At 41.1% G+C, this 121,896-nt stretch overlaps 7 protein-coding genes across 9 annotated transcripts; 4 read left to right on the top strand and 3 right to left on the bottom strand.

Annotated features, from left to right (window-relative positions):
* Positions 1-437: 437 nt before the first annotated feature.
* On the bottom strand, positions 438-7,676 carry coil (coilin p80). The gene is made up of 7 exons (XM_085352025.1): positions 7,426-7,676; positions 5,472-6,453; positions 5,286-5,375; positions 2,380-2,427; positions 2,175-2,244; positions 1,781-1,869; positions 438-745 (listed from the first exon to the last, which is right to left on the bottom strand). The coding sequence occupies exons 1-7, from the start codon at positions 7,674-7,676 to the stop codon at positions 698-700; spliced, it is 1,578 nt and encodes a 525-aa protein (XP_085208151.1). The 3' UTR covers positions 438-697.
* Positions 7,677-8,985: 1,309 nt separating this feature from the next.
* Positions 8,986-19,914, top strand: scpep1 (serine carboxypeptidase 1). The gene is made up of 13 exons (XM_085352024.1): positions 8,986-9,093; positions 9,299-9,438; positions 12,611-12,700; positions 12,790-12,945; positions 13,082-13,156; positions 15,096-15,168; positions 15,346-15,383; positions 16,230-16,358; positions 17,061-17,145; positions 17,319-17,432; positions 17,548-17,685; positions 19,425-19,588; positions 19,698-19,914. The coding sequence occupies exons 1-13, from the start codon at positions 9,033-9,035 to the stop codon at positions 19,758-19,760; spliced, it is 1,326 nt and encodes a 441-aa protein (XP_085208150.1). The 5' UTR covers positions 8,986-9,032; the 3' UTR covers positions 19,761-19,914.
* Positions 19,915-32,841: 12,927 nt separating this feature from the next.
* On the bottom strand, positions 32,842-52,191 carry engase (endo-beta-N-acetylglucosaminidase). Its single transcript, XM_085351328.1, has 14 exons — positions 52,023-52,191; positions 50,205-50,281; positions 49,920-50,121; positions 48,095-48,243; positions 47,775-47,929; positions 44,835-44,983; positions 44,493-44,661; positions 44,315-44,421; positions 43,811-43,922; positions 38,179-38,366; positions 37,905-38,047; positions 36,306-36,405; positions 36,105-36,216; positions 32,842-35,591 (listed from the first exon to the last, which is right to left on the bottom strand). The coding sequence occupies exons 1-14, from the start codon at positions 52,106-52,108 to the stop codon at positions 35,214-35,216; spliced, it is 2,127 nt and encodes a 708-aa protein (XP_085207454.1). The 5' UTR covers positions 52,109-52,191; the 3' UTR covers positions 32,842-35,213.
* A 1,262-nt stretch (positions 52,192-53,453) lies between these two features.
* csnk1da (casein kinase 1, delta a) lies at positions 53,454-78,170 on the top strand. 2 transcript variants are annotated; one of them, XM_085351327.1, is made up of 10 exons: positions 53,454-53,930; positions 66,694-66,804; positions 69,858-70,006; positions 70,204-70,432; positions 70,518-70,688; positions 70,781-70,929; positions 71,320-71,488; positions 71,578-71,687; positions 72,499-72,557; positions 75,272-78,170. In XM_085351327.1, the coding sequence occupies exons 1-9, from the start codon at positions 53,855-53,857 to the stop codon at positions 72,544-72,546; spliced, it is 1,212 nt and encodes a 403-aa protein (XP_085207453.1). In that variant the 5' UTR covers positions 53,454-53,854; the 3' UTR covers positions 72,547-72,557; positions 75,272-78,170. The 2 variants fall into 2 exon arrangements, with proteins under 2 accessions (XP_085207453.1, XP_085207452.1); XM_085351326.1 differs by lacking the exon at positions 72,499-72,557.
* Positions 78,171-94,068: 15,898 nt separating this feature from the next.
* Positions 94,069-99,334, top strand: slc16a3a (solute carrier family 16 member 3a). 2 transcript variants are annotated; one of them, XM_085352023.1, is made up of 6 exons: positions 94,069-94,291; positions 95,003-95,146; positions 95,898-96,517; positions 96,602-96,782; positions 98,919-99,094; positions 99,131-99,334. In XM_085352023.1, exons 1-6 carry the CDS (start codon positions 94,069-94,071, stop codon positions 99,332-99,334), a joined length of 1,548 nt encoding a protein of 515 aa, XP_085208149.1. The 2 variants fall into 2 exon arrangements, with proteins under 2 accessions (XP_085208149.1, XP_085208147.1); XM_085352021.1 differs by having other exon boundaries at positions 98,919-99,334.
* A 3,130-nt stretch (positions 99,335-102,464) lies between these two features.
* Positions 102,465-111,273, top strand: dus1l (dihydrouridine synthase 1-like (S. cerevisiae)). Its single transcript, XM_085352020.1, has 14 exons — positions 102,465-102,500; positions 103,425-103,666; positions 103,993-104,101; positions 104,258-104,308; positions 104,453-104,565; positions 105,106-105,188; positions 105,340-105,443; positions 105,540-105,687; positions 106,312-106,408; positions 108,300-108,388; positions 108,501-108,667; positions 110,407-110,444; positions 110,673-110,748; positions 111,043-111,273. Exons 2-14 carry the CDS (start codon positions 103,430-103,432, stop codon positions 111,198-111,200), a joined length of 1,470 nt encoding a protein of 489 aa, XP_085208146.1. The 5' UTR covers positions 102,465-102,500; positions 103,425-103,429; the 3' UTR covers positions 111,201-111,273.
* A 4,652-nt stretch (positions 111,274-115,925) lies between these two features.
* On the bottom strand, positions 115,926-118,030 carry LOC146633129 (tryptase-2-like). Its single transcript, XM_085352019.1, has 5 exons — positions 117,951-118,030; positions 117,591-117,771; positions 116,796-117,058; positions 116,450-116,586; positions 115,926-116,250 (listed from the first exon to the last, which is right to left on the bottom strand). The coding sequence occupies exons 1-5, from the start codon at positions 118,003-118,005 to the stop codon at positions 116,071-116,073; spliced, it is 816 nt and encodes a 271-aa protein (XP_085208145.1). The 5' UTR covers positions 118,006-118,030; the 3' UTR covers positions 115,926-116,070.
* Between the last annotated feature and the right edge of the window lie 3,866 nt (positions 118,031-121,896).

Here is a 121,896-nt window from a genome sequence, read left to right as displayed (position 1 = left end):
CGGACAAATACTGCTCAAAAAATTAAAGGAACACATAAATCACCGGTTGGATCTAGATGAATGAAATGTTCACCTTGAAAACCTTCACTGACGTACATTAGGTAATTTGTTGAGAACAAAATGACAACAGTCAGTGAAAACACAATAATCGTTTAAGTGCTGGATTTGAGGGAAAAAAGAAAATCACAACAGTTAAAGTTGAAAAGTGTGTGTTTTGTTAATTATCAGCATAATTACATTTTAGGTTAAACACTTTTTCAAAATCAATTCTCAGCAAGGTCTTTTTGTTACAAAATAAAACAGTCAGATAATGAATATGCAAAATATTATTTTGTGGATAACACACTAAAATTTTGCCCTGAGGATGTGGCTGAGGATGCAGTTTTTTTTATTGGAAAAAACAGTTTATACAAGACTTATCACAGTCACATCTCTGTACAAAAAATAAAACCATTACAGTGTGGCCCAGTGCTCAAAATCATTACTCATCCCTTCAGCTGATTTAAGCATAAAAACCATTTCATCTCTAAACCCAGTTTAAACAGAGCTGTTAAAAATGTGCTAACAGAGAAGCACAGATAAGAAAGTTTAAATGGACCAGAATCAAAACCATTGGATGTTTTAGCTTTTAAAAGATAAGTCCAGGTCATTAAAAAAAGAACTATGTGGGCGTATGAATTCACTATTTCTCTCAAACTTAAATGATGAGTCTTGGCTCCAGCAGAGACTCCCACCGTTCTGTCACCTATGAGAAGAAAGTAAACATGTTAATTTAAGGACTAGTCAAGTCAGATTTATTTATACAGCACAATTAAAAATAAGAGCTGTGCAGCTAAGAGAACAGAACAATGCAAGACAATAAATTCAATCGTGTCTACGATGATGTAGACCAGCGGGCAAGCACTGTGTCCGAGTCTGACAACACTGGAGCACCACAAGGGACTGTGCTCTCCGCTTTCCTATTCCCCTTCTACACCACAGACTTCAGCCACGGCACAGAGACCTGCCATCTTCAGATGATGGTTGTAGGATGCTAGCTGGATGCATCAGTGGGGGCAATGAGACAGAGTACTGGGCTGTGGAGCTGCAGAATCATCTGCAGCTCAACGTGACAAAGACCAAGGAAATGATTGTGGACTTGAGGAGGACCAGGAAACCAGCGACCCACGTTTCAATCCAGAGGGTCGAAAATAAAACTTGTAACCACATAATTTTCACAGGGATTAATAAAGTATTCTGATTTTGATCTATTCGGAGTGTAAAGGCTTTACAAAAACCGAAACAGCACTTACCCATTCAAAGGCTTAAAAACAAACAGTAAAACCTTAAAATCAATCTCAAACTGACTGGCAGCTAAGACGAGTGATATGTGGTCCTGTTAACTCATGAAAAAAGAGAAATGTCTAAAACAATCACACCTTTTGGGGGTTTTGGGGGGGGGGGGGGGGGGGGGGGGGGGATAATTTATTTATTAAATAATAAAGTAACATGACCTAATGTATGTAATGTAAAAAGGGTGATAAAGGGTCACACCCACAGAATTATCACCCTACTCAGCATCCATACATATATATTTAGCCTCTTATCTCATGGTTTTATTTTGCTCTTATCAGTGTCACATTCAGCAGCAGCAGATTGACTCAAGTAGCTCTGATAAATCTGCTGTGCACTTTGTGACCAGCTCCATTAAAAAACAGCAGATTTAAAGCACACCCACACTGGCTTTACTTTTACACTACCTGTGGCTTCAGAGGGTTATTAACAGCACATAAAGTCTTACCCAAGACCCTCTGGACACAGCATACTCCACCCTCTCGGAGCCATCTGGATTTTGATAGACTAGATCAAATTTTCCAGGTTCTACGGAAGCTTTGGAAGAAGCAACAAGTTAGGAATCATTAGAAACAGAAATAAATTAGGAAGGTTAATTCTTAAATCTCTTAACTTCTTCTGAGAAAGTGTTCAGTTCTCTGAAAATGAAAAGGTTTTCGCTGTAACGTATTATATATCATTACCAGTGACATGACCAGTTTAATTAGGTGCTGACAATTCAAAGACATCAGGAGTCGTCTTTTAAATTTTGATATAATTACTTACATGATACATTATTTTTTAAAAAGGCATGATTATACACAGTTATGATATTGTATGCCAGCGGTGAACTGATCTCCTACCTTGAGAGACATTAAGGAGTTCAAGTTCAATCTGTCTGTTGATTGGGTCAAAGCTCACAATCTTTCCCTCCTAATATAAACAGAACCACAGTTGGTCATAGAGTACGAATGACAGTTTATACCATATTAGATATTATTAAATAAGCTTTTATTAGTAACATCATTCCAAGGTTGTGATTAGGTCATCACAACTGACTGCCCTCACCTTGTATTCAGATACCTCTGGTGTGTAGTTTTCAGTTAGCTCCAGCAGCTGCATTTAAACACATAGAATTAGGAAATGAATGCAATTCACTTTTTTTATTCACACATTATTATTTATATAGCTTCAAATCACAACAGCAGTCGCTTTAAGGGGGCTTTATTCTGTAAGGCAGAGGCGCTACAATAACACAGAGGAAACAAAAGCACTCTGACAGCGCAACTCCCCTCGAAGAGCGAGGGCTGTAATACATCTGTGATGCTTTATGTTTTTATTACAATGCATCAGAGAGCAACTTAGTATCTTCCCCAAGGAAATTTGACATGAAGCAGCCAGCCATGTATTTATTTTATTTTATTACAATATGCCCTCATAATTATAATATTACCCTGCTTTTATAACAACACACTGATGTCTGACCTTTGACCTTTAAGCATTACATACTAAAATTATGTATTTTATTATCTTTAAAAATAGAATTGAAGCAGAAATGGCCGAAATCTTTGGTTTCAATAAGCTGAAAAAATGTGAGTGCGGCAGGGTGTGGTTTGTGGCTCAGCCGCAGGGGAGGGGTGGAGCAGCGGGTTCAGGGTGCCTGTCAGGGGAGTCTGACACACACCTGAGCTCCATCATCTAGCCATGGCTCCCGATAAAAGACGTGCTGAGACCTGAGGTGGGAGGTGTGTGTGCTACAAGCAACTGCAGGCAATTATGGGCAAAATAACCACTGGCAGGGCTCTAGACTAACTTTTTGTCATGGGTGCACCGGTGCGCACCTTTAAAAAGTTAGGCGCACTCAAATTTTTCAACCGCATCGCTTAACACCGCAGTTTTACATGTGCACTTTTTTGGGGGGGAAATTGCAGTCCATACTGACAACATTCATTTCTAAACTATTAACTAACAATCTTGTGCTTAAAGTGCTTTCTTTTCATCTTTTCTTATTACCCACAGCTACATCCACTTCTGTCAGACCTAGGCTGCTCATTAGGGCTGGGTATCATCACTGATTTCTATAATCCATTCGATTCCGGTTCTCAAAGTCCTGATTCTATTCAATTTAGCCTCAGACAGTCAGAAATATTATAATTCTGATCATTTATCAGTACTGATACATGTGAGACTTCATCAGAATTGTGAACATCACAGCAGATGCCTTTGTGTGAAAGTAACTGAGAGAGAGAGAGCTGTGCATGAAGTGTGATTTTTATCGTGGTGGAAGCAAAACAGCAAAAGTCAGAGGGAATTCATGACGACATTGATCAAATGTGAAGCGTAGTTTGCTGCTTCTTTTGCTGCTGGCTCGGTGAAGTTTGGTTGGAGAGAGACAAAACCTGCAGCTCAGAATCAGCGCAAAAAGACGTAAACACAGAGCGGACCGGACGCATCAGGATTGTTGAGCTCCGACAACGTATCCGTCTACGGGCCGTCGGGTGAGAAAGCCGAGAAAGAGAAAGCTGATTCTGATGCGTCGGGTCAGGTCTGTGTTTACGTCTTTGTGTGGAATCCGTGTACCTGCTCTCATTTGCTGTTTGGTGGTTGTAGAAATAGTTTTGTGAGCTTTAATCTGAGAATCTGGCGTTTCTGGTAAAACACATTTATATTTAAAAGTCGATTCAGGATTTAATGAATCAATATCACTTTATTCAAGCTACTCACCTCCCACTTCCACCTGCACTTTCAACTGGACCACGGCCAATTTGAGAGGTCCCGCCCCTGACTATCTCTGATTGGTTTAGTCCACAATAGGGGCATAATGTGTGTCTGTTGTTGACCACACAGAGAGTTGCAGAGATTTTTTTTTTTTTTTTTGTTACCCGAACAGTTGGTCGCAGTGGTGCGACCAATTATTTTTTTAGTCGCACCACTGAAAAATTTGGTCGCACTCTGGAGCCCTGACTGGTGATCCAAAGTGGACAGGATAAACAATCCTCTGTTTCCAGGTGAACAATTAAAGGACTACCTATGAGAAAAGCTGAAAATTGGTGATTGACTTATGAGCTACTTAAATATATTAGTGGGTTACCTAGGCAACTGAAATACTCAAAGGTGACCTGCCATCAGCTTCAAAGACATGGGCAACAAACTAACTGCTTCCACTGTGGATGCAGTTTTAAACAACATAAAAAGCTGCTAATAATGGGTTCACAAAAATCTTTGTAAAACATGGTTCCTAATTCTTAGCGACTGCTACCCATAGTGGTTAGCTTCTGAACCACTGTAGCTAACGAGCTAGCCTCTAGCTAGGCAGGGCAAACTGCTGCTATTCAGTCACTTTTTCGACTTCTCTATAAAGAGTTGCAGAGGAGAAAAAAATCCCAGAGGCTCACTAACAGTGTATTTGCTTAGAGAACACTGGATTTAAACATTACATAAAATACTGCACTGTAAGATAAACTCATGGCTTATGTCTGTGAAGCATTTTGATTTTTCACATAAGTTTACACCTGAACAGAAAATCTTTGATAACTGTCCCCCCGCCCCAAAGTTAAGCTAATTTTGAGTGTTCTACAGTATATTAGCTACAACAGTGTACTACAGCTGATAAGGATGTTGAAAAAACAAGGCACAGAAAAGCAAACTTGGAAGAGTTGACCTGATTTGTACAAATTCAAATGGCTTGCAGTGGACAGATGCAAGGTCATCGATGTCTACATCCTTGTGCATTAAAGAGGGAGTATGCTGTATTGTAAGAGGGCTGATCAGCCTGTTTCACTACCTCATCTACAGAAGGCAGAGGGTACAGCAGATTTAGACTTTTTTTTCAAAATAAAAGTATGACATTATTCTCAAAATCATCAATAGTATTTTTTTTCTTAGTGTAGCCCTAAAACTCCTTCAGAACAACAGTATGAGGGCTGATAGCTTTCATTTTTAACCTGGAGATGACTGCAGCTTACAACACCCACCTTAAAGGCAATCCTCTGCCCCACCTGTGGAGGAGCAGCTAACAGGGGCATGGAGTTGTAGTCCTGCTTGGGTACACTCACAGCTTCCTTCTATAAATGGAGACAGAAAGTCAAGAATGCCTTTTAATTCATTTTACTTGAGAGCAGATATTACACTTAAATTTTAGGCTTCAGATGCAGACAAACCTGCAGGATCACTGACGTGTTGGTCAGTGAATCATTCTGGTAAGACGGCTCTGTGGCTCCATTATAGCTGGACCCAAAGCTGCTACTGTTCCCTCTGCTTGCTCCTCCTCTACCCCCACCCGTAACACTTGCTCCCTGACCACCGCCACATCTGGCTTTCCCTCTGCCGCGACCTTGCCAAGGAGACTGAATACCTATGCCACCTCTGGGCTGCTGCAGCGGCCTTCGTATCACCAGCTGGATCTCGTCTTCACTGTCCGAGTTGGAACCCTTTGCTGCTGTATGAGGTGGCTCGGCTATGCTGGCGGTCTGTTCTGGATTATCGTTTGTAGGCTGCGGGGCTGAAGGAGCCTGACTTGATTCTGAGCTGGTAGCCGTGGTTTTTAAAGGTTTGTTTCTGGGCTGGATTTTCACACTGGCAGCCTCATCAGGAGAAGACTCTGTTTCTGAAGAGGATGACGATGACAGTGGAGGTTTTTTGGGGGCAGGTTTTGTGTTTGATGGGACCTTGGAGGGAGCAGGAGTGGAGGTGGGTGTTTTTGTTGTTTTTTTGGGTACGACATCTTCATCACTGCTGCTACTACTGGAATCTGAAGAGGAGGCTTTTTGTGGTTTTGATGCTTGGAGCTTCTTGGTGCTTTTACTCAGCCGGCTGACAGCAGCTGGAATCTTCGGGAGATCAGCTGGTTTGGGAGAAGCAGGAGCACCTTTTTCCTTTGGCTTCTTTTTCTTCTTCTCTTTCTTCTCTGTGGGGTTTCCCTGTACATTCTCATTCTGGTCATCACTTGCCACTAGGTTGGCACCGTCTGTCATTCTGTCCTCGTTATTTTTCTTCCTCTTTTTCTTCTTCCATTCGACACTCACTCCATTTTCTTCTGGCACAGTGTCTTCTGTGGCTCGCCGTCTCTTTCTGCCGCTTTCACTTGCTGCATCTGGATGACTGCTGTATCCATTCAACTCATTCATCCAGCCCACCTTCACCCTGACACAAAAACAGAACACATCTTAAAGGAATAGTTGAACATTATACAATGGATTTATTATGTCAAATTTCCTTGACACAAATAAAAAGGTCAGTGGCAAACTATCCAGGGTGTACCCTGCTTCTCACGGACGGACAGATGACCGAAATGAACGTCAAACCTGTTTACTTAGTTACTAGTTATCCAACCCTTACAGGGAAGTTGGAACCTTAAGACACACTCTTGATGACACAGGGCTAACACTGAGAAACAGCAGGCAACCACAAAAGCACATTTAAACCTACACATGATTTAGAATCAGCAGTCTGTCCAACATGCAGATCTCTGTGTTGTGAGAGGAAACCCACACAGATCTGAACCCCAGATGGCAGTGCAGAATACTGAAAAATTGACTGTTGTAAAGCATACAGCATTTGGTTTGTTGTAGCTTTTGAACTAACAAAATGAATACGTGTGAATTTAAATATTGTGTCGCTTATGTTAAGACTTAAACTTAACAAACTTGAGGTGTGTTGGTCATTTGAAGTATGTTACATTGGTGCATACTTCAAATTAGATTAGTACAGACTCAAGACTCTGGGGTGACAGGAGAATAAATGGTGCCACAAATTTTGGAAAATTAAGTCTACATGAAGTTTGTTTCAAATCCACACTTCACTCAATAGCCCTGTGCCAAATACGCGTATTTCATTTTTGCAAACAGAGCCTAAGAATAGATAACACTGAAAGGATGTTTTTAGTTGTATTTTATTAACGTTTTTCCCCTTTATGACGACAAAGTGTCTAAAAAATCATGATATACCGTGCCACGATCCAGGTTTTTGTTCATACCACCCAGAGCTAGGCAAGCAAGCAGCGTCCACATGGTACTGAGCTGAGTGTTTAGAGACATGTTGTAACTAAATAACTCGTATTAAATATGCCAGGATCTGTCAGCGCTTTGAAAGTTACAACTAACAAAGCACGCGCACCTGACGCTGTCGTTGTCCCGCACCACGTAGATGCTCTCCGTGTGCGGCAGGTAGCAGTCTTCTATGAACAGGCTGAGGATGCTCCCGCCGCTGAATTCAAACTTCTCCCTGATGACGCTCTCCAGGTCGGCCACCACGCGACACACGTTTAGGTCTACGAGCAGCCAGCACATGCGGCAACCGACGACAGCCGGCGGCGGGTAGTCAAAGTACAGGCGCAGTCGGATAAAGTTGTTACTGTGGGCAGCCATGACGGCTACAGCACCAAAACACACCAGCTGCTGTACTCCCTCTGCGAGCTCAAAGACGACACTTCCGCTCTTCAAAATAAGAGTGCAAACTCAAATGTATTTCATTTCCCTATTCAAAGAAAAGATTATTATAGTAATAATAACTCTGTAATGACAGCTATACTCACATCATATCAACTTATCACGTATTCGTTTGTAGTCTCAGACTTTTATTTTAAATTATCACTTTTCAACGGAAGTGAGGCGCACGTGTTTGGCGCTGTCAATACCCTCGTTTACAATATTGACCTCTGCCGGCGTGGAGGAAGTACTGAACTATTACAGAGCTCCATCGCAGCCAAATATTCACCAGAGGCTCTTGTCGTAACTTTAAACTAAGCTCAAACTGAACTGAAAAATGACTTGAATAAAAGCTTATCTTCATTCTTCTTGGGATTTTTTGTTAAAGTCCTTAAAACTGACTTTATGACTCATTCAAGCATTAAAAATGCACAGTTGAACCACTGGTCTGTCTACACATAATAGACAACTTATATCAGCATGGTTATCAGATTTTCCTTAAAAAACGAAAAAAAAAAACATTAGGACCAAAGAAAAAGTGGCAAGCCTAGATGCACTGTCTACATCAGATGACCAGTTTCTGGAATCCATGTCTGCTAGAAATAGGAAAAATCCAGCAAGACCTGGAAAAATAAAAAAAAGAGATATATTAAGACCTTGATCCATCTACTCTTGGCCAAAGTCGTGTCGGAAATGGTCTGAATGAAAAGGTCGCTGTAAACAGGCCATTCCTAAGGCTGCAGTATGTCATAGTACACAAAAACTGGATTGAAAATGAGGGGAAACAAGTCAAATCTAAAATGGTTCTAGCTATTATCAGCGTGTATGTCTCTGTAGGACACAGTAGGAGAGTCACTTTTATCCCAATACAGCAGTTCTGCACCTAAACTCTGAGCCTTTCCTGCCTCCTTGCCGTTTCTTTTATAACTGAACTGCTCACTTTGTCTGAACTGTGCGCATTTATATTGATGCTTTATGTCTGTCTTACGAGGTGCAGTGCTCTCTGTGCCTGTTTTAATTGTTAATTGCCCCTTGGGGATAAATTAAGTGTGTCTGGGATTTGAAATGAATGTTAGATCAAACTCATCGTCTTTTCTTCTTTTCTTTTGATGTTCATTGAGGTTTTTCAGAGTCCGTAGGTCACTTTACTCCCTTCAGTGCTCTGAGGTTATTCCAACTTTACTTTGTGACGCAATATTTAAAAAAACGTGTCGGTCAGCTGACCACGGGTTTGGTCATGTGATTTCTCGTTGCAGTTGAAATTATGCGGAGCCTTTACAGCTAGACACTTTAACGATGGGTTCCTTCCGAGTAGACTTTACTTTGTGTTTCTTACTCAGCGTTGTGCTGTCTAAAGGTAAGATATCCGCACTGTGGACGAGGCTCTTACAGACTTCTTCTCGGGGGGTTTTTTACCTCCCACTTTGACTTCAAAACGAAAGTAACGTTTTGATCGCTCATCACAGACTGGTTTATTGTTTCTGGTAGAATGACGATGTAACACTGTCACACTGTAACCGAACACCAAGTTAACAAAGTGGATGTGATTGAATTCTGCGCAGGGCTCCCCTCTGCTCTGCGGAGCAAAGAAGCCTGGAACTATGTGGAGGTGAGAGACGGGGCCCACATGTTTTGGTGGCTCTATTATGCTGACAGTGTACAAGCCCAGTACAAGGACCTGCCTCTGGTCATGTGGCTGCAGGTAGGACTTCATGATTTTTGTTTTCCACCTTAACTGGGCTTCCAGTGTTGTCAGCATTTCAATCAAACTCCCGATTCGTTCCATTTACGAACATTTTACGCGTGTTTAGTCGCTTAGTATCAGTCCCATTACGTTTAGACCAAATAAATTGTCAATGACAAAAGAACTATCCCAAGTATTTCATTTGTAATGACCATGAAGAATACAATATGGATGTTGTGGCAAATAGTCTCAATGAATTCTTTGTAACTGCTGGACCAAATTTAGCAAGAACAATCACTCATCCTGGGAAAGCACAGGAAAAACCCGATACACTGATTGACAGAAATCCATATTCTATGTTTCTCACAGCCGTTGATGAAAATGAAGTTCTTGAAATTGTCAAAAAATGTAAAAATCACAAATCTTTGGATTGTAATGATATTGATATGATAGTGGTTAAAAGAGTCATTGAGGCTATTATAAAACCATTTACATACATCTGTAATTTATCATTTCAAACTGGTCGATTTCCAGACAGAATGAAAATAGCAAAAGTTATACCTCTATACAAATCTGGAAACAAACACCATTTCACAAACTACAGGCCTGTCTCTTTACTACCTCAATTCTCAAAAGTTCTTGAAAAACTGTTTAAAAACAGACTGGAAAAATTTATAGATAAACATAAACTACTCACTGAGAGTCAGTACGGATTCAGATCAAGCAGATCAACATCATCGGCACTATTAGATTCAATAGAATACATCACAAATTCCATAGACAAAAAGCAATATGTGGCTGGGTTATTCATAGACTTGACAAAGGCATTTGACACTATAGATCATGATATATTAATAAGAAAACTGGAACATTATGGTGTCAGAGGGGTAGTTTTAGATTGGGTCCGGAGTTATTTAAGTGACAGAAAGCAGTTTGTGAAAATAAATGGTGGTTGCTCCTTATGTATGGACATTGCTTGTGGTGTACCCCAAGGGTCAGTTTTGGGTCCAAAATTCTTCAACTTGTACATTAACGACATCTGTAAAGTGTCCAAAGTATTAAAAATGGTTCTCTTTGCTGACGATACAAACATTTTTTGCTCTGGTGATGATCTGCAGAATTTATTGGAGGATATGACTAATGAAATAAGTAAAGTGAAGTTCTGGCTTGATAAAAACAAATTATCATTAAATTTGAATAAATCTAAACTTATGTTATTTGGAAATAGTAGTTTAAATACAAATGCAAAGATTCAAATAAATGGTGTTGATATTGAAAGAGTCAGTGAAAATAAATTTCTGGGGGTAATAATAGATGAAAAACTTAACTGGAGAGCTCACGTAAGATATATTCATTCCAAAGTATCACGAAGCATTGCAGTACTAAACAAGGCAAAACAGGTATTCGACAGAACATCACTTCATATTCTCTACTGTTCACTGGTTTCACCATACTTAAGCTATTGTGCAGAGGTCTGGGGCAATAACTATAAAACCACATTACATTCACTTTTTACTCTTCAAAAGAAAGCAATTCGAATCATCCACAATGCAGGTTATAGGGAACATACAAACTCACTATTTTTGCAGTCTGAAATATTGAAAATTGACGATATAGTGAAATTCCAAACAGCACAAATTCTATTCAAAGCAAAAAATAAAGAACTGCCAGGTAATATTCAGAGTATGTTTTTTTTGAAAGAAGGAAGTTATAATTTAAGGGGTTTTTGTAACTTCAAAACAATGAAGGTACGTACTACAAGAAAAGGCTTTTGTGTTTCTGTTCATGGAGTGAAACTATGGAACAAACTGAATATGGAATTAAAGCAATGTCCAAACATAAAACTGTTCAAAAAGAGTTATAAAAATATGATCTTCTCGATCTATAAAGAAAAGGAAAATATTTAAATTAAGTGAATGTCTCTATTTAAAAACAAACAAACAAAAAATTCATGATGTGATATTATAGTATATAGTATATCAGAAATCTGTTCACTATTTTTATTACAAATTATATCAGTAAGGAAGCTGACTAAATATTCACTGATAATTTATGGGACAGGGGTGGGATTAAATAAGTGTATACTTCTTCCCACTCCCTTTCAACATGTAAATTAATCAGAATGTTTTTTTGTATGTAATTTGTATAGTATATATTTTTTCTCTCATTTCTTTTCTAAATGTACTTGTATATTGTTCACATGTTGAAATAAATTACCAATCAATCAATCAATCAATGAGATTTTCTTTTTACACGAATAAATAAATAACCTATATAGCAATTTAAACTTTGAATTCCTAACTTTGCCTGCAACTTCCCCCACGACCTTATGCTGACAGCTTAAAAAGTTATTTTTCATTTAGGCAGTAGGCTGTCTACAGTCTGCACCTACAATACCTGCACTGTCTGTAGGGTATCATATATTTTTGTAGTTCATTCAAGTTGAAGCATGCAAAAGTTTTTTTTGTACTGGACACAGAGAGTGATCCATCCCCAGACACTCAAGCGTTCAACTATTAGTTGGAGTAAGACTGGAAAGTGGGGGTCAGTCTTGTCTGTATGTTTCTGAGGGGGAACAAAAGTCCACAAGACTAATAATGCTTCAAGTATTTATGTCTTATTTAGTGATTCTCATCCCATATCAACTGTCTGTCTTGCCCGTTGTATGCAAATACTGATTGAATAAATAATAAAGTCCACAGGAAGCTAAGAAATCCCCTGAAGCTGTTTGCTGAGCATCATTAATCGCTTAACAATCAGGTCTGTGACAAATCGAGCACATGCATGGTTGCATTCTCAAACATGTGCAGCATCATGCTACCATTCCATCTTCCTGTACAGTGATGTCTGCAGGAAGTTGTGATGTTCAGAGATTGTGTCCCCGTCTGATCAAATGATCAGGCCTTTGGTTAAAAATGGAATGGGGCTCAGACTGAGAGGTGGTAAGAGTGAGTAATGGCAGTGTTGTTTTTATTCCTAACTACAAAAGAGGAACAATTATGGTCTAATTTTAAACTTTCCACTTTATGACCTTGTATTGCATTATTTTTCTGATCCCACCCCCTGCCACCGAAAACAAACAAACAGTAATAGAGACGTGTACGTTAATGGCTCATTTAATACGAATGTGGCTTGTGCTGAGTTAAATGGCAAATATAAGTGTGTGTGTGTGTGTGTGTGTGTGTTTTAGGGTGGCCCAGGAGGATCTGGAACTGGCTTTGGCAACTTTGAGGAAATTGGACCCTTGAACAGAGATCTAGAGCCCAGAAAAACAAGCTGGGTAAAGATTTACTGTAACTGAAGAGTGCTTCAAAGAAAGTATGAATGAATAGATTAGCATGCTGACGTGTGTGTGTGTGTCACCTTTAGGTCCAGGCAGCCAATTTGTTATTTGTAGATAACCCTGTGGGCACTGGCTTTAGCTACACAGACAGGCCAGATGCCTATGCTACCAATGTGTCCACTGTAGCCTCAGACATGCTGGTGCTGCTCAAACACTTCTTCTCAGAAAAGCCTGAGTTCCAGGTATGTCCATTATTGCATTTTTTATTTTTATTTTTGCCTGTTTGTCAGAAAGATGGGCTCATCAAACGTTGTCTAAAGTGACTCCAAAACACATTAGTATTAAAGGACCTAAAGTGTACTGTTCTGTTCTTTTCAGAGCATCCCCTTCTACATTTTCTCTGAGTCATATGGAGGGAAGATGGCAGCTGCTATCTCCTTAGAGCTCAGCAAGGTGAGGTGACTTATTTTGGGATCTTTCTGTTGTTCTTTGCACAGCATTCAGTTCAGTGTGAGCTCCCTGCTATCGGAAAGTCCCAGTAATAAAGATGTCATGTGATAGAAAAGGGAAGTAGAGACAACGTGACGTTTAAAGAAAAAAAAGCCTGTTCTTCTGGAGAACTAAGCAATAACTTTTATTGTAGTTTGTTTTATTTTTTTAGCTGGTCACATATTTTTTTATATTTTATGAGAGAGAGATATTTAGAGCTGTTAATGATTTATATTCTGTTTAAAGCACATTGATTGAGTTAAGTAACATGAAATGTGCTTTATAAATATAGCTGACATTCGCAATGTTAAATTGATAGATATGCTGTATGAAATCAGATGATGGCCATTTGTACCACCAGTCAAAAGTTTGGACACACCTTCTCATTTAATGGGTTTTCTTTATTTTCATGACTGTTTACATTGTAGATTCTCCCTGAAGGCATCAAAACTATGAATGAACACATATGGAATTATATAGTAAACAACTCAAAGGATGTTTTATATTTGAGATTCTTCCAAATATCCACCCTTCGCTTTGATTACTGCTTTGCACACTCTTTGCATTCTCTGGATGAGCTTCATGAGGTCGTCACTTATAATGGTTTTTCAACAGTCTTGAAGGAGTTCCCAGAGATCCTGAGCACTTGTTGGTTCTTTTGCCTTCACTCTGCGGTCCATCTCGTCCCAAACCATCTCCACTGGGTTTAGGTCAGGTGACTGTGGAGGCCAGGCCTCCATCACTCTCCTTTTTGATCAAACAGTCCTTACACAGCCTGGAGGTGTGTTTGGTGTCATTGTTGTTGAAGAATAAATGATGGTCCAATGAAACACAAACCTGATGAGATGGCATGCCGCTGCAGGATGCTGTGGTAGCCATGCTGGTTCAGTGTGCCTTCAATTTTGAACAAACCCCCAACTGTGTCACCAGCAAAGCACCCCCACACCATCACACCTCCTCCTCCATGCTTCACAGTAGGAACTTCCTTTCACCTTTTCTGCTTTGCACAAAGAAATGGTGGGTGGAACCAAAGATCTCCAATTTGGACTCATCAGACCAAAGCACAGATGTCCACTGGTCTAATGTCCATTCCTTGTGTTTCTCTGCCCAAAACAAATCTCTTCTGATTGTTGCTTTTTCTTAGTCGTGGTTTCTTAGCAGCTATTTGACCATAAAGGCCGGATTCACACAGTGTCCTCTGAACAGTTGATGTAGAGATGTGTCTGCTACTGGAACTCTGTGTGACATTTATCTGAGCTCTAATCTGTTAACTTGAGATTTGTGAGGCTGGTGACTCGGATGAATTTATCCTGAGCAGCAGAGGTGACTCTTGGTCTTCCTTTCCTGGGGCGTCCTCATGTGAGCCAGTTTCATTAAGGCACTTGATGGTTTTGCGACTGCACTTGGGGACACATTCAAAGTTAGCAATGTTCTGGACTGACTGACCTTCAGTTCTTAAAGTAATGATGGGCTGTTTCTCTTTACTTAGCTGATTGGTTCTCGCACTAATATGAATTCTAGCAGTTATCAAATGGGACTGTCAGCTGTGTACTAACACGACTTCTGTCCAACACAGTCTCTCAGTCTCAACCCCAATAAGAAGGCACAAAATTCCACAAATGAACCCTGACACAGCACACCTGTGACGTGAAACCATTTCAGGTGACTACATCATGAAGCTCACTGAGAGAAGGCCAAGGGTTTGCAGCCCTGTCAACAAAGCAAAGGGGTGGTTACTTTGAGGAATCTGAAATATAAAACATATTTATTTATCAATATTTTTCTTTGTTACATCATTCCATGTATCTTGCTTCATATATTTGGTGTCGTCAGTATGTATCTACAATGTAGAAATTAGTAAAAAATAAATAAAACCATTCATTTGTGTCTCATCTTTTTATAGGCCATAACCCAAGGGACAGTCAAATGCAACTTTTCTGGTGTGGCACTTGGAGACTCATGGATTTCACCACTGGGTCAGTATCAGATATTAAGTATCAACACCATGTGCCAAGAAAGACTTCATTTTAACCATAGGATGAGAACAAATGGCAGGTTTTTGCTGTTGGCGTTAAAAACTGAGAATTCTTTTATGTAAAACTTCAAGCAAGGCTGAGTGAATTTCTGTTGATACACTTTTGTTTCATCCACAGACTCTGTTATGACATGGGGACCATATCTCTACACCACTGTAAGTAACACACCATAGACTGCATATATGAACCTGTCTTGATGTCACCAGTTGGTACAATCCTGCATTTTCACCATTGCGATCTTGGGGTTTTAAAACCGGATGAGATGAGTGAAACATGGATCTGACTGAAAAACGTTGCGAGCTCATTGGCTACCACTTATCATTGGGTTCTTTTTCCTTTAGCATAATCAGTTTATCCTCCTTTCTGTCTCTAATAGTGATCATAACTTACTAAATGAACTCCATTTTGCATTCACTATGACCTGAAATTAGCATCTAATCTCAACAGTGTCATCATTTGTGACAGCACTGAGCAGCTCCTTCAGTGGGAGACTGCGGCACCCACGGTGTGGGACGGAGAGATTTCGCAGGTCTTTCCTCCCCACTGCTGTCAGACTCCATAATAAAGACTTTAACTGATCAAGCACACACATCCATACATATGCAATAATACTAAGTGCAATAATCCTTTCTGTCATCGTTGTATTTTTACTCAGTTGTATATAGTATTTGTATTTGTATTCTATTTTTATCTTATTGTATATTTATTTTATTCTACTGTATATAGTATTTTATTTTATTCTATTCTGTACAGTTGTGTACTGTATTTATTCTTATTGTATTCTAATTTTTGCCTCATAACTTTTGCACTGTCCACTTCCTGCTGTGACAAAACAAATTTCCCACGTGTGGGACTAATAAAGGTTATCTTATCTTATCTTATTTACAAAAAATGATGACACTGTTGAGATTATGAAGCTACGATGATCTTTCATATACAGTGTATGTAACACAGAGTCTTTTTGTCCATTGTGTTGAGCTTCCATATGATTCTGTCTGCAGTCCCTCCTGGATGATTACGGCCTGGCAGATGTCAGTAAGGCAGCAGAGGCAGTGAAGCAAGCCGTGGAGCAGGGCCAGTTTCTTAAAGCGACTGAGCTGTGGTCTATGACGGAGTCTGCCGTAGAGCGGGTTTGTACAACACTACATAATTTGGAGAAAATGCTTGCTGGATATTTAATGCATTGTCTAATCTTAAATTGCTTTATGGAAGTGGTGTTCCATCGGGGCAATCAGGGCAAGCAGTGCTTGTCTAGTAAAATCTACCAACAGACATTAATTTAAACATACAAAAGAGAAAGCATCTCTCCTTTCATCTCAAACAACCTTGTCGTAAAACTTCTCACCTGTTTGCATTGTTCTTGAAGTTACTGCCATCTTGTGGCCATAGTTTGTTCATGGCTCTGGAAGCAGAATTAACTCTGCTTGACTCCATTCTTTGGAATCTGCATCGGCCAATGTTTTCATGGGCAAATCTGTGTCCCAATAAAAATGGCTTCAGCCTGTCAAGCTGAGAAGCCATGTTTGCCTATGTACATCATAAACTTCTGATGTACATATCTGACTGATAGTGGAAACTGATATGATCTCTTCAACAGTGTTATAAGATAGTGTGTGTATGGAATCGCTGTTGCTTTTAGCTTTTATTCTGTTATACATGCATAACCTGTTTAACTGAGCTGACTATTAGTACAACTATATATTAATATGGTCACCTTTGGCTAGGAGCATACACACTGAAGATATGTTATATTTTTGTGTAAACAAAATGTTAATAAAGTAGTTTTTGCCATATTTATGTATTGTTTTGTCTTATTTTTGGTTTTCCTTAAGAATACCAATGGAGTCAACTTCTACAACATCCTAACTCAGAGTTCAGATGAGAAGCTCACCTCTTCTGCAGGGCTGGACTTTATCAGTAAGACTCTGATCTAAATGATTCCATCTAGTTAGTAAACTAGACCACATGGGTTTGGTGATTTTAAAATAAACCTGTCCTACTTAAGTCTAAATGTAAAGTAAAAGTAAAAAGTAAAAAAAAAAAAAATTCTTCGATGACTATCTACTGATGCTCTTCCTACTTTATACCAGGTCTGCAGAAACATCGTCACATTCGCCCCCTCCACAGCCAGTCCCTGAGTCAGCTGATGAATGGACCAATAAGGAAGAAGCTGGGTATCATTCCTGACAATGTCACATGGGGAGGTACGATTTCTTGAAGTGAAAGATCAAGGAACTGTTTGTCCTTTCATTTTAGATGCTTGAAAATACTAAACATCATAAAACCTTGTTCCCTCTCCTGTTTTTGCTGTGACCTCAGGTCAGGCTGATGAGGTCTTCACTAACATGGCAGGAGACTTTATGAAGCCAGTGGTGGACATAGTTGACCAGCTGCTGACTGCTGGAGTTAAAGTCACAGTCTACAATGGACAGCTTGATCTCATTGTGGACACTATGGGTTAGTTACTCAGTAAATCACGAAGATGGGTGACGCACCAAGTACAGCGTGGGCCATTTATATGGATACACTGTAATAACATGGGAATGGTTGGTGATATTAAAGTCCTGTTTGTGGCACATTAGTATATGTGAGGGGGCAAACTCCTCAAGATGGGTGGTGACCATGGTGGTCATTTAGAAGTCGGCCATCTTGGATACAACTTTTGTTTTTTCAATAGGAAGAGGGCCATGTGACACATCAAACTTATTGGTAATGTCACAAGAAAAACAATGGTGTGCTTGGTTTCAACGTAACTTTATTCTTTCATGAGTTATTTACAAGTTTCTGACCACTTATAAAATGTGTTCAAAGTGCTGCCCATTGTGTTGGATTGTCAATGCAACCCTCTTCTCCCACTCTTCACACACTGATAGCAACACCGCAGGAGAAATGCCAGCACAGGCATCCAGTATCCGTAGTTTCAGGTGCTGCACATCTCGTATCTTCACACCATAGACAATTGCCTTCAGATGACCCCAAAGATAAAAGTCTAAGGGGGTCAGATCGGGAGACCTCAGGGGCCATTCAACTGGCCCACGACGATTAATCCACTTTCCAGGAAACTGTTCATCTAGGAATGCTCGGACCTGGCACCCATAATGTGGTGGTGCACCATCTTGCTGGAAAAACTCAGGGAACGTGCCAGCTTCAGTGCATAAAGAGGGAAACACATCATCATGTAGTAATTTCAAATATCCAGTGGCCTTGAGGTTTCCATTGATGAAGAATGGACCCACTATCGTTGTACCCCATATACCACACCAAACCATCACTTTTGTTGTTCCAACAGTCTTGGAGGGATCCATCCAATGTGGGTTAGTGTCAGACCAATAGCGGTGGTTTTGTTTGTTAACTTCACCATTCACATAAAAGTTTGCCTCATCAATGAACAAAATCTTCTGTGTGAACTGAGGGTCCTGTTCCTATTTTTGTTTTGCCCATTCTGCAAATTCTGTGCGCCGATCTGGGTCATCCTCGTTGAGATGCTGCAGTAGCTGGAGTTTGCAAGGGTGCCATTTGTGAGTAGCTAATATCCGCCGAAGGGATGTTTGACTAATGCCACTCTCCAGTGACATGCAGCGAGTGCTACGCTGTGGGTTCTTGCTGAATGAAGCTAGGACAGCCACTGATGTTTCTTCATTAGTGACAGTTTTCTTGCGTCCACATTTTGGCAAATCCAACCCTGAACCAGTTTCACAAAACTTAGCAAGCAGTTTGCTAACTGTAGCATGGGAGATGGGTGGTCTCGTAGGATGTCTTGCATTGAAATCGGCTGCAATGACCCGGTTACTGCGTTCACCAGATATCAACACAATTTCGATCCACTCCTAACCTTTCTGACATGTCAATGGCTGTGAACAAAGAAACTTGTAAATAACTCATGAAAGAATAAAGTTATGTTGAAACCAAGCACACCATTGTTTTTCTTGTGACATTACCAATAAGTTTGATGTGTCACATGGCCCTCTTCCTATTGGAAAAAACAAAAGTTGTATCCAAGATGGCCAACTTCTAAATGGCCACCATGGTCACCACCCATATTCAGGAGTTTGCCCCCTCACATATACTAATGTGCCACAAACAGGACTTTAATATCACCAGACAAGTCCCATTTTATTACGGTGTATCTATATAAATGGCCCACCCTGTATATGTCCCTGTTGAGTCTAATCACCTGGATCTTTATCTTCTCACAGGTCAGGAGCTGTGGGTGAAGCAGCTAAAGTGGGAGGGGATTCGTAATTTTAACGAGCTTAAGTGGACTCCCCTCGATGATCCTGCCACCCCGGGCGTTACTGGAGCTTTCTGCAAGACTTTTAAGAACTTTGCCTTTTATTGGATTCTCAAAGCTGGTCACATGGTAAGCTAGAATGAGTCAGTTGATGAAATGTAGATAAACACAACCTCATTTCTTTTTATTAATATTAATATTTAACATAAAATGTCATCCTTTTTATCTGTCCTCACAGATTCCTTCAGATCAGGGACCTATGGCCTTGCAGATGCTGAAGATGATCACCCAGCAGGCCTGAACACCTTTCTCTGATCAGAGCTGGAAGTGCACTGACAATCATAATGATCACATTATTTTTAAAAAATATATAAATTTCACTCCCTGCTAAACAAACTCCAAAGTGCAGTTGATTACAATACTGTGTAACATTTTAACCCAATAAAAAGCAATAAAGACACATTTGTTTCATAAAGGCTACTTTGTTGTCTTTATTTAAATGTTGTACAGAGTGTCAAATAACAGTTGTACAGTACAGAGTCCTGAGCCACCCCTCATTTTATGAAATGGGGAAACGGATGCAGTGATTTATTGAAACGTGTAAACAAATGGAAATGCTGCATATAAAGCAAAAACAGTTTATTCTTCAACAGTCTGAACTCTGTTAGGTAAGCATTCATGAAAGTTCTTTAAGTACAGGGAGTGCAGAATTATTAGGCAAGTTGTATTTTTGAGGAATAATGTTATTATTGAACAACAACCATGTTCTCAATGAACCCAAAAAAACTCATTAATATCAAAGCTGAATGTTTTTGGAAGTAGTTTTTAGTTTGTTTTTAGTTTTAGCTATTTTAGGGGGATATCTGTGTGTGCAGGTGACTATTACTGTGCATAATTATTAGGCAACTTAACAAAAAACAAATATATACCCATTTCAATGATTTATTTTTACCAGTGAAACCAATATAACATCTCCACATTCACAAATATACATTTCTGACATTCAAAGACAAAAAAACAAATCAGCGACCAATATAGCCACCTTTCTTTGCAAGGACACTCAAAAGCCTGCCATCCATGGATTCTGTCAGTGTTTTGATCTGTTCACCATCAACATTGCGTGCAGCAGCAACCACAGCCTCCCAGACACTGTTCAGAGGGTGTACTGTTTTCCCTCCTTGTAAATCTCACATTTGATGATGGACCACAGGTTCTCAATGGGGTTCAGATCAGGTGAACAAGGAGGCCATGTCATTAGTTTTTCTTCTTTTATACCCTTTCTTGCCAGCCACGCTGTGGAGTACTTGGACGCGTGTGATGGAGCATTGTCCTGCATGAAAATCATGTTTTTCTTGAAGGATGCAGACTTCTTCCTGTACCACTGCTTGAAGAAGGTGTCTTCCAGAAACTGGCAGTAGGACTGGGAGTTGAGCTTGACTCCATCCTCAACCCGAAAAGGCCCCACAAGCTCATCTTTGATGATACCAGCCCAAACCAGTACTCCACCTCCACCTTGCTGGCGTCTGAGTCGGACTGGAGCTCTCTGCCCTTTACCAATCCAGCCACGGGCCCATCCATCTGGCCCATCAAGACTCACTCTCATTTCATCAGTCCATAAAACCTTAAAAAAACCAGTCTTGAGATATTTCTTGGCCCAGTCTTGACGTTTCAGCTTGTGTGTCTTGTTCAGTGGTGGTCGTCTTTCAGCCTTTCTTACCTTGGCCATGTCTCTGAGTATTGCACACCTTGTGCTTTTGGGCACTCCAGTGATGTTGCAGCTCTGAAATATGGCCAAACTGGTGGCAAGTGGCATCTTGGCAGCTGCACGCTTGACTTTTCTCAGTTCATGGGCAGTTATTTTGCGCCTTGGTTTTTCCACACGCTTCTTGCGACCCTGTTGACTATTTTGAATGAAACGCTTGATTGTTCGATGATCACGCTTCAGAAGCTTTGCAATTTTGAGACTGCTGCATCCCTCTGCAAGATATCTCACTATTTTTGACTTTTCTGAGCCTGTCAAGTCCTTCTTTTGACCCATTTTGCCAAAGGAAAGGACGTTGCCTAATAATTATGCACACCTGATATAGGGTGTTGATGTCATTAGACCACACCCCTTCTCATTACAGAGATGCACATCGCCTAATATGCTTAATTGGTAGTAGGCTTTCCAGCCTATACAGCTTGGAGTAAGACAACATGCATGAAGAGGATGATGTGGACAAAATACTCATTTGCCTAATAATTCTGCACTCCCTGTAGAAGAAGAAAGACATCCTGAGGTGCTTCTTGGGATCTTAGCTGCCTTTTTTGTTAAGATGATCCCACACTGCTTCAGTAATGATGAGGATGTTGAGGATCTGTGTGTGTGTGTGTGTACACGTGTATTAATATTTTTGTGGGGACCCAAAATTGGAAGTCTACTAAACTTATGGGGAACAAAATCCCAGTTCCTACAAGTTTGAAGACATTTTTGAGGTTCAAAATGTGGTTTTAGTCTCAGGGTTATGATTAGGTTTAGGCATTCATTTTTGATGGTTAGGGTAATGTGAGATTATAATATTGTCTTATGCCATGTTATGCCCCTAATTAAGGATTGTGAAGCTATTATGTAGTTTTAGTTTGCATTATTCTCCTGAATTAGAAGAAGGTGGTAACTATTACATTTGTTAAACTGATTTGTATTACATTGGACTGCTTTATTTATTGTGAATGAATGATATTGTTTATGATGCATTATACGGCTGAGTTATACGAAATACTGTTTTCAGAGAGTCATGATCTTATTTGTCTGATTAGAAGAGAGCAGAATATACCGGAGAGGTTTTCTGCCCCATCTCAGCAGGAGCAGATAAACAGGGAGCCAAGGCGCCGTGTGAGAGAAAGAATGTGAATGTTTAGGCTTTTATGACTAGGTGGGGGCCACTAGAGGCTATAAGAGTTTGAGCACTGCTCCACCATTGGGAGATCAATGCTGTCTGTGTGCAGTGTTCATCTCCCCACGCGTGTGTGTTCATTAAAATCATTGTTTGACCGAAGCTCTTCTGGACCATTATTGTTTTTGTGCTCACCCTCAATATTTGAACTCGTAACAGTAAGCAGCTAGGGAAAGCATTATGTCAATGTGATGTCCCCGCAAGGATATGAATACACGTGTGCCAGTGTGTATCTGAACAATTAAGCTGCTGTCAGTCTTTTTTTGTTTTTTAATGCTGCATGGTGACTAACAATCTAATGGTGTTTTACTACAATAATAATTCCATAAATTGTGTTTTGGTTTTGACAAGCTGCTGGTGCATAAAGACACAGTTTAAAATTGGTCCTTTGCTAAACTGTCTGTTGTGTATGAACACAAAACTAGTTCATCCCTTGAGTTGGTTCTTTTTTATGCTTGAATGGTAAATGGCCTGCATTTGTATAGCGCTTTACTTAGTCCCTAAGGACCCCAAAGCGCTTTACACTACATTCAGTCATTCACCCACCCACAGATGAGCATTTATACTCAGTTAATAATTCATGATTAAGAGGCTTGACAAAAACATTCTGAAAATGGTCAGGTACAAGAGCTGGACTGAAAATGAATGAAAAAGCAGCCAATGTCCAAGGAAATTTGCTTAAGATACAATAGACACATAAACAGTGGGTGGCTTGAGCCCTTTTCCGTTATGTCTAAATTTCACTCCTTAAATTACAACCAAAACTTCCATCACTGAGCACAGTCAGAAGATCCGTTTACCCTTTGACATTTAAAACGAACTTTCCTTGACATTTGAGGAAACATACCATATGTAATCATTGTCTTCATGCAATAATGTTGTACTGTAAGAATCTCTCTATGTTTGCTCCGAAAGAATAATAACACAAAAATGAATATTGTATAGCCTTTACTTTTTGGCTGGTATTAAGCACTGGCTTCACCATTGTCTAGGTGGGATGATAGACCTTAGCCACCTTGGCTCTGGGCCATGTTAGTACCAAAGCTTAGCGAACATGGTCGAAACTGTCAGGGTTTCTTTTTTCTCCACAAAACTTCATCACATAAAAGCAGAAACTAACATAATTCCCATTAGACACAGGGGTACTATGAGTTTGAGCGGTGGAGAAGCCAGGTGAAAGCGGAGACGGAGAAGCTCATCAGCTGAGTATTGGTAACGTCCAGCACTAGGTCGGTAGACCAATGACATAAAAATCCAGACCCACACGAGCAAGACGCAGATCCTGCTAGGCCACATCACGGACAGTCAGGTAAGCCAAACAGTCAGGTGTAAGGATCCGAGGGAGACAACGGCCAAAACAAACAGGCAGATGAACTAGAGCCAAAATACTCAGGCACTTGCAAAATTCGCTAGATCGCCAGTAGTGTCAGTAGAAAACAAGAAGGTTTAAACATTTTTAAGATGTTTAAACCAGAAGGGCTCCCGCGCTGTCATCGCTGTGGACCGGCTGTACGTGGACGGACAGCTCCACCGCGACCCCAACATCACTCCGTGGCTGTATTAACCTCACACCAGATAAGAATCAGCTACACCATTTCCCTATCCACTCACACTAACTTGCATTAACATCTGTTTAACTTACCAGTATCAAATCGCATCTTAAAGTGTGATTTCATAGCAGAATTAACACCGTCACTCTCCGTCAGTGATTTAATTGGAATGTTTACGTTTTGTTTCTGTTTTTTTTTTCTTCTCGTTTCTTTTCCCTCTCTTTCCCCCCTCTTGGTTTTATGCTGCTCACCCCTGTCCTTGGTTTCTTTCTTTATTCCTTTCACTGCCTCGATCACCTGCTTCGACACTCATCCGCAAACATCCTTTATTTCGACACATACGCACCATGCGCTCAACGGCAGCACATTTACATCAGTCAGACAGCGCACACAGTCGTTTAGGATACACACACTTAAGCCAAGCCTACTCATATTAGTAAATATGCAAACACATAGTCAGACTCAGGGAGCATCTCGCCACACATTTTTTCTCTCTCTCCTTCTCTTTATTTATGAACAAGTGACGTATTCTCTCCACCTGTCTAAGCGACGCACACAGCATACATCCCTAGTTATACACAAACATCTATGGGTACACTGAGGTTCATTACATGGAATATAAATGGAGCTGGCTCCAGAGAAAAGAGGTTAAAAATATTTAACCAACTCAAAAAACTACAGGCGGATGTTGTCCTATTACAAGAGACCCACAGACCTCTTAGAGGTTCGAATGAACTTAAAACACCTGAGTTTCCTAATGTGTTCTCAGCTTGTTATAATTCTAGACAAAGGGGAGCAGCAATTTTAATACATAAAAATATTAATTTCACAGTACTCGATACAGTTATAGATCCAGAGGGCAGATTCTTAATCATTAAACTATCTATACGTGATAAAAAGCTATGTATTGCAAGTGTATATGGTCCAAATGTTGATGATCCCTCATTCTTTCATGGTTTTTTCAGTGCACTCTCTGAACACTTAGATGGCACACTTGTTCTTGGAGGCGACCTCAACCTTGGACTAAATGAAGACATGGATAGGCTCAATACAGCAGGAACTCAGCGTAATTGGCAGTCCACAAATATAATCAAACAGTATATGAGCGACTTTGGTCTTTGCGATGCATGGCGCTCCCTTCACCCCACCAGTAAGGAATATACTTTTTTCTCACATGTCCATCACTCCTACTCTCGTCTGGGTTATTTTTTGGTCAGCAGCTCACTGCTGAACGACATTTCAGACACTGAGATTCATCCTATAGCTGTCAGCGATCATGCTCCTGTATCTTTAACACTAATGCACAAGAATAATACTACGCCAAGAAAAAACTGGAGATTTAATACATCACTACTTAAAGATGAAGACTTTATTAAATATTTTAAAAAGAGTGGACTTCATATTTGGACTATAATGACACTCCCGAAACATCAGCTTCTGTTCTATGGGAAGCAGGGAAAGCTGTGATGAGAGGTAAAATAATTTCTTTCTCATCACATAAAAAGAAAAAAGAAAACGAAAATATTCAGGAATTAGAAAAAAACATCAAATCACTAGAAGAAGCCTACGCGTCCCACCAAGATCAGGAAACATTGAACAAAATATGCAAAATAAAACTAGAATTAAATGAGATAATTGATAAAAAAAAAACAGAATTCTTAGTACAAAGACTACGCCTACAAAATTATGAACATGGTAATAAATCCGGTCAATTTCTAGCAAACCAGCTAAAAATAAAGAAAGAAAAAACAACTATATGTGCTGTTCAAGATTCATCTGGGAACACAATATATGATCCGATACAAATAAACAACATTTTCAGGGATTTCTATAAAACGTTGTATTCACCACAAATAAACCCATCTAAAAAAGAAATTGATCAGTTTTTGGACAACATAACTCTTCCAAAATTATTGGACACTCAAGCAATGGCACTGGATTTACCACTGACACCAGGTGAGCTCCAGGAAGCCCTGATAAGTATGCCCAATAATAAGGCTCCAGGTCCAGACGGCTTTCCTGCAGAATTCTACAAAGAATTCTGGTCGATTCTAGCACCAGTTTTCGACAGAACGTTGTTGGAAATCAAAGAAAAGGGCAGACTTCCATCAAATATGAATTCTGCAAACATTAATCTCCTGCTAAAACCAGGCAAAGACCCTGTATATCCCTCAAGCTATCGTCCAATATCCCTTATAAATGTAGACCTTAAAATAATCTGCAAAGCTCTCTCAAAGAGACTGGAGAAAATAACCCCCCTCTTAATTCATCCTGACCAAACTGGTTTCATAAAAGGCAGGCACTCATCAACAAATACACGTAGATTACTTAATTTGATAGACTACTCATACAGTAAAAACCTAGAAACTACAATATTCTCTTTAGACGCAGAAAAAGCATTTGACAGAGTTAACTGGAAATTTCTATTTGCAACTTTACACAAATTTGGTTTTGGATCCTCTTTCATAAACTGGTTAAAAATATTATATAATTCCCCAACAGCTTGTGTCAGAACAAATGACCAGACATCCTCCAGCTTCTGTCTCTTGAGGGGCACCAGGCAGGGATGCCCACTCTCCCCTTCACTGTTTGCAATTTTTATTGAACCACTAGCAGCAGCAATTAGACAGAATTCAGTAATTAAGGGCATAAAATGCAAGAACGTGGAACATAAAATCAGCCTTTATGCGGATGATGTGTTACTCTTTCTCCAAAATTCACAAACCAATATCTCTGGGGTGATTGAATTGATAAACTCTTTTGCAAGAATATCAGATTACTCAATTAACTGGTCAAAATCTACAGTCCTTCCGATTAATTGCTCCTTCCATAATTCCTTTTCTAAACCACTGCAATCGGGAAATATAAAATATTTAGGTATTAATGTTTCTCCCAAGCTTGCAGATCTGACTAAATTAAACCATATCCCACTTTTAAAGAAGGTAGAAGGTGATCTGGCTAGATGGAAATGTTTACCCATATCACTCATGGGAAGGGTTGCCGCTATAAAAATGACGGTCTTACCAAAAATAAATGATTTATTCTCAATGATCCCAACTAAACCGCCACAAGATTGGTTCAGATCTCTGGATTCATGTATGTCCAAATTCCTTTGGAAAAATAAACCCCCACGTATAAGCTTAAAAACACTACAAAAGACCAAGGATAAAGGAGGACTAGAACTGCTTAACTTTCAGCACTACTTCTTAGCCAACAGGCTTCAGTTTATCTCAGGATGGCTAAAACATACCCTCTTAGATGAACCTTGGCTAGATGTAGAACAAGCACTTTGCAATAATCTAGAGATCTCAGACCTACCATTTATCAGCTCAAACATCCAACGACATGAATGCTTTAAAAGCATCAACATCAGCTCTTCTCTGACAGCATGGTGGGAGTTTCTAAAATTGACGGCGTCTTCATTAATCCCATGCAAACGTACACCTATCTGGAACAACCCTGACATATTAAAAACAATAATATAATAAAGTTTTCAGATTGGAGTGGTAAAGGAATCAAATATTTAGAACATATACTAGAAGGAACAGAATTTATTTCATTTGACGGACTAGTTACACAATATGGGATCAACAAGAAAAGATTTTTAGAATATCAACAAATTAAATCCATAGTAAAAAAGAAATTTAAACCGGGTCAAGTTGAACTACAAACACCACCAAGTGTGGTTCAATTTCTTACTCTTAAAACCCCCAAATTACTATCCAAAATATACAGAATGCTTTCTAAAACAGATTAATCAATATCACTTCCTATTGCAAAATGGGAAGCGGATTTATCAGTTAACTTAGACCTAAACTTCTGGTCTCAGATTTGCTTAAAAACCTTTCATCTAATTAAAATAAATTCAAATTCAAATTTTTATATTTGTCACGTACACAGTCATACACAGTACGATATGTAGTGAAATGCTTGGACAACTGCTCGTGACCTAAGAAAACAAAAAAGGAAAAGGCTATGAATAAGAAAGGAAATAAATATGAAAAATTAAAAAGGGTAATTAGAAATCCCAGTCTTCAATTAATTCAATACAAAATATTACATAGAGTGCACTATACAGGTCATCGGATGTTCAAGATGGGCTTTACGTCTACCAACAACTGCTCACACTGCCAAACCAACTCACCGGACAATTATATCCACGCTCTTTGGTTCTGTCCACCAGTTCAAAAGTTTTGGCGCGAGATATGTGAAGACTTATCGAAGTGTCTGAAATGTAACATTCCAACTTCCCCCTTAGTGTGTTTGTTGGGCAGCTTAGATAATGTCACTACAGATAAGAATATCGCCCATATGGTTTTCACTGCCCTATGCATAGCCAAGAAAACAGTCCTCATGAACTGGAAAAATAAAAATAATCTTAATTCTAACCAATATAGAAATTATCTATTAGATTACATTAGTCTTGATACAGCCTCTGCCACCACATCAGATCAATTGCTCTGGGCTCCTTTGATCAGCTCCATCACCTGGTGGGGGTGGGGGGGGGGGGTCATAGTTTGGTCCCGCCTTCACTGTTGTGATTGGTGTGGGGGTAGGGACAGGCTTAGGGCGTCGGGGGGTTCCCCGGAGGCATCTTCCTTGGGGGGCTCAACCCGGGGTAGTGGTCATGTCCGGTTAGGGGCTCTGTTGGCTCTCAGGTGACTGTTTCCTCACGGCTGCGTGCAGCGGGGCTAGGGGAGGGTCTGTGCTGACGGACGTGGGTTACTGACCTGGTAGCCTGGCTGCCTCTGGGTGGGTCCGGGATGGGCGTGAGGTTCTGGGGGCGCTCCGTCTCTGGCCGGGCCTCGGGGGCTTGGGTCCTGGTTGGTGTGTTGCCGGGGTTGTGGGCGGGTGGGTGCATGGGGGCCCAGCCCTGGAGCAGGGTGCCGCCGGTGCATCGAGCCACCTGGGGGGCTCTTCAACTGGTGGGGAAGATTGTCATATCTTGCAGGAGCTTTCCTCTCCTCAGGGGCTCTCTCTGCAGGAGGGGGAGATACAGGAGAGGTGGAGGAAGATCTCAGCCTGGGTGTTTATTGTCTTATGTAGTCTGGAAGATGAGTGGATGGTGGGGTGGGTGCAGTTTTCTCTGTGGTGGGGTTGGGTGGACTGTCCCGGGCTCTGTGGGGCCGGGAGGCGCTGCTGCGCTGGGCCCCGGTCTGGATGGGCCTGGGCCCCCTTTCCCTGGCGGGTCGCGGAGTATGGGAGTGCCTACTGGGGTCAGCGAGGGAGCTGGCCCCAGGGAGGGGTCACGTGCCCCTCCCTTCCTTCCCTCCCCATCTCCAGCTGCCTCCCTCTTCCCGCTCCACCACAACCACCCACACATGCAGGACCTTGGAGTAGGGGTAGGGATGGGTACCGGTGTCCGGTGCCATGATGGCACCGGTTCTGACATAAACGGTAGTAACCAGACCGAAAAGCAGCGCACATTTCGGTGCTTTATTTCGGTGCTTTTTTTTCCTGAGCTGTGATACACTTCTAGCCAATCATTTTACGTTTCCGAGGATAGTAGGCGGGGCCAGGTACGTACGTTCTGTTAGAGCAGAGCTACAGATTAAAAATGCCCAAGGCGAAGCGGTCAAAAGTCTGGCTGTACTTCACAGCAAAATATGCAAACTCAGCAGCCTGCAACAAGTGCTTTAAGCTGATACTGTGATACTGTCAAAGGAGGTAACACCAAGAATCCGATTAAACAGCTGGCGACGCATAGCGTTTTTTTTAAAAGCCGAGAAATGCGCCGTATTTGATAGCTTGCTGCGAGACCTCACACCGTGCATGTCGGGTGGGTTGCCAGTTATCGGACCCGGAGCAACATCCCCCAAAAACCCGAAGAATAGAGTCCTGGCCCCTAGCCCTGCCAGTGTAGCAGAAATGATGATGGGTGATGATGGCAGCAGCAGCCGTTCTTCTCTGCATGAGTAGCTTCATGTTGTTCGTGTGTAATTTACGTTGAGTAGGCTAACCACGTTATTACATTAATGCATGTAAGGTGAACTAGCAAACATCATCATAGCTACATGCGGCTGTCTTCTTGTTTGATGGCAGATATTCCCTTCACCCTGGCCAAAAAGGCTAAAATGACTAAAGAAAAAGTGGGAAACAGTTAAACATGAGAGGTTTTTGGACAAAGTTTGTGTTTTTTCCATTGATTAAGCACTGCTTCCAGCCAAGAGTGATGCCATATATGCCACATAGCTGCAGAAAAGGCTAACATTGTTATCTTTTTATAAAAAAAACCAGCTGAACATGAGAGGTTTTTGGACAAAGTTTGTGTTCTCCATTCTTTAAGCACCGGTTTGAGCACCGTTTAAGCACCGGCACCGTTTCAAAAGTACCGATTTGGCACCGGTATCGGATAAAACCTAAACAATACCCATCCCTAAGTAGGGGTATGTCACCAGGGTGCAGAGGAGGCTACCCCCCCCTTCTGGCTGCCTCTGCCTCAATTTTATCCCACAACTTAGACATTCACATTACTCACACTCTCATTACACATACATATAGGATCTTGGGGGTGGGCACGATACACGGAGTCCAAAGTACCATCAGGGTGTACACCCCACCCATGGCGTCGTTGCCCACCTCTCAATTTTAAATACACGTAGACATTGAGGGCTAGCAGGAGGGACCACGCGCTTACCTGCTGCTCTCTGGCAGGTAGCTCCATGCCCTCCTGGGTTTTAAATGCATCAACACTACAATGAGCGGGTGGAGGGAGGTTTGGAGTCTTCCCTCACCCCCATTCTCTGCGACCTGCTGGAGCGGGGGGGCTAGGAGGAGGAGTTGGCCGTCCGACTGCGGTCTGGAGTGTGGTGCCTCCCTGCTGCTGCGGAGTCGGGGCGGTCTGCCTCCCCCCACCGCAGGGAAAAGGGTAACACCACCTGGGTCTGGATGCAGTTCCCCCCTTCAGGGGCAAGGGTACCTAGACCCGGTTTGTAGAGTACGCTTGGGGAGTGTGATCGTGTGTACAGCGTCTCTTTATGTCTGTCTCCACGTTGGTTGAGTGTGGAGTAAGTGCATATGAGAGCATGGGGGTGGGAATGGATGTTTGTATCTGTGTGTGCCTGTATTTCTGTGTCTATATGTCAGGTTGGGTGTCAGGCGCCACCTCTCTGGGGACATCTCAGGCCCTCCAAATTTTGGAGGTCTATCTCCCCCTACCACCACTTCCCCTGCCAGTGGCGGACTCCCTCAGACATCGGTGCGTTGGTGGTTCTTTGTGTCCGGGGATGGGCGTCCAGGTACACACCGGCTCACTCCTTGGCGGCCGCTTATCGGGGCCTGGCTCGCTCGGGCCACTTCGGAGGTGGGGTGCCCCCGGCCTCTCGGCCTGGGGCTCGGTCACTCAGGCACGGCTGGCTGCCGGCGGAGCTCACGGGCGCGTCACTGCAACTCCCCCTGGCTTCTGCTCCGCGGCTGCTGAGTGAGCCCTCATCTGGGACTCTCCTCAGCTCTTTCTGGGACAGTGGCGCGGCTGCCCCTCTGTTGGTCTTCCTTGGTCTCTTGTGTTCTGGGGGCCTCTGGATGTCTGGAGTTTTGATCTCCTCCATACCTGCTTCATGCCCTGGAGGACGGGGCTGTGGCCCCCCCACACCCTCTAGCAGATCATTACATGAAGGAACCTTTAAAAAAAAAAAAAAAAAACAAGCGCGTCCATCCTCACAGGTGTACACACGGGTGATCACACCCACAAACTACACCCTTTTTGGCTCCTACCTCAAAGCACACTGTGTTCTGTTGATCTTATGTGCTGCACAATAATGTTTAATATTTAGTATTTACTGTCATATTCCCATATATCATTGTGATGTTGTTTATTCTATTACTCTTGTTCTCTTCTGCTTGTTTTCTTTTTTCTTTCTCAGCAGGTGATCCAGGTGATTGATATATGCATTTTTTTTCTTCTTTTTTTTTCTGCTCATTCTGTTGGTTTTTGTTTTGTGCCCTTCTCCCCCGTCCCTCTTCTCAGCTGTTTCTCTTTCCCTCTTTCTTTCTCCCCTTCTTTCCCCCAGTATTCAGTAAGTGAAAATAAAATAAACAATAAAAGGTGAATCAAATGGACCATTATGGCAAGGCTGGGATGGTCAATTTGGTAAAGTAAATCCATTGGGCATCTTTCTTTGCCTTTAGACAACAATTCTGATGGCAAAAGAGCCAAACGGGACAGGCAAAAAAAAAAAAAAAGAAAAAAAAAAAGATGTACCAAAGAATATATAAATAAAAGATAAAAAGATACCGGCATAGTATGTTAGCATGCTAATATTAGCATTGTATTAGCTTAGTTATTATAGCAGTTAGCATGGCTGTAGATTTGATTGTATTCACTTATACAGACTGTGATTAGATATTCAGACAAAGACATAAAACAGTATAAGGCAAGGCAAGGCAAGTTTATTTGTATAGCACAATTCAACAACAAGGTGATTCAAAGTGCTTTACAGAGACATTAGAAACAAAAACAAATAAAAAGCATGGTTTAAAATTGATTAAAACAAGCAAACAAACAAATTAACTAATTAACAAACAAACAAACAAAACAGTATATAAAATCAAAACAGATAAAATCAGAACAATAGATAAAATCAGTAGTTAAAATGTTAGTTTTGAAATTTAAGCTTAAAAGTGTGGATTTGGTGCTTTATTCAAATGCAGCTGAGAACAGGTGAGTCTTCAACCTGGATTTAAATAAACTGAGTGTTTCAGCTGATCTGAGGCTTTCTGGGAGTTTGTTCCAGATATAAGGAGCATAAAAGCTGAATGCAGCTTCTCCGTGTCTGGTTCTGACTCTGGGAACTGATAAAAGACCGGATCCAGATGACCTGAGGGATCTGGAAGGTTCATACTGGGTCAGGAGGTCACTGATGTATTTTGGTCCTAAACCATTCAGAGCTTTATAGGCCAGCATCAGAACTTTAAAGTCTATCCTCTGACGGACAGGCAGCCAGTGTAAAGACCTCAGAGCTGGACTGATGTGGTCCACTTTTTTGGTCTTAGTGAGGACTCGAGCAGCAGAGTTCTGAATGAGCTGTAGTTGTTTGACTGATTTTTTAGGTAGACCTGTAAAGATGCTGTTACAGTAATCAAGCCTACTAAAGATGAATGCATGGACTAGTTTTTCCAGGTCCTGTTGAGACATCAGATCTTTTATCCTTGAAATATTCTTGAGGTGATAGTAAGCTGACTTTGTTATTGTCTTAATGTGTTTTTCTAAGTTTAGGTCTGCATCCATAACTACACCCAAATTTCTCGCCTGGTTTGTGGTTTTTAGGTGTATAGATTGAAGTTCTCTGGTGACCTGTAATCGTTTTTCTTTGGCGCCAAAGACTATTACCTCAGTTTTGTTTTTGTTTAGCTGGAGAAAATTGTGGCACAGCCAGTCATTAATTTCCTCAATGCACTTACCAAGAGCCTGTACAGGGCCTCGGGCTCCTGGTGACATTGTGATATATATTTGTGTGTCATCTGCATAGCTATGATAGTTTATTTTGTTGTTCTTTATAATCTGTGCCAGTGGGAGCATGTAAATGTTAAACAGAAGGGGTCCCAAGATGGAACCTTGGGGAACTCCACATGTGATACTTGTCTGCTCAGATGTGAAGTTACCTATTGATACAAAGTATTTCCTGTTTTCTAAGTATGTTTTGAACCAGTTTAGTACAGTTCCTGAAAGACCTGCCCAGTTCTCCAGTCGTTTGAGTAATATGTTGTGGTCAACTGTGTCAAATGCTGCACTGAGATCCAGTAAAACTAAGACTGACATTTTTCCACTGTCTGTATTCAGACATATTTCATTAAACACTTTGGTCAGAGCGGTTTCAGTGCTGTGGTTCTGTCTAAAACCTGACTGGAAGGCATCGTAGCAGTTATTCTATTTTAAGAAGTAATTGAGCTGTTGAGAAACTGCTTTTTCAATGATCTTACTTAAAAATGGGAGATTTGAGATCGGCCTGTAGTTGTTCATTTGTGTCTTGTCAAGATTGTCCTTTTTCAGTATAGGTTTTATTACAGCAGTTTTTAGTGATTCTGGAAACACGCCTGACATTAAAGAAAAGTTGACGATCTGTAACAGGTCTGACTCTAAAGTCTTTGAGACCTTTTTGAAAAAACTTGTTGGCAGGACATCTAAACAGCAGGAGGAGGAGTTCAGTTGACCTATGAGGTCCTCCAGGTCTTTGCTGTTAATAGGGTGAAACTGTTTGATGGTGGACACAGTACATATTCTGGATCTGCTGTTGATGTACCAATTGCTTGTCTAATCTTTTGGATTTTTTCTGTGAAGAATTTGCCAAAGTCATTGCAGGCCATGGTTGAATGAAGTTCAGCTGCCACTGACACAGGAGGGTTTGTTAGCCTGTCAACCGTAGAAAATAAGACCCGAGCATTATGGCTGTTTTTAGTGATGATGTCAGAGAAGTAGGACCTTCTTGCACTCCTCAGTTGTAAATTATAATTGTGAAGTTTCTCTTTATAGATGTCATAATGAACCTGGAGGTTTGTTTTTCTCCATCTGCGCTCAGCTTTCCTACACTCAGTTTCTCCATGGAGACTTTTTCCTTCCAGAGATAACCTTCACCTTAATGGGAGCAATTGTGTCCATTACATTTAACATTTTTGCATTGAAGCTATTGACGAGCTCATTGACTGACCCTCTGGCCAGGTCAGGTGTTAATGGGAAGACCTGGTTAAAGATCTCACTACTGCCTTCAGTTATACACCGTTTTGTGATCACTGCTGTTGATATATTTGTGTGGGCTGTATAAGGGTAAGGTGCACCTTTCTTTTGTTTAGAATGCTACTGGCTTTACACATAACTGATCAAAACGATCAAATTTAACAAATTTCTTTCTTTCTTTTCTTGTCTGGAATGCCCAGACACCAGACTTATTTGACCCAAATATGGATCATATTTGCATTTTCGTACAGGTTACATATTGCTTTTATCCCTTCAATTTAAATTTTTGAAAATATCCTTTAGTTATCCAGTTTTATTGTTGAACACTCTTGTTAATAACTAGATCTTAAACAGGATGTAAAATGTTACAAAGCTGTATTCATAAGTATACTTACACAGCCTCAATTCACATTTCACAAGATGTTTGACATGTTTCTTTAAGCTTCTACTACACTGGGACGAGATTGGTGATTACATCACTGATGCACACTGATCCTGAAACAAATTAAGGCATTTCTCCACATTCTGCTTCACAGGTGTGATAGTAACAGTCGTAGCATGAGAGTAAATGAAGATGCTACTGGTTGGTATTTGTGTAAAATTCATTTCGAGGAATCCTTTGTGTAGCTGAGGCTTCTTCTTCCCCAGTGGCTCTCTGGGACTGGGAAACCCATCTTGATCACTGGCTCCACCACCAGCTCCAACAGGCCAGGAGGTTCTGGCACTCTCAGTTCCGTCACCCTGAACAAATTTGAATACGAGCGACCCACCAGAACCAACTGACCGGGGGGGATGCTGGGATGAGGTCCTCTCAGCTGTCGCCAGTACACCTTGAAGTGACGTACGAGGTTGCCAGGGTAGTCCCAGCGCAGAGTGGCGTTGAGGAGTGAAGTTCCAGCCCCACGCAGCCACACCACGTCATCAATGCACACACCGTGAATCCTGTCTGGGGGCACCTGCAGGCTAGCTACATCTAAGACCTTGTAGAAAGAGACGAATAAGAAACATGCTAGAACCAGATTTAAATTCAAATTTTGAATAGATTACTTCTCAAAGAAAACTGGTAACCTTACTGCTGATATTGTTATAGTTGGCAAAAAACCTCTGTCCATCATTTCTTTGTCTGTCTTGAAACCTGTTCATTTAATCAGCTTCAAACTTGGAGTGTATTCTCCCAGTTTAATCTCAAGTGGACTGGAATAAACATATTTATCAGTAACTTTACATTTGTCTTCATGTCATGTGTGGCTAATAAAATGTGTACCAAATACCACAAAATAACCCCACACAAGCCCAGTGTGTAGGGCTTATTTTTGTTGTTGTTTACCTTATGCTTTTATTTTGTCGTACTGTAAGGTGACCTTAAAGGTCTTTAAAGGCGCCTATAAATAAAATGTATTATCATTATTATTTATGGATCCAAGCTTACATTCTAATCTCTAACAGCAGGCACAGAGTAATACATCGAGGAGTACTTGCTCCCACTGTCTCACCATGAGTTCTCCCACCCTGCAGCTGAAAGGCCTGTCCTCAGGCTGTCCGATGCGTTCGATCTTCACACAAACTTCTCGAAGAGTGCAGCAGTGAAGCTCCAGCTGTGAACACCTGCTCACAAACATGGGGAAAAAAATAAGTCCAAGAACTTCAACTCTTTGGAGAAATTAAAATCACTCAACTGTTAGTGCTCCACACACCTCATGGTCCAACCATTGTGGTTCAAGTTTCCACATAGCTGAGTGAACTTGTTCACTAACTGGTGCTCGTCATCCAGTACTTCAGGGGATACACTGTTAACTATAGACACACAAAAACACCCAACAACGACTCGACTTGCTGTGTGATTTGGAGGCAGGATCACAAACCTTCAATAAATGATGACGTATCAGCAACTGTGTGAAACTAAAGCCCCTAAGCCTGACCAACAGCACTATGTAATAAATTGAGACATTAATATATATATATATATATATATATATATATATATATATATATATATATATATATATATATATATATATATATATATATATATATACACACACACACACACACACACATACACACACACACACACACACACACACACACACACAACATGTACTGGTGCCTTTTATAGCACCAGTTCACCTCAGCACACTGTTTAAGGCCTGTTGATCAGCATCTTGGAGAACTTGCCACAGTTCTTCTGTGGATTTAAAATGTCAGTATCTTATGTCTCCTCATGCAACCCCGGACATAATCCCCGGTGTTAAGATCAGGGCTCTGTGGGGGCCACACCATCTGTTGCTGGGCTCTTTGTTCTTCTTAAAATAAGATAACAAATATTTTATTTATCCCAGTGTTAGATTTTTTTAATAGCAGTTAAAAATTAAGTTAAACAAACGTACTAAATGGCCTAAATCATGAGGATACTCCTTTATGACTCTGGATGGATGATGTGCTGCTAAAGGAATTAGGGACCAATAGGATGGCTCTACAAAGGTTTTGTTTATTGAATATTGGTTTTTGTATGAGACCTAATGGCCTCGAAGTGCCCATACTGTGCTGTAAACATGTTTAAAGTTCTTTATTTGCAGGTCTGCCAGAACAGGTTTGCGCACTGTAATGTTCAATAAACACATTTTCCTCATCCAGAACATCGCTGCAACACTTCTTTTGACAAACTCTATATTTTGCCTTCCATCTCTTTGAGAAATCACAAGAGAATTGAGGCGTCAAAAGCAAAAAAAACCATATCTCTAAAGAAATGGAATTATTCTGATTTAAGCAAGAGTTTTGCTTAGAGTGTCTATAAGCCAGACTATTCTCACAATCATACAGTTTAATATTCAAACAGCTCAGTGCCAACGCTGAGGTTTTAACCTGTGGAATCCAGAAACCAATGGATGAGTCTCTTAATCCATCTTTTGTATACAGTCTATAGTTTCCAGCCATTGAAGAATAGTAATTTCATATAGTTTGGATTGAAACACTGCAAAGTCTAAATATCTACACCACTCACCAAAGGAAGGGTCCTTTTTCTCGTTTTTAAAGAGGCACTCGCTGGGTAAACTGTCTATAATGAAACTCAATAAGGTAACAGTTTATAAAAACAACCAACAGCCGTACAAACTTAATTTCACACATGAAAATCAGTCAGTTTTTAATTAGTCTGCTCCTTAAATGTTCTCAACTATAATGTAAACCAAACTAAAGCAGAGAGGGTTTTGACTGTGCGAAATGAGTAGTGATTCCCTGTCAGGCTTAATGGTGGTGATTCAAAAAGATTTTTTGAAGGGTCTTAAGAAACTCACGTTGGATTTCCTGGACATCGACGTGTGTGCACTGACTGGCATCAGTCGTCTTCAGCTCCAAGGAGACTGCGATCTCAGGAGACGCCTTGTAGATGAGGCTCACCAGTGTACTGGACGGCAGGGGTACATGGATGGAGAAGATCCTGAATCAAGGAAAAAAAAAAGAGAAATGAGCTGTTCCATATGTGCCTTAGACTGCAGTTCTGAGTTTTCTATGTGAAAATAAGGTAGAAACTAAAACAAAATAAAGCCTCAATCAAACAAACCCACACACTTGGCACAAACTGGAGTGGTGTGGCTTGCAGGGATGAGTCCGTCGAGCAGCAGCGAACAACTTCCATTCCAGGCGTCCTTCGGGCAGCCAGAGCTTCTCAGCCACCCGAGGCCCCCTAGAGTCTGGTGGTAGTACAAAGGCTGAATCTCCTGGGCTGTCAGGTTGAACCAGCTGCTATTTGTCTCATGCTACATACAGAAAAAAAAAAAAAAAAGAGTAAAAAATACAAAATTACTCTGCACATTTTTAAACAATGTTAATAAACTAATAAAGCAAATAGTACACTTTAATAGGTTTGACAAGTAAACTTTTGAGTAACAGGTAAGCTTTCAGCTGCTTACAGCTTAACGATGACCTGTAAAACATTACATGTTACAAACCTCTGTAAGCATGTTAAGGTTAAAGTTCATGACCATACAATTAGAATAAGACTGGCTTGTTGCAATGGTTGTAGGAAAAGTCCACTTCTCTCTGAACATGAGAAGACGGCAGCATGGTTTAGGTTTGCAAAGTTGTTGTGTCTGAACAAACCACAAGACTTGTGGAATAACGTCCTTTGGACACACAAGGGGAGGTGCCTGCACCACATGTGAAAACAAACACCTCATACCAACTAACGAGCAAGGTGGTGCAGAGATGACGGTTTAGGTTGGTTTTCAGAGGATGGGACCCGGACACCCTGCTGACCCTGAACTCCTCCGTACACTAAACTAGTCTAGAGTCAAATGTCCGGCTGTCTGGGCGATAACCGATCATCTTAAACACACAAAGTAAATCTACAACAGAATAACTGAAAGTGGTTCAAGACGTTAACAAGAAGTGTACTTTGTTTTTCACAGACTAATTCTGGAGTTTGTCTTCTTTAAATAAATAATTACACTGTTGATGATGTTTGTTTGTTTTTTAAATTATCACCTGATATGCAAAATTGTCTTTCCATCCATCCATCCATCCATCCATCCATCTTAATCTGCTTTATCAGAGGCCGGGTCGCGGGGGCAGCAGCCTAAGCAAAGAGGCCCAGACCTCCCTCTCCCCAGCCACATCCTCCAGCTTATCCGGGGGAACACCAAGGCGTTCCCAGGCCAGCCGAGAGATATAATCTCTCCAGCGTGTCCTGGGTCTGCCCCGGGGCCTCCTCCCGGTGGGACATGCCTGGAACACCTCACCCAGGAGGCACCCAGGGGGCATCCTTGTCAGATGCCCGAACCACCTCAGCTGGCTCCTTTCGATGTGGAGCGGCAGCTGCTCTACTCTGAGCCCCTCCCGGATGGCCGAACTTCTCATCCTATCTCTAAGGGAGAGGCCAGCCACCCTTCGGAGGAAGCTCATTTCTGCCGCTTGTATCCGTGATCTCGTTCTTTCGGTCACTACCCACAGCTCGTGGCCATAGGTGAGGGTAGGGACGTAGATCGACCGGTAACTTGAGAGCTTCGCTTTTACACTCAGCTCCCTCTTCACCACGACGGACCGGTGCAGCGCCCGCATTACTGCAGCCCCAATCCGTCTGTCGATCTCCGGCTCCCTTCTCCCATCACTCGCGAACAAGACCCCGACATACTTGAACTCCTCCACTTGGGGCAGGAACTCATCCCCGACCCGGAGTGGGCACTCCACCCTTTTCCGGCTGAGAACCATGGCCTCAGATTTGGAGGTGCTGATCCTCATTCCCGCTGCTTCACACTCGGCTGCGAACCGATGAAGCCAACAGAACCACATCATCCGCAAAAATCAGAGATGAGATTCTGAGGCCACCAAAGCGAAAGCCCTCCGCCATTTGGCTGCGCCTAGAAATCCTGTCCATGAAAATTATGAACAGAACCGGAGACAAAGGGCAGCCCTGGCGGAGCCCATCACCCACCGGGAACGAGTCCGACTTATTGCCGGCAATGCGAACCAAGCTCTTACAATGGTTGTATAGGGATCGAATGGCCCGTAGCAATGGGCCAGACACCCCATACTCCCGCAACACTTCCCACAGGACACCCCGAGGGACATGGTCGAATGCCTTCTCCAAGTCCACAAAACACATGTAGACTGGTTGGGCAAACTCCCATGCACCCTCAAGTACCCTCGAGAGGATAAAGAGCTGGTCCAGTGTTCCGCGACGAGGACGAAAACCGCATTGTTCCTCCTGTATTCGAGGTTCGACTAGCGGACAAACTCTCCTTTCCAGCACCCTGGCATAGACTTTCCCAGGGAGGCTGAGGAGTGTGATCCCCCTGTAGTTGGAACACACCCTCCGGTCCCCCTTCTTAAAGATGGGGACCACCACCCCGGTCTGCCAGTCCACAGGTACTGCCCCTGATGTCCACGCAACATTGCAGAGGCGTGTCAAGCAGGACAGCCCTACAACGTCCAGAGCCTTCAGGAACTCGGGGCGGACCTCATCAACACCAGGGGCTCTGCCACCAAGGAGTTGTTTAACTGCCTCAGTGACCTCGCCCCTGGAAATTGGCGGGTCATTCCCCTCATCCCCAGACTCTGCTTCCTCCTCGGAAGACGTGTCGGTGGGATTAAGGAGGTCCTCGAAGTATTCCTTCCACCGCCTGACAATTTTCTCAGTCGACGTCAGCAGCGCTCCGCCAGCACTATACACAGTGTAGGTAGAGCACCGCTTTCCCCTCCTGAGACGCCTGACGGTTTGCCAGAATCTCTTCGAGGCAGTCCGAAAGTCTTTTTCCATGGCCTCTCCGAACTCCTCCCACACCCGAGTTTTTGCTTCAGCCACTGCCCGAGCCGCATTCCGCTTAGCCTGTCGATACCTGTCGGCTGCCTCCGGAGTCCCACAGGCTAACCAAGCCCGATAGGACTCCTTCTTCAGCCTGGTGGCTCCCTTCACCTCTGGTGTCCACCATTTGGTTCGGGGATTACCACCACGGCAGGCACCAACCACCTTTTGGCCGCAGCTCAATGCAGCAGCTTCGGCAATGGAGACGCTGAACATGGTCCATTCGGACTCAATGTCCCCAGTCTCCCTCGGAATGCTGTTGAAGCTCTGCCGGAGGTGTGCGTTGAAGATCTCGCGGACTGGGGCCTCTGCTAGACGTTCCCAGCACACCCTCACTACGCGTTTAGGTGCACCAGGTCTGTCCAGCGTCCTCCCCCGCCACCTGATCCAACTCACCACCAGGTGGTGATCAGTTGACAGCTCAGCCCCTCTCTTTACCCGAGTGTCCAGAACATATGGTCGCAGGTCTGGTGATACGATTACAAAATCGATCATCGACCTACGGCCTAGAGCGTCCTGGTGCCACGTGCACTTATGGACACTCTTATGTTCGAACAGGGTGTTCGTTATGGCCAAACTGTGATTAGCACAGAAGTCCAATAACAAAGCACCGCTCGGGTTCAGATCAGGGAGGCCGTTCCTCCCAATCACGCCCCTCCAGGTCTCGCTGTCGTTACCCACGTGAGCATTGAAGTCTCCCAGCAGGACAACAGAGTCTCCAGGTGGAGCACCTTCCAGCACCCCCCCCCCCAAGGACTCTAAGAAGGCTGGGTACTCCGAACTGCCACTCGGCGCATAAGCGCAGATGACAGTCAGGACCCGTTCCCCGACCCTAAGGCGCAGGGAACAAACCCTCTCGTCCACCGGGAAAAACCCCAACGTACCGGCAGCAAGCCGAGGGGATATTAGGATACCCACCCCAGCCCGCCGCCTCTCACCAGGGGCAACTCCAGACTGAGACAGAGTCCAGCCCCTCTCCAGGAGACTGGTTCCAGAGCCCAAGCCATGCGTAGAGGTGAGCCCGACTATATCTAGCCGGTACCTCTCAACCTCACGCACTAACTCAGGCTCCTTCCCCACCAGAGAGGTGACATTCCATGTCCCTATTGCCAGTCTTGGCAGCCGGGGGTCAGTCCGCCAGGGCCTCCGCTCCTGGCCGCCACCCGGCACACAATGCACCCGACCCCTATGGCGCCTCCTGCGGGTGGTGGGCCTGCGGGAGGATGGGCACATGTCTCCTCTTCGGGCTGTGCCCGGCCGGGCCCCATGGACTAAGGCCCGGCCACCAGATGCTCGCCCTCAGGCACCCTCCCCGGGCCTGGCTCCAGGGCGGGGCCCCGGTAACCCTATCCCGGGCAGGGTAAACTGTTCCCTCGATATTCTTTTCATAAGGGTCTTCTGAATCGCTCTTTGTCTGGTCCCTCACCCAGGACCAATTTGCCATGGGAGACCCTACCAGGGGGCAAAAGCCCCCAGACAACATAGCCCCTGGGATCCCTGGGACACACAAACCCCTCCACCACGATAAGGTAGCGATTCAAGGAGGAGAATTGTCTTTCCTTTACATAAAAAAATGTAAAGTGTAATATGAGTATTCACTGTTGTACTGGTAACAGTGAATACTGTCCTTTTTCTTTTTTATGTAAATTGTCTTTCCTTTACATAAAAAAGAAAAATGACAGTATTCACTGTTACCAGTACAACAGTGAATACTCATATTACACGAGTAAGCCCTCTGATCCAAAAGCACAGGCTTCAGCTTGGTCTTGGCTTCAGACAGTTTCTTCTATTCTATCTCTATAGTGATGTCAGTGAGATCATTACCAGAGGGGGACACCCTAAATAAGGCCATCTGAGTCACAAAGCTCTCTGTAAGTACAGAAGACCACCCACCTGCTGTTCAAACCTTCTGTTTGTGAGGAAAAGCTCTGTTTAGAAGAATGGGAGACGGGACAGCAATGGCAAAGCAACTTAAGGAGTGTACATCAAAGCTATACAACACCTCAGAAATCAACCCTTTTCTACACAATCTATGACGCTAACACAAAGTTAGCACACCCCTTCACACTAGCCAAGCAGATGAAACTTGACTGGGATTGAAAACAAAACAAAAGAAGTGATGCAACAGCTTTTAGAATCACACCTTGTTCCAAGTGTACTCAGATCACTGTCAGCCCTGTAAACTGCTCCAGGGCTGTTTTTGACTTTGCCGTGAGTTTTGTGGTAAAACTTCAAAGAAATATCTTATGGAAGTTTTCCTTATTAGGATAGAAATATGTGCAAGTATGTAGGAGCATTTCTTTTAGGATTCATTTTAAAATTCTTTTATTTGCTTTTAAAGCCCTCCATAGCCTAACCCCATCTTATCTCTCTGAGCTGCTACAGCCTTATACACCCACCCGCTCTCTCAGGTCAGCTGATCAGCTGCTCCTGAATGTACCCAGGGCTGAGCATAGAGGAGATCGTGCGCCAACCTATGGAACGATCTCCCTTCAGAGAGCAGACAGGCTTCTTCTCTACCTGTTTTTAAATCACTCCTGGAAACCCACCTCTTCACCCTGGCCTTTGACACCACGTGAGATTTTGGTTTTTATTTTTAGTGTTATTTTAGTTGTTTTTAGTTGATTCTATGCTGTTTTATCTTGTTTTTAATATAGGGCTGTTTTAATTTTTATGTATTATGTGTTTTATTTATTTTTGCTGTCTTCTGTTATTCTATTGTTTTTAACTTATTTTCTGTACAGCACTTTGGTCCTGTGCTGGGTATTTTAAAGTGCTTTCTAAATAAAATGTGAGCAAAAGAAAGTTTAGTGTCATATTGTTATTGGCATTTACACAGGGAGTAATGCAAAGGTAATACATGAAGCAGTGTAATACATAAATAACGCTTTACTTCAGTACCTGTCCTTGCCAGTAGACGGCATTCCCAAAGCCCTGGCAGAAGGAGGAGACGAAGGGGAGTGGTGAGGCTAGTCGGTGGATGTACAGGTAGTTTGACAGAAGAGCCCAGAACCTGCACACAGGACAGACATCTCAGTCTTTACACTGACTAACATGCCCCACATATTGTCTATATTTGAAAGATGGATGCTGTGTCCAGTTCTCAGAAGTGTTGCAAATGCACAAGAACCTTAACTTAGCATTTACTCCAACAGCCAGCAAGGAGTGATTGTAAGTCTGAATGTGAAAAAGGCTCTCAGCTTCCTCCCCCTATTATGGTTCTCATTAGAGCCCAAAAGGACTGACAAGTGAGAAGTTACTAGCCTCTCAGTGCACAATCTCACTTCTGCTGCTCACTGTTAAAAAACAAGACAGTGATGGCTAAAGCCTTCAACTTATGGTGCCTACACCCATCTATAAATACAGTCTGATTTTTTCACAGAGTAGATGTTGCACTAGTCTCACTTGTCTTGATTCTTGCGGAATTCACTCTTATCCTCATGAGTCTCGTATACCCAGCCAGGAGCAAAGATGGCTACAGAGAAGTTGTGCCTTCGAATGATCTCCAGCGCCTGCAGACAACCAAAATCAGACGCTGCACGGTACAAGCACAAGCTGGTAAACACAATTCACAGTTTCTTACCTTATTTGTCTCAAACATTCCTCCTACTACCTCTCCTCGAGCAAACACATCCACTCCAACATAGATGTCAGCTTGGCGGTCTTGGAGCGCCAGGTTCTTCATCTCCACTAGGTTCTCCTCCTTCCAGTTGTAGTTGGTAAAGAGGCCATCGCAAGCATCAAAAAACACCCTGGTATGGAGATATTGACACGGATACATAACTGTTTGCCAGGAACTGACAGGCTAGAAGCAATCGTGATCTAAAAGGTCTGACACACTTCTGTGGACCAAAGTTCTCTTTTTCAGTCTTTGTTTTTGATCAGATGCTATAAAGGAAACACGTTTTGTTTTTTTTTAATCTACCTGTTGGACTGGTTGAGCTCATTCTGCCATTTTAGCTCTCCATTGTCAAGTACACTGTCGTACCACAGCACAAGGCTGCCGGACACTCTCTCGTGCATCTGGTCTGTCAGATAGCGCAGGAACAGCGGCACATTTCGCACTGCAACCTCCTGTAAGCAGAGAGCAGCACACATGATCCATCTGCTACAGCTGCAAAGACTGACACTGTCATGCAATCGGTTTACTTTTTCCCAAAAGGTAAGCACAAATCAAAGCACACATCAGTAGTACAGCGGTCCCTCGCTATAGCACGGTTCACCTTTCACGGCCTCGCTGTTTTGCAGATTTTTTTGTGCAATTTTGCATGCTTTTTTTTTTTTTTTTAAAATACACAGCGAATTGTGTTCTGCATGCTGATTGGCTGTAGACCATTGTCAATCGTGTCGTGTCTCCTGTCCAGTAAAGAATGCGTTCAGCTTGTCAAATTTACATAAATCTTCAATTGCTAGCAGTGTGACTCTGAAGTGCTGCACTGTGTGTTTGTACGTTTTCTCCCCAACAAACACGGCAATGTCAACGAAACGTTTTATACTACTGGACTTATTTTTCTACAACGGTTTGAACTTTAAGAGTCTTTAAACAAGAGAGAAAAGTGTGAAAATGTTCATGCCTGTCTGAAAAAAAGTGTATATAGTGAGTAGTGAGGGGTTTTACATTAAAACATCTCTAATAATTGTAGAAAATAAAGCTGACTACTTTGTGGATTTCACCTATCGCGAGTTATTTTTAGAATGTAACTCCTGCCATAAACGAGGGACCGCTGTTTCTGATTAAATCATTTCTTTGATCTGCTCCAATAGATGGTAGAGTAAAAGCTAAATACTCACAGCCTGTTATTAATGACAGATGTAGGATTTGTTTTTGCTTCTGTGGCTTTTTCAGTGATTTAATAGGTTTTCAATAAGATTGCATAAAAGCTGTCTGTAATCCTTCCCCTCTACATCTACTGACAAAAATGTAGAGGGTGCTGCCATTTCTGGGAAAACGGTACATTAAGATTTACAACATACAATTAAGTATTGTGTAAAAGATGACTTATTCGTCTCAGTCCAGTTTATTTTTTTAAGTGTTATTAAAAAAATAAACAGAAAAAAATTTAGGCTTTTTTCCTTTTTTAGATAGTTAAGAATAGAAACTGGAGACAGAGAGAGCGGGAAGATGGAACAAATGGCATCCGGTTGAAGTCAAACCTGCCACTGCATTACAGTTTTTCTCAAATGCTAAAACACATGTCACAAACGTTACCACCAGGTCCCCCAATGTCCAAACACAACACCCTTCTCTAAAGCTACATAAACACAACCACACCTTCCCACTGCAAAACTCAAACTCCCACACCAAGAGAGCAGCTCGAAGCTGTCAAAACTATAAACACTATACACAGCATTACACACTACAGCAAAACAATTGAAAACACAATGCTCAATTTGTGAGAAGGTTCTTTGTTTCATAACTGCCAATGCATATTTTAGAAACTATACAGTAACGGATCGTCGTAGATCTCTGCAGAGGATTAGGCATTTAGATTTGTGAGTTTCATATGAGTAGTATAAATCTATAGAAAATCCTGCATGTACGTACACTACTGTAACACAACTCAATGCAAAAACAGAATCTATTGCACACAACAGTAATCTTGAAAACATGAACAGGGTGTGAAGTTTTTTTTATTTACGTTATTCACACCACACACACACCACAATCACTGTGCGGCATCATGTCGCTGAGCTGTTGCTCGCATCTCGTCCGTAATGATGGTGCGAGGTTGTCTTGCTCTCCCTCCTGGACCTTCTCCTCTCCCATGTTGGCCTTCTCCTCTTCCTCGTTGGTCGCTCCTCTTCCTCCTCTCATTTGAACTCCTCTTCCTCATTGGCCTGCTCCTCTTCTTCCAGGGCCAGCTTATCTCCCTCCTCTGCATCAAATTCCTCTTCCCCTGACTCTGCCTTCATCCATTGTGTTTGTTTGGAACCTTCAGCATACTGTGCACTCTGAACTTGCTTTTACATGTGGGTACAGCATTAGCAACAAGTGTCTTCAATTTTGAGTCATTGTGTGTAGTGAATGACGCCAGGTGTGTTCCCTGTGTTCAAAGATTGGTGACTGTGGCAAGCATTTTGCATCACATGGGCTTTCATTTGAGGATATGAGCAGAGTTGTTTTGCAACATGTGTTTTAGCAAGGAAAAATGTGTTTAGATTTATGAGTACAGAGGGTTGTGTTTTGTGAATTGTGTCTTCATGTGACATGTGTTTATGGTACTGGAATATGGTGGCTACATTTAGTAAATGTGTTTAGACTACTGGTCATTTGGGTTACAGGATTGGCTTTTGTGTTTTAACATTTGAGAAAAACTGTAAACACAGGTTCATTATGTCAGCTACACTGGCACCCAATATGTTGGCTTTGTAATCATCAGGAACTCTGTCCCTGACTGCCTCCTAATCCATGCCATTCCAAGCTATGGTAAATTCTTGATCAAGTGCAGGAGTTTATGTACCTGAGGGTCTTGTTCATAAATGAGGGCACAAGCAGCAGAAATGAGCTTCCTCTGAAGTGTGGCTGAGCTCTCCGTTCAAGATAGGATGACGAGTTTGGTCATTAGGAAGGAACTTGGAGTGGAGCTGCTGCTCCTCCACATCTAAATAACCCAATTTAGGTGATTCGGGCATCTGTCTACAATGCCTCCTAAATGAGGTGTTGCGAGGAAACCCCACAATAAACACAGGACACACTGAAGGGATTATATCTCTTAGCTAGCTTGGAAAACACCTGTGAGTACCCTGGATGAGCTGGAAGAGCTGACTAGGGGTAAAACTTGGTGCCGGTTGGGAGATGGATTAAAAAATTGGCTGTATTTCCTAAACATTTTGTTTTAGAGGTGAGCACAGAAGCTTTACTCACACTGAGCTTGTTCTCTATGTTAATGAGCCAGCCGTCAAAGCCAAAACAGTGGCTAATCTGGACAAGTTTATCAGCTACTCTCCGGTACGACTCCTCATCTTTCAGGAAGTCTTCACACATCGCAGCTCCATTTATCCACTCTGTGATGAAAGTCCCTGTAGACCACAGCAGTTTAACATTTCAAGACAAGAAAAGATACCATTTCTCTTTCTGCCAACATACTCCTTTTCTTTTAGTATATCCTACATTTAAAATTTATGATGCTATTTCAGACGTACTAAACTGGGTCTGGTTCTGCTTTATTGAGACTTTCTGCTCACCAATAACGATGACTCCATGTTTGTGTGCAGCATTGGTCCACACAGCCGGAGGAATAGTTACCAGGTGGTGTGAAAAGTAGTTAAAAATATCGATGTACTGCCAGTGGTAGAAAGCATATGGAGCCTCTGCATTTGTGCCCTGAACAAACCTTAGAGGGGAAACAGAAGAAAGCCTGTGTGAGACCAGTACAACAGTGTGACTGTAACAACATCTCCATGAACTTAAACCAAAGAAATAAAAGCTTAAGCCACAAGTTTAGGCTGTTCTAGGTAAGGTGTATCAAACTGTAGCATTTACAGTACATGTAGTTGGTTGTAACTGGATGTGTGTTGGGATTTACAAGCATTTCGAATTTTCTTCTAGCTGGGAACAAGTGACCTGACATCTTTTCTCCAGAGGAAGAAAATGTGTCAATCAGATCTAAAATAATTTAAAGTAGTAATGAAACTCTACGCGTTTTAAGGTTATTTTACGGCATGGAGCCTCACTAAAAACTGTCATGCATACAAAACTGCCGTTTGCTGCAGTTTTCTTAAGTAGCTATACCATGGTCTAAGGCATAGTTTGTGGGCTGGCCCTTGATGGATCTCAGAACTGGGCAGAGCGGCAGCCTGCAGCCAGTTAGAAGCTAATCAGTTGGATGACCTGGTGCAGTGTCTAAGAATAATTCAGAATGAATAATTACAGATTTTAATATAATACACTGGTTTTAGGGTGGACCCTTTAGTTATTAAATCAAAGGCAGGGAATTAGTTGTGTTGACCAAATCTTTTCAAAGTAAATTAAAGAACTATTTGTGGCAAAGATGATAAGAGGAGAATATGTCCAATATTGTTGCAGTCGCTTACGCACGCACGCACGCACGCACGCACGCACACACACACACACACACTATGCTAACTAAAGCCACAAAGAAATTATGCTTTCAAAAAAAATTGTTGGTAAGATAAAAAAGACAAAAACAGCTCTGTATCACCTGTTTGCATGTTTTCTGACCATCTGCACTGAGACAGAAGCAGCTACTGTCGATGTATTAGCCTTCCCCGTCACAAACGCTAGCTCACAAATTTAATTATTCGGCTGCTCCATGGCCTGTTTCCTGTCACGCACGCTGCTGTTTTGGCTGCAGCTCATTATTATTGTAAAAATATGCCACTTTGACCGTAGGCCTGCTGATATATTGCGAAAGACACTTTGTTTTCTAGGGCTCTCATAAACATAGCTTTTGTTCATGTATAGAATCGATCAGCATTGAGCATGATTGCAGGTGTTAGGGTAAATGACGCAAAAATGCCACTGAAAGTGGTTATATGGAAAAGGACTAATATACAAGGACTGCTGATTCAGCGTGGTCCTTGTGTAAGAGTACCAAACAATCAGGATTTAACACCATAACACACCCACACATATCATTTTTGTGCTTAACATGCACGGACAGAAGAAGGTTATTATTTAAAGCACCATAGTAAACTGCTGTATTGATAGTCTATGTTAAAATACGAAGAAAACTATCACACCCTATTATTAAGACAGACAAATATCTGACTTTAATTACAGTTTTGTATTTCAACAAGCTAATTAAATATAGATATTTGCCAAGGCAACAATTTTAGCTGTACCCTTTACCCCAGTGGCTTTAACCCTTTTTATAAGGTCAGCATGCACAAGGTTTGGGTGCTCTGTGATCATATCGCAAGGTGTCACATTAAGGTCTGTCAGCAAGATTAGCCAGAAATCACCGTGCTGAATCTTATGATTCAGAAACGTGAAGCATAGACAAAGAAAGTGCGTATCACATGTTGGCATGGCTCACTCGCTTCATACCTGTCATCAAGGTAGCCACCCATCATGTCATGAGACACCAAGGTCCGTCGCAGACAACGGTCCAGAGGAGGCTCTCTAGGTGCCAAGGGGACAACTGCCACACTGAAGGGGTTTGCCTTACTTCTTGTCCACGACAACAGATCCTCCATTGATTCAAGACCGCAGGTGATTGGTTCAGTGGTGTCAGCATCATAATGTTTCTCTTGAAGACAACAAGAAACAGCATGTACAAGAATGTACAACATACCAGCTTTAACTCAGATCTTTTTAGACTTGTAACCTTACTAGGTAGCGGTGACGCTGTATACGTGACGACTTCACAAGTAACTGAGTCCGTGGGCTGATCCAAACAAGATTCCAACCTGATAAAGGATAAGAAACCAGGAAAAGGTTTTTTTTTAAATTGGTTTTTAAACTAATCTGATGTGACAGTATTTCCGAAAAAGGTTCCCAGACATCAAAAATTTTTCTGACAATATTGCAATTAATCGGTTCCCAGACAGAGAAAATTCCCTTAACATAAAAAAGTTGCTCTGGAAGAGTCCTGGAAGAGTCCAGCACCCACCGGAAATTAGTCCGAATTGTTGCCAGTGTTGTGCCAGAAAGTGATCGCCTACCAAAACCTGATTTCCAGTGCTTCCTGGTTTTTATGTGTAATCTCTTTGTGTATGTTGGTAAATAGACTTCAGTGAAGAGGGTTTACAAAGGGGTTATATACAAAATGTAAAAATTACATGTTTTTCAAGTATCTTTATAACTCTGTGTTATTGTACTTACATTATAACCAATCTGGTCCTTTTTGTCCACTTAAAATATGTTTACAGAACTGTTGTTATATTTGTTGCAATATCTTCTGTCCTCTTGGCCAGATTGCTCTTAAAAAACACATTTTTAACTGGATAAATAAAGGATATATAAAAGTCACTGCCAAAAACTGATTACGGCTTCTACCTTGTTACAAGAATGCTGTTTGTGGTTCAAGATGACCTGATATCATTCATACATACATATATTTGACATATGTCTCACATATTATAGACCAACAAGTTATTTATAGCAGTTTAAATACGAGCAACCAGTTTTTGGCAAATACCAGAAATCAGTTTTTGGCAGACGATCATTTCTTGGCATAACACCGGTAATGTGGACAAAGCTCCCGTAACAAGGACTGAATGGCTAATAACAATGGACCGGACACCCCATACTCCCGAAGCATCCCCCATGGGACACTCCAATGCCTTTTCCACACACTCTCAAATATCATTGAGGGGATAAAGAGCTGGTTCAGTGGTCTGCGAACAGGACAAAAACCACCTTGTTCCTCCTGTATCTGTCGTTCAACTAACAAACACTCTCCCTTTCAAACAAACAAACTGTGGTTTATGAAAAAGTCCAAAAACAAAACACAGCTCGGGATCAGTTTAGACAGGTCGTTCCTCCCAGTCACGCTCCTCGATGTCTCCTTGTCGTTGCCCACTCAGTGACTTCAATAAGCCTGGTTACTCTGAACTGTTTGATGCATAAGCACAAACAGTCAGGAATCGTTCCCTGACCAGAAGGTGCAGGGAAGCAACCTTCTCATCCACCGACGAGAACCCCAATGTATCTGGCATGATCCCCATAAATGATCATTCCCTTCCTGCTTCCAGTAATGTGTCCCGTAGTTTTCTCCTTTCTCTTCTCCTAGGTGAAGACGGAGCTTAACTTGACAAGACAGAAGATCTTGACCGGAAGTTCTCTAACATAACTTTTTTTTGGCAACGTGATCGATCATTTCGTATCCTCTCTTTGAGATTTAAAAATCAGTTTTACAAAAGACACCTGACAAATATCTCATAGCATTTCAATAAAGACATTTCAAGTGGCAAAGGTGATTAATTATAATATCAAACGCAGAGCAGGAAGAATAGCAGACTGTTAAACATACTTGCAAAGCTGTTCTTTGTTTTATATTTAACGCCATAGGTTATGTTGACTACAGCCTATTTACCAAAATAAATAAAGATATAAGGCATAAAAAAAAAAAGAAATACGTATATCGGGAACTTTTAGGCCTAATTTTCACACAGCAGGCAGAAGGGCTCTCCTGACTAAATGTTGTACCTCTTTCCTGCGACACCATCACTTTCCTCTCCGTTCTTTCTTTTCCTTCGTAAAGGAAGCTGGATTTCCTCACCACTCGATGCCATTTCCCTGAATTTCGTGCAGAGAGTAATGAAGTGTCAAGTTATCTGAAGACATGGAAACTGAAACGGTTTTTCAACCAGTGAGGACGTCGTTCTCTCTCTCATTCTCTCTCAAGTTAATAGGCGGTTGCAGACAGCTGAAAGGTGCACACCACCACCTACTGTACAGTGTGTACATCATCATGTTATTAACAAACTAAATCAGCTCCCAACCAGCTGTGTTTCTCTCAAATAACAAAAATTGCTTTCCTAGTTCCTTCTTCTCTTAGTCTCCTTCCTACACCTTCAGCCCCGCCCATCTGTTCCCCCAAATATCCATCAATGACCGTTCCCTTCCCTGCTTCCAGTTTCCCCTTTCTAGTGTATTTCACATTTTTGAAATATTTTTTCATTTCTTATCCTCATACTATCTTTTCTGCCATAGTTCCATCCTTATCTTATTGATAACTGCCCTTCCTTCACATTTTCCAAGTGGAATGGGTATTGTTATTTCTTTTAGCAAAAGCACCTTTTGGTAATTTATCGGCATTTTCATTTCCATTCCAATTTCACAAACTAAAACGACAAAGCTGGACAACGTGGGAGCTGTTTAATATAATGTGATAAAAAAAATCTGGTTTGTACTTTTTGATGTCACTATGCTCGATATACGAAACCTATAGGCGTCAAAATCCAGTTGATAACACTCAATTTAAACCACTGTTAATTACCAAACAGCTATAAAATAATTGATGATCTAATTTATTTTATTTTTTTAAACAATTTTTAAGAAACTGGTTAGATTAAACATTAAACTCAGTCCCCGATCAGTAACATTTTGTATTAACGGTTTTATTTTAAAATAAATATCTATTTAGGACTTCTTTTTTTTTTTTTTTTACCATGTCATACAGCAAAAGACTGTATTTGTTTAATTTGTTTATGAGAAGGTGGACAGTGGCCAGCTGGACAAAAGAGTACATCTTTTGTTTATGTGCACGACCAGACTCTTTCGCTTTGTAAAGATTAGTCTCTAACGGAAAATACAGGTGCAACAACACAGAGCCCCGGAGAAGGTAAAAATGGCGGCTACGGATCAGGCGAAACCTCACACTCTTGTCCCGTGTGAATGATTTTCATTTATTTTTCATTACACTGTATTTCCCGGTTATTTAAAAGCAAACGTTTTTAAATTTAGCTCTTGTAACAGTTCAAAGTGAAGAAACTACCAAGGCTGGAGATGTGGTTGGGTCCGTTATCGTTAGTGGTATCTGTTGGGAACTCTACTGCAATAGGCTCTCTGATTAGCGTCCTCCCCCACTTCACCCTGCAGGGAAGTGATGTCAGACACATTCAGAGAAGTGCTGAACAGGGTCCTCACAGAGAGCAGACAAGGCAGCCAGACGAAGAGGATCAGAGCAGAATCGTAAAAGTAACCTGCTCAAAATCCGCCTTCATCCGTGGAGAATTAAAGTGTATCGGCACAGAAAACACCAGGAGCAGAAAGTACAACGATTAACCTTTCCAGTGAACCTCATATTGTCACATTATGAAGTTAGGAATACTTTAAAACAAGAGGCGAAAGATTGTGAGTATCGACCTCATCCGGCGACAGCATAGAGAAGAGTCAGTCCTTCGCCTGAATAGCTCGTTTGCGTTGGATGCTTTTGGCTGTGGTGCTTTTAAATAAGGCTGAGCTCTAAACCAGGACGTTTTTGGCTGTTTCCGAGCTAGCGAGCGTGCTTGCTAGCCGACTGAAGCTTGCTTACCATGGAGTTGAGAGTGGGTAACCGATACAGACTGGGGAGGAAAATTGGAAGTGGCTCTTTTGGAGACATCTACCTAGGTAAGTTATTGGCGGACAACATTTTTGTATTGTTTACCGTTGTTAGTCTCGTTATAATATAGACGTCTCTAACAATAAGTCATCTTCTCCGGGTTTCCTATTCGAGCTCACAATCAATCAGCTGTTCTGTGTTTAGTCCCAGTAACGTTAGCTACTAAGCTATCAGTCTGTGTAGCAAAGGAGCTAGCAGTGACATCCGCTGCCATAAAACATTTGATAATAAACGATATCATTCTTCATTGTGTTTGACTTCGAGAGCATTTTCTCTGTTACAAGATTCAATTATTGTCCAAATTAATCGTCCTAACGATAAGAATTGACACTGACGGCTCTTGTGTAACTAAATGTCCACTGCCTATAGATAGCTAATGTATAGGTTTCCAGTCTTTGCTCCCCTGGAAGCAGCAGCAGTGATAGTCTCGAACAAAATAGCAGATCAGGCCACAGGCTTTCATTTAAGCTTTTTTGGTAACCGATATCCAGCGTTTATTTACTTAAGCTGAACATCCTTCTTTAAACACAACAGACCGGTTTAATTTCCTCCTCTTGTTCATAAATGCACTAAAAAGACTACCTTAGTGTTCTTGAGAAGTGAGGAGGATATGGTCCTTTATATCCTAAAGATACTTTTGACGACATCTTTATTTATTAAAATGATAACCTAGTTATTCAATCTGTGAGGATGGTATATTTGGGACTACATTTGATCAAAGGAGGCTCTGTGGCCTGCTGAGACAGGCGGGGGTAACTTTGAGTATAGTACTGGTTGTTTGGTTTAAGGTACACGTTCATATAGTTTTTCATCTACACTTTTGGACTACTGGTGGATCAGTCCTTACTATAATGAACTGGATGTCCTTCCTCTGGCATAGGTGAACAGTAGATGTTGAATATTATTTACTGCACAGGCTGTGTGGGCTAATACTGGCTGCTAGCAATGATATAATTTATTGTGTGATGGGGGAAGTCGATAGTGGCAGAGGGAAGTGTATCTTCTTTGAGCTCTCCAACTGAGCTATGAATATAAATATGCAAAAAACATTCTCTAACAGGGCTTCATCAGCTGCTGTAATGTGTTCTCTTGTGGCCATGTTGGAGGTTTTTGGCATCAGCAGTGGAGAACAGCTGATCACATTTTTGAGCTTAAAACCTAGTCATCTAAACAAATGTAGAGGTTATTCATTTGAGTTTTTCTCTGGTGGTGGACTGACTATTCTGTGACTGACGGCGCTCTAATCAACCAGGAGAGAAAATGGTCAGCTCTGACTGCTGGGACTTGGTAACAATTGAGTATATGTTACACAGTATTAAGTGCAATGTTTCCGCTTACTCAGGAAACAGTGAGATAGGTACATATGATTGGTTAAATGTTTCATCATCAGTTTAATTTAATCACTAAGCATTTTGAATTTGCTGTCTAAGTTGGAATTGTGGTTTTCCTGTGATTCTATGACATGAAAGTCAACACGATCAGTCCAGTTGTAATAAATACAGTCTCTGTTAAATTTTTAGGCTAATTTGTAACATTTTTTTCTTTTTCTTTTTTTTTTTTTTTGAGTAAATGATAAAATGCTAAACAGCACAACATGTAGAGTTACACCAGTAGCATTTATTGTCCCTTCTTGAATTAGTGTTGGGTTTTTCCAACCCATGTAGTGTGTTAAGGTCTCAGTCTAGAGCAGTTAAGCTGCAGCTGACTTAATAGTTTATTCATATTTAAATTTTACTTGAAAGGATAAAGTATGTGTTTGATTATTGGTTAACAAGCCTAGTTTCCTGTAGGGACAAACCTGTGTACATAGTTTATATAGCGTTTTACCCAGACTTGTTGGTTTTTGACATTTTTCTTTGTGGAAAAAACGAATAAGATTTGGTGTCTGACGGCTGTTACGGTACATGATTTAATCATGTTGCCCTCTGCAGTATAGCAGATGACTTTTTAATCTGTGAAATCAGAAATTATGCAGGGTGGACTGCAGGTTTAACAAAGTGCTTAGATTCAGATTCATAAATGCATTTATTTTTAAAACGCAACGTTTTAAACAGAGCAAAGTGGAAGTTAATGCATCAACTGTATCCAGTTTGCTTTCCACGTGATGCGTTGTTTCGACTGATAGTGAGCTCTGCCAGCTGCTTGCATAATCACTTTGTGGTTTTGTCTCTCCCTCCCTTCCTCTTTTCTCCTCCAATTGGCTGGTGGATAATGTGATGTAACATTGTTAATCAGCCAGAACAGAGAGTCACGCATTGTGCAGAGGTGTTTTTCCAAGTCTTACAGCACAAATTTGCACTTTAAGTGAATAATAGAATTGAACAAGTCAAACACATTTGGAGAAGTAAAATCTCCAGGAAGTAAACAAATTCTTAAAAGTCTTGAGAAAATGAAACTTTGACAGTTTAGGCAACTGGATTTCACAGTCATTCCCACATTAAGGCTCCCACACAGTGTGTGAAAACAGCGCGTTAATAATGCTGACAATGTGTGAGCAGCTTGGCTGAGCAGTGGATTGTGCGAGAGATCGGTTGTTGTTAGCAGGATTGAGGTCAGCTCTTGGAGTGAAGCCTTGTACTCTGTGTGCTGTGACTGGACGCAAATGTGGATTGTCAAATATTCTGGTACAAGTGGTAGAATAGCTTTTCCACTTTTGAGAGGCTGTCACGACAAAATGCCAGTTATGCACAGAGCACACAAGCGCTTAGTCAAGGTCTGAGTCATCTTGTATTTCCAAAGATCTTCCATTTGAATCTCTTGCTGTGTTATCTGTTGGGTGATGTGCATGTTGAAACACGGTTCAAAAATCCGGATGTGGTCTTTATCATTGTCCAAACTCCTTGAACTGTAAAGGTTTTCCCCTCATCACAGCACCAGACGTCAATACTTGTTTGGTATCGCCTGAAAAGGAGCATTCAAGTACTGCCAATATCTAAAGTTTAAACTTGGGAGATGGACAGAAATGTTGGTCTTTCATTGGAGTTCTGTGGCCAATTACAGATTCTAACTTAGGCAAAGTTCTTTTATGTCTTTCTGTTGTACAATTATTTTAATCAACAATTTAGAAATACGACTTATTGACTTTCTGTAGAGTTATTTAAAGTGAATGTATTTATACTTACTTTCAGCAAAATATTTTTATGATTTGAATTTACTAGAGTAGTCTACAAATTTGAGGTTTTAAAATAATGCTGTTGTTTTGGGGCCTTGGTGTAGGTCTAAATTTGCCAAAAATAAACAATTTTATACATTTCCTCTCTGACAGCAGCGTGGAGCCTGAGCTTTTGTTTCACAATGACTGCTTGTAAATAAACTTGACTTATTAGTGGCATTTTTAATATAAGAATCCACCTTACAAATGCAAAGTAAATGCAAAGTACCTTCATAGCTAGCTCTGCCTGTTCGTATTAAACGCTATCGTGGTAACTTGAATGACCTGAATACCCTTCAGATCTGGAAGAGTTGCTGCTTCAGTACATACACTGCATATAAGTATTGGTTCTGTGACATCCCTATTCTGTATCATTGTACTCTGTATTTATGACTAATATTTTATAATTTTAGGGCGATTACCACACCCCTTCACCCAGAGGCACTGAACACTCTCATACGTAATCAGTGCAAAGTTGAAATGAAAAAACTTGAGTGAGTTTGTGGGGAAAATGTCACAAAATTACCCATATTGATATGCTGTGATGATGCGTTGTATTGACGTAAATTTAACCATTGATGTATTTCTTTTACACCGCATTATTGATCACTATCAGTAAGAATAAAACCTGTTTTTCAAAGTGTTCAGAGCTCCAAACTCTACCTCAGCCTGTTACTTAGCTACCTGAGACTTGTCTAACATTTTCCCAGCTTTTGATTTTTGAAAAGCTTCCAGTAGAGTATACCAAAAGGGATGGGTCTGCTTACACAAGGAAAAATAACAGTGAGGTTGCTATAAGGCTGCCATAATAACAAAGAACCTAAGATGTGCTCAGAACTAATGCTGGCGGTGAGTCAGTCTTCAAACTGATGACGCGTTCCATTGCTTCCCATCTGCCGTGTTATGGTGTCAACAGTAGCTATAATGACGCTGTCTCATCCAGCCCAGAAACTTTGGTATTGAGCAATCTTGAGTCTTTTTTTTTTTTTTTCTTAACTGAGCGTAGAATATGTTAATGCAGCCTAAATTAAGCCTTAGTTCAATGGAGTCCTCGCACTGAAGACTTGAACCACTGCAGTCTTGGTCATCTTCTGTGTGAAATGCCAGCTTAGACCTGCTTCAGCATTATTGGGGATTGCTGGTCTGACTGGTTTTACTTGGATCGTGTTGCCTGTGCTGTCAGTTTCTCTGATTTACTCTCTACCTGTTTGCCTCGATCATGGTAGTCTGTAATATATTTCTATATTTCTATTATGCTTATGGCAAAAAACAACTTTGATTCTATAAAGTGTGTTAATGCTGAGTTTTGTTTTTATTCCTATATAGTCATTACAGCACAGTTTTGTGCGCTGGTCTCTATGCAAATCTCGTCAAATATTTGCATATTTAGAGTCTCAGTAGCCTGCCTATGTTTGTTTGTGAGCCAGTGTGGAGAGACATGTCAGAACACGTTTCACAAGCAGGACTGCACTTGATAGAAACACACACCATGTACATACACACTGTGTTTTTGTTTTGTTTTTTTGTTTGGGGGGGGTGTTCCACTGACAAACACATCTATGCCCCCAGCCTCGCATTTAAAACCATGTGGTTGAGAGAAGGGGGTTGTTGGTGGGTGGAGGTGGGGGACTACATTCTCTAGGAAATGTGTCCAGGCAAATCACATTCCTATGATGCAAGAGAGCAGACACCACAGTCAAACACACGCTAGTTCTCCCCATAAAGAGGCTTTGAAGCCTTTTCGTTGTGACTGCGGATTGATTTATCAATCGATTGGCTGAGCACATACTGGATTAAACACTTATTTCGAGTTAAGTGTCTTTGTGTTGTACTGAAAGCTTTAATAGGGTAGAAACGCTAAGGGTGTGTTTTTAAAAACTAAACATATTTTGCATAACTATGCAACTGGATTTCTATAAAATTATATCAATCCACCAATGAATAATAGATTACTGCATGTTCAGGAACTACTTTGGCATTTCAAATAGGAGAACATTAATTCTGCAGGGAAATCCATAAAGAAATGTTTATTTAGATTGTTGTGGGTTCTCTGTGCCAGATAGATCTCATGTATTCTGCCTGGGATCCACATATTTGCATGCATATACATGTTGTATATTTGTATATTACATTACATGCAATTGACCCTGTGCACGAGAACATGCTAACTTCCTGGTTTGAAGGATCCAAAACTCGAAAACGGAAAGATCGCGTTAAGTTACAAAGAGCAGAAGGTGGGAACACTCACCACTGTTGTGTCATAAAAAATCTAATGATCAATTTTGACGTTTAAAGAGTTTAGATCGATCAGTTGTTTACATCACTCAACACAAGCAGAACTGCATCACTGCAGCAGAAGACACATCGTCCACATTCAGAAGCACATCTCTGTATAGTGACTGGTCTTATGATTTAAACAGGCAAATGTTCAGCATTCAAACTACAGGTGAAGAATAGTCAAACCAGATGTTTCCCCCGTTATGTCGAGATCAGCTAGTCAAGTACACACCTACACAGCATGTTAATAAACTGTGAAAAAAGCCACACAAAAAATTAATGACTGCTGGTAACGGTTTCTATACATTAGTATTTACGAAGAGTATGTTGTGACTTACCTTAAAATTTACAGCGGTCCCTCGCTAATAACGCGGTTCACCTTTCACCTCGCTGTTTCGCAGATTTTTTTTTTTTTAGTGCAAGCTTGCATGCTTATTTTTACGTCACATTGTGTCCTGTGTCCTGATCGCTGCAGACGATCTCCTCTGTGACTTCTCTCCTGTACAGTACAGAATCGCTGCATCGATCGCTAGCAGTGTGACTCTGAAGTGCAGTACTGTATGTCCACGAAACGTTTTGCACCGTCAAAAAATAAAATTGGCTACTTGATTTCACCTATCGCTGGTTATTTTTAGAACGTAACACCCGCTGTAAACGAGGGACAGCTGAGAAATATAACATTTGAATCCCTTTTCTCTTTTGCTCTGAGGCGCGGGGAAAAAATATCGACAAGTCGATGAACATCATTTACAGATATATTGAGTAAATGCCCAAGACATCTATAGAAATGTAAATCGCCGCTTGATTCATTCATTTGCTTAACTTGTTTTGGACCGTAAACTGGGCGCGAATAGGACACCGGAAACAAAGCTCCCCACAGGAGTTTCCGCACCGGAAGTAGCATATGCTAATGTGCACACAGTCAATTAAATCACATACAGCAAGTTACAGCATTTCAGTCCACAGTGGGATATGTACCTGAAAAGTGTATGATGTTAATGCATTATCACAATGCATTATTGTTTACTGTGAACAGAAGTCAGTATCTGTTACACTAAAATACTGATACAATGGATTGTGTGTACATGAGAAACAGTTCTGAGAACTTACATTTAAAAAGAATCGGCCATGAAAAAATGGGAGGAGCCAAATGCAGGTGGCAGTTTTAATGGAGCAGGGAGAATATGCTGTTATCTGAAAGAAATCATAATAAGATTTTCTCTGCTTGGTGAGAAAAAGTGACATTGATTCTGCTTCTAGTTTTATAGGATATATAAGAAAATGTATGCTAAGAGAGAAAAATATTTCTGAGTGCAGATGACCAAGTGATTTGGATAAACTTTAAAGTAACTGTCTCGAATGATTTGACAGTGGGTTTGGATTGCTAGCTTGGAGTAGATCAAAGTCAAATTTAACTGCGTAGATGAGGAGCAGCAGGTGCATCATGCATACTCATGCAGCTTTAAAAAACCCAAAATAAATATGAAGTCCTCTTCACCCTGTTAGTGTTGTTCTTGTATTAAAAACTTTGATTAAACAGTTATGGTGCAAGTTGGAAGCCCCACCCATGGTTGCTACTCGTTCCAGCCGAATGACATCATTTAGAGTTGTCTGATACACCATTGGTTGGCCTACATGATTGAACAGTTCCTTGTGTGAGATCCTGTATGCGTGAGAGTGTGTGTAATGGCATTACATAACCTGGTGTCCAGTTGCTGTTTTCATGTGGAGGGAACTGGCTTCTATGGCTGTGATTGGGAAGAAATGAGTTTGTCAGTTTGAGAGCCATTTCCCAAAATGCTTGATTGTGTGAAACCGTATCTAAATGTAAGGATAGTTGTGAGGAATAAGAGCGTAGATGTATGAAAGAAGAGCACGGTACAAGTACATCCAGTACACAAAATTGGCTGGTGTATCTTACACTTGGCTGGCTTTGCTGTGTTAATAACCACTGATATTTCCTTGTGTACCCAAGCAGGGCTTCCTAACTTCATCCACCAGCCAAGTGCTGGTTTATGTTTTTTCTGTGACATGTTGATAAAGCAAACCTTTAAATGACAACGCAGCACATTAACTGCTGCTTTTAAAGTAGTGAATCACATTGATCTAATGGACTGTTACTTGTTTTCTTGATTTTCAGAGGCTTATGGCACAGCTGATGATGCAATATTGGTTTATCTGCTGATGCTGTAACTTGGTTTCTAAATTACTTGTCTGCTAGAACAGTCCAACTTTCTACTTTTTCCTTTCCTCATTTTTCCCAATATCCACAAGACCTTACTATTGCTCCATATCAGGACTGCTCTTCTCTCTCTCTCTCTCTCGCTCTCTCGCTCTCTCTCTCTCTCTCTCTCTCTCTCTCTCTCTCTCTCTCTCTCTCTCTCTCTCTCTCTCTCTCTCTCTCTCTCTCTCTCTCTCTCGCTCTCTATATCTATCTATCTATCTATCTATATATTAGGGGTGCAACGATACACAAAATTCACGGTTCGGTTCGGTTCGATACTTTGGTGTCACGGTTCGATATTTTTTCGATACAAAAAAAAATGTTCATGCCTTTTTAATTTGTCATTTATTAAAATTATAAATATATATTGTAACACAAAAGTACAGTTTTTAAATTTAACCCTAACCCTTGTGCGTGTTGTTTTTTAGTTCGTCATATTGCAGCCACAGAAATTCTTTTGTCCATGAAACCATAAAGCTGCACTTTCTTTTTGCCTTATAGTCTGATTTGTCATAACTTCTCCGTTTTGTGGTAAGCTTTTCTTTGGCTGTCACTTCTTCACCCTGACCTGTCTTATTTGGCTCAGCAGAACTAAAATATATATCTGTCTGTGAAGGTTCTCAGTCATCCAGGTCATCGTAGTGAAATATATATCCTGCCGCACTCACATAAGCTCAGCGATTCTCTGCGCGATCAACCTCTCACATGTTTAAGCTGCGGGAGATTTCACTTGTCATGTTTGCATAGTAAGCTAACAATTAATAAGACTATGTCAGAGGAATTGGTGCACAAATTATCATCACTCACAGATCAGTGCTGTCGCTCTCTATACACAGTTCGCGCGATTGCAAAGTGAAAGCAAAAAAACAATCGCAAATTCAAACACGATTTCAATATGTCACATATTGACAGTGGCTCACCCAATGACATAATTACCCAGCTACATTTCTGAAAGAATGCAAAAGCATTGACATATATTTTTCCTTCCTACAATAGCCCGACAGGCAGGGCAGAGATAGCCCCGGGACATCGGGCTAGCGATATTGCGAGCCCTGTATCTGATTGAGGAATCACTCATCTTTGGAAAAGAGAGTTTATTACAGAGAAATGTCTCTTTCCAAAATAAAAGCTATACTATCCGCTTCTTCTGGGCTATTTTCTCAGCAGCATATTAAACATATCAGGTCTCCATAAGGAGAATCCTGTGCTAACAGCTGTCTAAATGACTCGGCTAAAGTTTGTAGCATGCATGCTTGTTGTTTTTGTCTTTGCACTAGGATGATGTCGGTGTAAATGTGCAGTCATATTCGTTGTGTTCCCACTAGTGCTTTCAGGTTAATCTCGTTGAAATAACCTTAACGCCACAACACGGCAAATCTCCGTTAACGAGCTACCCTATACAGAGGGGCTAGACGGCCAACACGTTAACGAGCTAACTGCGCTAACACACTAGCTCCCACCCATGTAATTGAGCATTGCATGGCACATCCAACATACTGTTTTACTTTAGTCCATGACTCGCTTACCTTCAGGGTCATACGTCACATGAAAACCAAAATAATTCCAAACGCCAGATCTGAATGAGGGTGGGGAGGTCCACTTCTGTCTCGCTAGCTTGCCCTGCGCTCTTCCTTCTGACCATGCTGTCTGTGTTGAGTGCTCAGTGAATCTGCGTTCGACTACTCCGCCTAGGCTGCACTCTCGAGCCTAGGCGGAGTAGTCAAATGCAGATTCACTGAGCGCTCAACACAGACAGCATCGTCAGAAGGAAAGTTGATAAAATAAATTACAAATTTTGTATTGTTCTTTTTTTTTTTTTCTCCCCTTTGGTTTTCTTTCTTTCTCTCCCCCTCTTTCTTTCATTCTTTCCCCCTGTCCTATCCCACAGTCATGTCTGTCCCGTTTGCAACTGAAAATAAAATAAATTCATAATTATAATAAAGGTCAATCAAATGGACCAATATGATGATCCACTTAAAATAAATCCGCTTGGCATCTTTCTTGGCCTCAAGACAACAATTCTGATGGCTATAGATCCAAACGGGACACAAAAAAAAAAAAAAAAAAAAAATTGAAAAAAATTGTATTGTTCGATACATATGCGTACCGAACCGAAAGCACTGTATCGAACGGTTCAATATCGATACGAATATCGTTGCACCCCTACTAACTATCTATCTCTCTCTAGATCTCTCTCTAGATCTCTCTCTAGATCTCTCTCTAGATCTCTCTCTAGATCTCTCTCTAGATCTCTCTCTAGATCTCTCTCTAGATCTATCTCTAGATCTATCTCTAGATCTATCTCTAGATCTATCTCTAGATCTATCTCTAGATCTATCTCTAGATCTATCTCTAGATCTATCTCTAGATCTATCTCTAGATCTATCTCTAGATCTATCTCTAGATCTATCTCTAGATCTATCTCTAGATCTATCTCTAGATCTATCTCTAGATCTATTAGGGGTGCAACGATATTCGTATCGATATTGAACCGTTCGATACAGTGCTTTCGGTTCGGTACGCATATGTATCGAACAATACAACATTTGTAATTTATTTTATCAGCTTTCCTTCTGACGATGCTGTCTGTGTTGAGCGCTCAGTGAATCTGCGTTCGACTACTCCGCCTAGGCTGCACTGTCGAGCGCAGATCCACTGAGCGCTCAACACAGACAGCATAGTCAGAAGGAAGAGTGCAGGGCAAGCTAGCAAGACAGAAGTTAAGCTCTCCTTGCAAGATGGACCTCCCCCACTCTCATTCAGATCTGGCGTTTGGAATTATTTTGGTTTTCATGTGACGTATGACCCTGAAGGTAAGCGAGTCATGGACTAAAGTAAAACAGTATGTTGGATGTGCCACGCAATGCTTAATTACATGGGTGGGAACTAGTGTGTTAGCGCAGTTAGCTCGTTAACGTGTTGGCCGTCTAGCCCCATGCACGGGGCGATCGGCGGTAGCTCGTTAACGGAGATTTGCCGTGTTGTGGTGTTAAGGTCATTTCAACGAGATTAACCTGAAAGCACTAGTGGGAACACAACGAATATGACTGCACATTTACGCCGACATCATCCTAGTGCAAAGACAAAAACAACAAGCATGCTACTAACTTTAGCCGAGTCATTTAGACAGCTGTTAGCACATGATTCTCCTTATGCTGCTGAGAATATAGCCCAGAAGAAGCGGATAGTATAGCTTTTATTTTGGAAAGAGACATTTCTCTGTAATAAACTCTCTTTTCCAAAGATGAGTGATTCCTCAATCAGATACAGGGCTCGCAAAATCGCTAGCCCGACGTCCTGGGGCTAGCGAGTTTTTTCAGTCGGGCTACCAAAATCTATCTCTTCCCTGCCCGTCGGGCTATTGTAGGAAGGAAAAATATATGTCAATGCTTTTGCATTCTTTCAGAAATGTAGCTGGGTAATTATGTCATTGGCATCGGTGAGCCACTGTCAATATGTGACATATTGAAATCGCGTTTGAATTTGCCCTTGTTTTTTGCTTTCACTTTGCAATCGCGCGAACTGTGTATAGAGAGCGACAGCACTGATCTGTGAGTGATGATAATTTGTGCACCAATTCCTCTGACATCGTCTTATTAATCGTTAGCTTACTATGCAAACACGACAAGTGAAATCTCCCGCAGCAAGCTTAAACATGTGAGAGGCTGATCGCGCAGAGAATCGCTGAGCTTATGTGAGTCCGTGTGTAAAAGCAGCAGTATATATATTTTAGTTCTGCTGAGCCAAATAAGACAGGTCAGGGTGAAGAAGTGACAGCCAAAGAAAAGCTTACCACAAAACGGAGAAGTTATGACAAATCAGACTATAAGGCAAAAAGAAAGTGCAGCTTTATGGTTTCATGGACAAAAGAATTTCTGTTGCTGCAATATGACGAGCTAAATAACCAGGGCTGCACATAAGTGGTCCGCAGGTGCGCATTCGCTGTCAAAATAAAAAACACGCACAAGGGTTAGGGTTAAATTTAAAAACTGTACTTTTGAGTTAAAATATATATTTTTATAATTTTAATAAATGACAAATTAAAAAGGCATGAACATTTTTTTTGTATCGAAAAAATATCGAACCGTGACACCAAAGTATCGAACCGAACCGTGAATTTTGTGTATCGTTGCACCCCTAAAATAAATATATATATATATATATATATATATATATATATATATATATAAGAAAAATCAATTGCTCCTATTTTTATGCAAATGATATGCAGTATTTGCGTATCATCAGATCAGTATGTGTCATTTAAAATTCACACTGAAAGGCATTATTTAAGACTAAATCTTGTTTCTCTGTCCAAGTGAGGAAACTTGATCTCTAAAGGTTTTGTTTTTTTAACCTTTATTGGATTATGGCGATCTGCTCTTTGTAAATGCACCAGGCCTGGGCGCCGGTTTGAGCAGGCCCTTCCCCTTTCTCTCTCTCCCTCCACTTTCCTGTCATTTCTTCACTGTCAGTAAAGCTGAAAATTGCAGCAGGCCAGACCTAAGGAAGTTGGATTCTGTCTGTCATTGTGCTTTTCATGTTATTGCTAGCTGTCCTGTCCTACATCATTCTGTGTGCTGCTTCAATGTTGCAATCTCTGTTTATCTAAAGATTTCCCCATCAGTTGTTTTTTAGCTATAAATTGTCGCTAGTTCCTCTTTATCTGCATGTGTAAAAACCACAGACGGTACACCATACAGGGTTTTAAGGTTGCTGTTGTAATAATCGGTTATTTTGTACGATTCACGTGTTTGTATCCACTTGTCTGTACTGAATATCATTTGTATTTGTTTCTTGCTATATAATGTGTTGTATTGTTGTAACTCCTACTGCCCCATTGCCCAGGTCCATATTGGAAAAGCGACATAAATGAAGGACAATAAGATTATAATAAAAACGACATTTTTTATCTTCATCATTAAATTGTATAACCATGACAGAGTTGTGTTGGACTTTGACATGACAATAATACTCCCTTGATTGTGTTAACCCCTGACGCAGTGCCCATTGTTCATATTGTTGATTAGATACTGTTGGGTTTTATTAATTAAATATAGGTTCTGACTGAATGTGTAATGCATCTTCATGCAGCTAACCCCTCTGCTGTTTTGCCCAGGTACTGATATCTCTGTTGGAGAGGAGGTCGCCATCAAATTGGAATGTGTCAAGACCAAACACCCACAGCTCCACATAGAGAGCAAAATCTACAAGATGATGCAGGGTGGAGGTACTGTACACTATGACACTCACTTTACACACATGCATCCATGCAGCTTTTATAAGTTCCTCATCATTTTAAAGTACTTGGATGGAGGCTGGTTTACACTTTTGTCATTATAAACCACAAAGAAAATGCTCCGTACTGGCTGTCTGGTAGACATTGGTAAAGGATGTTTGTTCATTCATTTTTTTCTGTTATTAAAGTGACCCTCCTGAACTGAACACCACCCAATAGCTGGGTGCTTAAAGCACACACCAAATGATTTTTCCCTTCCTTTTTCCTCCATTCCCTCTATTAATCACTTCTGACACCAGTTTTTTGTAAGCATAACATTAGCATTGTAATTGTCCATGAACTGTTTGGGCTATCTGACATTATGGAGTACAGTTACCGAGTGCTCCAGCGATACTCTGAGTCATTTGTTTACCATTGGCTGTCACATCATCAGCTGCTAGTATCTCCTCCTGTACCTTGTTGTCAAATCACTTGTTGGATCGTCAGTTTTTCCTGTAATTTTTGCGCACAGGTCATACAGTTTCAACTCATCTGTCATAGCTGTTGTTTCACCACTTTGACTTTAAACAAGAAGTAGAGATTAGGATAAGATAATTGATCCCACAACGGGGACATTTTTGCATTACCTCAGCTCAGGAACAGATATCAGAAGGAAAATACAAATAAAAAATAAGTAATATAATACACTAAATACAACAGTAGCATACACAGTATGTGATTATGGATATGGTTGTGGAAATATGCAATACATAAACTATATAGCTTAACATAACTATTCTACCACTACTATTCCTATGTATAGACATGTACACGCACACACATGTGCACACTAACGTTGAGTTTAAATCACATAAAAGATAAATACACGAGTGTTGAGCCATGCAAGAGAAAGAGTTATTTACTTCAGTAAAGCTGAAAAGCTCTTTACAGTTCAAGCTTCATAAATCGAGGACTGATGTGGAGACTGTTGGAAAAACACAAGTAACACCTTTTTTCTATCGTATTAGGTAACAGGTTACAACTACATTTTCATGGAAGCGGGCCATCCTCAAAATGCACCACTGATACTAAAAAATATTCAAATTTGCACAGTATCGTGGCACGATAAAAACATAAAGCTGTACTTATCTCCTGTTGGTGTTGAAGAAACCAAAAGAAAAATGATTTGCATATAGTTTGTATTTAGGAGAAATTTCTGTTTGGGGAAAAATATTTACTGTTTAATGTCGATAGACACTGTGAATGGTTCCTGTTGATTTTTTCTTTTTTTTTTTTCTTTTTTTTAAGTTTAAACCAAAGTGATCATTCAGTCTAGCTAACTGGCTGATAGTCCGACTACTAGCATAGCTTAAAGAACCCCTTGTGCCACTGCAAAGGTACCAAGAGCAAAGGAAAAGAACATCTGACTCTGAAACATGCTCACACACTTCCAACGTGAAAGAAGCAAGAAAGGACTTGCTGCTTTGAGTCAGTAAGCATGGGTAAAGTTTAATTGTTCTGCCAGCTCAGTAGTGTCTGCAACATCATACCTGGGGTAGACTTGTTTGCATGTTTGTATTTCTGTACCTCATACTGTATATTACTACACTATTACTGTGTGGCATGAAATGTACATTTTGAAATGTATTTTTCTTTTGTGACTTATTGATTCATGTCGTCTATACTACTGGCGTCTGCCTTTAAAACAGTAAACTTTAGAAGTCAGCAGTTTGTCTGTATGCACAGCTATGTCCCCACATGCATTTGTATTTTAGTTCCAGCATAGTTAGATTTATTAGGGCACAGTAGCCGACTCAGACTGTGAGATGTATTTGTGTTTGTATGTATATAAATAGCTTATGCTGTGTGTGTGTTGCTGAGCACCAGCATTTTGTTGCCGCTTGCCTGTAGAAGGAAATGCCAGATGGTCTATTTGCCTTGGCAGGGTCACCGGCTCCTACGAAACCAGCTGGCCTCTGTGTATGAGGGCAGGAGTCGAGCCATTTTTATTATTTGGAGTTGTATAAGTTTGTTTCAGGAAGTTGTTTTTTTTTCTTTCTAAATAATGCATGCAGAGTAAATGTGTTATGCATTTCCTGTTTACATATACACAGTGTGACTTGCTTACTTGGAAAAACCCCTTCATGACAGAAATCAGAAAAGTGTGTATGTGCGCTGCACTAATTGTGTTTGCTCAAAAACCTCAAAACACACAAGCTTGTCTGTAATACGATCCACAGAAAAGGGAAATGACATTGCACACGTTCATAGTGTGAAGACCTGACATCATTGCTAAACACTGCCATCAGCAGTGACGGTTGATCAGACTCACATACGTCTGTAGACTTCTGCAGATTTAACCCTGAAACGTGTTCACCAGTGCACATGTTTAAAACACCAAAAATAAAAACGGAGTAGAAATACTGTTATGCATACACACAAGGAGGGAAATCTACTTTGTTCAGGAGAAAGTTTGTAATTTTAATCCCTTAACACAAAAATGGGATTGAAATTACAAACTTTCTAAGTGAATGCCAATTAATCAAAAATGGTTTACCCATGGTCCCCCTCTGCAAACAACCCAACATCAAACCACATGCTTGCATCACAGATTGACACATTATGGCAGACAGTTTTTGAAACCAAAAACGACAATTTTAGTTTGAGTTTACCAAAGGTTTGTTATTCTGGTTTTTTCTGATCACTGCCCCATATAGCATATTGACAAACATGTAATTATGAGCATAATGTGTTAATATGTGTGCAACCATGAGACTTGCTGTTGGGTTGCTTTAACAGAAGACGTGATTGTGGAGGAGTCACAGCTGTCAGTACTAAACACGCTTGACCTTTGGCTTCCTTATACAGGCCTGTAAAGTCCTATATTTGACTTTTAGGATTCTGATTTGAGGACTTGCACATTCCAGCCTTAATAGTGGCTGCAGTTTCATCAAGTTATTACAGTTTAGTGTCAGCTTGTGGTTCTCACTGAAGTGCCAACATGAACAAAATGGCACCAAACCAAACTATAAATGTGACCCTTGTGTTCCCTACATTTCTTGCAGTGGGTATTCCAACGATAAAATGGTGTGGCGCTGAGGGTGACTACAATGTGATGGTGATGGAGCTGCTGGGTCCCAGTCTGGAAGACTTGTTCAACTTTTGCTCTCGCAAGTTCAGCCTCAAGACAGTCCTGCTGCTGGCTGACCAGATGGTGAGTTCCCAAAAGGAAAAAGAAAAGGAATAAAATGAGGAATGCTGGTCCTACACTTGATGTTAAAGATGCATCACAAATTGTATGTACAGTAGTGCAGGACGGTTTAATCTCTTCACTGATTTCAAATATCTACTTTGGTTAAGCTCCTGGAATGACCCCTTGTGTTCATTTTTAACCACCGTTTTTCCTTCCAGATCAGCCGAATTGAGTACATCCACTCCAAGAACTTCATCCACAGAGACGTAAAGCCAGACAACTTCCTGATGGGCCTGGGCAAGAAGGGAAATCTCGTCTACATCATCGACTTTGGCCTGGCCAAGAAATATCGTGACGCACGCACGCACCAACACATCCCCTACCGCGAGAACAAGAACCTGACAGGCACCGCCCGCTACGCCTCCATTAACACACATCTGGGCATCGGTAAGACCGACCTCCACAAACTGATGATTAATAACTCTGATTCGTCCAGATCCCGACTGACCTGGCCCTCTCTCTGCATTTACAGAGCAGTCCAGGCGGGATGACTTGGAGTCACTGGGATACGTCCTTATGTACTTCAACCTGGGGTCTCTGCCTTGGCAAGGCCTTAAAGCTGCCACTAAGAGGCAGAAGTATGAACGCATCAGTGAGAAAAAAATGTCGACACCCATTGAGGTCCTCTGCAAAGGCTACCCGTGTAGGTTCTAGTGCTCTTATGTACCTATGAATAAAGGCACCACATCAGTGTTAGCCAACACTAATGTTTTAAACACCTCTTTGTCCCCAAAGCCGAGTTTGCCACCTACCTGAACTTCTGCCGGTCTCTGCGGTTCGACGATAAGCCCGACTACTCATACTTGCGCCAGCTCTTCAGGAACCTCTTCCACAGGCAGGGATTCTCCTACGACTACGTCTTTGACTGGAACATGCTGAAATTTGTAAGTTATAGCTTCACATCTAAGAAGACTTTCTTTGTGCTTTTCACTACTGTCTTACTTTAATTATATAAGTGCTTTCGTTAGAAGGTTGTGCCAAAAACAAACAGTGTTTCTTAGGAATTTCATTGGCAAGCAGAATATGAGTCAAACTTGAGAAGAACTGGGTGATGTGTACTTTCTGTTTACAACTGGAACATCAGCATTCTCAGTGACATAAACGCAGCTATAAACATGTTGTGTAACATAATGTTAAGTTGACCTTCCACTGTTAAATGGCCTTGTGTATTCTGCCTAGATGCATTTTCATGCAGCATGTTTGTTATTTTGTTTATTTTTTTTAAGTGTGCAGCTGTCTTAAAGGTTAATAACCTCAGCTGTCTTGTGTGTCAGGGTGCCAATAGGGCCGTGGAGGATGCAGAGCGGGAGCGTCGGGAACGGGATGAGAGAATGAGGCACAGCAGGAACCCCGGGGCCAGAGGTATGGCCTCGGCCTCAGGAAGAGCCAGAGCCCCTCAGGAAGTTGCAGCCCCCTCCCCGCTCAACCCCGCCTCACACACAGGTGAGCAAAAAATATGTTTTGTTTTTCCTTCTCTTTAAACAGTTGCTGAAATATTTAGCCTACCCTTGTACCTTTTCTTTGTCTTTCAGGTATGGAGAAGGAGAGGAAGGTGAGCATGCGCCTTCATCGGGGAGCCCCTGTCAACATTTCCTCGTCAGACCTGACAGGACGCCAGGAAACATCCCGCATGTCCTCACAGGTAACACGAACTGCGTTACCAATATCATGTTGAAAATCCACAGCAGACAGCTGTTTGCAGCCACATTTCTTTAGGCTGTGGCATATCTCAAGTGACTGAGTAGCAGGGTACACGCTGTGCAGGTTGGCAGACCATAAAACATTGTCGTTAGAAACAATCGGTTTACTGGGAGGACTTTATGATTGCGTGTCAGTTAATAAGAAGAACTTGAATCATTTGTGCTCAGTTGCCCAACAAATCCTGAAAACAGGAAGCGTCTAGCATAAGAGAACATAGTGTTTGTGCAGACACCACATGCATACATGTTCTCCTTTTCCCTCTGTTCAAACTGAACAGTATCTGTACTGATTCATTTCCACTGACACAGTCCTTCCCAGTTTGTAAAATAAGCGTAAAAGCACTCATGGAGCAAAGGAGGTCATTGTTTAAAGGCTTCATTAAGTCCTTTGTTCTCTTCTTTGCGTGGACCTCCGCGCCCCCCAGAGGGCAAAGTGGAGAACTGCTGAACAAATGAAAAGAATCGGTCTCCTCCAGTCACTTTGACGTTTTTGTTTCTTTTATCTTAATCGAGTGTTTAAAAAGTGAAACATTTCTGTGTATTATCCCACACACAGACACGGGATAAGACATTGCATGTCAGTTTCATACTAGTTACATTTATCCATGAATAAAATGAACCATAATTAACTTGTTTCTATAGCTTTATGGAGCATTCGTTTAATGTTGTGGCAGTATGATGAAGAGAAAATTCAAATATAGAACACAAAGTCTGTGAAAATAGGAAAGTTACATGAAACTTTTGTTTATTCAGAACAAAAACAAAGAAGTGTTTCCAAGGACAACCAATGGAGGCCGGTGATTTGTCCTTAGGTAGGCATCCAGCTCATTTATGCTTCTGGCTGGCTCCTGATTGGTCAGTTTGTACCTGCTGCACTGGCTTCTTCAGCATATATACAAGAGTATATTCACAGGGAAACACAGCCAAAGTAGTACATAAACTTCAGTGTGAATTATACTTCAGTGGGAAAGCTGCATCGCAACTTATGAAGTAACTTCTCTTTTGGCTCTCAGCGAAGGCGGTCGCACTTTTCTCCTCTCCTGCCCTTATCTTCCCTGCTTAGCCTCTTGTGTCCTTGTCTAGTCTCGTGTTTTTTGAATTACTTTTCCCTGGAACACTCTCTCACAGTCTGTTCTCTAAAACCTAAAAGAGGAATTATGGATTTGATCAACTGGTCTCTGAATGCAATTGACACCCCTTCTCAACGAGAAGTCTGGGCTCGGGTGAGCCTGAGTGCTGAAGATATCTACCTATTCGGAACCATGATAACATGGTTCTTGCTGATCCGAGCTGGCTTGGCCCTGACTTATCGAAGAATTAAGGAAGCGGAACCGGCTGTTCAAACCCCCACAAGGCTGCCCGCTGGGATTGAAACGATGGGAGAGGCGTGAGTTTCTCAAAATGGGCTCATTGAGTGCAGCACGGATAAGATCTTGGAGAACACACGGCTGCCGTGAATACTCAGAACAAGACCTCTGAGTGGAAAAAACTGGATTACATCTGGAGGGGCTAGCTCGAACAACACCTTTGAGCGCAAATTGGATCAAATCTTGGGGAAGTGCACTGCGATCGTGAGTTCTCAGAATCTGCTCTTTGGGCAAAAAGAATGACAACATCACGGAACGTAAGTTTGGATAACATCATAGAAAGCTCGCGGCTCTCCAACGGGAGATTGTGAGACCAGTGTTGGACTGTTAGAACAGCTTTGAAATTCATATGAGCTGTTCGCACTAAAGTAAAAACCACCATCACTTCATGCGGAGACCCCATCGGCGCCAGCTGCGGTCTCAAGGCTGGAGCCGAACAAAAACACCCTGATAACGACTGTTTAGTCTGTTCTTCCCATTCCATGCAAGGTCACCTGGGTTGGCTGGAAGACTGTTTACTTAGCCTGGCAGGGCGAAGGACACTGTCTCAGCTGAACTATGGACACACACACACACATACACTGATATGCACACACTGATCCCCCCTCCCTTTCCAAACGCCTTCGATGCTTGTCCCCTCCCGGGGAAGATGGCGGTCGACTGGACCAGCGCAGACATGCTGCAGGACCGGATGTGCTGTCTACACCGGCTCTCTCTCACCCTTTACCCGCCCCTGTTGCTTGTCTTGTGTTTCTATGGTGTATTGATAGTCATGTGCTTTTTGTGCTGAGGTGTCTTTTCTGTTATCAAACTGTTCTCCCACTAGGAGCTCAGTCTGAGTGGAGTTTTTTTTCTCCTCCTCTTACCTCATGTTATGTATTTTTGTTGGTTTTTTCCTATCAGCCTACCTTTCTGACATGTCTCCCCAATGTGATGTTTGTGTAAAGTTGGTCAGAAGGTTCCTTTGTAAGTGCGCATGCGCCATTAGCGTGCTGCCTGCTGTAACCCTAATTTCCTTCGGGATTAATAAAGTATTCTGATTCTGATTCTGAACCAGAAGCTGATGCGCACCTCCTGGGAAATGTAATCACACGTCAGGTCGACGTAGCCTGCAGCAACCTGAACAGTGAAGGTTGTGGTGTAGGGGGAAGTGGCGTTTCCAGCTACATTGCAAATTGGGATGTAGATTTCCCGCTGAAGTCTAAAATCAAGCCCAAATGCTATCTTTACTTGAGCAGTGTCTCCTCTACACAGAATGTAAGAATGAGTGGGGAAGAGAAACGGTGCAAACACAGTTTAGATTCAGCTCTGCACACAGAAGCTTCATCAGTGCTTGTCTATTTTGCAGTGACGATCATATTCATTTCCAAGGGTGCAAATATGCAAGCATGGTCTGCATGGGTGGATGTAGCCAACAGGCTGTCACCTGTTTGCTTCGGGGCTGCAAAGTTCAGGACTGTACTGTTGTGTTGTGGCTGCAGCCATCTTGTTTTATTTGTTTTTGGAGTCAGGTTTGTCTGTGGGTGAGAGTGGTTATCAGCTAATACAGCCAAGCTTGTTTAGCAGGCTGGGCTGAAACTGGACTTTTGTAATCCACAGACACAGATATCTGCTAATTGGTGCCGAGTAATGAATCAAATCTTTCGTTGTAATTCGGTGAAACTAAAGTACACTTTTTGGAAAATATTGTGAAAGTGAGGCTTAGCTGTGTGTTACAGCGCCTCCTTTTGTTAATGAAGGCAGTCACGTCCACGTGTTTGTATCAGCCTGTAAACATTTTCACTTTTAAATGTAACTTTAGCCTTTTTAACACAGGAGTGTTATGGCTCACTGTTGGAGAGGATCTGCCGTGTGGGCACTTCTTGCCGTCTTTATTTTTTTTAGCCTCTGAGGTTGCTCCTTGCCTACATCAAACTATGATGGGGCATTTAATATTAACTGAATCTTATTAGTATTAACATATTGGATATTTGGTAAAATAAATGAAATAAAATGGGCTATTTCAGTGTTCATTCTAGCCCAAGGTTTTGAGCAGAACTCTAGTATGCAGTGTTTGCGCTAAGCTAGGCTGCTGGCTGTAGCATCATAGTAACCATGCAGTAACTGTAACTTCCAGTGATGTGCTCCCTGCTCAAACTGTGACGTTATTTTTCTTTCAGGCTCTGTCCCGGGTCACACCAAGCGGCCTCCAGTCTGCAGCCCCTCGGTGAAACCCTCTCATCCAGCTGTGCACCATGGAGGCCTCAACATGTACCACCTGCAGCCACACACACACACACACACACACACGCACACTTTACACGCACACTTTACACACACACTTTACACACAACACACTTACACATATGAACAGGACTTTGCAGATTACACGGAGGACTTACCAACGATTGCACAAGTATCTGGCTACTCCCCTGTTCACTCGACAGAAGAGGTGCACAGCCAGAAATGAGTGTGAGTGTGTGTATGTGACAGAGAGATGGGCAGGTGGAGTACGGTTTGGTTGCCTTAACAACAATTTGGGCAAAGTAGCAGCCGCAGCATCTCTTCTTCTCCGTGGGAAGATTTGGAACCCCCCCTCCTCCTCCTGCCTCCCCCTTGCTGTTGATGAAGCCATGGATTCACTTCTCTGTGGCATCATCTTCCTATTTTTTTTTTTTTCTCCCCCAACTTTTTGTTTTTACTTATTTTTAATCATTAAGAGAAATTGTACTGCACCAGCTGGCCAGACTTCACAAGAGAGAATGACATGTCTGTTAGCTGTCAAAATTAGCCTGTGGGATTTATTAAAACTACCAGAGACACGTGATCCATCGTGGCAGTGTTGTAGAGCAGTGCCTCAACTCTATTTTTGTGTCCTGAATGACTGTTTAAATCCCACAAGTGGGCATACTTTTCTTTTATTTTGTATTTTAGGTGTTTGAGGTTTAGCTCTACAGTTACATTAACAGGGGATTTAATGTTCTCTTTGCAATGATCCCAATGGTATGAGTAGATGTTTTGGGGTTTTTGTTTTTGTCTGCGTCCACCTCAGGTGCGTTGCAACCAGGACATTGTAGTAAATCCAAAAAAACCATACAGCACATATAGTGTGTCTTCAGGTTTGTGGCTGCGGTGGGAAAAGCTGTGAATGAAACGATGATCTAGTCTGGAGGCTGGTGTGTCCGCACCGAACGGATGAGAAATTGTTTTTAAACTCAGTGCATAGTGATGTGGTTTTTGTGTGTTTGTGTGGTTCTGTCTTAGGGTTATCTTAGGGTTGTACAAGCTTCAAATGGTTGTGGGATAAACATGTTGAGGGTATTTCTTTCTTTTTTGTCTCCTTTGCCTCCTCAACCTCACTCTAGACCATCTGTCCATCTACTTCCAAAGATTTTGTTTTGTTTTTCACGCGTACTCTGACAGCTTTCTTCGTAAACCTTAATAAACACTCATGGATGATTTCAACCTCCATGCAGCCTCCTTGTCTCCACGTGTCTCTAGTAGAAGCCACAAAAACGAATCTCTCAAACGTTTTAACGCAGCAGAACTGCAAGACAGAAACTTAAAGGATTAATTACATTGGAGGAAAGGCTCCAAGGCAGTTTAATGACTTGGATTTTACTGATACCCAGTTTGTTACATCGCAAAGTATTTTACATCATGGTTGCACAGTGCAGCGCAAGCCGCTTGGGTAAGGTGTCTTTGATTTGCCTTAAATGGGGGTTTCACAGTTTTTTAACAAATCGATGTTTAAGTCTGAGGGTGGAACTGTGAAAACACGCTTTGACCCTCAAACCTGATTTCCTGATTGCACCTGCAGCCCTCATCTAGTAGAGATCACACATTAGCTGCTGTTTAACCTGCCGACTCTCCAGTCCGTGCGTGTGGTGTTGGATTGCAGCTAATATTCCAGTGTGTTCCCCGCCAGTGTGTGCTGCCTCCAGAATGCACTCGGTCACCTAAACACAGCGGGCGTCTCTGAGCCGACTGTGCTGCCGTGTCTTACGTGTGAGAAAAACAGCTGTACGTTTAAACCATCTTCAAGTCTGATTTTGCAAATGCCGCAACTTTCTGTGAGCTAAAGACTAAATTACTGAGGTTACCTTTTAAAAAGGTAGATTCTGGTAATGTACTTTCCTCAAGCTGGGATCCATTCTGCCGATAGCAAGTTAAAGAGAAAATGAAAAAATGCCACAACTCTTCAGATGTCATGGCCTCAGTTTGTACCTCCTGGTAGTATTTGATCCTGCATTTGTTTGTTTTTTCTTCACAGTTTAGAATTGTACTGTGCAGCCTATGTTGCAATGACTTTTAAAAGTAATTGGCATAGAAGGAGCTTGATATAAAGAAAATAAAGATCATTAGTTTCAGTCTGGTGCTGACCCACATCAGAGGGTCTGGCAAATAATGTGAAAGTTTGTGTAGAAAATGGACAGGATTGGTTTAAACAGAATGATTTTGGAGACAAATGAAGCAAGTATTAATTAAAAAAGGTGGGCGGGGCGGGTTGGACGAGTCCCAGTGGTACTAAAAGCCACGCACGGCTCCTCTCTGTGGCTCAATCTGAATCGTGCACATTTTAAAGTAGAAAACTGTCGATGTGGTACACTGATTGCAATGTAACGTAGGCCGATTTTCTGTAGTTAAAGGGGAAAGGGGTTGTCGTGGTATTTTGTACTCGTCGTTATGTATAGGATGCGCCTACTTTGTCTACCAGGTCCACATGAGCCCCTGGTTTTGGATGATGACGACAGTGTATGGAGGGAATGGGAATGCCTCACTCCATTAGAATTCCCGCTAAGGCAGTTTTTGTTTCATACACTTCACCTGTGGGCTTGAAAATCAAAAAAAGTGATGCATTAACTTGTTCGTTTCACTGATGGCTATAATAAATGCAAGTACAATTTACATGGGATAGATTTTGCAGTCTGCCTCACGCAGTTCTCCTTTTGTCAGTTTTGCTTTGAACTGTGCGTTGTGGAGATGGTTGCTCATGTCCCAAAATGCATCTTTCTGTGGATCATGGGAAATCGTTTCTTTTCACTCCCACCTCAAAACTTTTGCTCCTCATTTGTAATACCACTGTATTTGTGTATTTTAAAATTGTTTAAATAAATTAAGTACTTGTATGTGTGTGTGGTGTTTTATTTTATTTTATTTTTATTATTTTTTTATATTGTGTCAGTGTGAGACCCTTAGGCACAGTCATGCTGAGGTCCTCGTTTATCAATTTAAACCAGCTGTGTTGGATCAAGGACGCGTCTAAAACCTGCAGGACCCCGGCCCTCGAGGCCTGGAGTTCCCCGTGGAGGCTGTGCATCTCGAATAAAGGAACTGACAAAAAAGGATTTGTTAAGAATAACAGCAGTGTTTGAAAAACGTATGACAATATCCATCATTCCAGTCGAAGAGAGGATGATTGTTACCTCAAAAAGAAGCAAAAATCAGATGTAAGTCATAAGCGAGGCATAACTACCTGAATAGACATAATGTACGTGTAACATTAATGCCCAGATATTTGAGCCCAGCACATGTAAGGTTAAAGGACAGAGCTGATGTATTTATGTGGAAACCACTTTCTTTAGTAGTTTAGAAAAGACAAGATGTAGGATCAGTCACACAGACTATTGTCATAAGTAGGCAAGAAGTGGACCCAATGGCAAGGCTGTCAGGGAGATTACCTAAACGAGAACTATTTAAGGAATGCAGAAAAAAATGTGGTTTAGGAGGTAGAGCAGGGCATCTACTAACTGGAAGGTTGGTGGTTCGAGTCCTGGCTGTTCCAGTCTGCGTGCCAAATGTCCTTGGGCAAAATACTAACCCCCAAAATGCTTTTTGAGTCACACACACAGTATGAATGTGTGTGTGAATGTTAGATAGAAAGCACTACATATGAATCAGTCCATTTATAATTGATGAATAAAAATTAATTACAAAAAACTGAAATCCAAAAGTAAAAAAAAAAATAACAGCAACAAGGAACACAAATAAGATAAACACACGAAGAGAAGACTGCACAAAGATACACCAAGAGCTATTTAGGGAACTAATCATTGACAGGAAATAAAGCTGAATTCTCTGAGACACATAACTTCAAAGACTACTTCAGCAACTAGTAGCTGGACCAGCTACTAGTTGCTGCATTTCTCACATTCCGAGTTTTTTTTTCCTGTTTCTTAAGAACCTGATTTCAGTTCATCTGCTGTGGATGTTCTTTAGGTCTGACACTTTTTTTGTCCTCCTTTTGTTCAGTTTCTTTACACTTTTAAGGGAACAATCTTAAAGCTAATCTTGAAGCAACTGTGCTTTTATAAATGGGCGTCTTCTTTTTCTTATTTTGCAGTGCTTCCTCACTCGGTCCTTGCATCCTCCTTCACTAAATCTGTGAATCTTCTCTGTGTGTTCCTTGTACGCTTGTATACTGAATGACAAAGTCCGTTTGTCTCTTTTCCTCACGGCTAGCTGCTCTATACCTTATATCCTTTGTCCAGTACATCTACTATCCCTCCTCTGCATATGTCCATAGATTCATTTCTAATCTTGTCCATCCTAGTCACTCCCAATGAAAATGCTACCTTCATCTTCACTTCCTGTCACTTTCGTTAGTGACACGATTTCCAAGCAGTGCACCTGGAAATACTTCACAGCGCTTCCATACTTTTTCATGATACAGCCTGATTCCAAAATGGATTAAAGTGAGATTTTCTACACGCAATACCGCATTATGACAAAGAGGGAAAATGTTTGGTTAAGATTCTTGCAAATTGATTAAAAATGTTAAAAACAAAACAAAAATATAATATGTACATAAGTATTCACAGATTTAGCTCAAAAGTTTTTGAAGCACTTTGGCAGCAATTACAGTCACATCTTTTTGAGTATGATGTGACAAGCTTGGCACGCAATCTCTCCCATTCTTCTGTGCAAACGCTCTCACGCTCCATCAGCTTGGATGGGGAGCGTCCAGTCTGGGCTCTGGCTGGTCCTGAAGACATGCCTTTGTTCTCTTGGCTGTGTGCTTAGGGCCATTGTCCTGTTAGAAGATAAAGGCCAGAGCGTTCATCGGACCAGAGAATTTTGTGGTGTGCAGCGCAGTGAGGTGTGCTCAGGCCTCAACATAGAAGAAATCAAACAGCCACTCCACGAACTCGTGGCACAACATAGAAGTGCGATCTGCATCTAAAGGACAAAGGTCATTTTTTGGAGAATGGCTGTGATCACATTTCAGACGATGAGACAGATGGTTTGAAAGAGGAGTAAAGGAGGCCATTGATGCCTTCTGTAAATGACCACTAGACACCCCAGAAGCACCAACCCCCACTCACACCACACCCCAGGTGAGCTCAATAGGTTATGTGATGTGGTGGGTCATGGTCTCACAGTGGTTTTACCCTTAATCCCCAGTGATGGCAATGACCCATGCCTTTTTCCCCACTTTGGCTCTTAAGAACTAACTGTGGAAACTGTTGACCAAGTGTGAAATAAATAAATGAAATGAAATGAAATGAAATGATGACTGACATGTTCAGTGGTGGGTTAACGACCCCCAAAACGATGTCCAAGGGGACAACCAAACCAGAGCATTCTCCACTATTTGTTTTTTTGGGGGGAAGTCTCCTGGATGCCTCTTCAAATGTCTGCACAAACTAACAGAAGTCCAGTTGCCTCTTTATTCATACTCTCTAGAATTTAGGCTACTAGTTTAACATTTTACACATAGGATTGCCATTTCATAAATATTCTGGTCAAAAGAATTTACAACAATGATATTATGATGATGGCCACAAAAAGTTCCATCATACTGAGTTGAATCCATTTGTTCCATTATTTCTACATTTCAGTTGCTCAGGTTGTATTTAATTTACGTTTATCGTAAAATAGCAAAGTTGTAACACCGCAAATGCTGGTAAAACATTATTTTACTGGTGAAAACAATGTCAGGATTGTATGTTTGTATTTTCACTGCATCAGTGCCATAGTGAAACCAGTGGGCGGTGCTGTCAGACAGTTTCCATGCCACTGCACAACCATGACAGTTATACAACACACCACGTAGCTGCTCCCTGTAGATTGCGCAGAGGTTAAGGCATCCAAGACAAGCATGGCTGTGGTGGTGAAAACCCCTAAAGCAGATGCAAAGCTAGGTGGAAAAAACAGAGGTGGTTTTTGGAGCATGGTGTTATATATTAAGCAAACGGCTGGGCGTTCTTTTAGAACATGTGCTCATTATCAGTCAGGGCAAATGGAGTGAAGTCCTAAGGGAACTAGAGGATGAAGAGTCTGAACACGCACACATGCTCCCTGTCTAGGGTTAAAGTGGGGCAGGGGGATCGTTGACGTCAGCAACCCACAGTCTCCAGCCCACAGCAACAGCGCTGCAGTTTATTTATTCCCCTGTTATTAACACTCTGTCACCTAAGGCATGGGAGCAGAATCACAGCAAACCCACTCGCCTTCAGGTGCACAATCATTTCCTTTGTGTTTTTGCTATTTAGTCCTGCACATAGTCACAGATAAGACTTGAATGATGAATTATGACAGTCAATCCTGATGTCAGCTTTCTAAAGGCCTTTCCCGGCTCCGCAAACAGGTCATGTGGCCGACAGGGACTAACTGACAGGAAGGTCATCAGAAAAACAAAATGATGGTGATGTGTGAATGCAAGATTTCTTTGGTCAGTGTGGGGCTGAGGTGGCGACCAAGTAATCACCACAGCCTATCGTAATAAAGGAAGGCACCTGTCAATCAAGTAATCAGCTCCAAAGCACGAGTCTCATAAATTCTTAAAGCTCCAGTCAGTCAGTATTTTTATACTGACAGTAATCAATTGGTTATGTGAGGGAGCTCTAGCATTGCAGTTGTCTTCAGTGTTGCACAGTGAGCAGCCTGTTTAGTTTTGCAGGCTGACACTTTAATGTTTTGGTTCATGCCATAGAGCAAATATAAAAGAAGGCTGGAGTATGTCCTTAAAAGTGAAGACATTGAGGAAATACAATGCCGTGAAGCTGCATTATTTCAAATGGCCAGCAGGGCCCATGTGAAATAATGCCCTTTGTGGCCATTAGAAGAACTAGCTTTTGTCTCCCCTCTTCTGTGACCCGTACAAACAATTTCTTGATGAATTCCTGGGCTCAGTCTTTAGCCTTGAGTCTTATTAAATACAACATGATAATTACGCTCCACATTAGAGCTATAAGTATGTATGTAAGGGTGCAACTTTACTGCCCCAGAAAACCTTCTGCAGTTTATTAATATCATTTTTATGTTTAAGGTGAGTAAAACAAAACAAACACTTTGAAGAACTCTTTGTTTCCCCATCAGACCCCTAAACATCTGACATAGCCCTGGCCTACAACTGAGTACATTTTTGCATCTTATATTTCTACTGTGTTTCTCATATGGTGTTTTTTTAATAACTCTTTTTAAACGATCTATTCTATTTGGCCACTTTATTTCTTTTTGTTTGTTTGTTTGTTTGTTTGTTTGGTATCTATTGCAGACTGCAAAGGAAGAATTTAATTGTACAGGGAAACATGTTATAATAAAAATTTGAAACTTGAAAAATCTTCACTTACATTATTAAACTAATATTATAGATTTTTTTTTATAAAGGGGACTTCCAGTGTTTTTGTATCTAATAGGGACAGTTTTCACAGTTTTAGCTGATGAAAGTGAGTGAGAAAGTTAAAAGCAGCAGACCTCAGTCATCAGTGTTCAGTGATCCAGTTTTGGAGAAGATGCATGAAAAGATTGTTGCATTTGACCCCAGCAGATGGGTTGGACACAGATTCCTTATATTTGCCATTTTAGTGTTGGACAGTGCTGAGCTGGAGCATCAGTGACATCAAGATGCAATAATGGAACACAGGAAAACTTCAGTTTATGCATTTGTTGATCCCATAACCAAAGACTGTGGACAAACCCCAGTCTCCTGCTCAACAGTGTAGCAGTAAACTTGAGCTTAAGAGTTTTCTTTCTTTCTTTTTAGCACCGTTCCAACATGCTTTGGCCTCTCCTTATCTTTGACATCACCCTCAGGGCAACCTTCATTTTGCTTGCTCTCTTCACTTCCATCATCTTCCATTACATGTTCTTGCTGACTATCTGCTACACAGACAGAGCCACTACCAGACTGAAGAATACAGGAGCCTCTTATTAGCTTCTTAACCTGCTTAGAGTCTAATATTGTTTTCAGCCTTTCCGGTGGTAAGGCACATCAGAGGTCAAACCACATCACTAATTATAAATAATGTAATTCTATTTATTTCCATGAAAGTTTAAATGTTTCTCCAAACCTTTTTATGTTTAACAAATTATTCATCTAAAATTACAGTACCTTGGTTGAGGAAGCTTAACGTTAGAATGTAAAATGCATTAGATTAAATTAGGTTTATTATATGTGCAATGAACATTTTCTATTAGCGTTCCTCTCATGTCCCCCATGCCCTCTTCCCTCTCTTCATCATCCATATGCAGACTCGAGTGAAGTAACTCTGCTTACCTCCTCCAGATGTTGGCATAACTATGTCAGATTTTCATCTACAATCATCAGCAGTATGTAACCCTGCTCCTGCTTTCCCTCGCTGGGTTCTTGATATACATTACGTGGCAGTCTTACTGAGTTTGTTTGTTTCCTGCTTGCTAAGCTGCAACATACTTATCTTGGTGTCCTCCCTCATCAAGTTCAAACCTGTAAAGTCAGAGAGCTTTTAACTCGAGCCTGAGGGAAACAATAAATCCTTACCTGAACCCTGTGAAATACACTGTAGACCTATCTGTGACTGTTCATGTGAATCCTGTATTAACTTATCTGAACCTGCAACCTACAGAAACAATGAGCCTGACAACCTTGTGGTGATTTGACCAGATCCTGTAAAGAAATGGACACTTCATCTTAGTAGTTTTTTGAAGAACTGCAAGCACTCACCTGTTATTTACTTAAGTGTTCGTTAAAATCTTTGAACTGTTCCCACTGCATCTTGTCTTTGAGTCTTCTGACAGTTCCTTTGTTTTGTTGTTGGATTGTACTAACCATAGTTTCTCCATAACAAACACCATGTTTGAACAACAATGTGGTTTTCATCGAGATCCTGGAACCTTGGACTCCTGAACCATCGTTTTAAACTTTTGGAGGGTATGTGCGAGTTTACAAGTATTTTGTGTACTTGGAGAAAGCATTCGGCCACATCCTTTGGGGTATCCTGGAGTATGTGTTATCAGTTCCATGTTGTGTGCAGTCCTGTCCATGTACAACCAAGCAAGAGCTTGGTTCACATTGCTGCCAATAAGTTGCATTCATTCATAGTGAATGAATGCACTTTGTCACAGTCTGTATTCATAATTTTTATGGACTGAATTTGTAGACACAGCCAAGAGTGGAGGGTGTTTGGCTCAGTGGCACCGGCATCACATGTCAACTGAGAGGAAGTGGGTGGTGAGAAGGAGGTCTGGAAATCTCTGCCTAGACTGCAGCTTCTGTGACCCAGACCTGGAAAAGCAGGTGGAAATGGACAGATTATAACATTTAAAGGAGAGTAAATGGGTATATCAGTGTTTTATTAGAACTAGTAAAAGCTAAATAAATCCATCCTTGCAATATGAGTGGCTACCTGCATTTGTTCTTTTCCTTTTTTAAAAATTAAGAAGCAGTGTGGTATTTTAAAAGGCCGTTTCATCCGCTAGAGCAGTCTTCTTCAATTCCCTGCTTACCTCACAGCTGATCCTCATACACTAAAGCTCAGTGCTACTTGCTGTTAGTCTTGCTATTGAGGCTATGGACACATATGATTGCTTGGAATGGCTTTTAGTTGCCAGTATATGACGTCACCTTATATCGCATCCTTTGGAGTGGACATTGACTCACCATGTTTAACAGCTGCTGATGGCTGAAGCTCTTTTTTGTCTTTTAGTGGAGCAGTGAAGAGAGACAGGAGCAAGAGCAAAGGGTTGTGTCTTTCTTTCTTTTCTTTGATACCCTGAGCTTGCTTTCTTAGGAAAACACATGACTCGTGGTGAGCATAGCAGTCACCTTGACACAACAAATTTAGCTGTGTTGTACATGGGAGTGTCTGATGGGCTAAAACATGTTGTGTCATTATTGAGGGGTGAAGAGGGCATCAAACGTAGTCACACAATTGATTTATTCAGGTCATTCAATTATTAAAGTAATTAGAAATAAAAAAAAATGCAAACAAAACCAAACTTTGCCAGTCTTGCAAAAGCTGCTCCTGCAGCTCTGGTTAGTCAGTAACACCCCCCTCCCACACACACCCATCCCCCAAACCACACCCGTCTCCTGCTACCTCTCTTTATTACAGTCAGGGGCTGGGTCTTTGACCCAGCGTTTTGTGTTATTTTGTATTGTTTTCTTACATTTGTATTATGTTTAATTCATGTGCTATTCTTCAGTTAAGGGTTTAGTTGAGTTATTTTTGCATTTTTTGATTATTTATGAGATAATTTTAAGTCTTATTAGTATTATTATTAATTGCCTTGAGTTGTAGTCTCGTTAGGTCCTTTCATGTCTCTTTAGTTATGAGTCTCTTCATGTCCCCTGGTGTAAGTCTGTCCTGGTCTTCTGTGTCATGTATTTCCTGTCTGTGTGGTTTCATGTTGTCAAGCCTGTGTCATGTCTATGTCTTCCTGTGTTTCCTGTTTTGTTTTGTAGAGGTCTTGTGTTCTAGTTCATTGTTTTAGTTTCACTTTCCCTTAATTTCACTTTCCCTGTCGTGTCATGGCGTTTATTTATGTGTCCCTATTTTGTTTCCTCTTCCCCTAATTACCTCCTGTGTGTATTTACTCTTTGTGTTGTTATTCAGTCTGTGTCAGGATGTCTGTTCATCCCGTTCAGTCATGTACTTCTTGTCATAGTTATGGTCATAGTTTCATAGGTATCATAGCGTTCGTAGTTGTTTCCCAGTTCCACGGTCTCGTCACAGCTTGTCAGTTATTTAGTTTTTCCAGTTTATGTTGAGTTTTAGTTTCGCCCCACGTTGACCTTGCCTTGTATTTATGTTTCTCTCGTATCAGCCCAATAAAGACTCGCCTTTTGTTCAAGCTCCAGTTCTGTTCTCCACTCACGCTCTCCGTGACAGTTACTATAATTGCCTGAAATTTTACATTCAGGGTTCAGTTTATTCAAATAGGATTATTAATGTTGCATAATGTCCTGTGAGTTGAGTTGTTTAGGCACAAGAATTTGTATTTACTCTGTACATATGCACTGGGTATACTGTTGTGGATGCTGCAGTGAATACCAAACTCTTGTGGCCCACACATGATAGTAAATCCTGCAATCTCAGGGCACCCTCTCAGAAAAGTCAGGCAACAAATCTCTGGCATTACCTTTGGATTTAATAGACAAATGTTAATTACGCTTAATGATTACATAGGAAGTGGACTGTTGGAAAATCAGCTGGAGCTTTCTTTCTTTCTTTCTTTTCTCGTTTTATAAAATAAAGTTTTAAGTTACTGCATACAGTTGTAACAGTGCAAAGGTCTTGAGCCAGCCCTCATTTCTTGAAATTTTCTTCCATGGAGATAGGCCTGCTTGTAATTAAAACAAACAAACAAACAAACAAAAATAATCTCAAGCAACAGTCGAGGATTTCTGACAGTCGTTTCTCAAGTTCTTCCTGTGGACATTGGCTACTTTTATTTGTCAATTTATTATATCCGGCAATTTCCAGAGGAATGCTTTTTATTTGCTAAACTACTTAACACTGATCTGTGCATTGTTTAAGAATAAAAAGACACCTAACACAGGTAATGAACCAGTTTTGTGTCTACACATAACAGGCAGCTTAAAATTCTATTTGAAAGAGCATCAACTCTGTTATTAGCAGCTTGATGCAGAAAACAAACAAACAAACAAACATAATGTGTTTCCATTTCTTTAGGTGAGTCTATAAAAAATGCCAAAGATTAGCACAGTTTGACAAGAATAAAATACAAGAAAATTAGCTAACAACTTTTCATAATGTATTTTAAAACTGCAGCTCTATTCGATTTAATTCTAATTTATTTCTATAGTGCCAAACCACAGCAACAGCTGCCTAAAGGCACGCTGAAGTAGAATTTAAAGCAGCAAGATACTGAGTCAGCAATGTCTACTGGAGATACCAGTTCCTTAAGATTAGTCAGTGATGAGCTACTTTTACTTACCAGTGAGGTGTCATCTGTTGGGTATTCATTAGTTTCAGTATAGTTATGACCTGGTTGCTTTTGAGGGTTTTTTCTTCACAATAATAGAAATCTGTTTTATGTTATCACATAATAAACATAGTATAATAAATCATTTTAATAATAAACCAGGCCACATCCCAATATGAGAAATTTAAGAGAATAACAGAGAGAGTTGAGAAATTGCTTATCTTTCTCCCCTTTCTTTTCCCCAGTCAAGTCTGTCCCATATTTAGCAAAGTGAAAATAAAATAAAATAAACAATAAAGGGTGAATCAAATAGACCATTACGGCAAGGCCGGGATGGTCAATTTGGTAAAGTAAATCCGTTGGGCATCTTTCTTTGCCTTTAGACAATAATTCTGAGGGCAAAAGAGCCAAACGGAACAGGCAAAAAAAAAAAAAAGAAAAAAGAAAAAGAGAAATTGCTTATTTATGCATCTAGCAGTTATGTGGTATTATGGTTATATTTTCTAAAAAACAGTGTTTCCTACTGTTGGACCACATATTCTGAACCTAATTAATACCATCCTCTTGTCAGGTCAAGTACCAAGCGGGTTTAAGCATGCAGTTATTCACCCCTTACTTAAGAAGCCAGGCTCAGATGTTTCAGTAATGTCAAACTTTAGACCCATCTCTAAACTTCCTTTTCTGAGTAAGATCTTGGAAAAGGTTGTTCACACTCAGCTGATGGATTATCTAAACAACTCTCAAATGTTTGAAGTTTTTCAGTCCGGCTTTAAGCCGTTTCATAGCACAGAGACAGCTCTCATAAAGGTTATGAACGATATTCTGTTAGCGACGGACTGTGGTAAACATGTAGTGCTTATACTACTACAGAGAGTGCAGAATTATTAGGCAAATAAGTATTTTGTCCACATCATCCTCTTCATGCATGTTGTCTTACTCCAAGCTGTATAGGCTCGAAAGCCTACTACCAATTAAGCATATTAGGTGATGTGCATCTCTGTAATGAGAAGGGGTGTGGTCTAATGACATCAACACCCTATATCAGGTGTGCATAATTATTAGGCAACGTCCTTTCCTTTGGCAAAATGGGTCAAAAGAAGGACTTGACAGGCTCAGAAAAGTCAAAAATAGTGAGATATCTTGCAGAGGGATGCAGCAGTCTCAAAATTGCAAAGCTTCTGAAGCGTGATCATCGAACAATCAAGCGTTTCATTCAAAATAGTCAACAGGGTCACAAGAAGCGTGTGGAAAAACCAAGGCACAAAATAATTGCCCATGAACTGAGAAAAGTCAAGCGTGCAGCTGCCAAGATGCCACTTGCCACCAGTTTGGCCATATTTCAGAGCTGCAACATCACTGGAGTGCCCAAAAGCACAAGGTGTGCAATACTCAGAGACATGGCCAAGGTAAGAAAGGCTGAAAGACGACCACCACTGAACAAGACACACAAGCTGAAACGTCAAGACTGGGCCAAGAAATATCTCAAGACTGGTTTTTCTAAGGTTTTATGGACTGATGAAATGAGAGTGAGTCTTGATGGGCCAGATGGATGGGCCCGTGGCTGGATTGGTAAAGGGCAGAGAGCTCCAGTCCCACTCAGACGCCAGCAAGGTGGAGGTGGAGTACTGGTTTGGGCTGGTATCATCAAAGATGAGCTTGTGGGGCCTTTTCGGGTTGAGGATGGAGTCAAGCTCAACTCCCAGTCCTACTGCCAGTTTCTGGAAGACACCTTCTTCAAGCAGTGGTACAGGAAGAAGTCTGCATCCTTCAAGAAAAACATGATTTTCATGCAGGACAATGCTCCATCACACGCGTCCAAGTACTCCACAGCGTGGCTGGCAAGAAAGGGTATAAAAGAAGAAAAACTAATGACATGGCCTCCTTGTTCACCTGATCTGAACCCCATTGAGAACCTGTGGTCCATCATCAAATGTGAGATTTACAAGGAGGGAAAACAGTACACCTCTCTGAACAGTGTCTGGGAGGCTGTGGTTGCTGCTGCACGCAATGTTGATGGTGAACAGATCAAAACACTGACAGAATCCATGGATGGCAGGCTTTTGAGTGTCCTTGCAAAGAAAGGTGGCTATATTGGTCGCTGATTTGTTTTTGTTTTGTTTTTGAATGTCAGAAATGTATATTTGTGAATGTGGAGATGTTATATTGGTTTCACTGGTAAAAATAAATAATTGAAATGGGTATATATTTGTTTTTTAAGTTGCCTAATAATTATGCACAGTAATAGTCACCTGCACACACAGATATCCCCCTGAAATAGCTAAAACTAAAAACAAACTAAAAACTACTTCCAAACACATTCAGCTTTGATATTACAGTTTTTCTCAAATGTTAAAACACAAAAGCCAATCCTGTTTATTTTGTGCAACTGAATAATTAAAGGCAGATTTTAGACTTGATTTAATTGTTTTTATCAGAAGTACTACATCCAGCTGCATCCCTATATTGACACTTCCTATCTGAAATCCATAATACTCCCATGGGATGCACTCGTAAGGAAAACAGTAATCACCAGTTCCGGTATCACCTAGACTATCCAATAAAAACAAAGGACTAAAAAAGCAATGCTCATCATTGGATGCTGCTGAGTGACGTCAGTGGTGTGTAGGCTTTAGGACCCAGCAGCAAGGGGGCTTCCTTTGTGATGATCTGCAGGCAGACGTGCGGGGAGGAACGCGCATCTCCGGTGCTGAAGCAGAAGGCTGGAGGAAGGGCAGGCCAGCATCACCCGGTAAGACACTCAACAGTTGTTCTGTGTGTGCGCATTGATTTAGCTCCTGATATCACTGATGGAACCGTTAACTCTCCCTGTTATATACAGTATATGTATTATATAGAAATTCAACTTCATTTAGAGACGATTGGAGCAGAAAAGTCTCTGCCACAGTGACACATATTCATGGGACGGGTGATCTCTCGTGATAGCTCAATTTTCATGCATGTTTTCTCACGCGATTCTGACTGCGTGTCGTGATAGTGTTTTGACATAGGTGTGCGTCGGTATTCAGGGATAATAGCTTATAGGCTTTTCACGATGCAACCCCCCCTGTTGGGATGTGAGTGGCGTTGGTATACACACAGCAGGGATTTGTTGCTTTAGTCTTGAAACTTTTGTCTTAAAAGGTTGAAATCAAAATTATATTGGAATCGAAATATTGTTAATGTCAAATTGTCGAATTCATACCTAAAATAATTTATTTAAAAAAAAAGACACATACAAAACAAAAAGACTCTGAATTAAAATTAAATCAATAAGCCAATGACATCATCAAAGCTATAAAAGCCCTTTTTAAGTTATTTTGTATACATTTTATCAACCTTACTGTTTCAAATATTTTGTATACATTTCCTGACTTCAGACTTCTGGTTTACATTATTTTATTTAAAAAATGTGAGAAATGTAAAATGGTTTAAATATATATTTTTTAATTTTCTTCTAAAAGGCACAAAGATGAATGATCATCCACTGGACAAAGGCATATTTCTAACATAAAATAAAGTATAATCACTTTACTTTCTTTTTCGGTCTTTACACAAACTGTATATAAAAGATAAACATAAGGCTTAAAAGGCTTCTTTCTCATGGACAGCAAAGGGATACTTTGTGCTTTCAAAAAGAAAGTAATTTATGGTCTCAGTCACTAGTTTTAAGTATTACTGAAAACAACATCTTCTCTTTAAAATGTGGTAAAAATAAATAAATACTGTTACTAATACTAATAGTACTAAAACAGAAATCTTAAGGTATGTCTGACAATTCAAAATCAAAAACAGCACCACTGAAAGTTAAGAGCTGCTAAAATAACAATGAAGAAAATCCAATGAAATTGTCAGTGTGGCTTTTTTCCTGGGAGTTGCAATAAACATCCGGGCATCCACACAGAAGAGGGTTTATAAGATTTTGCTGAGTTAGAAGTTAGCAGGAAGTTAGCTACCTAGTTTAAATCTAAATATAATATTCCATCTGCTCACTCACTAAAAAACAGACAAAAAATACAGCTCTGCTGTTAGTTTGCACAGGAACAGACAGAAAACCATACAGCAGCGATGTGGGGAGGGTTCATGTGCTAAAATAATGTGCTAATATAACCACATTAGCAGAGGGAGGCTGTAGAATAAATTATTCTCAGTCTGCTGGAAAGAGTAAAGAGTGATTCAAATGTTGGGTACCTGGGACACCATGGGGTGCAGTGTACACAGTGAGCTGTTAAAAACTGAGCTTAGAGATGTGCCGTGCATGAGTAATACTTATAAAAAGTTGAAAGGTCTAAAACAAACACAGATTCTTTTTGAAGTGTATTTCGATTAACTAAAGAAGACATAAACAAGTTAAGACACTTTGAACCAGGCACAGGGTTGATACACCATCACCTAAAATCAGATTACAGTGGCTATGTCTTTCTTTTATATACAGTCTCTGGGTTTTTGTGAACTCTTGAGAGAAATATGTAACTCATTAGCAGAAAAATGCTTCAAAATGCTGGATGTTGTGTTCATAGTGAAGTGTTTTTAGAGCGTTTTGCTGAAAACAGCTGTCTGAAAATAAAGTGATGGTTTGAGTGAAGCTGGAATCAGCAGTTATTAACCTCAGTAAAAAAATACTCTCTGTTGAGCAGAACACAGGAAAGGGGACAATTGTGGGTTAATCAGTGTGAGTACACATCGTAAATTGATCCACTGTTACCATGGAAATATTGATTAGTGTAGTTTTAAAGTCCCAGCACAAAACAGTCATTCCTTCATGATATTATACCATAACTGTACTTTGTTCTTCCTATAAATAACAATAAACTATAGAGGACCAACCTATAAAGTTACAGAATTTTCAATATTACATATATTTTTAATTCTTACCTTTCTTGGCTACAGAAAAGGAAAACAGCATTTTTTAAAAGCTAAAAATGGAAAAAATGTTACTGAAGTAGTTTTAAAAAATACACTTAAAATATTTTTGTAAAAGGAAAATTCAGATTTTATGTATTCAATAATTTATTTAGGTTTGGGGCAGTTACCATTAAAACTACATTACATGGCCTTAAAACTACATTCCCTAATTTTGTGAATACATGCAGCAGAAAACTTAAAATGCAACATTTTAGCGTTTTGGCTCATCCGTCTGTGACGACAGAGTGCACTTGAGTTATTTGTGGATAAGCAGTGCAGCATAAATCAAGTCGATTTTAGCAGAGATGTAACGTTATCTGTTTTTCAAGGACACTCTGGACATTTTGGAAAGCAGATATCATCGTCCAAACAATAGTCCTAAGATATGTTCCTTATTGTGACTGTGTAATAATGTAGGATATTGCCCTGGGGACTGAGCATTGCACAGGCTCTGGTGGCCTGCGGGGTTTTTAAAATTTGTTAGGTTGGTCACGTCACATTCCTGACAGCACGAGGCTTGAAATGCTCATGTTTCGTAGAGACAAAGGATTGCTGTTTGTTTAACAAGAGCCCAGCCTGCATTTCAATCCTTCTCTTTCTTCAGGGGATCGTAAATTAACTGATGGAGCCACTGGCTGTTTCCTCACTGTCCCACCAGCAGCTGAGCATCTAAGCAGCTAAGCCCACCCCTCCTCCACGCCAAAATAAAAACTGATATATAATTTGGATTTACATACAATACATGAAACTATCGGGTGTAAGTGGTGGTGCTGATGTATGGTTGTGAGGTAAAAGCCAATGATCGCTCCAGAGGACCAGTGAGCCTGTAAATCTCTGAGCTAGTCCATTACAAAGCATTATAGGATGACATGTAACTCTCTGCTGTCTTATAAATAACAACTGGTTGAAGCAGATGAGGCTGAACAAGCATTAACAGCTGTATTAAAATAAGATAAGACTCTTTATATTTGAACAAGTTTTAACACTTACCAGTGGTTTGTTTACCTAGTTAGTTAATAGTAAATACAGTGATGAGTTATTTTGATTTCTTTAATCTCTACTTTAGCAATTTTACTTGGAAAGAAATGATAATATTTTCAGGATTAAACTGTTTTCTTGGTCTTTTACTGTACACACAATCTGTTTGCTGGTCAGTTCTTAAATAATCCACAAAGTTATTGGAGACATAAAAAATGAATTACATGAGTCATCGATTGTTATGATGTCTGTCTAAAGTCTGTGACCACTATCTTATCTTTCCACTCGTGTAAGTGGGAGAGGGGAAAACATAAAACATGGGATCCATTGCATTGAGGTGAGGTGTCAGACTCGGTCAATCAACAACAAAACTCCTCGGTGTCTTTGGTTTGGGATAATTGTTGGAACCAAACTAACAACGTTTTCACACATACACTGCAGTGGCAATGGGACATTTTCTGTTTGTTATCATCTTGGAACATCTGATTAAATTATGATATATCTGTCACCTCGATGTATTTAAACTACTGAAGCCACATTTTTTAGAATGTGTGGCTAACAAGATGTGCAATACATTAAAAAATGAATATAAAGTGTGCACTCTTTGTTTCATTTGACAGTTTTGATTCTTTGTGGGTGTTCACAGATCCTGTCTACTAAAAATCTTTCTTCTCTGCCAATCAGCATAACTTGAGTCTAGAGCTGTTGATGCACATGATGTATCACAGTGAAGACTTGTGAACTGAGAGCTAGCCATGCTTAGAGTACCATGCACCTCTCTGATTCTTCATAATTACAGAGAACAGATGTTGTTGCAGTTATTAGAACATAGGCACTTCATGCAGGACTGAATTAGACACAAACTAAATCCCCATCTTGCTGTTGCTTTTATTTATTTTTTCCAGCTTCTCCATTTGCCTTCTTTAAGATATAGCCCTAAAGAACTATGGGAGGTGTTGCATTGGATGTGGGTGATTCCAGGGTGAAGGCTCCAGACGGAGGCTGGGGCTGGGCAGTGCTGGCTGGCTGTTTTGTCATCACAGGCTTCTCCTATGCTTTCCCAAAAGCGATCAGCGTATTTTTCAAAGAGCTGATCAGGGAGTTTGGTGTTGGATACAGCGACACTGCATGGATCTCCTCCATACTGCTGGCCATGCTCTATGGCACAGGTAGGCTGCTACCCTTTGTATTCAGTATTCACATTTTTTTTAACTCTTTGTACTTGGAAGCATTATGTACCTATGCAGTTCTTTAATTTAAAAAATACTGCAATAGAAGCTTTTTGAAACTCCCTTTTGCCCCATTTCATCCTAAACATTTGTTTTGATTGAGCACTGAACACTGGAGACAGGCACAGAACAAAACTCCACAGTCTGCAGCCCTGGATCAAACATAACAGTAATCCCGGAAGCGTGAGCAGGACAGAAAGAGGGGAAACACACACCATGCTCAGATGTCATGTTTTCAGCTAATAGCTCTTTGCGAATCGACTTATTGGTGCAAAAATTATTATTTTTTGCTGTCAAACTGTGTAATCCATGGCATCACCCTAAGATTCAGATTAAGAAATTGGAACAAATTGTGTGTTAATTAAAAAGTGTCTCTTTGCAAATTTGTCTGACGTGCAGACACAAACACTGGTTCGTTTCTTGAGCTTTGTGTAAAGAAATAAGGGTTAGCTCGAGGATTTGATGATCTCATTTTGAAAATAATGTATCTGCATATTCTCAGAGGGATATTTTATATCATATTAACAATGATATAAAATGTGAAATTTTGGAAAATGCTTGTGTTTGTACCTTAATACTCGCCGCTTTTCTTTTCATGTGCTGCACACTGCGCCTGATGCATGCAGTCATACTATGTTACACTTTGTCCAGGTCCCCTGTGCAGCGTGCTGGTGAACCGCTTAGGCTGTCGTCCAGTCATGATGGTGGGGGGCCTCTTTGCCTCTCTGGGAATGATTCTGGCCTCCTTTGCCACAAGTATCATCCACATCTACCTCACTGCTGGAGTCATTACAGGTCACGAACACTTGTACATTGTCAAATAAAATCACACAATGCTTTACGCCCAATAAATTAAGAATAGATTACAAAACAATTGTTAGAAGAATGCATTAATGTTTTTCCTATATTTCAATACATCATAATCAAATTATCCCTGCTTGCTCTGCATTTGTTTTTCCTTCCTGCTCCCTCCCCCATTGGGCTTTTTATAAGCTGCTTAGGTTTATAAACACCAAAAGGTGCTTTGTAAGGTACACCGGCTTACAACTACTTGGTTAAGTTTGGGAAATATTGTGGTCTGGGGTCAAATAAGCCCCTTCACCAAAGGACACCTTGTGTTTAACTGAGACAAGCCTGCAGCTTTGATAATGAGAACACCCCAGTGTGCCGCCTGGGTTAAGGTTACAGTGAAAGTATACTCCACCGCAGGTGCTTATCGGATCATTGAGCAGCATTTGAAACCGTAATGTAGGTTAGTGGTACAAAGGTTTCAAGGTAACAACACCACAAATACTTTACAGGAGATGCTGTCAGAAAGTTTGCATCATTATACCCATTAAGATATATTAAATCATATGGCTGATGTCATGTAAACAAGTTCTGCATGAGCATATCTCAAACATTAGAGTAAGGTTAGAAACATCTTGAAATGCTTTGTCTCCATATCATGTAGAAATGTAGGGAAAAAGAAAACTATGTTAATGAAAGCAGGTAAGTTCAAGTTAAAAAGGCTGAAGAGTGTAACCCTTTCTTTTATTTGCTGCAGGTCTTGGATTAGCCCTGAACTTCCAACCTTCTCTGATTATGTTGAACCGCTACTTCAGCGAGAAGCGTCCTCTGGCCAATGGCCTTTCAGCAGCAGGAAGCCCCGTGGCCCTTTGCTGCCTCTCGCCACTGGGACAGGTACTTCAGTATCAGTATGGATGGAGGGGAGGATTTCTTATCCTTGGTGGTATCCTGCTGAACTGCTGTGTGTGCGGGGCCCTCATGAAGCCTCTGGTGGCCCCAAAGAACCTCAAGGCCAAGAGCTTCGAAGAGGACAATGACAAGGAGGAAGAGGTGAAAGAGGAGAAGAAGAAGTCAAAAGCCAAACTTCTGGACTTCTCAGTGTTTAAAGATGGTGGCTTTGTCATCTATACTGTGGCGGCATCCATCATGGTGCTGGGACTGTTCGTGCCTCCTGTGTTTGTTGTTAGTTACGCTAAGGAGCTGGGAAATGAAGACACCAAATCTGCTTTACTGCTTACTATCCTGGGATTCATTGATATTTTTGCACGGCCAACGTGCGGTATAATCGCTGGACTCAAATGGGTCCGGCCTCGCTGCGTCTACCTCTTCAGCTTTGCTATGCTCTTCAATGGAGTCACTGACCTGATTGGCTCACAGGTGAGTGATCACATACTTCCTTGAACTGGAAAATGAAGTCCAAACATTGAAGGTTTCTGTTCATTATTTTGTGTTTGTTCCCAGGCCAAAGACTATGCCTCTCTGGTGGTATTCTGTGTCTTTTTTGGCGTCTCCTATGGGATGGTGGGTGCCCTACAATTTGAAGTTCTCATGGCAATTGTCGGTACTGAGAAGTTCTCCAGTGCCATTGGCCTTGTGCTCCTCATGGAGGCCATTGCTGTGCTGGTGGGGCCACCGGGTGCAGGTCAGTGTCAGCATCCTGGGCCATTTGACCCAGTGCCTCTGTGTGTGTGTTCCCGTTACTTCCTGTTTTACTTTGGTAGTCTCCCATCTGTGCCATGTTTTGCTTTGCTTCTCTTACTTTGACGGTACCCTGTCTCATGTGTTATGTTTATGTTTTGTGTCCCAGCTGTGTTCCTCATGAGCTTCCTGTTCCCTCGTCATTCCCTGTGTATTTAAGCCTTTTGTTTTCTTCTGTCGAGTGTCGCAGTCTCCCTCATTCATGGCTGTGTGTTTCCCAGTTTGCCTCTTTGTTTACTTGTTCATACATGTCCCAGTATAGTTTTGCATCATTTCCCTTGTGTCAGCAATAAAGCTGCTTTTGAGTTTACATTTGGCCTCCGTGAAGTCTGCGTTTAAAAGGAAGACTTGTTTTATTTGGTAGTAGCTGTTGATCGTGAGCCCAACAGGAAGATATGAGGTTGTATCCAAGACCAACGGGTCATAGTTGGGACTTTAGTGATTATTTAATTGGCTCATGTCTTATACACAGTTCAGTAGCTGTAGAACCACTGTTAACAAAAATAACTTGAAGTAACTGTTCTCTGTACCACTGTATCACTATCTCAAATCATGTGAAAGATTTAAGATTTTCACCCACTCTTCTTTACAGCATTACTTCAGGTCATGGAGGTTTGCTGGCATTCAATTAAGCACAGCTCTCTTAAGGTCCCACCACAGCGTTTAAATCAGGTTGAGATCCATTGCAACACTTTTTTTCATATATTCTGTTGCAGCTTGGCTGCCGTGCTTGGGGTCAACATCCCGCTGCAACAAAACAAACACAAATCCTCACTCCTCCACCACCGTGCATGAGATGTAGCGCTGTGCCTAATGGCCATCTCCACTTTGGTTTTATCTGTCCAGAGGACATTGTTCATACTTGTTCATCTTTTTCTACCCTGGACAGTCATGAACATGCTAATTGTAGCCAGTAAAGACCAGGCTGGTAAACTGCCAAAATGATTTTTAAAGAGGTGTTCACATTACCTCTGGCAAACCTGATCTGGGCCACCAAAGGGCCGTCATTCTTTGTGGTATGTGGGCCATGTGTAAGTTGTGTGCAGCCACGGGCTAGTTGTAGACACACTGCTGGCCCAGAACTGTTTCAGCTCTGGCCCCAGATGTCAGCCTAATGTGCACCTTAATCAAGCCATGTAATAACAACATGCGCCAGAAGTGCTCTATACAACATGTCACATTCACCCAATCGCACACTTTCTCTAAACTGAGTGCTTCCTAACTACATTCATTCACATAAACACTCTTGACATGCAGACTGGAGGAGACAGGGAACCACTAACCTCCCGATCAGTCGGTGACCTGCTCTACCTCCTGAGCTACAGCCATCCACTGGCAAAGATGAGTAAACCGTCACTAAGTTTTGGACAAAGTGTACACTCACAAACCTGTCAAACCTGCATTTGAAACGTTGGCTACCATAGCAGTGTAGTATTGCAACATGGCATTTGAGTCTTCTAACTAAAATAGGACAATAGGAACATAAACAGTGCCATCACTGCCAGACCTGGCCCACATCTGGTTGACATACACCCTGCCATGACACCAGTCAGTCAGAAGTGCCACCTGATGCCGGACCCAGGGAAGACCTGTTTTCTATGGGCCTGGGCCACATACATAATCGAGCCAGATATGGCATGCCATCGCATAAACAGTGGCGTCATTGCCAGACCTAGCGCACATCTGGTTGACAAACACTCTGCCATGACACCGGTCAGTCAGAAGTGCCAGCTTGACACCAGATCCGGGCCAGACCTGCTTGCTATGTGGGTACATACCCTTTTAATTGCTTTGGACTGGTAAACATGCACTTAGTTTTTTTTTTTTTTTTTTTTAAATTGGACTGCATGTATACTTCATAAAAACTGTTCATATGTTAGGGTTAGTTACTTTCTGTCTACAGTTTTATTGTACAGGATGATTTAAGCACATTTTATGAGTTATGAGTGCAGAAATTCAGATAATTCTAAAGAATCCATAAACGTGTCACTATATGTTTATTTAAACCAGCATCGCCACAAATGAAGCGAAATCATTTCTACTATATAATTGCATCTTTCACTGTGTTCTTCCGTTTCAGGCCGACTGCTCGATGCCACCAAGAAATACATGTACGTCTTCCTGCTGGCAGGAAGCGAGGTGGTCCTCTCCGCTGTGGTTCTAGCTACCTGCAACTTCTTCTTTATCAAAAGGAAGCCCCAGGAGCCATCTCACAAACTTGAGTGCATCACAGTCACAGATGACACCAAGACAGAAGTATGCAGCAGGCCTTTGGAGGTAAATGATGAAGAGGAGAAGGGAGAGAGAGAGGAGCAAGAGAAGGAAACAAAGAGGGAGGTATCGAAGGAGTTGAAGGAGGAGGAGGAAAAAGACAAAGAAAAAGTAGACGAGGTCAGGCCAAAGAGCGTAACAGTGGACTCACAGGAAGTGGAAAAGTTCTTGAAAGAGCCCCAACTAAATGGTGGCATGACCCCCAGTCCTGAAACATGCCTGTGAAAATGGGTAGAAGACGGGATTATTTTCCACACAGCTCAGTGACGTGAACGGGACCACACCGTACTGGATAGTTATTCCCCATGATGTAGTGTTTAACCCAGGTGTTCGTGTCTGATATGGCAGATTAGAGTCACTGCCGTATCAAATACTAATAGTTCTGTGAGCAATATTTTATCTCTAGATGTTTTTAGTGTGGTTAGCTGTCACAACACTGCCTTGTCTATACAGTTCATGTTAAAAGCCACCAGCAAATAAAGTTGAGGGATAATTTGAAAGAATATTCTGTGTTTTTACTTGAAAAAAAAAAAAACACATGAGAAATTCAGTAAATGTTGTGTAAATGGTTGATTCAGCTTGTTTTAAAGGGTCAGGAAAGCTTTATGTAATGATGGTTGTGTAATGACCAGAAGCTCTTCTCCACCCGATGTCCAAAGCTGAAAATGATCTTCCCACCTGATCTGTGCCGTCACCATTGAGATTGATAAAACTATGTTTTTTAGGACGAACTTTCTAAAGGTTGTTCCCAGTCAAGTGGTAGCTGTGTGTGGATTAGAAGCAGGCTCCAAATATTATTTGTAGCTTCACTGTGATGTTAGGATTAGTTAAAAGTGTGATGTTTTAAAGAAGGAAGCAGTCGGTTCAGTCTGAGGTGCTTTTGGTTGAAGGTACCAGTCTCTCTTACCCTCCTTCACTATCAAGCATCAGATGTTTTCAATGCACTGTGGTACATGTGTTTGACTGTGGGTATCTGTTGTTGGGCTTAATGTGCTGATTGTGTTGTTCATCCCCCAAAAGCACCAAGTTACGCTACAAAGCAAATTATATACAGATAGGATAAAGACGCAGTATGTTTGTATGGACCAAAGGACAGGCTGACTATATGTGTGTCCCCTTAGGATCGATTTACTGATGACTATAAAGCTTTTCCCTCATGTTGCCTACATGCTTTGTACTGCCTGTACTGTTTGTGTTTCAGTGAAACAGAACATTAAAGGGATTGTTTTGGCTTTGTGTCACTCGTTTTAATTTTCACAGAAATAAGTGCAGAGATGCAAACTTAGTGAATGTTTGAAAGATGGCAGAAAACATGAAAGGAACTCCTGGGATGGAACTGTGCAGACTTTTACCATTACTATTACTATTATGTTATTTTGTATAACTTTTGCAGGCACCTACCAGGAAGTTGTTTTACAGTGAGGAGAAAAAAGAAACATATTTTCTGTTATAAATATTATATCTCTCAGATTTGGATAAAGACCAAACACGTAGCTAAAAGAGAGTGACTATAGTAACTACTGCTCTATGTCTAAATCGGTAACTGAAAAAAAGCTGCAGGGTGCTTCCTGAAATACATTTTCTCAGCTGTGTTTGCAATACTTGGATTCATAACCATCGGTTCTCTCAGACCATTACTTTAAGTAAAATCTAAGAATCAATAAATAACATCTAAGTTGAAATCAAACGGGATTGTTACAATTCAGTAAGGAGACAGCAGGAAATATAACACAACAGCTGGGTGAACATTGAGATCTGTCAGTATCCATGGTGACGGGTGATTTCTCATGCAAAGATGAGTGAGTGGGGCTTTGTGTGCCACTTAGATTAGTAAAGGGCCATAATGGTTACATTTGGATCATTTAAAAGGTTGACTGGTTTGTAGGACGGCCTACCACAACAGCAACCTGCCTGCAATAAATGCTGGACGTCTTGTTTCTTTTAAATTGTGTATGTTATATGTTGTGTTTTAAACAAACAGAGCTTGTCGCTGATTGTTATGCTTTGTCTTCGTTTTGTTGTTTAAAGCTAAAACACGAGTCAGTGTTATTTGAATGTAGAGTATTTGCATTTCTGTGTGAAGCTGCAGTTAAACAGGTGGTGAGGAGATATGTGACTATGTGAGCTTATGTTGTTTTTGTTTTTATTCCATTAACTGTGTTACCATGTTGACTGTTAATCCGAAAATGGAATAATGTCGCTGTTTGCACCTTACTACTAATTCCTGCTGAATGTCACATCAGTCAAATACGACCGATCCAGACTTTTGTTCTAAATGATTTGACTCTATTTTGTGTGGAAACCATATGTTCTAATGCAGAAATAAATCTTTACGACTGTGTAAATGTCTTGACTATAAAAATGTAATCTAAATACCTGTGTTCAAGTGTCTGTTTAAATCTATATTATTTATGTATTTATGTAAGAAAACTTTATTTAGAAAATTACATTTTAGAATTGCACAAGAATTGACTCAGAAATCATTGGCCACATGGTCCGTGGGGTGACCTAAAATATGATTGGCCCAACACCATTAAACAAGAGAATGTCTGTTTCACAACACCCTCACTATGTTCTTGTTCTCTCGCCTGTGCCACCCCATTAAATACATTACTGGAAATTGTTTTATTTTACATTTAATATAGTTTCAGTGTTGTTTTTGTTTTTGTGTGGATGGTGTGTGTCAGAGGCCAGACTTACAAAAGGCAGTGCACTCACAGTCTTGTAGACATCCCATGAATACCTCATCAGGCAAATTGCAATAACATTTTGACCAAACTAACAGATATTAAAACTAAACATAGTACCTCTATATTTTTCCATCCATCCATCGCATATCCTTTTGGTGCTGGAGCCTATCCCAGGTGTCATAGCGCGAGAGGCGGGGTACACCCTGGACAGGTCGCCAGTCTGTTGCAGGGCTAACACACAGGGACAGACAACCATTCACACTCACATTCATCACACCTGTCGGCAATTTAGATTTTTCAATTAACCTATCCCCACAAAGTGCATGTCTTTGGCCTGCGGGAGGAAGCCGGAGTACCCGGGGAGAACATGCAAACTGCACACAGAAAGTAATATAATATAATTGCAAAAATAATTGTTTGCATGACAAGCAGTTATGCACTTTTTCTTAAGTGAGATTTAAAATGCCGAACACTTAAAATAATCACATATGTACGGTCATTGTACGTGTACTGTAGATTTATTGTTTCGTCTGGTGCTTCCATGCACCACAGCACATGGGGTCAGTAAAACACTGACGTAGACTGATGCCAACTGCTTTTAAGCAGACGAAGAAGAACAAGCGGGGGAAACTGAAAAAGGTTTCCGACCGGCGATGTTTCGCTGTTACACATAGTTGGAAAGTGCTACGCCAGGACTACAGGTGAAAAAAACCCTAATTCCTAGATTTTTAAATAGGTGCAGTCAACACATGAGCAAGGTTAAACGTAAATGTCTTAGAGATGTATCATTATGTTGGGATATTTTCTCTGTTTCTCAGCTGGTGGCTGTGTTTCTTACTACGGTGGGACATCATGCGGTACATGTCTGTTCCCTGCGGTTAGCTTTGCTAGCTACATGTTGACACAGTTCAGGCACAGTTGAAGAGTCAGTGATACATGCTAGAGACACTGGAGCCACAATTTGTCCAATTGTCATGGAAAAATAAAGAGTACACTTTCGTTAATTAATTTGAATAATAAGTGGACGATTTAAACCAAATATAAATAAAAAGAAAACGGACAGTTCACTACTATAATTATACTGCAGCCCAATAACACAGTCAGGAATGAAGCCCTGAAAGTAAAATCCCCAGACAGCGTTGAAGGGTCAGAGGCTAAACACTGGACATTTGGTTGGGGTTGATTCTCCCCATGGAGAATCAAAAAATGTATCTGTTACACATTTACCTGATGGGCTACCTCTGCTTATTCTTCCTGCTTCTACGTTATTGTTTTATTATTTATTTTAGCTATATTGACAGGGTTTGGAGTAGTTGGCTAGTTTTTCAAAAACTTATGCCTTGATGAGTTTTTGTGTTGAAACTGCAGGAAAATAACTTTTTACCTGTGCAGCTCAGGAGGTCATCTACTAATAACAAGGTTGATGGTTCGATCCCTGACTGCTCCAGTCTTTATGCCAAACATCCTTGGACAAGATGCTTGCCCCCAGTTGTTTGAATGAACGTGTGAGAATGTTAGCTAGAAAGCACCGGCATAGAAAGAGCATTGGATGCTCAGGTAGAGTAGAAAAGCTGTATAAGAACCAGTCCATTTACCTCTTATCCTTCCTTTTCTCTCAAAGTCAGCTGTGATGGCCAAACTTCAGGGCTTTGAGTTTTGGAGGAAAACTCTGAAAGAAGCACGCTATGTGGTGGCTCCCATGGTGGACCAGAGTGAGCTGGCTTGGCGTTTGCTTAGCCGCCGACACGGTGCTCAGCTTTGCTACACCCCCATGCTGCATGCTCAGGTGTTTGTCCGTGACGCCAACTACAGGAGGGAAAACCTCTACAATGAAGTTTGTGAGGAGGACAGCCCTCTTATTGCACAGGTGAGAATCAACACTGAGTTGAGTTCTTTGTTTGTTTGTTTTTAAATAGTAATATCAGTAATTTAAAAATGCTTTTAATAGTTTTGTATTTTCTATTTATTTATTTTCTTTTTAAACTTCAAGACGTTTGTGGTGCAGTAAAAAAAATTCAAAGTGCAGGCTTTTGTTATTTGTCCATTTTTAATTTAAATTTTCAGTTTTGCCCATTTCAAAACCTCCTTATCAGAGGCAAAGAAAGAAAGAAACAAATGTAACCATTACATCACCTTAATCACTTCATCGGCTGTTGCCTAATCTAAATCAGTGTTCCATCCTCTGTGTGTCAGTTTTGTGCCAATGATCCAGAGGTGTTCCTTCAGGCAGCTTTGCTGGCTCAGGATTATTGTGACGCCATTGATCTCAACCTGGGCTGTCCACAGATGATCGCTAAGAGAGGTAAACCTTTCATTCATATATGAACCCATGAATTTCTTACGTTACCATTTCTTAAAGATTGCATCAGAAAGAATAGTGTTGCCAAACTTGCAGACGATTGAAAGGGGAACTTGACACTGATGTTTTTCTTTTCTCTTTTCTTTTTTTTTTTTTAAGGACACTATGGAGTTTTTCTACAAGATGAATGGGACCTGTTGGAAAAAATGGGTAAGTCTGTGTTTGTGTGACTGAAGACTGTTGTTGGACATAATGTTTTCACGAATATTCATGATGCAAAAACATTTTTCCCACATCTTCTGTTTGTTTAATCAGTTTAATCTCAGGCACCTAAACTTTCCCCTTATTTGTCAGTCAGCTTAGCCAACGAAAAGCTCAAAGTGCCAATCACGTGCAAGATCCGTGTGTTCAAGGAGGTTGAAAAAACAGTCCGCTATGCCCAGATGCTCGAGAAAGCTGGATGTCAGGTATGACCTCTGCAGTAATTTGAATGAGTTTGCCAGCTCTCCGGCTTGTCACTTCCCAGTCTGTAGCAGAAACAGAATTGTCCTTTTACTTTAGCTGTTGTTGTAAGGGGGGGGGGAAGATTTTTCTAAGTTGAGCTTCGTACAGTGTATAGAAAGACACAGACGAGCGGGCTGAAGCTGGGCTATTGTAAAAGTCACCATAAGCAAACTTTGCCAGTATGTATTTTTAAGGATGTGTTCCATTTCTATGTAAAGTCCTTTTACAAATAAGAGCTTTTAAGGAAAACTACATGCACAGAAAACAGTGTGTTACATTAGAAAATCATTTTTTAAACTGGAGCAGTGATGAGGAGTAAATTCAGCAAATCTGATGTTTGGTGTGGCTCGGCCATCTTTGTTTTACGCTTCACTGAACGAGCGTAACGCACAGCTGCATAGTTTATTTTCATTTCTGACTGTTGATTTGTGTGTTTGCTTTAAATGGTGTTTCCAGAAGCATTAGAATAAATCTGTGTTGATGGGTCTTGACGTGTCTCCCAGCTGCTGACAGTGCACGGCAGAACCAAAGACCAGAAAGGCGCCATGACAGGTATCGCTAGCTGGGAGCACATAAAGGCTGTACGGTGAGCTGCTCGTCTTCTGTATCTGATGTGGGATGGATTCCTGTTTCCAATGTTTCCTAACTAATAATTAAATGCAGTAGCTTTGATATTAAAGCAAAATCTGATGAGCCAAATAACATTAATGTATATTGACTTCTGTGATTTGTTACAGGCAGGCGGTAAATATTCCAGTATTTGCTAACGGCAACATCCAGCACCTCAGTGATGTGGAGCGCTGCATTCAGGAAACAGGCGTGCAGGGAGTGATGAGTGCAGGTCAGGAGCAGGAGTTTGTTTTATTTATTACTTTTCTTCCCTGATGTGACGATGACGACCATAGCAACCACAATTTCTGTGTTGTATTGTTCTTAGAGGGGAACCTCCATAACCCAGCGCTGTTTGAAGGCCGCAGCCCCCCGGTGTGGGAAATGGCTGAGGAGTATCTAGAGGTGGTGAAGCGGTATCCTCCATGTACGCTGTCCTATGTTCGAGCCCACCTCTTCAAGCTGTGGCATCACACGTATGTCTCTCTTTGCCTCCTGCACTTGGAGATTCTGTTTCCCAGAAATGCTACTGGTCCAAGAGTCAAATATGGCTTCTTTGATTTATAAGCTCAAAAAAATACTTGCTGATGAGTTTATTGCCTCAGTCATTAGTTTAAATTACTGAATACAACATGATTTTAATTTTACACAGTGTGGAGTAATAAAAAACGATAAAGTCTGGTTTAGGAGCTCCGCCCCTCGTCTATTATGTGTGTTTTAAAACATCAGGGCCAATAAGTGACATCACAGTGTCCATCTTTTCCTATACAAGCTGTGGTGGATCAAACTTTCTCTGTGATGACCTACAACACATTTCAGGTGCCAGCATACATGAACATCTGTCCTCTGTGCTTATTTTAACATCGGGCATGACACCAGGAAGGTCTCAGTAGTTCCTAATAGACTAAATGATAGCGTGTCATGTCTACCCAGTTACTGAGTTTAAACATAACTGCACCAGATCATATTTCATGCTCGCTGTTCATTGAGTGATCTAGTACAGGGTAGGAAACATACACAATGTTTCTTCCTGCTATAGCTCAGCAGTACTGCTTTAAAATGTGACCTTTCCTGCATGCTGCATGCATGTGTCTGTTCAGGCTGCAGATCCACCAGGACCTGAGGGAGGAGTTGGCCAAGGTGAAGACTCTGGAGGGTTTGGCTGACGTTAGCAAACAGCTGAGGCTTCGCTGTCAGGTACAAACAGGAAACATCCTTTCAAATATGCACAACTGAGGAGGTAGCTAAGAGCTCAGCATTACCATAGCGACAGAGGTGAAACCAGAAGCAGACGGACATTATTAAAGTAATCATTGTATGTTTTTATATAGTTCTGTGCTGTGTAGTGGGTAGACTGCAGTCATGTCTGTGTACTACAGGCATTTCAGCAACACAGTTCCCAAAGAATCCGTGGAATGATGTGATAATGAGGTGCATTGTTCGGTAGCAAGTAGACTTTGTGTTGCATTAGAAACTCACCATGACCCATTTCCTCTATAGTTTTCACATGTAGTCAAGATGTCATCACAGCCTTAACACCTACAAGGTGCAAGAAAGTTCGATTTTTAGAGGCAGACACTAATATTTCAGTCAAATGCTGATATTAACCTGATGTTGTCTGTTGATTTTTTTAAGCTTTAAGGAAAGCGGCACTGACACCATGTATAACTGCTTAGAGCAGGGGTGTATAACTGCTTAGAGCAGGGGTGTCCAACTCCAGGCCTGAGGGCCGGTGTCCTGCAGGTTTACATGTGTCCTTGATCCAACACAGCTGATTTAAATGGCTAAATGACCTCCTCAACATGTCTTGAAGTTAGGACTGTTTGATATAACGATATATATCAGATGGCGATACGAAAACGTCTATCGTTTCGTTTTACGCTATCGTTTGTTTCGTGGTGTCGCAACATAAACCGTTTACGGCAATATTTTTTTTTTTTTTTCATCGTTTTGATGGTCACTGTAGTGGCTATATGAATTTCTTAACGTTCTCTCTTTCTCTTATAATTAAAATAACCACACTACGGATGGACAAGCGACTGTTTTTATGCGTTGTCGTTAGCAATAAACTGAAATGATGACAAACAGAAGGACCAGTAAAAAAAAAAAAAACCAAGGACCTTATTCCTAAACAAGGGGCTGCCTCTGTAGCATGGACATGGTTTGGTTATGAAAAGTCTGACACGGAGTAGAAAACTGTGCGATGCAAATTTTGCTGCAAACTGGTTTCCACCATGGACTCAAACATGACAAACCTCTTCTACCACCTACGCAAGAGTCACGTAAAAGAGTATGGAGAGAGTTTACGGATGAGAAGCAAAAAAGAGCCGTCAGGTGCTCAAAATAACCCTTAAACTCAAACATTAGAACAGGCTTTTTCCCCGCATGTAATAAATACTCAGAAAGAAAATGGCAGACGTTACAACTTATGTCTAAAAATGTATCGTTTCATGCATCGGTCAAAACAGTCGACTCCAGGTATACAACGCCCAGCTGGAAACACTTCACGCAAGTTGAGCTGCCCGAGATTCACAGACTTTACAAAAAAGGAAAAATGTTTGTGGTTTATATCGTTGTCGGGACGATAAATGTCTTATATCAGGATATGAGATTTGGTCATGTCACACGGTCCTACTTAGTAAAGAACTAATTATTTGGTTCAGGTGTGTTGACCCAGGGTGAGATCTAAAACCTGCAGGACACCGGCCCTTGAGGCCTGGAGTTCCTCACCCCTGGTTTAGAGCTTCAGCTTGTTCAGTTGCTGCTTGTTCAGGGTCACATGACCTTTGATTTGTATGTCATAGTGTAGAAAGTGTTTACTGTCCTTTCCACAAGTTGGGAAGTTTTTGTAATTCTAAAAAAAGAAGGAAAAAATTATTAGATTCATTAGCATAGACTTTTTACATTTTTGCTATATTTTAGTTTGAAATGCAGCCAATGGGTTTGTGTGATGTTATGGCACCCTCCCAAAAGGTTGATTCTGTTCATCTGGACGTACCTTTTGGGATTTATTTACCTGGATGATTGAGCATGCATCGAGACATTGCGGCACTGAAAGTTTCCTGACTGTGGCTTTCTGTCTATTCAGGAGGAGATAGCCAAAGGAAAAGATTCAGAAGATAAAGAAAGCGGACTTCCTTTCCCCCACTGGATCTGCCAGCCATATGTCAGACCAGTGTAAGTCACAACACATCTCTACTTACTTCAGTAAAAAGAAAGTAATGCACATCTTTTGATCCATGAACACACTTCTCAAAAGATTTCTCACTGATGGATGATCACGTTACAGGCCAAAAGAGACGGTTACCAACGGTAACAGCCAGGCATCAGTGTTGAAAAAGACAGTTTGTCAGAAGAGGGCACTGGAGGACTGTGAGTCAGCTGACACACTCTCTAAAAACAAGCAGAAGAAGAGATCCCGCAACCCCAAAAAGAACTTCTGCCCCGAACAGAAACGTAAGTTTGTGCTGTCAACTTAACCTGCTGGTCAAAAGTCTTAGAACACCCCAATTTTTCCAGTTTTTCTAATTGAAAATTATGCATTTTAATGTCTCATTGCACTCTGAAATGAAAGCATTGTACAAATACGGAATTGGAGTTTTAAAAAAAAAGTATCTACTTTTGACAGATATAACAGCTGAACACACCCGTGGGAGTCTTTCTACAATAGAAATCAAATATTCTTCAGAAAGTCCTTCCCAATCTGTTGCAGAAGGTCCCATAAATGTGGCACTCATAGGTCGCTTTGCTTTCACTCTTCTGTCCAGTTCATCCCAAACCAGCTCGATGGAGACTCGATGGTCATTATCTTGCTGTAGGATGAACCCCGACTATTTTCTAGGCACAAACCAGAGAGTATTGCATGGCACTGCAGAATGCTGTGGCAGCCGTTTTAGTTCATCACTCTGTACAAGTCGCCGACCCTGGATCCAGTAAAAAAAAAGCCCCAGACCATCACTCTTCCTCCTCCATCTTTGACAGTTGATGCGCCACACTGAGGAACCATCCTTTCGCCTACTTGATGGCGTACAAAGATCCTACATGTTGAAGATTTCAAATTCAAGACTTCCAGTCTTCCACTGGTGGGGTTTCATGGCCCAGGCAAGCCTCTTTGTCTTATTCTGACGTCTTAGCGATGGCTTTCTTGCTGCAACTCGTCCTGTCATACCTGCAGCTCGAAGTCTTCTCTTCACAGTTGAGACTGAGACTTGCTTTCTATACCACTATTAAGCTGTGCTTGAAGCTGTTGTTCTGTGAGCCGCTGATCACACAAGGCGGTTAACTCTCAGAAACTTGTCCTCTGATTCAGTTGTGGCCTCTTCCTGTCACAGTTTCTGAGGCCTTTTGATGTTGAAGGAAACTGTGCTCACTGACACCTTGACCTTCTTTCCAATTTCTCTGTAGGAATAACATTTTTAAGTGTTTGATGGTCTGTCTCGCTTCCATTGTTAATTCCCCTATTCACGCCATCTTTGTAGCAACACAGAATTTTCTGCAGTACAATACTTTCAGGTGATGCTCACAAGTGTATGTTACCACACTGCTTTTATGCAGACAGAGGGGGTTGTAAGTGTAAATGACCACGGCAGACCATGCTTTGTTGCATCTTTATTCAACCACTTTTCCCACACACGGTTGCTGTACACTTACAATGGGCTGCAGCTTTGCGGCTGCCAGGCACACACATCGACAGCAACCCCATGACGGGACCCTACACCACTCTGAAGCTGGCGAGGTGTGATTGTGATGCCGCACAGGTGCATTCGCCTTCCCTGCTGTGGCGCCGCCACCCACGCCCCGCCACAGTAAGTAATCCAGAAAAGTTGGAACACCTGTAGGAATTAGTAGCACCAGCTTGATCAACCTCCATTGCTGCAGAACGGCTTTAAATTGTTAACCCATATTGTGTTCTCTGAAAAAGGCCTTTTGTACATTATGTACATATTTTTCAGTTTTGTGTAACCTTACCTTTTTTTTTTTTTTTTTTTTTTTTTTTTCTTTTTTTTTTATTAAACTTCTGGCAGTTCACCATTTACCTTTGTACCATTTCAAACTTTTCATTGGACTTGAATTGCAATAAATAACTGGAAAAATTGGGGTGCTGTAAGACTTTTGACCGGTCTTGTAAATTGTCAAGTTCCTCATTGAAAATGTGAGTCACTGGTCACTAATGTGCATCTTATTTCTTCCTGCAGCCAAATACATCAAATGTGAACAATGTGGTAACCCAAAGGTAAGCAGAATTCAAACACTGACCTTCTAGTTTGGACAACAGATTAAAAGATGAGCTATTAGATTCAATTGTCAGTTGCTCAAGCACATTTTCATAAAGGTTAGACATGACATTTAGTTAGAAATTCTTTGTTTTGTTCCATTCGCACCGCTTTTGAGATTAAGCCACTTAATTTGCTTTTATTTGATCGTTAGCCTGAATCCTGTGAGCTTTTACTTTCCTCTGCAGGGAAATAAGTGCGTCTTCAGCCTTTGTCGAGGCTGCTGTAAGAAGAAGGCTTACAAAGAAGTGGCAGACTGTCCAAGTAAGTGTGTACGTACACACACTCACTCACTCATGAGGTGCTGTGTGTTGATCCTGTGTAGTGGATATGATTTCTAATCACACTGTCTGCTGATTTATTGACACAAAGACTCCCAGAGTTTATTACCGCCACATGTTAGGACATTAATGTGTTAGACTGGGTTACACAGTCCACAGCAATACAATACAGCAATTATCCAGATTGTGAATCCACAATCAAGAAAAAGAAAAAACAAGAAATGAAAAGGATCGACTCATCTGTGATATAAATGTGTTTATTTCCTGTGTTTAACAGGCCACGGGCTGAGGTTCAAGACCAAGGCAGAGAAACGGAAAGCAGAGGAGAAGGAGCAGGCGGAGAGATCCACAACAGAGGTGGAGAGAAGCGACCACATTCCTCAGCCTCTGCAGGATTCAAGAAGGGAACTGGAGGAGCCTCGGCTGCTACTATGAGCAGGACTGCAGCCATCTCTGCGTGCACAAGCCACACACTCACTGGAGGGTGGAAGTAGTGCATGCAGTAGTCGGTGCAGCTAAGTAGTCTGTTTGGGACTGATGGTGAAGTGTCATCAATCAACAGACCAAAAAATAAAAGCTTATTTTTATGTAAAAGGGATTTCTAGGTGAATAAGCAGTCGGGGCGGGGGACTGGCAGTGGTTCAAATATAATTTATTTATTTTTTAAGGACAGATATTCTAAAGACATTATTTTGCCCAAAGTTGTTGGTGAGTCTTCACAGGGAAAGATTTAGTAACTTGTTGGTGGCAGATGTGTTATACACACATGTAGATGCTGCATTGCTCAACTGCTGTTCACTGGAACACTGTGCCAACATATACATACATATATAGCTCAGGGAGAGCACGGTCTCCTTTTGCTTATTTCTCTGTGGAGGCAGAACACAGTTAGAGTTTCTAAGTACTTGAACTGTAAAAGGATCCTGAAGCAGTTTCGATTGTTCAAATGCTGCAACTGTACTTATGGTACAAGATGTTTAGTGTGCTTAATTTTGTATGTACAACTCAAGCACACACGTTAATGTCTGTCACGTTAATGCTTTGAAGCATTCTGACAAGTTAGGACTACCTAACCCATCATAGGGACTGATAAGTGTCATTTTCAGGCTCATATACATTACTTTGATTAAAGCGTTCATCTTCTTGTTCAAACATGACAGAATCCATTTTAATTCAGTCAGAAGTAAAATATAAAACCAGTTCTCACAAGTGGAACTTTACTTATTTCTTAGTTTGACATATATTTAAAATAAGTGGCGTTTCATACAGGAGCTGGTCAGAAGCCTTAGTATCGCCTGAGCAAGCTCTTCTGACATGACTGGATGCAGCATCTACCTGTCTATATGTGTTTAATTAAAGTCATAAATGTGGTTACTTTCTTTATTTTTCATTAAGATTAGCCATAGTGCACTGTGTGCCTTTTGAATGAAATCACTGTCTGTCCAGAACTTGAGCATAAAGGACACAATTCAGCGCTCCCTCTGCTGCTGAGTAAAACATGCTCTTGTGTATACAGGGTAATAAGGTACAATGGACATCAAAGAGGATGTGTGTTTTGTGGTAGTTGGCCCCACACTGTCAAAGGTTGGGGGCAACTGTAAATTTGGCAACACAGATGAACAAATATATAGATTTTTATCTGTAATGGACGGAGCTATAATGAAATCACCCTCTGGTTTCTGGACTCTGAATTTTTGAAAATACATTTTAATTCTTCCCATTGTAATTTTTAAAAAGTCCTTTTGGGTGGAAGAGTTAAGTTGTGAACTAGCTCTGCTTAGTTTGGTTAGCAAGCGTCATCCACATGCATATGGCTCTCACACAAACCTGCTAATAAGGGACAAAGTAAAGAAGTCATAAATTGCACTCGTCAGCCTTTAGCACAAACTTCTTGGACTAATGCCATTTAAAAATGCTTCAAAAGGTGCAAAACTCACAAAAATGCTAAATCCAGGTAACTCGGATTAACAGGACTCCTGTTCAACATTGTGGTAAAGTCCCTAATGTTAAGTCTTAGAGGTGTTCAGATTCAGAGAAAAAATCTATTGACACTACAACAAAGGTCCAAACCATTTTTACAGCAGACAGTAAATGCACTTTTAATATTGTAAAGCATTTTAGCAAAGTGTTTGGTGACTGACAGCCTCAAGTGGCGAATCCAGGAACTGCAGTTTTTGCTTCACGTTTTCAGGTTGCTGTTTGGGTGGCATTGATGTCTTTGTCTCCTTGGTAACTAGCTTGTTTACTAACAGGACCACCTAAGCAAGCCCAAAAATGCTTTAACTAATTCCAATATTTTTTTTATTACTTATGCCCTAAAATAGCTGGAAAGTATTTACTGTTATGAGCTATTTTAGATCCAATTTTTAAAAAAAAACATGAATTTTGGTTGCAGGCTCCAGTAGCTTCCTGTTTACGTTTTTTCTTATTTTTAAATTTTTTTTTATTTATGACAAATTGGTAAACCTGTCGATTTTATTTCCTGCTTTTCATATTGGTTTTTCTTATAGCCTTTGCAGCTGGTACAATGCAGTATTTTAAAGCAAGGTGCGTCATCTATGCTAACATAAATTGTGTTTATAAAAATAAACATTAATACTAAGGGTGCAACGATACACAAAATTCACGGTTCGGTTCGATACTTTGGTGTCACAGTTCGATATTTTTTCGATACAAAAAAAGTTCATGCCTTTTTAATTTGTCATTTATTAAAATTATAAATATATATTTTAACTCAAAAGTACAGTTTTTAAATTTAATGTTGCTGAAACAACAAAATAATAATAAAAAAATCTATCTGATCGAGAAATCACTCATCTTTGGAAAAGAGAGTTTATTACAGAGAAATGGCTCTTTCCAAAATAAAAGCTATACTATACGCTTCTTCTGGGCTATATTCTCAGCAGCATATTAAACATATCAGGTCCCCATAAGGAGAATCATGTGCTAACGGCTGTCTAAATGACTCGAGTAAAGTTTGTAGCATGCGGGGTCGAAGGAGCTTGGAAAGAAAAGCGTCTGAACTTTGAGTTGCTTGAAGACGTTTCACCTCTCATCCGAGAAGCTTCTTCAGTTCTAAGGTCAAATGGTGGAGAGTCCCATATTTAAACCCAGTGGGAGTTTCCCCACAAATAGTACCTCCTTTTTGACTCCCATCACCCTCTGGAACACAGACTTGGAGTAATCAGGACCCTACACCATGTTCCCTCTAAGCCTGAAGGGAAAAAGAAGGAACACACACATGTAAAGGAAGCACTCAAAACGTGCGGCTATCCTAAATGGGCGTTCTTAAAGTCAGCAAAGAGGCACAGAAAAGAAGACCAGACACCAGCGAGGGAGGATAAGAAGGACAGATGCAACAACATTGTCATCCCCTATGTAGCCGGTGTATCAGAGAAACTCAGGAGAGTTTTCTCCAAGCATGACATCCCAGTGTATTTCAGACCCAGCAACACGCTCAGACAAAAACTGGTTCACCCGAAAGACAAAACTCCAAAACACAGACTTAACAATGTGGTGTATGCTGTACAGTGCAGCGAGGAATGCTCAGACCTCTACATTGGAGAGACCAAACAGCCACTTCACAAGCGCATGGCACAACACAGAAGAGCCACCTCCACAGGACAAGACTCAGCAGTCCATCTGCATCTAAAGGTCAAAGGTCACTCTTTCGAGGATGCCAATGTTCACATTTTGGACAGAGAGGACAGATGGTTTGAAAGAGGAGTGAAAGAAGCCATCTATGTCCACTGTGAGCGACCATCTTTGAACAGAGGCGGGGGTTTACGACACCAACTCTCTTCCATCTATAATCCAGTTTTGAGATCCCTTCCCAGACGCCTTAACGCCCACTCACATCCTGGGCCATCTGACCTCAGGAAATCACATGATAGGGTGGGGCCAGGTTTCACAGTGAGCTCACCCGAAACCCTGGCTGATTGGGACCCACACCCAGTTTTAAACGTTGGCTCATGTGATTAGGTAGAGGATCATCAGTGGGTCCTTTTGTCCCTCTGTGGGGGGTCACTCCCACTAGGTTTAAATCTGGGACTCTCCACCATTTGACCTTAGAACTGAAGCTTCTCAGATGAGAGGTGAACCATCTTCAAGCAACCTAAAGAAGCCCAGACGCTTTTCTTTTCAAGCTCCTTAGACTACACACCTTTTGTGTTATAAATAACACAAAATTAATATTGAACACATCTGTTTTAGTTATTGTTCCATACTGCATACTGTATTTTATTTTATTTTTTACATGTTAATATGAGAATTAGTCAAAAGAATGACGTGCCTCTGACCGCATCAGTTTATTCTGTTCCTGTTGTTGGATATACACTATAAATATTTTTGAGCGCAGAGTGCCATCTAGTGGTCAAATCAAGGTGGTCAAATTGTGAACGAAATTTGGAAAGACTCTCTTTCAAATGTGTCAAAAATGAGACTTTCTATGATGTAATATTTAAGGGGTGTCAAACATGCAGACCATAGACTAGATCCCGCCCACCCAAGTCTGCTGGTTGGATTTGCAAAGTGCACTGTGTGGCTATTATGGGTTGGGTTTGAGTGTAAATTCTGAAAAGTTAAAAGGTATTTAATAAAACAAAATAAATAAAAGTGAGAACAAAGCGGTAAAAGTCTGTCATTGTAAAAAGAAAGTTTTATACCATCTGCAAGCTGTCAAAGATAAGTGATATGTACACTTTGTCTCCTGAAGAGGGAGCACCTTTGTTCACCTGGACATTTACTAAAGTAGAAGAAAGAAAGAAAAGATAACAGTTGATTTTATCCAATTAACAAACTGTTGTTATGACATTTAGTCACTGCAGAGTAGTTACAACACAGAAATGAATCAGGTGGATGAGGTGACGGAGAAGGAGGAGATGAAAGGACACAAGGAGAAATGATGCAAGAAAAGACGACTGCAAAGAGTGTTGTCTTGTCTTTACATTTCTCTCTGCCCCCTCATGTATGCCTGTCTAGAACCGGCCCAGTATTTAATATAGACTTGTAAAAATGCTAAAAATCAGATTGAAAAATTTGCACACATATAACTATGTATCCAAGGAAGGCGTTGCTATGGACGTGGGGGTGTCATCAGTGCCTTTTTTGAAACATGTGAACAGGAATTCTTCAAATCACAAAGAGACACTAAAGTGATGCTTTAAAGCTTTAATGCAAAGAAATCTGTTAACTGAGCCACAGTCAGCTACCATTACCATGGAGTGACAGTGCTTTACAGGAAAGAAGCTAAAAGTAAGACAGCTTATGAGATGAGTACAGCGGGCAGTGTCGGTTTCTGAGGAGTTCACATCTCAGCTGGAGCTTTCCCAGGACGGTGGATGTAGTCGTTTATGAAGGTCAGATACTTTGCAACCTCAGTACAGACGCCAGGGCCGTCCTTGGGGCCACAACCACCAGAACTCATGACTCCCACCTGAACTAATTTCCCCCCTTTACGGCACACCAGTGGACCACCATAGTCTCCCTGTGGAAGCAAAACACACAACTTAGACTTAGATTCAACAATAAACTCCAAAGTAACGAGTAACTACTAGTTTCTGTCAATTCAGCTGACTGAAAGTAAAGTACTTCATGTGTGATAAATCAAAAAGTGTTTGTTTATTTCAAAGTGGTAATAATCCATTTGATTAAATGCAAAAGACTAAAAAAAGGGAAAAACTCACTTTGCAGGCACCCCTTCCCTTGCTGTCATTTGTGCATAGTGTATTAGAGGCTATCTGAGGAAGCCTCTCCTTACAGGTACTCTGAGAGATGATGGAAATCTTGAGCTGCTGAAGTGTTTCTGGAGCTTTCAGTGGAACTGTGGACACACAGGAAAAGTATGGAAGTGACAGAAAGGTGATGTTTCTTATCTGTGAAGTACCTTACTATGCAAAGTATGGACGTAGGCTATGTTTATACACAATTAAATACAGTTTACTGGTGACAGTATGGCAATTTACAATGGATCTGTGAGCCTGCCTTTTACAGCGTGAACATTTTAAAGCCTACTTTCTGTGCTTAACTTACCACCATTTCCCACTTCCCCCCAGCCAGTGATCCAGCACTCAGATGATGGACCAAAGGTGTCATCCTTGTCAGGCAGAGCCACTGGTGCAACATCTTTTGAAAATGTAATCGCTTTCTTCAGCTTGATCAGAGCAATGTCATTTTCGTAGTTGCTGTAGCCCAGGTCTCGGTATGGAACAATATTGGCTATACCCATGTAACGGTGAGCCGCCTTTTGCAGCTGATATGCGCCGACAACAACGAACGATCGACGATGATCATAACTGCATGACAAGAGAAACACACACATTAAGTCTCATGTATTTTGGAATGACCAAGCCTTCAACAAAACAACACTACACATGGGTTTTGTGGACACTGGTGCATTCAGCAGTTTAAAGGGCTGCGCATGTTTTTTCATAGTTGGCAGGAATTAAAAGAAAAGGAGCTGCAGTGGAGTAAACATTACATTAGTTTGGACTTGATGCGGTGTCTGCTGGGTGTGTAAATATGCAGCTACTCACTAAAAACACAGCTTAAGGTGCTGAAATGTGCATATGGTGTATTTAAATACTGACTGAGGCCTCCAGGTCTGACAAGTTAGGCCCACTCACCTAACTTGTCAGACCATTTCAGGACACTTGTCAGAAAGTGTCCTGAAATGATTTTGTCTTTATTGGCCAACAGTGAACGTCCCTATGAGTAATTATTCCCCCAAAATACTCACATGCAGTGTGAAGCTTTTTTGTTATGACTGCTCTGGAGGATGTTCATAAAAATAATGAGACACGTTTCTGCAAACACACACAGACTTACTTAGCCACGCACTGTGCAGAAGTCAGCACCCACTGCTTTGCAACGACGGTGCCGCCGCAGCCCCATTTCACCAATTTCGAATCTTTAGATGTCATGTTGAGGTGAACCATCCATGGCCAACTTTCCTTTTTGGCATCCTCTGCACCAATGATGGAGCTCCTCACTTCATTTCCCAGTAGACCTGAAAAACACAAACAAAATGCTGGATGTAAGTTTGAGGCATCTAAGAAAATTAAATCCCATGTTTGCTATTTTGCTCAGAATGGATGATAAACATTAGAGCATCAGTCTATCGAGGCTGCACTCTGAAATCTGGGCTCTGGAGTTGGGAAATTAAGGTTCAGCATTTTTCTCTCTCACCATCACTGTTGTGCAGCAGTACCAACACAGTTAGCAGAAGTTTGCAGAAAGCCATGGCCGTGATGAAGAACAGTGTAGCAGTACCTCTGTGTGGTGAGGGGGGAACAAGTGCAGCTTTATATGCACTGCTGGAGAGATGACTATCATTAGTCCCGCCCTTTACATCTCAAACCACACCTAAAAAAATGTACATGTGTTTTTAACATACAGTGGAAAAATTGTTGAAGAGTTTGGTTGAATATTCTGGCAACGTGACAAAAATATATATTTTGAACAATCGAATGCCATCTTTGATGAAAGAGTTTAACTCTTTTATTTGATTTATCTGCACTGCAGACCTGTTAGTGTGACACATTGTGCTTGAAAAGTTACCTGCTACTGCTGTGTTTAATTTCCACTTAAATTATCTAAAAGTGGGGGGTGGTGGAGTTAAAGTGTAAGGCATAAAAGGTGTGGTCTCAGTAGAATTTCCATCTCCACCCTAAATGACCTTAGCCCTTCCACCCTTTTTTATTTATTATACTATATAACTGCTCTTGTATACAGACCCACAATGTTTCTGTTTCAATGGTTCTTACGCATACTCCATGTATATAGTTTCACTCACATATATGTATCCATATATGCTTTTTATTTTATTTTAATTATTTATTTGTTTTCCCCTTGTTGTATATTGTTTTCTCTTCTTACCTTTGCACCTTTGTGGTCCAGCTACCCAATTTCACTGTGCAAGAAACTGCACAATGACAATAAAAAACTCTAAGTCTAAGTAAAGGTCTTGAGCATGTACGACTGAAAGGGAGCGAAGGGAAAATGGAGACAGAAAGGAAGAGGAAAGGGCAAGGACCGAGTACTCGTGCTCCAACTATTGAGACCTGTGTACTCATTGCAGAGACCTAAGTTCTGTTGTGTTTGCCATTTGCTGCATATCCCTCAATCTCTCGCTTTACTTTATTGCCATTCAACCTTCTAGGAATAACAAAAAGCCACAAATAAGTCACAAAAGAAAAGTTGTCATTGAATTCTGTCACACTGATAATTCACATTAGTAAGTAAACTGAAGCACAGATGGAAAGCCCAAGGTGGCATAGCAGGTAGTGAAATGAAAAGGCACTTTAGCTGCTACTGGAAAACAAGCAAAGAACAAAGGAGGGAGGGAAAAATACACAAAGCTAGAAAATAATGAGGAACTAAACTGAAAGGATGGACAGGAGGAAGAAGGAAAAGGAAGACCTTTAAGAAGCTTGAAAACAAAGGTTAACGACATGGAAAGCACAAAGACTGTGAAAGTCTTATTCATGTGAGTGAATGTGAGTAGCTGATAAATGCTTGGTAATGCAAAAAGGTTTGAAAGGTAATGAGTGCACGATTTATTTATTTATTTAAAAAAAAATTTGAGGGGGGGATTTTGCAGCCGCTGATTAAGTTGTTATTTTTTGATGCATCTCCGTATCTCGGTTTTATATTTCCACATCTATACAGGCTCCGCGGTTTGTGCAACAACTTTGCTTACGTGGTGATGCTGAGCGCCGCACATGACATTCTCGAGAAACAAGAGTCACGAAATGAAACGGCGTCTGTAAGAGAACAAATGTGTATTTAAATATGCACTGCTCAAATAAATGAAAGGAATACTTGATCACTGGATTCTGGCACAAAGTCTTCAGAGATGTTGATCTGTCCAATCAGGAAACAGAAACTGCTGTGAATGCATTTCACCTGCTTAGGTGCAAATGAAAGATGCATAAGGTGCACTGGAGGAGTAACAACAACTATTTCTATGTCACTGCTCATAGTAAGAGAAGGTACCTGCAGTCTATTCAGAGTGCACAGCTCTAACCCTGATGAGGAGCGCTGCCAGAGCTCATATACTCATCATGTTCCAGGCAGAGGATGTCTTTGGTTTCCTCTGATTCCATTTCCATCGTTACATCTTATTTTTCCACAATAAACTGCATGATGTACTTTACCAGTTCAGATTCTCAAGTTAAAAATCTCATTCATTGAGATCTGATGTGTGACTCAAGTGTTCCCTTTATTTTTTGAGCAGTGTAGTTTGGCAGTGGTCACGTTTCAAAGTCGTTCTATGTTTAGGGTTAAGTGAACTTCTCAGCTTTTATGAGTGGAAAAGAGGAAGGAGGAAGACCTCAGAGAAGATTGATGGATGGTAGTGAAGGAGGGCATAAGGATGGATGGTGTGGCAGAAACTACAAGCTGTATCATTTGTGTCCACAGATGTTCAGTTGTTACATTTTTCTTGGCAGGCTGTGCTGTTAGCTGACATCCTACCAACACTCTTCATCAAACTGTTCGCTCCCTTTGTGATCCACAAAATGCCTTATGGGTAATTATTACTTTGATTGCTGTTCTTTGTTTCCACTTGCTGTGTTTTTACAGTAACTAACAATCATCACTCACATTATTGGTACGATCTGATTTCACTGCACTGATAATAAACAAATAGTTGTTTCTTTGACAAACTTGCAAATGACAAAAACTGTGACGTCCTTCCTGTTTTACAGTAGTGTGCTTGTATCAGGTGTCAGGATTTTAGCCCCACTGGCAACATGAGGTTTGAGTTTGGTTTAAAAAAAGAGACAGAAGAAGAAAACAACAAGAACTTTGTTTTATTTGCATATTATTTCCACTCAATCCCACCTTTGGCGCTCTTTTTGTACTGCTGCTGAGCTGCTGTGATGTCTTTTGGCAATAATGATCTCCATTTGTTTTCGTCTGGCTTTAATGTTTTCATGTATATAAGATGTTAAATTTATGAATGAGAGCTTAGCAGTGACCAAACATATGAAATTGGAGCAATAAACAAACCTACTTGGTTAATGGCTGTGCCTGGTTTCAGTGGCCCCGGCTGACTAATCAGAGCTGAAAAAGAAAAGAAAAATTGGACTTTATATGTTTTGTGTGTGATATAGTCAGGAAGTCAGTTGTTAACAGACTGAGTTCTTCTTGCTGTCTGCATAAAAACATCGCTGTCATGGTGCTTTCCAGCTTTCCTGGTTAATTCCTGTTCTTTTATCCCAGCATTCGAGTGTTGTTCTGTGCCATCATGGCAGCAACGAGTTTCCTCCTGGTGTCCTTCTCCTCAGCTGTGTGGATGAGTATTCTCGGTAAAGCAACCTGTTAATAATTCAGATCAGATCTTTTATCATTAAGGGTGTCTGATATGGCTCTGATGAGCTTTTAGAAGGTGGATTAGATAAAACTTTGAGTTATTTTCTTCGGTTTAATTTCTTCTTATCTACTGTGAGCATCTGTGGTTGTTCCACAGAAGCTTGATAGAGCTTTACTGCTGCTATAAATAATCATTTATCGTACCAGTTCACGCTTCTGTCAAATACACATATCAAAGAATTTATGAGAAGTAGGCAGTTTAATATGAATCAGCAGTCGGTTACGGGACAGTGATAATGCTTCGATGAATTTTCGGCATGTCCCATGATGAGCTATGGAGCCATTTTAATGACCCTGTTTGTCCTGCTCTTTTTCTGTGTACTAGTTTGTATTTAACTTGGAATGACTCCACAAAGTACTCTGCTGGAATCACAAATTGAAGATGACCAACATTTTGTCGATTGGAAAAGTACCAGTGAAAGAGTGGATGAGGGAGTGCTTTCAGGAAATGCTGAGTCTAAAGGTGATGCAGCAGGTGATCCAAGGCACCAAACATACCAGCCCCAAACTAAAGGCTGCCACCGTAGATACTAGTACTAGTGTTTTTATAGTAATCCTGCTGGCTGTGTATGCATGTAAACCTTTAAAGATGAGTGGACTTTTTGCTGATATGGGGCCAAACTGGCATTTTACATTTAATTTAAAGCAGTAGTGATACTGGCACCACAGATCTACTGGAAGAGCTGGATACCAGATGCAAAGATGGCCCCTGCTTGCTAGAAATGTCCTGATAGGCTGTAAAGGGCCCAGCTAGTGA

This window comes from Diplotaxodon limnothrissa, linkage group LG4 (genome assembly GCF_057381915.1).
Source record: "Diplotaxodon limnothrissa isolate DT_005_m linkage group LG4, D_limnothrissa_male_GT1.1, whole genome shotgun sequence".
NCBI lineage: Eukaryota > Metazoa > Chordata > Actinopteri > Cichliformes > Cichlidae > Diplotaxodon > Diplotaxodon limnothrissa.
Note: the sequence above shows the minus strand (reverse complement) of the source record. Positions and strands in the feature narration are given on the sequence as shown.

Coding starts and splice junctions, on each gene's coding strand:
- coil (XM_085352025.1), bottom strand. CDS start 7,676: ATGGCTGCCCACAGTAACAACTTTATCCGACTGCGCCTGTACTTTGAC. Junction 6,454..7,425: donor CGGGACAACGACAGCGTCAG/GTGCGCGTGCTT, acceptor TTTTTGTGTCAG/GGTGAAGGTGGGCTGGATGA. Junction 2,245..2,379: donor CAGAGGTATCTGAATACAAG/GTGAGGGCAGTC, acceptor TGTTTATATTAG/GAGGGAAAGATTGTGAGCTT.
- scpep1 (XM_085352024.1), top strand. CDS start 9,033: ATGGGTTCCTTCCGAGTAGACTTTACTTTGTGTTTCTTACTCAGCGTT. Junction 9,439..12,610: donor CTCTGGTCATGTGGCTGCAG/GTAGGACTTCAT, acceptor TGTGTGTTTTAG/GGTGGCCCAGGAGGATCTGG. Junction 12,701..12,789: donor AGCCCAGAAAAACAAGCTGG/GTAAAGATTTAC, acceptor TGTCACCTTTAG/GTCCAGGCAGCCAATTTGTT.
- engase (XM_085351328.1), bottom strand. CDS start 52,108: ATGGCATCGAGTGGTGAGGAAATCCAGCTTCCTTTACGAAGGAAAAGA. Junction 48,244..49,919: donor GGTGGCTACCTTGATGACAG/GTATGAAGCGAG, acceptor TTCCCCTCTAAG/GTTTGTTCAGGGCACAAATG. Junction 44,422..44,492: donor GAATGTTTGAGACAAATAAG/GTAAGAAACTGT, acceptor GGTTGTCTGCAG/GCGCTGGAGATCATTCGAAG.
- csnk1da (XM_085351326.1), top strand. CDS start 53,855: ATGGAGTTGAGAGTGGGTAACCGATACAGACTGGGGAGGAAAATTGGA. Junction 53,931..66,693: donor TTTTGGAGACATCTACCTAG/GTAAGTTATTGG, acceptor TGTTTTGCCCAG/GTACTGATATCTCTGTTGGA. Junction 70,433..70,517: donor TAACACACATCTGGGCATCG/GTAAGACCGACC, acceptor CTGCATTTACAG/AGCAGTCCAGGCGGGATGAC.
- slc16a3a (XM_085352021.1), top strand. CDS start 94,069: ATGGGAGGTGTTGCATTGGATGTGGGTGATTCCAGGGTGAAGGCTCCA. Junction 94,292..95,002: donor GGCCATGCTCTATGGCACAG/GTAGGCTGCTAC, acceptor CACTTTGTCCAG/GTCCCCTGTGCAGCGTGCTG. Junction 95,147..95,897: donor CACTGCTGGAGTCATTACAG/GTCACGAACACT, acceptor TATTTGCTGCAG/GTCTTGGATTAGCCCTGAAC.
- dus1l (XM_085352020.1), top strand. CDS start 103,430: ATGGCCAAACTTCAGGGCTTTGAGTTTTGGAGGAAAACTCTGAAAGAA. Junction 104,102..104,257: donor ACAGATGATCGCTAAGAGAG/GTAAACCTTTCA, acceptor TTTTTTTTTAAG/GACACTATGGAGTTTTTCTA. Junction 108,668..110,406: donor CTTCTGCCCCGAACAGAAAC/GTAAGTTTGTGC, acceptor TTCTTCCTGCAG/CCAAATACATCAAATGTGAA.
- LOC146633129 (XM_085352019.1), bottom strand. CDS start 118,005: ATGGCTTTCTGCAAACTTCTGCTAACTGTGTTGGTACTGCTGCACAAC. Junction 116,587..116,795: donor GGGGGAAGTGGGAAATGGTG/GTAAGTTAAGCA, acceptor GTGTGTCCACAG/TTCCACTGAAAGCTCCAGAA. Junction 116,251..116,449: donor AGGGAAGGGGTGCCTGCAAA/GTGAGTTTTTCC, acceptor TTGCTTCCACAG/GGAGACTATGGTGGTCCACT.